The sequence below is a fragment of the Amborella trichopoda genome, chromosome 12 (genome assembly GCF_054954075.1).
Source record: "Amborella trichopoda isolate Santa Cruz 75 chromosome 12, AtrichopodaSantaCruz75HAP2 v2.0, whole genome shotgun sequence".
Lineage (NCBI taxonomy): Eukaryota > Viridiplantae > Streptophyta > Magnoliopsida > Amborellales > Amborellaceae > Amborella > Amborella trichopoda.
Genome location: NC_142347.1, coordinates 38,488,578 through 38,604,080, shown reverse-complemented (window position 1 = coordinate 38,604,080; position 115,503 = coordinate 38,488,578). Strand labels below are relative to the sequence as shown.

Sequence of the window (115,503 nt, the reverse complement as noted above, 5' to 3'; positions counted from 1 at the left end):
CGGACCGAAAAAAAAATTCACAAAAAATATAGAGAGAGAAACAATGAGAGACGATAGAGAGAGGAAGATAAAAAGAGAAACAAGTAGCGAGAAAGAGAGATGACAGGTGGAGAGAGATAGAGAGAGAAAGTAATAGAAAGGGTCACGGGATTAAAAGCAAAAAGATAAAAAAAAAAAGAAGAGAACGATAATTTTATCTTAAAAAGCATTTACTATTGGGAAAAGTTTATATAAGGTTGTAACTTTAAATATAGAATTAAAGATGCACTTCAAAAATCTATCGGAAAATGTTGTTTTTATATTGAAACAGCCTCTAATTATCATCTCGACATCAAGGTGTATGAATTTGGAAAAAAAAAGATTTCGAGTCCTAAAAATAGCGTATCTTACAACACATTATCTAGACCGTCCATTTTCAAGATTTTTATATGTTTATATATCTATTTGATTTTAACCATTTTTGAAGTTTTAAATTTTATAATTATATATAAAAATAGATTTTAAGATAATCCTGAGAATTTTTTATACCAAAATTACATAAGAAGTGTGCCTTAATTGGATTGTTTAAGGTTGCAACCTTGTAGAAACCACACCTTTTACTATATGATTTGGGGTGGTAAATGCAAGAAAAATAATATCCGGCTTTAGGATATAATTCATAACCTATGGAGGGGTAAGACGTGTGAAATGTTGATTATGGAGGGAGTATTTATAGTTTTTCTTATGATTAGCTCATAATCACAGGATTGCAATGGTCCCTACGAGACTGAGACCCGGTACTGATATGGGTCTAAAATTTGTACCATAACATCGGAGTGCAGCCGGACCCGACCCGTTGCCGATCCCACGAAAAAATCCAAGTGCCTTAACAGTCTCCCCTCTCCCTCGACGGCCTCCGCCGGTCGCTGCAGGCATGCAGCAGGTCACTAAATTAGGGTTTTCATTTCTCTCTCTAGCATTAAGTCCCCGTTAATTTCTCTCTCTCTCCTTTTTCTGGTTAATCTCTCTCTCTGCGCCATTAATCCACCCCTGCATCTCAAATCACCTCTCTCCCTTTCTCTCTCCACATTTCAATCAGTCATTCTCTCTGTAAATAGTGATTTGAATCAGACAAGTCTCTCTCTCTAGCCTTGAACAAAATGAAGGACAAGCGAGCGAGACGTAACCCTAAAAGCGTTTCTCAGAACAAGGCCCCCCTCCTCCCCTCAAAATATGCCCAAGAAGAAGCCATTGGTGAAGGCTTCAGCGGAGCCTCGTTTTCGGGCGCAGTATTCAACCTCTCTACCACAATCGTTGGGGCGGGGATCATGGCCCTGCCTGCAACTATGAAGGTGCTCGGCCTCGGACCCGGCCTGTTCGCCGTTGTCTTGGCCGCTTTCTTGACGGAGAAATCGATAGACATGGTCGGCAGAGCGTCGAGAGCCGCCAAGGTGGGGTCGTATGCCGGGCTGATGGGCGATACGTTCGGCCCAATTGGCAGGGCATTGCTGCAAGTTTGCGTGGTCACCAATAATCTTGGCGTTCTCATTGTTTACATGATCATAATTGGTATTTCTTTTGCCATTTTTATCTGAATTTTGTAGTTTTTTTCCTTCTTTTTTTTTCGGTCTTTTTGTTCATAGTTTCTACTTTTATGGGATATTTTTATATATTTTTTTTATACTCTTTTGTAATTTCCATTTTTTTTTTGCATTGATTCATTCTCTTGGATTTTTATGCAATTTATCGACTGGCTTTTTATCTGAGCAGTTTGTATTTCTCGTTGTTTCTTATAAAGCTTTCTCTGATTACTTCGACTCTTTTGGAAAATTCCTGACCGTTGGATTTTGGTTTGCTTGAATAGATTTTTCCTGTTTCTTGGCCACGTTATTAAGTAATTTTAGTTTTTCTATTTTCAACAGATTTCTTGGTAAATTTTCTTGCTGCTTGGTCCCATTTTCAGATGAAACTTCTTGCGGTTGTCTTTCACTTTTCCCTTACCTTTTACTGGGGCCTCTATGTTTGGGACACTTTATCAATGAGTCGCCGGACTTCTATGTAGAAATGCGCCCCCTCTAAATAGTGTATTTTCAAAATGGATTTTGGCCCTAATTTTTTAGGGAAAAGTTTATATAGAGCTGAGGCTTTAAACAAATCAAATTCGAGCCTACATCAACTAGAAGAGGTTGTTTTGATGCTCAAATATCTTCAAATTGATTATATCGACATCAAGATGCATAAAATGAGAAAAAAATGGGTTGCAAGTGTTGGAAATAGTGTATTTTGTAACGAATTTTTTTATAGTTAATTTTCAAGATTTCCAAGTCTTCATAAATATATTGATCTACACTATTTTTAAAGCTTTAAAATTTATAAATAACTATAAAAATATATTTTAAAGATATGATAAATATTTCCAATATTGAAACCACATTTCTCGATACTATTTGAAGGTAGGCTCTAATTTGATTGTTCAGCGCCTCGGCTCTATACAAACCACACCCAATTTTTAATGGGATCGTATACAATGAAACTATTTACCTTTGACATAAAGTGGCCGCAATTACTTACAATTGTACAATGTGAAATTTGATAGCTTGGATGTATAATAAAGTTTGAGAATTTTTTTTTGAAGTTTGAACTTGGAATAATTATAGCAACCCAATTTCACATTAAATAGTTAAAATTAATGTTACTACCTTGTACCAAAATTAAGTGGTCGCATTCTACACAGTTTCTTTTTAATGAATGTATAATCTCTTATAAACATGTAAAAATAAATAAAATCTAAAAATTAAAATTGCTAGAATTTTTTTAAAAAATATTTAGACAAGTGACTTTAATTTTTTATTCGAAGGACTATTATTTACATCCATCTTTGAAATGGATTGTTTATACCTCGGGGAACATAAATGGGTTTCCTTGATGCACACACCACTTTTCCTTTTATTTTTGGGGAAATTCCAGCTGCATGGTTGTACCATTTTACTGTGGTTTTGTCCTATTTGGATTTTTTTGTCGAAATAATTAAAAGTGCTTTCTTTGCATCTTGGCCGTCGGATTATGGTTTGTGGTAATTTCACTCGACGTGCTCCTGCTGCATGTTTTAACGTTAAATAATTTGCATATGCCTTTATGTATGCCATTTACTTTTGTTACAAGGAGGTTATATGTTCCTGGTTATTAAATTTGATGGCTGGGTATATATTCAAAGTTCAATATTTTGTTTTTTAATTTTTATTTTTATTTTTTTTAAATCTAGTCAATGACACTCTTAAAACCACCCCATTTGAAATTTGATAAACAAAAGTGATTATCACCTATTTATGTTAAAAATAAATGGCCTTTTTTGTATACTTTCCTTATGAGCACAATGAGCGAAAATTCTCTTAAAAATCCTTTTTTTAGAGGAGAAATATATTGAAATGCGCTGACATAAAAATTATTTAATGTTATAACCATTTGTAACTATGCGAACTCATAATCATGCAACTTTTGGGTATTTTCAAATTAAATAAAAAATATGAGAAAAATGTTAAATAATTTACCTCTCACAAGTATTTAGATAATTTTCTCTTAAAAAAAACTAATTTTTTAGAAAAGTTATGTTGATATCTGTTATATTTTCAAAGTTTTTAAAATATCTCCAATATTTTATATTTTATGTTCATGTGCCATTTTTGAGAGCACTTGTATTTAATCTTTCAATTTCATCTTTTCTCCGTACATTGGATTAAGCTGAAAATTGGAGCGACCATTGCTTTCACTATAATTTGGCTCATTACACCAAACCCAATCTCTCTCTCTCTCTCTCTCTCAATTTTACTGTCTTTCATTTGATCTTCTAAAACAATTATAGTATTTCAACTCTTAAGGTATTTTAGTTTGCTGATTGAGTTGTACTTGTTAAATGTGATATGGTCTTAGTGATTATCAATTATAGTTGATTATTGAAGTTACGAATAAGAACCTATTTTTCCTTGTTTATAATTTTATTGTGTGTATGTTTGTGTATATCCATTTCTTAAATGATTTTTTAAAGTCAAATCCAAATTATCACATTCTTTCTTCTCAAACAGTCTTTTGCCACCCTGCAATTATGGAGTCATTTCTTTGCAGAAATTTATATGACGAGATTATTTACTTTTGGTATAAAAAGGTCACAATCATCATTAGCCGTTAGATATGAAATTGGATGGTTGGGGATTCTCATATGACTAAAAGTGATTCTGACCTTATTGTATTAAAAGTAAATGGTATCATAGTATACAATCTTTTTCTTGCTCCAATTTTTTCCGACCAATATTAAACTAATATAGATTTTTTCCTGCAATTTTTCTGACCAATATTGAACTAATATAGATTTGTTGCCCACCGAATCATTCCTGCTAGGCGAATTGAATAACGGAAAATATGAAGTACAAAGCTGTGGGAAAGCCACAAGATTTTATACTTGCACTGGAATATACAGTCCATTTACTCCTTGGGGTAAAAAATAATCTAGGATTAACTTTATAACCCCAAATTTTGGAGGTGTGATATCTTCACGTCATAGACAAATCCCAATAAAAACAGTTCCTAATTGCACTCCCTGTGTACAAAGAAAATGATAACACAAACCGTCTCATTTTTAAGGAGTGAGATCTAAATATTAGAAATTTTAAATTTTAAATTTTTTTCTATTAAAATAACCATCTAGCAATTTTTACGTGACTCTTGAAATTTCATATTGGAAAAATCTCCCAAGTGGGTCTTCTGTCTGAAGGAGTATATGTACATTATGCTCCTGCAGGAGCATAGTATATGCGGGAGAAATCGTTGTGTACGGTTATATTTTTCGTCCAGGAGTAAGAGAAAGGGGGAACCTCTATTGGTGTCACTGCATTGTACTTTCTATCATCACCAAGCGTTTTCAAAGATGGATGGTCGTGATCTAATGACGTTAGCGTTTTATGTGATGGTCCAGTTCGGTCTATAACCATGTTATAGAACATTCTTAGTTTGCTTACAATCATACTCATTATTCATTAGGGTCATCGCCGTGTGATGAAGAAATGGACGGCCAATGATGTGAGTTAGTGGGTCCCCCAAAACAGGGATCCCAATGGACAATAAAAAACCGTACTCCATTATAGTATACCTTAGCTTTTTATTGGTTTGGTAGTTAGGATCTCAACCGTTGATCTGTGTTCATTGATGGACAGGAGACGTGCTTTCGGGCACAACTTCAGCGGATGGAATTCATCACTCAGGAGTTGTAGTAGGCTGGTTCGGAGAACATTTGTGGACCTCCCGTGGTTCAGTCCTCATCCTCAGCACCATCTTGGTGCTTGTCCCTCTGTGTTCTTTGAAGCGTGTTGGTAAATGAAAATGTTAACTTTTACTTTAATTGATTCACATTAAAGATGGTATATTATAGTAAAATGATTTGTGGGATATTGCTCTTAAAAAGAGTGCTAAAAAAACAGAGGCTTTTACTGGAAAAGAGAAAAGTTTAAGTGAGGTCTTGTTCAAATTTCATCTTAGAGGTGGATATACGTTATGAAATACATCACTTTTGCTTTTGATCCATGATTTTGTAGCTTAGAAAATAGTGCAATCTGATGATTTGTGAAGTGTTGAAGTGAATGGTGATGAATAGTTTAAGAAAAAAAAGTTAATGTTGTGTCTATTTTTAAGGTTTGATATGCATTTTTTTTTCTTTTTTTTGACAAAGTTACATAGGAATGGAACTTCTCCGACGTTGTACTGTGATAACCCAGCCTCTACCTTCTTGATCGAAGCACAATTCGTTTTTTTTTTAAGTTAAATTCATGATCAACATAGTTAAGATTATTGACATGTAAAAGTTTATGTTCAAAATCCATATCTAAGAAGACCACATTTGAATAGTCGTGTCAGCTGACTCACCCAAGCGCCATACCTTTTTAAAGCCTCGGGGCACCCATCTAAGAAACCGAAAAAAAAGCAAAAAAAAACGTTAAGCAACTAATATATAGTAACTACCAAAAGAAAAAAGGACAAATTTTTTTTTGACACTGGGTTGTCCGTACAAATCATGATGTAAGTATACAAAGGACGAGTTCAAGCCAATACTTAAGCCCCCTAATGTATACCTACTAAAATATTCAAGTCATTATTTATTAATTTGATGAGATTCTGCAATAATTTTGAAAAATGACCTTAAGTTCTATGAGAATGTTTGAGCTTATACACTGAATTTATGAGGGAATTTCTAATACAATTTTAGGTTTTGGTACATCATGGCAGATTCCTTGAGATACACGTCTGCATTATCGGTCGCCTTAGCAGTGGTGTTTGTGGTGGTAACTGCGGGTGTTGCAGTGATGAAACTGTTGGAGGGAAGCATCGATGAGCCAAGGATGTTGCCTGACATCACGGATCAAGCATCCTTTTGGAAGCTCTTCACTGTTGTCCCTGTTCTCATTACTGCTTACGTTTGTCATTATAGTGGTAAGTGAGAAATATATGTTAACATGCATAATTCTTTCTATCAATTGTGTTCACAACTAGTAGTAGGTACTGTAGGTTCTTTTACTTCTCGAGGCTTAAAAAATTTTTTGTTTGAGGCCCAAAAGTCTTGTGAACTAGCTTCAAAGGCTCTTAATTTCCTTTTTTTTCTCATTTAGTTACAACCTCTAGATTGCAAAAACCAAGCACCTTCTGGTTGATCTATGGAATTGAATTCTTGAATCCAAAGGCCCTTGCACCTAGAGGAGATAATGATCAACTCTATAACTTCAATTTCTTGAAGCAGTGGAAAGTATGCCATTATCCAATGGACTATGGTACACACCATCTTCCATTGGGTTGATCACCATCTAATGAAGTAATGTGAGGATATGGAGATAAAGGAGAACCCACAAAACAGGATACAACCAATGGTTGGTCCTCCCTTGTCTCCATTACCATCCATTATGTCATCAAATGACGATGATCTCGACAGATTATGATTATCCTTATTCCACTAGATTGTAGTATACTTTCGCTCTTAAAAAAGCTCAAAATATTTGTTTCTTACAGAATCCATGAACTTTTATGCAGTCCATCCCATCGAGAACGAGCTGGAGGACCAGTCACAAATGGGTTCAATTGTGCGTACATCCCTAATACTATGTGCATGTGTGTATATGGCAACAAGCCTATTTGGGTTCCTCCTATTTGGTGAGAAGACCTTAGAGGACGTACTTGCCAACTTCGATTCAAACCTCAGGGTTCCATTTGGTGCCTTACTTTGTGATGTAGTTAGATTGAGCTATGTTCTCCATCTTATGCTTGTTTTTCCCATTATTTTCTTTTCTCTTCGCCTCAACCTCGATGGCCTCCTCTTCCCTTATGCTGTACCAATAGCCTCTGATGCGCGACGCTTCTTTGCAGTTACTGTTGGTTCAATGGCCTTTATCTTCATTGGTGCTAATTTTATACCGAGTATATGGGATGCCTTCCAGTTTACTGGGGCCACAGCTGCTACTTGTATTGGATTTATTTTTCCAGCGGCCATCACTATTAGGTATGTTCTTTCGAAACCTTGGTCCAAATCCCAACCCTCCCTTCCCCCTCCAAAAAAAATACCACTGTTTGTGTTAAGTTGTTTTTTTTTTTTCTATATACTGTCGTCCAATGTTGTTTTTCCTTTTCCATGTCTTTTGGATCAGTTGTTGCCTTTTTTCTTTCTAATCCTTGGTCCAATGTTTTTTTTTTCTCTTTTGAGGTGGGTAAGGTGGACCTTGAATACAGGACTATTGTTTTGTAGCCTTGAGATCCTTGGCTATATATCCAATGACCTAGAAGCTAAACCCATATTTAAGAGGATTAATTTATTTGAGGGGGTACTGAGAATTGGACTTTTTTCTTTTTCTCCATTGTTAGAAAGGTTTTATTTGTTTGAAAGAGTGAAAAGTCAATGTTAAACCTTACTCCTGTCAAGAACCCCAACTTTATTGTATAGGAGGTTAGCTCCCACTTTAAAGAAGTAAGCAGAAGAACAAAAATAGGGAACTTCAAAGAAAAATAACTAGGATATAGGGTCGCTAAGGATTATAGTTCAAATAAAACAATTATATATGTAAGTGGAAAATAAAAGAAAACTTGAGATTTGGTAGGATGAGAATTTTTCCGTTTCAAAAATAATCTTTTTCTTTTGACTTTCATGCTGTTTCCATGAGAGTTTCAAATCAATAGAGACCTTTGTCTCTATTTCAATCTACTTGAATTATTGACAATCTTTCTGCAGAGACACGCGTGGGATTGCAACGAAGGAAGACAAAGTTTCTTCATGGTTCATGATGGTATTATCTATGTTTACAAGTATGGTGGCCATCTCTAGTGACATTTACACTTTCTCAGATGGAACTTAGGTCAAGGCTAGAGCATAGAATTGGAATTTATTTCTCAATCAAGAAAAAAAGCAAAGAAAAAGGTGCAAAAGAAAGAAAATCTGGTCACATTGTTGGAGGATATGAAGCAGCAATTTCTGCTATGAAAAGGGTTGAGTTGGGATTCCTCTAACCCCATGATTCTTTTTTATGTAGAAACTCATATGTACATGGATTCATTTGGGTATTCAAAGGTGAGACATAATTGTTTCATTATTTTGTTATCAAATATTACGGTGCATAGCATATTTGATAGCCTATTGGTAAAAATATGTTGTTGTGAAACTCTTGTGATGCACAAGTTGGGTGATACATTTATTGTGTCCTATGTTACATAGAAATGGAAAGATGTATCTATTTGTGACTCGGACGAGAGTGTCAGAAAAGTAAATTCAAAGAAATGTTATTGAGACACAAGACATCCATATAGTACACAATATTTAATTGAAATGCATGTGTAGTTTACATCTACATTTACATATACTACAAATGTTCCTTTGTGAATCGAGACAAAGGCAACAATACAGCTGCAAAATAAAAATTTAATTTTAAAAATTTGAGACAAGGACATGTACTACACTTTGAAGGGCAAAGTATTACAGACTTTAAAGACTATCAACCTAGGTCATTTCTTCGAACCCAATTGAACTCACTAATGGCTTGGTCAAATCATTATACAATTGCATGTCATCTAGATTAACAAATCAAGATCAATCGACTTATAAATATGAGGAGAAGGGCCAATAAATAAAAATGATATAAGAAGTTCAACACCCATATTGTTCATTCCTTGAAAAATGATAGAATTTCTAAACTACAGTAAATACCATTGCGTCCATAAAACAATCTAAAACTTCAAAATGTGAGAAATATAAATAATTTTGTTCAAGTCAAACCAAGTAGACTATAATACGTGGAACAAATAAAAACCATGAAAGATAGAGTTACCCCATTGACTTGTTCATAAGTAGGGGAACAAGAAAACATTGGAGAAGAGGTGAGATGAAGATCCTCAGGTTCACGACTTGGTTAGGGAGAAACCACAAGTCAGAGAGAGAACCCTAGAAGGTCTATTGCTACGTGAAATAAACGATACTTTCATCTTTATGGGTATATTGATTTATGCAACCTCAAGTAAGAGGATAAATTTTTTTTTTTTTTTATTCTAAGAAGTACTTTTTAATTCAAAAATATTTTGTATTTTATTATAAAATACTATTCCTTGAAGAAAAATCATTTCTAAATGAAGACACGCCACATTCCAAAAAAGAATTGTATCTAAAAAAGAGACACCGTTAGACACTCTGTAGGAGTGTCCTATGCGTTTCTTGACACGAGTTTGTGTCCAACAAGTGTCAACATGTGGTCAGATCCTCTGACATGCATGTCCATGTTTTATTGATCTTGTCAAATGCATATGAATGGTGGGGGTTGTAAGGAAGTCACGTGCATCAGTGTCTAATTAAGTGATTTACATGATAACTTAAACGGAAAAAATTTAAATGAGGTCTTATTCAAATGCGCTTCTTGGTCTAAAACATCTCTTGCATCATTCTAGAGACATTTCCGATTTAGATCTATGATTTTGCAGCTCAAAAAGTGTGCATATTTGATGATCTGTGACAAATTAAAGTGAACTGATGAATAGTCTAAGAACAAAGTTCAAACTACTGTCTTTCAAGATTCAAAATCCATTTTTTTCCATATGCATTATCGCAGTGGTTGAGTTTGTCAACCTTTAAATTTTTAAGTCCAAAATTCATCTCCATGATAGATTTTTTAAGGAGTTCAATTTGAATAGGTGTTGGTTGACACGGCAAAACCCCATTCTAAAGTAAATTCCAATGATTAGAATAGAACTGATACAAAGGAGATCAAAGCAAGGAGGGAAATACAAATTAAATGAAATAAAATGAAAAAAAAGCAGATAAATGGAAAAAGTGAACAAGTTAGGAAAGAAAATAATGGTGTATAGAACATATTTATTTTACAAATAGCAATCCACAATTAAATGTACGACATGTCATTCAGTGAGAATAAAGCAATGTGGGGTAAGAGCTTGGATAGATACCTTAAGAAAGTTTAATATAAGCCATTTTGTACGACAAAGCGAAGTTTATATTTACATCAGATCTAAATTTATATAACAATGTGGATGCAATATGCTCTGCACAGATTTTTTGGATGTATAGAAAATTTTTGAGGAAGTTTTTTTTTTAGCTATGTACAAAATGTCTTGCTTGTGGTTTGCTTTTATATCACAAGTCCATGCTTAATATAATCGTAAAAAATTGTTCAAAAAAAATAAAATAAAATAAAATAAAATAAAATAAAATAAAATAAAATAAAACGGGATTTATGATCTACAAAAAATAGGCACTTCTCGTAAGATTAGTCCATGACAGTGAAGATCAAAGGCCTAGAGAGACACTTTGCGAGATGGGAGATTCGGTCTTTGTCTTCTTCAGCGGGAGTCCATGGTGCTTGGGGAAGAGAAGGAGATCATAGAGCTTTGGGGAAAAGAGAAGAAGGAGATCAGGGAGCTTGGGGGAAGGTAAAGAAATGTGTCCTGTTTTGGGCCCATGCACAGCCTGCTTTCAAGGATGATACAACAATTTCTTCTCACTAATACATCGTTTATCACCAATTGGGCCCATGCACAGCTTGCTTTCAAGGATGTGTCAAAGGAGTTTCTTGTTCGTAATTTCAGACACTTACTTTTCAGCATGAAGAAAAGGATTGTAAGACTATCACTGTGGAGACCACTAGTAGTACATCTGGTCAAATTGAATTTTGATGGCAATATGAGAAATGAAGGTCAAGTGGCTGGATTGTTTATGGATAGTAATGGTGGATAGTAATGGCTCCATCATTTGGACTTACTAGACATCTTTGCGGCATTAACGAGGCTGAACTATGGGCTCTGAAGTATGGCATGTTACAATTGAGCGCCAAATACATTGAATTGATCGTGGAATGGTGTAAAGACCCAAACTTTACACGATGGATGTGGAATTTCATTTATGGATGAGATTCTATTTTTCTCTATGTGCCTGATGCGATTTTTGTCATGGTTTTAATTATTGACTTGTAAACTTTTTCTCTATGTAATTGATAGGGATTTTTTAGATCCAAAAGTTTTTATGATTGTCATGGTTTGAATTATTGACTTGTAAACTTTTGGATCTAAAAAATCCAATTATGAGATGAACTTTGAAAAGTGGAATACATTCGAATAGGTGCAACAACTTATGCACCAAAATCTACCCTTGTTAAAAGAAATCTATGTAAACCTAAAACAAATCGAATGATATCTTCTTTTTTTTAAAAAAATGTTGACTGTAATTTCATTAGATAGCAGAGCAAATCTCCGAAGATGCAATAGTACATTACAAAGAAAAAGGGAGGAGCACTCCTTAAATCCAAGATTGACCTATCTTAACTCCTAGAGCACCACAATTTCATAAACCTCGCCATTTCTACACCAAAAACTCCCCAAGCACCCAACTAATCCATGCGGTACAACTCACAAGAGCCTCTTCTTCACTGAGCATATCTTCCTTTCAAAAACATTGTGGTGGCCAAATTGAGTTAAACAATATGCCAAATTACAATATTGAGGACTGAAATTGAGTCACGTACCCAAAAGTACAATGTACCTATAACTAGACCTATCTAAACATATCTAACTCACTGATATTGACGACTAAAGTCGAACAATAAATTGCAATATTGGCACCTCAATCTTTGATACGTGCGATTATACGTGGCACCCACCTTAAACCATTACACTAACGGCAACATCGAAACCTCGTCAAAAGGTGTACTTTCAGTGCTAGAAACTTTTATGATGGCCTGAAAATCTATTTATGGCCTAATTATAAAATTTAAAGCTAAAAAAATAGTGCTGGTCAAGCAGATTCAAGAACACTTAAAAATCTTGAATATGGGCGGTCAAGGTAATATATGCTACAAGATTGACTAATTTTAAGACTTATTTTTTTTTTTTCATATACAACATCTCAAGTTCAAGATGAACGATTGGATATTTTTCCAATGTTGAAACAATCATTCTGATTAACCTTTTGAGGTAAATCTTGCTTCTATGTAGTAAGGTTGAAACCTTATATATAACTTTTTTTCCTTCTTTGAATCACACAACTAAAAACTTTTGGATTCTAAAGTCGTTGCAGTAGATGTATATATGAAGCGCTGGGTGCTAAGATAGGAAGTATCTGATTCGTAAGAAGCTCAAGAATTAAGAACCCTTACAACGACTATTTCTTCATATATCCTCTACCATATATGGGTTTCCTAAAGCTACCAGCTCTTCATTCCTTTCATCTTGCAAATTTCCCATCTCAATTTCTATCACTCTCACCTATTTTTAATATAATTCAAAAATGTTATTATTGTAATTGTTTCATAAAGACGTATCTATTCTTTTTTCTTTTTTTTTTCTTTTCTTTTTTTTTAATATGATAAAGGTGGGAATGGATCGTGGGATGTTATGTTGGTAAAGGCATATTATTCTTTTTTACATTTTTTTTTTATTTTTTTGTTTTCATTTTTAAAAAAAATTACGCAAATATCCCACTTAATTACCTTTATTTAAGAATCCACTTTGAAAGTTAACATTTACATTCATGCTCATTTATTCTCACTTTTTATATTTTCCCAGATTAGCCCTATTGTGTACCTGGTTTGAAGTTCTCCTGGAATCCACCTCGGTAGGGCTGGCAAGGGCCCGGTGCCCCAGCCGGCCTTGGAAATTGGAGCCCGGGTTATAAAATGTGACTTGAGGGCCGGGCTACCAAGTCTTGAAGGCTACGCTAGGGTGGGCCTAGGTAAGGGCCAGGACAGGGTAGGTTTGACCTATCAATTTTTTCCTTTTTTTTTTCTTTTTCTTCTGCCCAACCTGTACAAGTATCGGCCATCTTCAGTCCAGTCCAAGTTGGGTTCGGGCTGGCTTTAAAGAGACTAAAGCTGAGCTAGGGGCAGGACTGGCCTGGCCCGACCCAAGCCTCCCCATTGCCCACCCTACATCTCAGCATGCCAGAAAGTGGCTCATGACTTTGGAACTTAAAGATACCAAGTTTTCCTTGTATCCCAAGAACCACCTGACTTATACCAAAAGGTTGTTTTTGGGATCCAGGATCAATTAGGACCTCCAGGTCCCAAGTTAAAAAATTTTGCATTTTGAAAATTTGAAGTTTTTTTTTTTTTTCGAACCAACTAAAGTATGCGTCAAACTCACAAATGCATTGATTAAACTTGGGGTTTGAAGGATTGAAGTAGTGACAAATTGGCTATTTTAAAAAATTTTGATATAAATGAGAAACAATAATAGAAACTTGGGGACGATCACATTATGCATGTGCATGTTTTTTTTGCCCCCCTTTCTCGTAGTTCAGCCATTAGAATCGAACCTGAGTTGTATAAGTGCTAAAGTCAACTATTAACCCCTCCATCTCAAGCCCAATTCCTTGTTTGCACATCACAAGCCCAATTCCTTGTTTGTATAGGTAATGTTTCTTAAAAGGGTGAGGTTTGTATAAAGTGCACAACAAATAAGGTGCACCTCTAAATTTTGTTAGAAGATGTCGTTCCGGTATCGAAAACTTTACGATAAATTGGAAATCCACGTTTAATCGCAATTATGAAATTTAAAATTTGAAATATGGCGCTGATTAAGTAGGTTTATAAATACTTCAAATTCTAAAAATAGATGGTCTAGATAATTTGTCACAAGATATACTATTTTTAGAAAAAAAGATTCATTTTTTTTTTCTTTATATCCATACATCTTGAGGTTGAGATAATTGGTTAAAAGATTTTTCCACTTAAGCACAATCTTTTACTAGATTTTTGTGGGGTACCCTACTTCTATAGTAAAAGGTGCAACCTTATATAAACTGTTTCCTTCCTAAAGAGGATAAGCAATAGTATCAATCATGTTATTTTCTTATGGGATTGTATATAAGGAAAAAGTTTATACAAGGATGCTACCTTATAATGTAGAACTACGGATGCCCCTAAAAAATCCATCGAAAAAGGTAATTTTAATGTTAAAAACCTTTTGATTGATCATCTCGACATCAAGATGTATGACTATGAAAAATAAAAAGATTTTAAGTCTCAGAAATAGTGCATTTTACAACATATTATCTATACCATCCATTTTCAAGATTTTCATATGTTTATAGATCTACTTGATTTTAAGCATTTTTGAAATTTAAAATTTTATAATTAGATATAAAAATAGATTTTGAGATAATCCTAAGAATATTTTACATCAACATTATATACCATGATAAAATTTGAAGTTGCACCTTACCTCTACACCTACGGATGCATCCATATGCAAATTGCACCGTTTATACAATGTGATCAATTATCTTTATTACAAGAAGGTCACAATTACTCTTACTCATTGGATGTCAAATTGGATGGCTTGGGCTAGTCACAAAGTTTGAGAATTATTTTTTTGAACTTTAAGTTTTTTAGTGGCGCTCATAACCCACCCAATTTGAAATCCAAGGGGCAAGAATGATCGTGACCTCCTTGTACAAAAAGTAAAAGAATATATTTATTCATTGTGGTGGTTTAGGAGAAAACATACCTAGTCTAGGTAAGGTTTTAGATGGGTTTAAAGAGCAAATTAGAGAAAACTTGATGAATGTTTTTCTTTCATTGTTCTATTAATTGGATCAATCATCATTTTCATGACCTTTCTATGTAAATTTTCCTCCCGTTATTAGATTGAAAAGAGTGCTTAATGCTCCCAATGACAAGTACAAAGAGAGTGGAATTTGCTAACAAATGTAACTTATGAAAGAGATGATAAGGGAAAGACTGACTAAAGGCGAGGAGTGACAGGGATCATCGTAAATAAGGAAATCTACCGAAATACATCTTATTTTTAAGTATTTTATGTTTTACCCTTTTTTTATTATTCCTGATCAAAATCATGTGTATTTTCAAATTAAATAAAAGATAGTTAAGTTTTAAATAGTTAATATCTTAAATATTTTTGAGAAAATATCAAAGGGGTTTGAAACCCCTTAAAATATATGAAAGGATCAAAAGATTTCAATGGTATGCTGTTGAAGTTCAATGTCAATTAGATGCTTCCTAAAATGTTTTGAAAATTTTTCATGGTGCCCTTATTCGGCATGGAAAGCCGAACAATAAGGAGTACTTAAGCAATTCTACCTTATTTCATTAGAATTAGGTGGCTCGAGAAAAATTATTATTTTACCCCTATTTGTTCTAGTTTAGAAATACCAAACACAATTTCTTTCTCCCTATTTGTTCTATTATACAAATGGGAAAAGTTTATCTAGAGCCGAGGCTCTAAAGTCTAAACAATAAAATTCGAGCCTACCTTACAAATTTCACTAGAAGATGTTGTTTTGATGCCCAAATATCCTCAAATTGATCATCTCAACAGCAAGATGCATGGGCATGAGAAAAAAATAGATTTCAAGTTTTGAAATAGTGTATTTTGTAATGCATTTTTGGACCTTCAATTTCAAGATTTTCAAGTTTCATAGATCTCTCGATCTACACTATTTTTGAAGCTTTAAACTTTATAAATAAAGGTGAAAATATATTTTAAGGCTATCAAAAAGATTTTTTGCATTGAAATCACATTTTTTGACACTATTTAAAGGTGAGCTCTAGTTTGATTGTTTAGAGCCTAGGTCTATACAAACTGTACATTTTAGAAATAGGAAAGGTTTCTATACTTCCCCTACATCATAGAAGTTCTATGTTTCCCCTACCATCCATCCGTCCAATTTTTATCAAGAGAGCTACTCACCGTTTGATCTTAGATTCAACGTCTCAAAATATTTTATTTTTAGTTTTTTTTAAACAAATTGTATGAATATAAAATTCGGTACATGCCATATTCTCATTGGGGTGCACCTATAAAAAATATTAAAAATAAATTTTTTGTAAAATATAATGACCAAAATACCTCTTTAAACTTTCAGTGGTATTTTGGTTATTTTATTTTATCTTATTGAAAATATTGTTTTTATATTTTTCCCTAGTGCGAGTTTAATAGAGGATTAGACGTCCAAAATTTGATATCAAAATAATTTATATAAAAAATATTAAAAATAAAATAGTGTAAAGACGTGACATTGTGATTAAGACAACCTTAACCCCCACGAGAAGTATATAAGTTTTATGTTATAAAAGACGGACAATTTCTTTCTCAAAAAATGCAACTCATGTATTCTTAATACTGAAATATTACAGGCAACCTGGTATGTTTACCTAATCTCTGTTGCCCGTGCAAAATCAACTTTTTGTAGGAGGACGAAATTGAACCTTTTCCTGTGAGACCTTTGTTCTACTTTCCTGGAGCTGAACAATGAAGGGTACTTCTGGAAATAACATGAATAACTTCATTTTTAAGCGCTTTGCTATTTTATAAAATTCCCTTTGTTGTTCTAGTTTAGAAAAGTAGAATAAAAGGTTTTACAAGAAAAAATTCAAGTCCATCTTCCTGAAGCTGAACATCTACGGCCAAAAATGCAAAAAATGCCATTTTGCACGGGCAACATAGATTGAGTAAAAAGATCAGGTTGCCCCTAATAGTTTTAGTATTAGGAATATGAATATTTCATTTTTAAAGAAAGAAATTGTGTTTCGCGTCTTTAAAATGGAATAAATATGGGTAAAAAAATAATTTTTATCAGCTACCTAATTCTAATGCAGTAAGGTAAAATTATTGAAATACCCTTTGTGGTTCAACTTTCTCATACCGAACAAGGGTAAATTGGGAACTTTTTAAAATTGACTTTGAGGAAGTATTTATTAATATATAACTTTAAAAGCATCAATTTAATGAAAATTGAGAACTTTGACCAAGTTAACAGTTTAAAAGAAAGTTTTTCGAACTTTATAACAAACCCAAGTTATCAGATTGGTTATAAGTAACGGTGACTTCTTTGTACTAAAGATAAATAATCTCATTATATTTTTGTGATATTGTAAGGTTTCAACTTTTTCTTTTTGACACTATTCTTTGTCAAATTTCTCTTGTAGATATGAAGGGGTGGCAATGGACCTGATTAGACCCGACCTTGGGTTCAAGTATAGGTCCAAATTTTGGACCTGAATAATATTCGGGTATGGGTCTGGGTCTAGCCGTAGCTAACACATAACCGTAGTCATAAGGCATATGATGGCAATCATGTGTCTTTATATGCGCATTAGGTGTTCATATTATCACAATGTTAGTAATATTTATAATATTATTAGCAAAAAAAAAAAAAAAAATTCATAATCATAAGGTATATGTCCAAAAAATAATGGTAATAAAAAAAAAAAAAAAAAATCAAAGTCATAAAATAGCAAAGGATCCAACCAGACAAGTAAACACGAGACCCGACGGGTCTAAATATGGGTCCAAATTTGGGACCCAAATACCATTGGGGCCGTATCCTACCGTGGCCACCCTTAAGATATGCCAAAGAGGTTATTATTTCCTTTTCTGTACTCTAGTTTATTAATAAGGTGCCAACTTTTATCGCTATAGTACACGTAGCCGTTGGGTGGGCCCTCTCAGCTTCTGATTACAAATTCCCCCCTTCCTTCTAGCAAATTGACAACCCCCTCCTTATCTGAGCTCCTCTGTCAAATTAAGCAGAAAAGAAAACAGTTAAAAAAAGAATCAAATACTCCAACAACTCGCCTTTCCACTGTCCGAAGCCGCGGCTCCAACGGCTACTCTCTCTCTATAATACCCCATTTCAAAATCTAAGTAGACGTAGAGTGTCAGATTCAGACCACCAACTGTCAAAAACCCTAAAAATAACCATCAGCTCCTAGGCTTTTTCTTCCGCAAAAGAAACTAGAGGCTTTCACAAGAGCTTCTCGAAGGCTTGCCATGGAGGAGCTGAGGGCGATTTTGAAGGAGGGTTTATCTTTGAATTACGAGGAAGAGGAGATTTATGAGACGATACAGGCCCCAAAATGGGTCGATTTGCGGATGGCTGATCGATTTCAGCCGGACGATAATGCCTGGTTTTGCCTTCAAGTTGGTATGTTTTTTAAGAGAGATTGATTGCTGGGGTTCTAGGTCTCAGGGTTAGTGCTTTGCGGTGAATTGATATCTGATTTTAAGGGCTTTGGATGGATTGAATGATTTTTTAATCTTACGTGACCATTTATCTGTTCTTTAATCTCATGTATTGAAAGATATGTTCTTTTTCTTTTCAATGGGATGATATGTTTTTTCACTTTTGCTTCTTTTTGGATCAAATATTTTCTTCTTTACTGGCTTTGACATTTCTGTCTCTGTCTCTCTAAAATGGAGAAACAGAAGCTGCATGTCTGTGTGATGCTAGGCAAACACCACATTTAAGACCTTAAGGAAATGATCAATAACTCTGTCCGGAACTATATCCCAAAATAATAATATTTTGGCAAATTGAGTCTTTTCTTTCTGGTTTTCATTGTTCAAAGAATTTTCTGTCACCCTTTGATCTCCAGTCCCATTCAAAGTTTTATTCACCACATTTTACTTATGAGTTCTCATATGAATCAACGGTGCTTCCCAGTACTTTGCATTTTGTGGCTGTCGAGTTTGAACAGAACACTGAAAAAAAACTGATCACTTCCTTTTTTTTGTACAGTTTGAATTGTTAATACTGTTTTTGTTTTAATATTGATTTTATTTTGTTTTCATGTATATTCATCCCGGTTGGGATTTGGAACCCAATCCAATGGGGGAAGAGTTGCTAAAAAATGCATAGGAAAAAAAAAGTTTAAAGTTTGGGGAAAGAGAGTGTCCAAGAAGCTTTTTCAGATTTCAGTTCCCCAAAATTTGTGGCTTTTACTTACTGTTTTCATTCAAATCTCATCCTACTTTATGTGAGTTCGGCTCGATTTTTTACAACTACAGCTCAAGCTCACCAAAATTTGGGTTAAATCTTTCAAAAACTTAGTGAGAACTCATGAAAATAAGACCAACTTTCAAATAAATAACACCCATTTTCTCCGCCAAAACTTTGGGGTTGAGGAGCCGCACTTTTATTATGGTTGAGGCCAGGACTGAAGGTCACCGAAATCTTTGGCTTAAATATGCCAAGTTCTGAAACAAATAGTTATTTGTTTAATGTTTGTTGACTCTGAATTCAGGGTGTAACCAGAAGCATGAGGAAGTTCTTGACCCAGCTGCTCTACGAAAAGCATTCATACTACGGGTTTGTTGCGCATAATCTGTGTATTACTTGTATAAATTTAATTCTTAGAGAGCTGTCAAGTAATTGTGATGGATTTTTCTCAGGTCATGGCAGCAAGAAGCCCCAACAAACCCCTCAGAAAGACAAGGAATCAAGGAAGTCCTTGGTGTGTAATTTGTACTTGTTATTTTAAAATTAGGGAATTGCTATTACGCTACAATCTACGTCAGTTATATTTCTTGCTTTCCTAATTTAGGCCAAAATAATCAATTTTTCATTCCCATTCTTTTCTTGATCTCGGCTAAATTCTGATTGCATTTCTTTCACAGTAAGGAAAAACCCAGTTGGAAGTTGCCCGCAGTTAATCTTAAAATATTGGAAACTTTTAAAAAGCTGAAAATTGGGCAAAACTGACTGAAGCTACTTTTCTTTTCTGACATATTTACTGAGTGCTCCCCAAATTCAGTTCATTTATTGGACGGACTGAACAGTGCTACAAAATAGTTATGCTTGATTCAAAAGTCTGATTCCATTTTGTTGGAACAAACTTTGGTCCTTTTAATCCAAAATTTAACTCAAACCTTGATTGAAAATCCATAATTTGGGTTTTCTGTTTTGTTGTTGTCAATGGGGGCTTGAAATTTTTATCAAATTTCAGAATGAGCCAGAATTTCATTATGAAGCTCCCTACAAAAACCCAACTGGAAAATTATCTAATTTCTTCGAAAGGATGGTTCTTCCTCTGTTATCTCTATCCATGTTATTGGTTAAAATTCCACATTTTGGGTTCTTTTTTCCAATATTGACCTGAAATTTGTTATCAAATTTCAGAATTAGACCGAATTTCATTATGGAACTTGTTATAACAGTGCTCAATCAGAAAATTCTCATTTCAAAGCATAGTTCTTCCCCTGTTATCTTATCGGTTGGAGTGTCCATCTGTCTTCCAGTGTGAAGTCTCCTCTTTCTGCCCCTGCAAAATCAGTAAAGGACCGAACACCAGGAAAGAGTAAATCCAGACTGTTTCCTCGAATACTCGAGAGTGAAAGCTCCAAACATGAAACCGCCACGAAACTAGACTTGGTTTCAAACAACTGCTCAACTCCAGATATTAAAAAAAATCCAAGGCATGATCACACAAAAAGCAAGGCTTTGACAACTCCCCGATACAAGAAGTCCTCTGCCGAACCCCAACCTTTTCATAGTGCTCAGACTCGAAAAGGAACAGGGATCAATACGGTTAAGACTGGAAAAGTGGCTAAGGTTCTGGTGTTTCCCTCTCCAAGGAAGCCAATTAAGAAGAGACACTCATTGAAGGATGTTACCCCCATAGAAACTGAGATGAAGAAGCTTGAGATAAGCAGTGGAGCAAAGAATGTTTCGGGCCATTTCTGTAAATCGTCTAGATGTGCATCCAATGATGCTTACTATTCTAGACCTACCCCAGTTCCAGTAAAATCGCTTCTAAGTACTTGCAAAGAACCTGGAGCATCTTTACGCCTAACAAAGAAAAAGGTTCCGAGAAGCCTGCAAAAATGCAACAGATATTTGGATATGAAATCTCTTTCACCTATCAATGAAAGAAAACCTTATCAGAAAGATAATAAGAATGCAACAAAAGAAGACCATATAGAGCAGGTTGGTGAAGGAGGGAATGGATATAGTAGTGACATGGAGATTGATGGAAACTCGAGAAAAGGTTCAATGGAAGAGGCTTCCTCTTCAAGTATCGCTTCAAGAGAAGGGGAATTAAATAGGCATGAAGAGGACCAAGAAACTGAAAAAGAAGGAAGGAGTGCATCCATTCCAGAAACAGAGTCAGAACCCCATAAAGAAAACCTTGGGCCAATAGCTGAAGATTCAGAGCCATCATCCCTAAGTGAATTGCTTCAAGTTGTGTTAAAAGATGTGTTGCCCATTGGTTCAACAGTTTTGGGTTCCAATAGTTACCTGCTGGAGTCTAGCATAACTGATGAGAAGATGACTTCCCCCAATAGTGTCAACAAAAATGCTGAACGCCTTGGGGAACCAGATGCTCATAATCTGAAGGAAAATAACATCAGTGATTGCCACGTTGGAAGTGATCTGAGCCTGAATGACAAGCATCATGTTCCTTCTGATGATACTCAAGTGACAAAAAATCCTATTCAAATCTCTGAAAACAACACTCTTGCTCCCATGGATAACAACCAAGTGAGAGAAAGTCACTCTCATATCACTAATAAACCTCTCATTCCCTTGGATGATTCCCAAGTGAGAGAGAATCCCAATCGCTTTCCCAAAGAGAAGACAGCAAAACAATCTTCTGGAAATTCTGCCTTAGATTCAGAAAAGGAGAATGACGATAAAGAAAACACTTCAGACTCAGCAAATAACAGGTACAAAGTGCCATGATCATGCTAGCACTCGTGTGTAATGGCTGTTTTGACATCAATTTCCTTTATATAGTTAACCTCTTATGCATGTAATATATCTTTCTAATGATGATTTCATGATTATACAGTAACAAGCTTAACTCATATACATTTTGTTCCGAGGAAAAAATGGGAATTCAGGCTGACTGTGGAAACACCCAAAAGGTAACTGTCCAGTTCTTTTTTTTTTTTTGGGGGGTGGGGGGAAGGGGGGATAGCGTATAAATTTTATGTTACTTCGTACGCAATTTCAGGTTTACTATACAGTTGCATCGTCTGAAGATTTTTCATTTTGCTTGAGTTGCAGATGGCGAACTGCCTACAGGTCAAAGCTTCTTCAGGAAATCTAGCCACTGTTTATGGAGCAAAGTATAAGAAACCAAAGCCCACGAATCCAAAGCCTTTCCGGCTGAGAACTGATGTGAGTCCCCCAAGATTGCTAAATATTAAGTATTTATCTCGAGTGGCTTTCAGGTTTTGATGATTAATCTGGCCACTGTGACCTTCAGGAAAGAGGAATTTTAAAGGAAGCTAACCAGGAGAGAAGGCTGCATCTCCTTGCCACATTGAAAGAAACAAACTCACAGGAAGGAAAGAAACATGAAGTTCACGTAAGTTTAGTATAGGCATTCATAATTTAAGAGAGAGAGATTTGAAACTCAACGGTCTTTAATGGTGTCTGAGTCATAAAAGCAACAAATGCAGAGAGATGATAAGAATCATCAGCAACATGGACCATGCAGAAGTGACAACAGTAACCTCGGAGACAATCAAACTAAGACAGAACCAAGAGTTCACAAGGTTAGACCTATGAATAAGACGATCTTTTTTTTTGGGGGGGATTGCTTTGTAACCCATATCGTATGCTTTTTGAGATATATTGAACTGACTATAATTATTTCGCAGGAGAGACTGGGATCCACCCAATGCTATGGATCAGAAAAATGCACAGAGAACAAAATGGCTCTAAACACTCCCATTCGCAGGAAAAAGGTATGCTATCCATATAAGGTTTGAGTTTATTATACAAACTTGAGTATTGAGCTTATCTCCTGATCCATAGTAGGTTTGACTTTATCATACCAAGTCATGAGTATTGAGCTTTTCTCCTGATGCGTAATATACTTGCAGTGATATATATTTGCAGTGATATATTCTTTTTTTTTCTTTTCTGGAATGTTAACTTGGGGCTTGTGGGATTGACACTATTGATTTTGACGTTGTAGCATTACCTACCCAAACCAACCGTGCATGGAATTTGGCGAATGCCCATGCCTTGTGGAGGCACAGCCAACAAAAATAAAAGAAAAATATTTCTGATAAAATAAAGTGAATTTTATTTTGTTTTCTAAGAAATCAGATTAACTGCAAATTTTGTGGGAGTGTGTGCCTCAGTGAGGTGCACCTATATAAGATACTAAAAAAATAATTCAAATAATACAAATGACCAATTTACCTCTGAATATTTCAGGGGTATTAGTATTATTAAAATTTTGGATATTTTCTATATTTTATTTTTGTGAGAGATGGTTAGATGTCACGCCCCAAATTTCAAATAAGCTTGTAGAAAAAATATTAAAATTCAAATATTATCAGATAATCACGACAGTATGATGGTTTTTGAATGGTGATGAACCATGATTGAAGCATGGTAGAAATTCACAAGTACGTCAATTGTGTGCATGTATGTGTTATATATATAGCACTATGCAGAAGTTCAAATCTAAATGATATTCACTTATGTATTTATTTCCTTTCTTGGTCTTGCTTCTTGGATGGCTTGGGAATTGCACTCACATGTATTATATGTGAGTTGTGCCACATGTAATAATTGCACTCACATGTATTACATGTGAGTGGTTTTCTGAATGAAAATGAGCAAAATGGCAAATAATTATGTGGATTCTTAAGGGCTTACATTTGAAGAGTATTTACTAGAGCTCTTCGTAGGTGAATCAAGGATTATTGGAATTTTAAAACACAAATTCCCATAAGCTGTAGTTACAGAGATTGGTATAAAATGGTTGAATACTCATAGATTGATTCAAACATTTTGACTCTCGCTCTCAAACTAACCTGTAACAGTCTTCATATGCAGTCGGATGGAAACAAAGATGAAGTATCTGAAACTAAACAGAAACAGGCTGTTAAGCTTCTTCGTTCACCACAACCAGTCAAGCCTCAAAGGTTTCTTTCTTCCCTCATATCAAGAATTCATAGCAGTTGTTTAGACTATTTCCTTTTACTCCTTTTGATAATCAAATATTTATATTCCAACCTATAATAAAAAATTAACTGTTTACTTTCTATTTTATAGAATGGACAGAGGGATCAATGGAAAAAGCTTATTTTTGTTTCATATTTTCTGGTTGTTACCATGCAGAAGAACACCCTCATCAAATCCTAAGGAGCCAAATTTACATAGGACCCATATGCCAAAGACCTTCATCAGAAAACCAGCAAGAGAGGTCTCCTAGCCAGGGCAAGTTGTAACGTGAACAACTCCATTCAATGTTCTGTTGAATTTATTCCATTTCATTTCTGTTGAATTTGTTTTGTTTTTTTTCTTGATTGAGTTGTGCTGAAAATCAGCAAAGGTTATGTATGCCATTATAGGCGTTCAGGACTTCTATACATGGATGAGGAAGATATGGCATCTTCTGCATTGTGAGTCCATTAGTTCAAGAACAAAAAGAGAAAAGTTCTTGTATATTCGTGTCATTGATTAGCTGAAAGCGAATTTGTGATGCAGCTTTCTCGAGCCTGTTTGTATTCATTTGGATTGACAATAAAAATATACATGCCATTTATCATCATCCTTTGCAAATTGAGGCAGACTGTACTTTTTTTCTTTTTCCTGGACTTTAGCATACTGTAATCTTTTTACATTATGTTTGCTCTTCTTCTCTGCTATGAACAACAAAATAAACACTTGAAGCATCATTACCTAACACAACCATATCTTACCAGAATGGATCCCTTAAAAGATTGCATGTCAGTGGGTAATCAGCCAAGAAAGTGGCCAATTACATAGAAAACTTTGGTATATGCTATATGTTAAAAATTACAAGATACTTAGTACCCAGTTTACAAAACTGATGCTATCTGTAAATTTAGTGATGATGAAGATCATTGAGATTTTCTTTGGCGTTTTTTCTTCCTTTCTGGAGATGAGTTCTTCACTGTGGAGGCTGGAATTTTCAAACTGATTTCTGTGGCCCACAAGGCTCTCTCGACGTCTGATGGTGTGAAAACCACTCCTCCTATGCTTAATTCCTAAAAACGAGAATAGCATTTGGCATAAGCAAAAGACATCAAAGGCTGGTGATGTGTGGCACAGACTTAGTACAAAACCTGTTAGGAGGTACGAGTTAGTTCAAGTAGAAAGCTCAAAAAAAGCATGGGGTAGGCCCAAAAGGACATGATTAGATATAACAAAAAAAAAATGGAGATTTATAGTCTAGGGATATGACCTTTGATAAAACAGCATGATGGGCTAGGAACCAATTAGTTGGGAAAAGACTTTGATGATGATGATGATGATGATGATGAAAGGACACATCAAACGTTTTTTAAGGGAAATAGGGCACACACTGAAACATCTCTCTAATGCAATTCCTGGCATCTATCATCTGCTCTATAGTTAGGGCACACACTGAAACATCTCTCGAATGCAATTCCTGGCATCTATCATCTGCTCTATAGTTAGAATGATTTGGAATGATGATAGAATAAATGAGACAATGACCAAAGACTACATACCATTTCCTTCATAAAATTAAATGTTATACATTGATGTTATACATGTGATCACATGACAATTATAGCTTCTACAAATCTAAAACTAAGGAAGTTTCTAAACCCAAAAAAAGAAACAAAACACATACACATACAAAACACCAACCTTTGCTTTAGCTTGGAGTTTCTCTGCAAATGAAAGATACTGCTTGAGTGTATACTCCTTGGCATTGCCTAGAGCTGCCAGCATGGCCTAACAAGGTACTTGTCTCAATATCAGCAGAACAGCAGGAACTCATTTTAGATAAAATTCTTACTTATCAAAGAGGGTAAAATAGAGGAAATTCCCAGTCTCTATGTGTGTGTCAGAGAGAGAGAGAGACAGCAGTTGGTAAGTTACCTCATCAGACATGAAAGGTGCAATGTGGGGTGCATAGGAGGCGAGGATAGCAGATGCGGTTGCAGGGCCCACCCCTTTGAGTGTGGTCAAAGCAGAGACAGCCTCACTCAAATCAGGAAGACTACCAAATGCCTTCTCAGAAGCATACTTCACTTGCTCCTCATCCAATGAAGAAACAAAACTCATAAGCCGAGGCCTTCAAAACAACGAAAAATAGCTCAAAACCACCTTTACTATTGCCTATAGAGAAGAAAAATGTGACCCCAAAAAAACTATATTTTTATTACAAGAACATCACAATTGCTCCTGGTAGTAGATGTTTCAGAAATTCTATTTAACTTCGAGTTCAATCAAAGACACACTTACAGCTATCTGATTTGAAATCTAACGATTTGAAATCTAACAGACATCAAAATCCTTTCTTTTTATTTTTATTGGCGAGAGAGAGCACATTTTTCTAGTGGCATAGATGGTCAATGGGAAACCCATAACCCTTTTGTAATTTCAGATGGATAGAAACAGTACAAGGATTCTCACTTTAGAGAGAGCTGGGAAACCCATTTTTCTAGTTTCAGAGATAGTCCACTGGAAACCCATTTTTCCAATTTCAGAAGGAGAGATACAGTACATAGGAAACTCACTTTTTAGAGAGAGAGAGATTACAGAGGAAACCCGTTTTTCTAGTTCCAGAGAGACAGAGTCGTCCACGGGAAGCGAACTTTTCTAATTTCAGAGGGACAGAGAGTCTTAGAGAGAGAGAGAGAGAGATGAGCCTACCGCCATTTTCCTCTGGTGAGCTTCCATTGCATGAGCTTAGAGAGCTCGGACTTGGTGATGTGAGGATTGGGGTCTCTTTGGTGGAGAAGGGTGGGGAGTTGTTTGGTATAAAAGGAGTCCAGCTCCACGATCTCTGCTTTCTTCACCGCCTGCAATCGCGTCGGGTAAGAAGACAGCGCCTGCTTCCACAAGCTAACATCACTGCTCCCAAACTCCAACTTCCCTTCCATTCCAAAATCTCTCTCTCTCTCTCTCTAAATTTTTTAGTCAAGAAGAGAATAGGTCTGCCTGTAACTTCACCTTTCTTTTGTAATTATACTATAATGTATAAACAATGAAAAATGACCCTTCGTGCCCCGGTTAAAGTCCTGGCATCTAACGCTTTAAAAAATCACTTAACGATTTAAAATACGGCTAGTCATTCCACTGAATTACTCAAAAAAATAATTAAAATTTTTTCCAATAAATGACCTGTCTCAAAAGGGCTTCGTCTCGAAAAGGGCTTGTGTGCTGACATTACTCCTATTTGTCAAATTGGATGGCAAAATTTTTTTACATGATTTTAAGGCTAGTCAATGATGCTCTTATAGCCACCCAATCTGATAGACAATACACTTTGTTAAATATCTCCAACGTTCATCTTGGAAACAAAAATTGACATATCAACGGTAGATCTTACATAACATATGTTTGCTTTTGTTTTCTCTCACCAAAATAGCTTCAATACATTTTGGTACAAGGATGTTATTTTCATTATTGTACTTAGATTTGAAATTGGAATTATAAAAGTTATCGACAAGTTTCAAAGTTCAAAAAAAAATTTCAATTTCGTGACGTGCTTCGAGTTTTTCAATTTGACATCTAAAGTACTTGTGACCTCTTGTAACAAAAATAAATTATCTTATAGTAATAGATAATTTTATTTGGGTGCAATTTTGGCCTGCACGGACCTAATCTTTATTAGTATTTGGAGGATTGTAGGAAACGGCAATGTGGTACACAAGATAGATGTCCAAGTTTGGAAAGCAAAAATGTGCCCCTTTGATTTGTTTGGGTCATAAAAATGTCATACGGCGGTGAAAGTGAGAAAACATGTTCGAAAAGTACATGCGTACTATATTTTCTTGAATGATTTTAATATTTTTTTTAAAAAAGCCTCTTTACACTTAAAATTTAGATCCACTCCATAATATCTCTTGCAATCTTTAAAATACCAGGCCGCATTAAAATTTTCCAAAATCTCTTTTCACCCCTACTCCTATTTTCTTCCCCATTTTTTTTTATGTATTTTAACCCCTTATAACTGACCTAAACAAAAATTATTATCCCATTTCAACCATTTCTCTTTCTACCCACTTTTACATCAGGGATGGTCTGCCATTTATCTTTGGGTGTGGTTTGTCTAAGGCGAATGCCCGAAACAATCAAAGGCGCACCTTGAAATAGTGTTCAAAAGATGTTATTTCAATAGTAAAGATTTTTGTGATGGCTTGAAAATTCGTTTTTATGTTTAATTAAAAAATTAAAAACTTCAAAAATAGTACAAATCGAACAGATCTATGAATACTTGATAATCTTGAAAATTGACATTTCAAATAATGCATTACAAGATGCACTATTTCCAAAATTTGAAATCTATTTTTTCTCATGTTCATACATCTTGAGGTCGAGAAAATCGATTTGAGGATTTTTGGGTATCAAAATAACCTCTTCTAATTAACTTTTAAGTCGCACCTTAATTTGATTGTTTAGGGCCTTATCTATATATATAAGAAAATACTGATATTAGCTCACTAACTCATATGAATATATGAGCCCAATGGCCTAAATTGAATCTGGACTAATTTGACAGTCACAACTTCATTTTGTATTTTAATTTTAATATATTTTCTACAAATTCAAATAACTTGAAATTTTAGACATGTGTTCTTAAAAAATGAAAAAATCTAATAAAAATATAAAAAAAATAATTTGTGATAAATAAATTGACCAAAATACCCTTAAAAAGTTTCGATAGTATTTTAGTCAATTTATTTTTTTCGAATTATTTTTATTTAGTGAGAAAAATTGATGCCTAAAATTTCAAATCATTTGGATTTGTAGAAAAAAAATTAAAATTCAAACACAAAATAAATTCATGACCTTCAGATCAGCTCAAATTCAATCTAAACCAATGAGCTCATATGTTCATATGAGCTAGTGGACTAATCTCAACATTTTTCATATATATATATAAGAAGATGCTATGGTGAGCCCACTAGCTCACAGGAAAAAATGAGTTCAATAGCCCAGATTCAATCTTAAGCTGATCTGACGATCACGAATGTTCGATAGTATTTTAATTTTAATTTTTTTTTCTATAAATTCAAATCACTTAAAATTTGAAGCATGCTTACATAAAAAATAGGTGAATATTCAAAAAAATCAAAAAAAATATTTTATATGAAATAAATTGATCAAAATACCTCCGAAATGTTTCAAAAGTATTTTGATCAATTGTTTTTACGAATTATTTTTTATATATATTTTTATTAAGTGCAGCTCGATGAAAAAAACACACGTTTAAAATTTCAAGTGATTTGGATTTGTAAAAAAAAAAAATTTCAAATAATACCAAACATCCGTGTTCATCAGATCGACCCATATTCACTCTGGACCGTTGAACTTGTACTATTCCATGAGTTATATGTGTATATATATATATATATATATATATATATATATATATATATTCTTTTATCTTTTGTCCGTAGACGTCACAATCATTCTCACTCATTAGATATCAAATTGGATGACTTAAAGTGAATTACAAAGCCCAAGAATTATTTTTTTTGAAACTTTATGTCTATTCAATAACACTCTTACAACCACTCATTTTAAAATTTAAAGGACAAAAACAATTGTGATTTTTACATATAAAAGATAAATGGTTTCTTTGTAGACATTCCCTCTACATCCCAAACCCTTTTCCCTCATTTCTCTCACCCTTATCCCTCTCCAACCTCTCTCTCTCTCTCTCTCCATATATATATATATATATATATATATATATATATATATATATATATATATATATATATATATATATATATATATATATGCTTCAGGTCCTCCGCAGTAGCTCAATGGCATTCACGATCATGGTGGTCATCTGCAAATGGTGGGTATTGACCCAATTGAAAAAAAAACCATGGGAAATTTGTGGGTGATTTATTATGGTTTTCCCGAGAGCTTGAGTAACAAGATCACGAGCGCGCTTAGCGAAGAGGTTGATCTAGGTTAAGATGCACACCGAAAAGTTTCTGCAACAAAATGGAGGAGAATGTGGTGACAAAATTTCCCAATTTGAGTTGCTCCCTCCATTTGATGGAGGTTGAAAGGCAAGGGAATGCGGGGAGTGAAGCATTTGCACATTCCCTGCTGTTCTGGAGGTTAAGCGGTAGAGTTTGAGTGAAAAAATATGGTGAAAGAAGCAGCGACATATTACAAGTGTGAAGCTTCTAGTGCAAGAGAGGGGTAATCTAGTGCAAGAGAAGGGTAATCCGCCGTGTTTGCTTAAGAGAAAGCGGTGACATCTTTCCCCATTTTCTGAGAAGTTGACACCCAAGTAGGCTGCATTTTTCTCTGGAAGTGGAGAACACACCCAAGTGGGCTGCATTTTTCTCTGGAAGTGGAGAAGGAGAAACATAAAGCAACAAGTTTCTCCATCTTTCTCCGCTTTTCCCACTAGGAAACGTATATGATAAGACCATTTATTTTATATACAAGAATGTCACAATCATTGTCAACCATTGGATGTCACATCCAAGGGCCAAAAAAAGTTGTGACCTTATACCAAAAATAAATGATCTCATAACATACAATCCCATAAAAATATTCCCAATCCTTCAATTTCTTCAGTATCTGGGTATTTAAACAGCAAAAAATGTTCCCAATTTTTCATTTTCTTGAATATCTAGGTAATTATTAAACGACCGTTGAAACTTATTTACCAAAATCTTCCACTCTAGAAGTTATTTTGTTGTACATGCATTTCGTGACAAAACAATGAGGACTTATTTCAAAGGGTAAACAATGAAGTACAAACCAGAAGCTTGGGGCATGTTTTGTTGGACAGAGAGAATTACACCTTAAGAAGATCAATAACTAGAAAACAGGGAAACTTTCATCCTTCATCATGCATATGATGGGCATAGAAAAATTTTCCTTTTGTTTCAATTTTGATGCCCCCTTAACAAAAAGATTAATAAACAAAATGATTTGATAGATTCTAGATTTCCTGGTATCAAACCAAGCTAAAATATTACAAATGAGATTACTGATATCCAGAAAATCCTACCTTGTAACAAGATACTGAAGATAGGCACAGGGGAGAGATCACACATCCATTAAATCAACAAAGGAAATGCTGCTTAACAATATGTAAAGAAATAACAATACTCGCTAATCAACTGGAACTTCGACTTCCATCTTCACACCACACATGCCAAGAATCTATATGAATAAGAAGAAAGCATGGGAGTCAAACATTGTACGTTTTATCATATTGAAATGAATAGTCACTCTAAATGAAGCTCACTCCACAATCCATTTTTCAGTACTAAAAAAGTACGAGGTCTGCCTCTTGTCAATTTCTTTCTTATCCCATTTCACCATTCCTCGAATTCTACTCTCAAATAAAGAAGTTGATGGAAAGGACCGGGTTTTCCATAAGGATCCGTTTCCTTCAAAATTGTTGCCAAGTTTTATGACAAGGATGCCATATGTATAAACTGTATCACTCTATCCCCGTACGTACAATATGGGGAAGACGCTATTTATAGAAAGATAATGGAAGTCAATGTTTTTCTTCTTGGTTATTACATGTTATCAGTGTTTAAAAATGCTAGGTGGCCAGAGGGATCCAAGCCGCCTAGCACCTAAGCAGGCGCCTAGCGCCTAAGCAGGCGCCTAGCGCCTAAGCAAGCGCCTAGAACCTGGGCAGCTCGATAGAAAGAAAAATGTCTCTATAGTCTGACAGTTTAAGTGTAACTGTATAACACATAAGAGTTAGGGATTTAGGGCATATGAAATGTATAGTACACAAGTCCACATAGCACAAACTCCTCCATACTCCATAAGTCCATCGTCTAATAGTCCACTAAATCTAATAACAATGGGTGATGCTTAGATCAATTTCTCGTAACTTTGAGAAACCCTCTGATCCTATGGAAGTCATCAAAAACTAGTTTTTTTGGGGGTTTTTCTCTCTTTAAAATAGGCTCTAATAGGGTTTAGGTTTCAAATGAATCTAAAACCTACGATTTTGCCACTTTAGTATTAAAAAAAGCCCAAAAATACCCTCAACAAGGGCCATTTCCGCCCCTGGGCAGCCACCCAGGCCTTCTGTACTGCCTAGGCGTTGGGCGGTCCGCTTTTTAAAACACCGCATGTTATCATTACAAAACCACTAGGAATGACAACCACCTCTAGCCAAATAAGCTATACTAACTTCGATTGTGCCAATCAATGTGAACTTCACACTTTCCTCAGGAATACGAAACTTGAATATGTATAGGATGCTTTCTTGATAATTAGAAAGGGCTTTATTGCTACAACTCATGGCCCAAACCCTAAAATAATGTGATTATTGGGCATTTCTTGGTGCACATCAATAGATGAGTCCTACAGGCGATCAAATGAGTTTTCTTTATTGATAAAGTTGACTGTGTAGTATTAATGAATAAAAAATACAAATTAAATCTTGCACATTTGCTGTATTTGTTTACAAAGGATATAAATGAGTTCACTAAATCACTTTGTTCTTTGTCTCATATCCCATGTAAGCTCAGACAAAAACCCATTTCAAACCCCAATTCTCGTGAGGAATCCAGGAGTCAAAATAATAAAACTGTTATAGAAGATGTAATGTTTGACTTTTGACCGATACTACAAATGTCATAGATAATCTATTAAATCTTATCATAAAAAATGTGATAAAGAACACTTTTTCTTATATGCAATATTCAGATCAGCATTGATGATGGTTTCAAGGCCTCTTAGCCGGAGGATAAGTCCTACAAAGGAGTAACTATGTCTTGCAAACTTTTAAGGATCTGTTCCAATGTTGCCAGGGCTAGACCGGTGATTGAGCACCAGTCTGGTCAGAGCAATAGGACATAACAGATGCACCTGTTAGACCAGTCATAGAATTTAAAAAATAAAAATTAAGGAAAAAAAACAATAAACTTGAAAATATAGCAAAGATTGTCGAAAAATCCAGGCAAAATATTTTAAAAATAAGGAGAATTTCAGAAAATTGTTAGGAACAAAAATATAATTGTAACATACCATATGTCCTCCATAATTCCCAATCTCATGCAGTCATGATGCGTTCCAACATGCCATCAAGCAATAGAAATGAAAATGAATTATTTTAAGGAAAAAGTTCAAACATAAACATAAGTCACAAGACCTCAACTCCACATCAAAATTGAAACAAGGGATCCTCAAAGAAAAAGAGAGAAAAAAAGGAGTATTAAACAACCAAAATATAAATATGACAACTAATTGAAATTAAAAAAAAAAAACATTTATATTCAAAAACAAAAGGCACAAAATCCACAAGATAAGGAAAAACCTACAACACTTGCTACTAAAGAAAAAAAACAAAAGAATGAATGCAAAAAACAGCCCTTGCCATTAAAAAGTTTGTTAGTTGTGAAAGCCCTACAATCCGGAAAATATTTTCAATTCTTAATTTTTAAAATCCAAAATGAATTAAACAAAGAATAAATAAAATGGACTAACTTGGGAGTTAAAACTTCAGATTATGAGGCTCGAATTTGCTCGAAGAAGTCCCCCAAAGGTCGCCCAAATCTGAGGTTTTTCTTGTGAGGGAGAGAAATTCGCCAAATCCTTTTTCCCTCTCTAAAAAAGTGCTTTTTTATACCCTAAAGATTTAGTTAGGATGATGAATATAAAGAAAGCAGAGATTCATCATGCTTTCTTTTATGGTGAGGTAAACAGTACCAAAATTCGGACTTAAAAAAAATAAAATATAATAAACATAAAGCGAGGATGTTTACATAACAGTTTCTTCTGGATTACTGGATTTTCACTCAACAACCATAATATCATTTCAATCCAATGTTCATCCAGCTCTTAGTTACTAAGAATGCCTATGTAATGCCTATGGGAGCAAGAGCAAGAGGGGAATAGGTGAAGAAACATCACAGCCTTCCTTAAAATTGGGGACAAAATGAATTGTTAACAATCCTTTTTGCCACATACAATATTTTCCGTTCTTGGGCTAGGTCAGCTTGGTTTGCAGAGAGTGGTTCAAATCCTAGACTTCTCTTGTACAAACCAGGTGCCTCACTTTTAGGCAAATGGCCGGGTTACCATACGGCATACTGTATTTTTCCCATAAAAAAATTCCCATATTTTTATTTCTTTAGGAAATGCAATCCCCATAGTTTTTGCCTACTACTGGAAATGCAATCCTATTAATATTTGCAAAAAAGATCATATTATAAAGCTTGGCAATGTTAATAGAGATGATCAAAACTTTGAAGAATATAAAAATACTAAAAAAAACACTACGAAAATAGCAAGTAAGGCTAAATTTAACGCATACGATGATATAAACAATAAACTACGGACAAGAGAGTGAAAATGATATCTCCAAACCAGTGGTTTAAAAAACGGATCGGTGTCCCGGATCGGTGAATCAGCAATCTGGATCAGGAACCAGCCGAATCGATCGGATTAAGCATTAAAAAAATCCAAAAAAATTGTTAAAATTCATTATAAATGATGTTTTTTAGGAATCCAATAAAAAATGGGGGTACTGCATTATTAACTTTCATTTTTTTCATCAATATGTGAATATTGAGATGTTCTTTCCCTGTATGAACTTATGTTAACCATTAAATTTATATAACACAAAAGAAAAATCATAAAATTATCATGGATGAAGTATATAATTATACATCGACTACAATAAAGAATGATTTAAATCGATGAAAAACTGACCACCAAAATCTCAAATTGGCAGAAAATCATAATCCATTAAAAAACAAACCCCAAATTATTACAACCTAACTAACCATAATCCAAAATTATTACAACTTAACTGACTATAATATTATATAATGAAATTGAAATTGTTGGTGTACATTTTATAGTTATTTTATTATACAAATAATAACAAATCCAAAATCTCTTATAATATCATCTAATTTAAAATGTATTATTGACAACTATAAGAAAAAATAGTACATTACATAATTTATAATGCAAATAAATTAAAATAAATAAAATAAAAGATTTGGTTATCAATGTAGAAATAAATTATAAAGTGGTATGAGTTAGTGTTATTTTTCTCTCTTAAAATATCCTCTCAACTAATATTTTTTAATATTCAACAGACTAGAATTACTATTTTTTTTTTTTTTAATATCCTATGAGCTAGTACTAATTTTTAATCTCAATTAACTACTTGCTTAATTATTAATCATATAATGAAATAATCCCGTGAGATAATAGCCTAATAGAGTTTTTATGTTTTATTTGGGTAGGTAAATTTAAATTTTTTATGAAAGATAGGGGTGGTGAGCAACCAATTATTATTTTTAATAATTTTTTCTTTTTTATCAAATAATTTAATTACCAACATCGGCAATACACCCTTCTTATTCACAACGGGTATACACCGTCGGGCGTACACTGTCATGCGTACGCCATCGTAGCTTTTTACGTTTAAAGTTCAAATCGTTTTATAAAGTTTCAAACGTATATTAAACCTCACGTGGGTTTAGTAGGAAGCAAAGGTACAAAGAATAGTCCCACATCGAAGAGATGTGGGATAGAGAGGCTCTATAAAAGAAGCAGGCCAATCACCTTTGTCAACATGTGTGAGCAAGTGGGGCCATGTAGGTGGATCGTGCACGCTGATGTGAGCAGGTGGGGCCGCAAAATTTGAATGTTTAATACAAAAACAGAAAATCAGATGAGTCGCAAGATCATGACATCATCATGTCATCACAAGGCCGATTCACTCCCGCTGCTTTTCAAAAAAAATCGCCGTTTCAGCTCTAGGGTCGCTTGGTTTCCGGTATTTCGTCGGAATCTGCACGGGGTGGCCGATTTTCGTGTTGACCCGGGCGATTCCGGGTCGACTCGGCATTTTTTAAATCATTGCTCCAAACTAACAAAAATGAGAGAGGAGGTGCAGTGACCTAGATCATATTAAATGAATTAACAGGGAGGATCAGAGGGTCTTAGTGAAGGATGACAAGGTCAACAAAAAGCGGCGAATTTATCTTCAAAAATTGCTAAATGATGAACACTATGGAAGCACAACATTAAGAGGAATCTTCGACATAAATAACGTGGGAGGTCATAGATACATCTGCCGGTTAGGATATCAGAAGCGCAAGAAGTGTTGAGAAAGATGAAAATAGGAAAAGCTTTAGGACTAGATGGTATCCCGATAGAGGATTGGAAGTGCATGCGAGTATTGACATATTCTAGCAGATCAAGCTATTCAACAAGATGTTGAGAACAAAGAAAATGCCAGATGAGTGGGTAAAAAGTATTATGGTACCTATTTACAAGAATAAGGAAGACATATATTAGGATTAAAATTATGAGTCACACTAGGAAGCTGTGGGAGAGAGTATTGAGCAACGACTAAAGTGTATCAGAAAATCAGTTTAGTTTTATGTCAAGGAGGTCAACAATTGAGGCTATTTTCCTACTTAGACAACTAATTGAGAAGTTTAGGGACATGAGAAGAGACCACCACATTGTCTTAATTGACTTAAAGAAAGCATACAATAGAGACAATAGAGTACCTAGAGAGTTAATTTGACGGGTTTTATAAAAGAAAGGAGTCTCTAAAGGATATATTAACATAAGAAAGATATGTACGAGGAGCGCTAATTAATGTGAGAACAACTAGTGGAGAGATAAGTGAGTTTTTTTATGACAGTAACCCTACATCAAGGGTCAGTGTTAAGCCTATATCTCTTTATTTTAATTATAGATGAGTTAACTATGCATCTACGAGATGAGGTATCATGGTGCATGTTATTCACGGCTGACACAATTTTAATTAATGAGACTAGAGGTGTCGTCAACACAAAGTTAGAACTTTGGAGGGATGCTCTATAATATAAAGGTAATAAAATTAGCCAGACTAAGACAAAATATATAGAATGCAAGTTTAGTAATAATAGAAGTACAACGATTAGTAGTACAGATTGATGGTCAAAAAATACTTAAAAGATATTATTTTCAATATCTTCGATTGATAATCTAGGAGAATGGTGAATATCACACAAATATGGCGTATAGAATTAGAGCTAGGAGGGAAGTGGAGATGTGCATCTGAAATTTTATGTGATCACCATATATACAAATGAAACTGATGGGAAAGATCTATAGGATGGCTGTAAGACCAATCATGCTTTATGGGACCAAATATTGGGCAGTCAAGAAACAACATATCCCTAGGATGAGTGTAGTTGAGATGAGAATGTTGAGATGTATGAGTGGCAAGACAAAAAATGATAGAATTCAAAATGAATATATCTGAGGGAACTTGGGGGTGCTCCAATAGGTGATGAGATGAGGGAAAGTATACTTAGGTGGGCTGGCCATGTGCAGTATAGACCTAATACAACACCAGTTAGGAGATGCGATTTGGTTCAAGTGGAGGGCTCTAAAGGGGAAAGGGGAAGGCCTCAAAGGACATGAATGGAAGTAGTCAGAAGAGATATGGTGACTTACAGTCTGACTGAGAATATGGCCCTTGATAGAGCAAAATAGTGGAACAGGATTTGTGTACAGTGTACCCTATCCCAAATAGTTGGGACAAAGCTCAGATGATGATGATGATGAATATTTAGCAGATGAAGTCTAACTAAGGACTTACACAACGTCACTAAACTCTCAGGTCATAAATAAATGTGAAAAAAAAACAACATTAGGAGACACTACAAGAATAACAAGTGATCCTATGCAAAATCAACAGACAAATGGTATATAATACAGCAAACAATGGGATTAGGAATCATTTGTTTGTGTATCATCACTTTCAATTTGTATTCCACATGATGGTTTCATATAGAAAGGTTAAAATTTCATCACGAAAGTTCTAAGCTCACTGAATGAGCAGAATGATAGGAAAGTCGCTGCCACCAGATAATTTAAGTTCTAAAACGGACCATAATGCATGTTCAACTGAAATATCAGAAAGAAAATACCTTCACAAAGTCATCCAACACTAACAAGGAATTCTCTGTGTATCCAGCTTCCACTAAAACTTGCATCAAAACTTGCTACATAAAACAACAAAGTCATCAGAAAAAGCGATAATAGAAATAAACAAACAGATATGTGAAACATCACTAGCTACCATTGTCTTATAACTGGTTGGCAAAAAAACTTACATTGGTTTCTAACTGACTGGGAAATTTAATCCAGTTACAAAGCTAAACACCCAGTCATAAAGCAAAACACCCTATGGAAATTAAGAGCACAACAATTAATTAGTAAATTTGAGCACATAATAACCGTTGTTTTCGGAAGTAAAAAGGGCTAGGGTTGCTTGTTTCGGATTTTTGGGACAAACTTCAATGGTTTGAACCTAATCTCCCTCATTACTGAGTTTATGCATAATAAATCTCATCCTTCGCAAAAGTGAAAGGTTAAAATCGATACCACGGATGTGCGACATAGTGAAACAAAAGGAAACAATGGAAAAAGACATCTTAAGACAGTTGTCAAAAAGCTTACATGCTGCGATGATTTACAAACACAAGGACGAATCAAAATAGAGTCCGTCACTCTCTTGAAGGTTTTTTAAAGGTTTTTATTTTCTGTCATACAGAGGAGAGCAGATTTTCTTATTCTACTCAGGAAGGTGTGTCAGTCTCAACTCATGGACAGTTCTCACCAATAGAAAGTGTGAGGGAAGGAATGTGACCACATCAGGGATGGAATTCGTCTAGGGCCCACTGCTTATTTTGTAATGAAGTACAAAATAATTCACACTACCAATATAGGACAAAACAATTTTCAAACCAAGTTGGAAACTTCATTGGGATCTAATGTTAATCATTTTCAGTAAGTTCACGACTATTCCTCAACTATACACCATGTTATACAAATGCTGACTGAAACACAAACGAGTTCAAGTGAATGCATTGCAAACAACTTACTGATCCCCCCCTCCCCTCACGAAAAAAAGAAAGAAAAAAAAGCACCCAATAACGCACTAAAAGCCCTACGGTCCAGGGCTGCATATGAAGTCCAAAAATTCGAAGTAACTAGCATCGAACCTTCCTCTGTTGTTCAGAAATGAAGTGTCCTGCCAAGTCCCGCAATACATCCAACATATCGTTGAATGTAACTTTTCCATTGCCGTCTAAATCATAAACCTTGAAGATGACTGCAATGATCAAAAAACAAGAAGTAAGCTCGAGATAACACAATTACCATAGATGATTGAAACAATAAAGAGCCACAAAGAAGTCAGCCATCAACACATTACAAAAGATAGCCGCAATAAGAAAAACCCAGGAGAACAAAGCCCAGATAACTAAATTAGAAAGAGAGCAGCCTTAACTAGAAGGTGATTACTATCTGAAGCTATGTTATAGATATACCCACACACCCAATACATGGATGGAGATCATCAAATGCACATGCTGGCTAGAAATTCCACCCATGCTTTTGGGAGCGACAAGCAAAATCATGGGTGCCAATAGGGAAAATCATGGGTGCCAATAGCTATCCCTCAATATACAACAAGAATAAGTAACCTAAGATAGCACAATTAAAAGCAAAATGTCTCTACCAACTTAATCAAATTGAACCAAAAATTTTCGAAATACACCAAAGTAACAGGAATTTCAAGTGAATTTACAAAAGGCTAACCCTACATTCAATCTTCTGATGAACGGTTGCTCTAGAACTAAAAGCTGCCAAGAACGCTACAAAATCCTTAAAATTCAAACCATCAAGCATTCTCAGCAACCTCTGAAAAGAAAGACACAATTCATGAGTTTGACAGATAAAAAAACACCTAAATCAAATATACTGCAAAAGGAAATGTTGGGGTTATGTACATTGGTCTATCGAGAGCCATTAAAGGAAAATAAGAACTGTACCATTGAAAGGAATAATGTAGTGAAGCAATGCTTGAATATGACCAACCAAAATGTCTAAGAGAAAAAAGTCAAAAATAAAAGGAAATAAGTTAATAGAATGATTACATGCCTGTGAGAGAGGATTGACCACAAATTCAGGTACTGTGAGGAACTCATCTCCTGATATGAACCCACCATGATTTTTGTCGAGCTGGCAAAATCGCTCATAAAGAGAAACTATTTCTTGCTGTGAAACTATAAAAAAAATTTAAAAATCAACAAGAAGGAAAATTCCATTAACTTTTAATTCCCACTCAGCTCACCCATCCTTAGCGAGAGAGAACAAAGAACTTGGACTATTAATGTCTGAATAGAAACCTTGAAGCCCTAAATGAGCTTATTTCCACCCATAAATTTAGAGCATTCAGACATTTGCAAACAAAAAAAAAGTAATCTGCCACGAATTAGGAACCTACAAAGATTGTTGCAATGCTCCTGAACTTCTTCAATGTCATGCTGGGTAAGCATAGACGAAGTGTTTCCCATCACTTCTATCCGAAACCAGATCAAAGAAGAACGAAAGAAACCCTAATTCATCAACCAATCTTAGGTTTTTATGGAGTTCTTTCTAACGGAAAGAACAAAGAGAATCCTTACTGTTCTCGGATACTCCAAAATTTGAAAGAACTGCAAATGCAATGAGAACTTAGGAAAAGGAATCTGGTAATTGATTCAATGCAGGACCGATGAAAATGAAACACTAATTTTTTGGCCAATTATTGAAATTTAAATCATCAAAAGCGAAATGAAACCCTAATTGTGATGGAGAACGATCGGAAATTAATGGGAGAGAGGCGCGACAGTAAGCCAGATGACATCATAAAGATGCGTTTGATAGTAACGAGTCCAAGGGTACGACGGGTTTATTAACGCTAATGAATAGACGGGCTTTGTTGGTCGGGGTGCGTTCAACAGTAAGCGTACCTCTAAATACAGTTGAATGATGATTTTTCGATATCAAAACTTATTATGATAAGCGAGCGTACCTTTGTTCGCTTCTTCTCCACCAAGCACGGAAGGCTTAAAAATTTATTTTAAATTATAAAATTTAAAACTTAAAAATTTAAAACAGATGGAACATAACTATATAACACATAAAAATATTGAAAATTGACAGATACTAAATGAATCCTTCTCGACATTTTAAGGAATATGGATTGGCTTGACCATACCTGATTTGGATAAGTCAGTTTCAATTTGGATCACCAATTTTTTTGAACAGCGGTCCAACATGATTGTGCCTCTCTTGTATAAAAACAATTTGAATTGTATAATATGAGAGTATATATCATTATTACAAGGAAATCACAATCATTTCTATTCATTAGATGTCAAAATGGATGAATTAGATTATGTCACGAAATTTAAGAATTTTTTTTTTGAAACTTTAAATATGATGAATGACACACTTACAACCACCAAGCTTAAAATCTTTTTTTTTTGTTATCAGTGGGCAATATAGGCCCCTACCCCCTTAAAATCTGACGATAAAAGTAATTGTGATCTCCTTATATTCAAAATAAATAGCCTATTTGTATACTTTCCAAACAAACAAAAAAAGTCATCATATACATTTTTAAATGGAATGAACTATTTTTGAACTCTTTGTCCATTTCAATAGCACACTGTTATCTATTGTTCCCAACAAAAACACAAAAGTCTTTCTCTCTTTCTCCATTCTTAAAGCACACTGAGTCGTAGTTCCCATGGCGAAAAAAAACAGCTCTCTTTTTATATAGCACATTGTGAACTGTAGATCATCATCAAAGCCTTTTTTTCTAATTAATTTGGGTCAGCTACACAAATCCTGGTCCGCCATTATGCTTTGTTAATGGACATACCCTTAATGAGGCCATAAGTCCCAATATCTTTTCTCACTAGTTCTAATATTGTATATTTCGCCTTATCCCTTGTTTTTTCTTAGCCTTTCACTTGAACTAACTCGCACCTTCTGAGAGGTGTTGTACTGGATCTGTACCACACATGACTAGCCTACCTAAATCTGCTTTCTCTCATCTTACCATCTATTGGTACAACAACTAAATTCTCCCAAATGTATTCATTTCAAATTCTATCATTTCTTGTTTTGTCACTCATTCGTCTCAATATCATCATCTCAGTTAGAGTCATTCTATGGGTATGTTTCTTCTTGACCCCCCAACATTCTGCCCCGTAAAGTAAAATTGGTGTTATAGCTGTCATATAGAACGTGCTCTTTAGCTTCATTGGTATGCAATGATTATATAAAATTCTATGTGCGATATCTTCGTCAATCTTTCTATTTTCTTAGATTATCGATTAAAGATATCAAAAGTGCGCTCCTTTGGTATTTCTTGGCCATCAATGTTAACTATTTTTTTGTCTCTACTCCTATCATTACTAATTTTGCATTCCATATGGACTCAAGATATCAAAAGTGTGTTCTTTTGATATTTCTTGGCCATCAATCTTAATTACTTATTTGTCTCTACTCCTATTATTGCTAAGTAGGAAAATGTTTCTATATTTCCCCTATAGCATAGAAGATCTATACTTCCCCTACCATCTAGTCGTCCAATTTTGATCAAGAGAGCCACTCACTGTTTGATCTTTAGATCCGATGTCTCAAAATATTTTATTTTTAGTTTTTTTTATAAAAATTGTATGAATAGGAAATTTTGTACATGCGATATTCTCATTGGGTCTCACATATAAAAATTATTAAAACCCCTTGAAACTTTCAATGGTATTTTAGTTTTTTGAAAATATTTTTTATATATATTTTTGCTAGTACGAGTTTAATAGAGGATTGGACGTATAAAATTTAGTGTCCAAATAGTTTATATAAAAAAACTTAAAATTAAAATAGTGCAGAGATATGGCATTGTGATTGGGACAATCTTAGCCCTCCATTCTAAATGGTTGGATAAGGGAAAGTATATAAATTTTATACGATAGGAGAAACATAGAAAGCTTGCTCTATTACTAAACTTGCATTCCATATATTCTCTTTTAATTCGGCTAATTTTATAATTTTTAAAATTTTAAAATCCAAGTATCATGAATCAAAACTATCACTATAACCCGTACCTGACACGATTTCAAAATATCTTGAATCAAAACTATCACTATAAACCGTAGATCGCACAAAAAGAAACCTCTCTCTTCACATTGCTTGAGTGTAAATTCAAACCTTTTACTTTCCTTCTCTCTTACTTCAATATGGTCCCTATGTCACGCGCTTGCACAACCTCAACACTCCCCACTCTTTCTCTACACTTCAAAAAAAAAAAAAACGAAAAAGAAAAATGAAGGTTTTGGACCTTCCAGTGCAAATCAAATATGAAAAGTGCACCTACACCAACGTGGAGCCTTACCAACCACTCGCAAGCGCTCTTATCATTCTTAGAGTGAGGTTTGTATAAGGTGTCTATCTTGTATTATTGCAGTAAGGTACGCCTCAAAACTATACTGAAAATGTGGTCCTACACAGCCTGGTAATGATATGAAAATCTATGATTGTCCCTCATTATAAAATTTAAAATTTTAAAAATAATAACAATCAAGTAGATATATAAATACTTAAATTTTTAAAAAATAAACAGTCTAAATAATATGTTAGATGATGAACCATGTTTAAGATTAAAATCAGCTTATTTTTCGTGTCCGTAAATCTCCAGGCTGAGATGATCTATTTGACGGTTTTTAAGCATAAGAACGACCTTCACTGATGGGTTTTTTAGGTATGCCGTACGAGCACAGTGTAAGGTTGAGATCTTAGATAAGGATTTTTTTTTTCTTTTCCATTCTGGGTTTAAATCCCCACTTCTCCTTTTCTTTCTCTAACTCCATTATCATTCTTAGGGCCTGGAATAATCTCTCTCTAAGGTCACTGCACGTCTCAAAACTATGTACGGTCTTTTCGCCCCCTCATCGTTACATACTCTATTGCAAGTGAAAACCAGTCTTCCTTGCATTTCTCATGGCCATGAAGCCCCACAAGTTCTCCCCAATAGCCCATCTGGGTTTTCGAGCTCCCCCCTTTTTGGCCGAAGGGTACTGCCTCTTCTCTCTCTAAGCCTACCCATTTCTCTCTCTAGACCATTGAGGAAGCCGGGTGTGGCCTTTGCAGCTGCTGTCACAGAGAAGAGCATCCATGATTTCACTGTCAAGGTTTGCATTCATTTTTATTTTTTATTTTTTATTTTTATTTTGTAAATTTTTTGTTGGAATTTTATTTGTAAAGATTGAACCTTTGTTATCAAATTGGCTTTCAAAGGGGCGAATCCTTTGGATTTTTAGGCATATACCGAAGAAAAGCAAAGCGTGGTGCTGATTCAGACCGCTTCAGGTGGTCAAATTTGGACGGGGTTTGCTTCGGGAAATAACGTGTATTTTTTTAATTTTTTCATTAGTTATATATATATATATATATATATAAATTTAAATTATTTATACTAAATTTTAAAAAAAAATTCCGAAGAAGCACCGAATTGCTTAAGTTTTTCGAAGAAGACTACTGAGCGAATCTAACAACATTGGTTTCTACAATTTGGAGATAGTATCAACAACATTGGTTTCTACAATATGGAGATACTATCAAGAGAAATACGAAGTAGAACTGATGTATTATATCTAAGTTGGGTTTCGAAATTTACTGGAGATTTGTTTTGATTTTAGTGGCAAATTATTGGGGTTTATTGGCCTGAGAGATTTATTGGGTTTGGCAGGATATTGATGGAAAGGATGTATCCCTCAACAAATTCAAGGGGAAGGTTTTGTTGATTGTCAATGTTGCTTCCAAATGGTGATTGTCTTCTTTATTGGGAAGAATTCGTTCAAATTACCACTTATAATAGCCATGTTCTCTGTTCTTTCATTGCAATCATACATTATTATTATTATTATTATTATTATTATTATTATTATTATTATTCATGTAACTAGTACATGAGAACTTCCTTTTATTTATCTATTTTAATTGTTTATTTTTTTTTGGTCCTCTTTTGGAGATGGAAATATTGAAGTTCATTTGTTCATGCAGTGGCTTGACCAAGTCCAATTACACAGAACTCACACATATATATGAGAAATACAAGCCTCAAGGTATGTTTGAAAATTTTAATAAAGACATGGATATTCCCTTTCAGGCTTAGAATTTGTTGTTTAGTTTGATGACTTTTTGAAGTCTTCCTTAGTCATTCTGATCATGTGTTATTTAGTACTGTAGTAAGCCTTCCTTCTATTTCTTGAATACTACCTTGACTCATTGATAAATGATTACCATATTCCATTCCTTTTCTTTTTTCATTTTGTTTCTTTTTGGGGGCTATTCCGCAAATATAAATAGGAAACAAGCAAGTCTGATGTAGAGGGGTGAGTTTTATGGGGGATAATTCAAAACAGTGCCCATTAGTTTTAGATTTTTTCCAGTCTATCACTAGACCAGTGCTCTGTAGTGCTTCTCTTGGAGATTAGTATAGAAACTCATATAAGCATTGCTCGAAGAGCTTTTCTTTGGAGTTTAATTCTCTCAAAGTGTAAAGACATAATTTTTCTTACCATCTTTGGATACACAGTATGGGTCTAGAACCTTAAAAGGGTTGGAATGTTTATTCATCTAGATTAAAGTAGATGATGCTAAAGTTGCACACGGCCAGTTTCATCCATGTTTCTTATTCAAGTGCTACCGATTCAATCTGCTTATTTAATCCCATAGGTCAGAATTCCATGCAATTTTCTTCCCCCCCTCCCCATTATTAAAGCTAGATGGAAATAAGTAATAGTGCCATTTGGTTACAACTGTTAATGGTTGGAAACTCAGTCTTAAAATAGATCCTTATCCACCTCGAAGCTTAAGTTCTTATTTGAGTGGGTTTCTGGTTTCTATAAGTTAAGTCCCACCCTGTTAGTCTTTTATTTTTAATCATTAGTCTGTGAAAGTCATTTAGGAATGCATTCCTACGGTACTTAGCTGAGTATTAGAATGGGCAATTTAAGAAAATAATTTGAAATGTTAAATTTGTATTAAATTTGTAAAATGAAATGTATTATGGAAATTATTTCTCAAGACCCTTTTTTATTTAGTAATTGTCTTTTTTTTTTAAAAAAAAAGCTTAGCCAAAAAAAAGGCTATGATCACAAGATATGGGCAGATGGTCTCCCTTAGAAGTCAATGGTCCTGCATCAATGTTAATCTTGGCACATGAAAATACCCAAGTCTCTAATGCAGTATTGTTTTTGAGTAGAAGTCACTTTCGTTTGGGTATTAGTAACAACTTCCTATTTGTGACGTTTATCCCGTCTCTAGACCATGATCATTTTTTATGCCGATATTCACATCATAGAAAACCTTAGGAAAAATAATTGTGGAAATTGTTAGATAATTAAACCTAAAGATAACTTTGCAGCAGGATAGGAACATAAGAAAGACAAGATTTTTAGCAAAATAAGAACATGAGAAAGAAACATTTGTAGGAAAATAGGAGCATAAGAAACACAAGACTTGTACCAAGATAGGAACATCATCATCATCATTTGAGACTTATCCCAACTATTTGGGGTCTGTTATATAAATCATGTTCTGTCATTCTGGTCTATTAAGGCCCATACACTTATGGAGACTATAAGGCCGATATAGCACGTTGCTTACAGGCAACGCCCTAGCGTGAGCGTATAACATAAGTTCATGAATGATGAAAGTTGTGGCACAGTTTTACGCTGGCTGCCTACTTAACATGACCCTCCTCCTTTTATCCCGGCTTGGGACCAGCGTGACCGTAATGGGGCCAAGCAAGGCAGAGTTTATCATGGTAGAAACATAAGAAAGACAAAACTCGTAGCAAGATATGAACAAAGAAAGGCTAGTGTGAAAGAAAGAAGGATCGATAGGAAGATTCTTAATATCAATTTAAGGTTGACCATCAGCAAATAGCATTTAGGTCATGCTTGTTTAGGTAGAAAGAACTTTCTGAGAAATTTCATTCATGCTAGACTATTGCTTTCCCTTGTCTGCTTTCTGAAAAAGAGGCAGTCACTGTAGCAGATGGGAAAGTGCTTTCTCAGCCTTCCCCATCTATAATATTAAATATGAGAAAGCAGCACTCAACCTATTAGGTGTGAAAGCACCTTCCCAGGCTGATGAGAAAGCTCTCTTGATGAGAAACTCCCCCGGGGAAGCACTTTCACAAGAAACAATCATACCCTTAATTTTTTTAGATGATAGGAAGAGAGTATGAATCTCCAATTCTTTTATTGCAAATTTAAATCCTAGAGAGCGAAAACTGAATTGCTTCATTCTTTGTACAAGTCAGGAAAATGACTTATGTGCCTTGATATAGGATTTGATATACTCGGATTTCCTTGCAACCAGTTTGGAGGGCAAGAGCCTGGAACAAACTCTGAGATAAAGGAGTTTGCTTGTACAAGGTTCAAAGCAGAATTTCCCATTTTTGACAAGGTACCTTTGGTAGCCTAATTCCATTGCATGTTTCTTACAACATATGGGATGCGCTTTCTATCTCTCTCTCTCTCTCTCTCTCCATGAGCCTAATTCCATTTCATGTTTCTTACAACATATGGGATAGTGTGTGTGTGTGTGTGTGATTGTGATTGTGATTGTGTGATGGAGCTGACTTGATAAATCCAACAGGTTGATGTGAATGGACCGAATACTGCACCCATATACCAATTCCTGAAATCCAGCACTGGTGGATTTTTGGGGGATGTAATTAAGTGGAATTTCGAAAAGTTCCTGGTCAACCGAGATGGGAAGGTTGCGGAGAGATATAGCCCTACTACTTCTCCTTTCCAAATTGAGGTAGGTAAATAGCTCCTTTTGGGCAAAGAGTAGTAGGAGCCTAACCCTGTTGATTTTTGGGTCTGTAGACTATGACACAGGTCATAGGCTTCCCATCATCTCAGCACTGGATTGGATGGTGATGGTGTGAGAGTAAGCTATACACTTTGAAAGAATGACATGGTTAGTGGGCCCAACTCTCCTACAATCACAGTTCTAACCAGTGGTGTGATGTTGGTGCTCTCTGATGGTTGCATACCTCTCCAAAGTCCTATGGTGGTAGTATATATTTCCCAAATCATGTGGTTAACTTTCTTATTTATGTTTATAGTAAAGATTTGAAAGTCTGCATAGATTTTTGCAAACAATAACATTCTTTGACAAAGGCTTATGAATTTATTTATTTATGGTGAACTTTTAAAGAATTAAAATAGTCTTCAGAAGCAATTAGTTTTTCTGATAATCTTGCAGGCTTAAAGATACAGGACCATGCATTTGTTTTTGCATGTCTGAATCTAAGATTAACTAACCAGACATAAAGCATTGGTATCTCTAACAAAAACCAGTAAATTGTAACTTGGTATATCTACTCTAAAATTTGTGGTTTTTGTTAATCTAGGATTTTTTTTTTTCATCGTTTTTTAGTGTTGCTTGCACACTTTTCCTTGGCCACTGTTGAAAAACTAGGGCTCTTTTTGTAACCTTGGAAAAGATGGGAGCAGTATCTGTTAGTTTATGGTCTTTGATTCAAGTTATATGTTAACATGGTTTCATGTGCTTTCTGTTGTCACTGATAGAACTCCTTTTTCTTTGTACTTTTAATATTGCAGAAGGACATCCAAAAACTTCTTGCAGCATGAGCCCTTACAATTGCCCTTACAATTGTGAAACGCAAAATGTTTGGGAAACTACATCTATTTACACTACGGACTCCCTCATTTGTATAATCGGATGTAAATGGGCCATTGACCAGACCTCATTACGCATGCATTGTAGTACAAGTTCTTATTCAAAGCAGTGTCTAAAAATTTGTCAAGCTGAAATAGAATCGCGTAATCTTAGATCATAAAATTTTTCTTTAGTATTACTTTTCGTTTGTATATTTTTCAATATTTTTATTGTATTTTATTTACTAATCCTATCTCTTTTTGATCGCTTGCACCACCCCGCACTGTGTCGGGGGTAAATATGCTTTGCCCTACATTTTAAATTGATATGAGAACCTTCTCGTGCAGTGCCTTTCCCCGTCTCTTTTCCCTCCTAATTGCTATTGTTGCAACCCGCAATCTCTTGATTTCTTGGTTCTGAAAATTCCCTAAAGTTTGAGCAGTTGCTTTGGAGAGCTTGCCTAATTCTTTTTAGAGAGAGAAAAGACTTCTTATCCACTCTGTTTTTACATCAAGACAATAAAATAAAGAAAAGTATATAGTGAGACAATTTATCTTTGGTATAAAGTGTTCAAATTAATCTTGGGGTGGAATTGCGTGGCTGCGTTTATTTCATTGGTCAAGCTCAAAGTTTAAAAGAAATTTAAAAGAAATTTTCTCGAACATTGTGATGTACTCAACCTATTAGATTTCATATCGGATAGTTACAAGTACTTGATGTATTCAAGCTATTTGATTTTTTTGTAACCAAATAAATAATTTCATTATATACAATCTCATAAAATAAAGTACCAATATTTTTATGTTTGGTGTGAGGGAACTTTGTAAATTTTTTTATTGATAAAAAATTTTTAAATTGGGGCTTAATAATTTAGTATAAATAACTTCGTTTCATTAGGCACATGTTTCTTGTGGCCTCTTGCTTATGTTTTCTCTCTTTCATGAGGTTTGGGGAGTGAGAAAATCACAAAAAGATATTATGAAGGTTTAAATACATAATCCAAGATTTTTTTGCAAGGTCCCAAATTATTGCTAGAAAAGCTGATGGCATGGATTTTATGGCATGGATTTCAATTATCTTGGATATTGCCAAAATCCACAGTTTGGATTGTTTAATGACTAGGATACTTAAAATCAAAACAATCAAAATCATGGCAGTAATACTTATTTTTCCTTGATTTCATTTCCATGCCAGAACATGTTTTTTTGAATTTTCAAGTCCCATGGATTTCACTCATTGGCTACGACAACCTGAAACATAGGGGGACATTTGGAAGGTATGAAAATTTGAGAGAGAGAGTACTTAAATTTTTTTAAAGAAAGAAACTATCTCAAAAATTTTAGATAGAGAAATTATTTTAAATTTTAACTTTTAGAGAGAGAAAGTACGTTAAAATTTTAGAGAGAGAAAGTATGTTAAAATTTTAGAGAGAAAAAAAGTACCAATTTTTTTTTAAAAAAAACTATCTCAAATTTTAAGTTTTAGAGAGAAACTATCATATTTTAGAAGGAGAAACTATCTGAAATTTTTAGAGAGAAATTATTTCAAATTTTTTAGTGCGAGGTAATCTCAAATTTTAATTTTAAAGAAAAAAATTATATCAAATTTCAAAGAGAGTACCTAAAAGTTTTAGAGAGAGAAACAATTTTAAAAAGTTTAGAGAGAGAAATTATATCAAATCATAAGTTTTAGAAAGTGAAAGTATTCTTAAAATTGTAGAGAGAGAAAAAGTATTTTTAACTTTTAAGGAGAAACTATTATAAAATTTAGAAAGAGAAACAGCCAAAAACAAAATTTAGAGAGAAATGTCTCAAGTTTTTTAGAGAGAAACTATCTCGAATTTTGAGTTTTTGAAAGAAACTATATCGAATTTTGAGTTTTAGAGAGACAAACTATATTAAAATTTGAAAAAATTTGATACAGACCCCTAATTCTCATCTTATTTCATGATAGACTTCATTCTATTTTTCTTTCAAGCAGTATAAAAAGCCCCTAAAGTATTTCAACATACCCCTTCATCTCTTCTCTATCATGTTTATTCACTTTTGGCCATAAAAACTAGTACCAACAAAATGTTTTATTCCATCTTAATCCAAAATCTTTTTTAACCCTATTTTGCATTTTTTGTAAACTCTCTCTCAGTGCACACACGCGTGTCCACACAATTTAAACACAAACGAATTCTTTTTTTTTTGTTTTGGCAAAATCAATATAGAATTGAAAAAGTGCAAAATAGAGTTAAAAAAGCTTTTGGATTGAGATGAAATAAAATAATTTGTTGAAGCTAGTTTTTGTGGCCAAAAATAAATAAACATGGGAGAGAAGAGATGATGGCGTACAGTGAAATACTTGAAGATGTTTTATTGCCGCTTGAAAGAAAAACAGAACGAGGGTCTATCGTGAAATAAGATGGAGAATTAGGGGTCTATATTTTCCCTTAAAATTTTTAAAGTAGAAATTGTATCAAATTTTAGAGAGAGAAACTACCGAAAAAATTTTAGAGATAGAAACTAGCTCAAAATTTTTGGAGAGAGAAACTATCGCAAAATATATGTTTTAGTGAGAAAAAGTATCTTAAAATTTTAAAGAGATAAACTATATCAAATTTTAGATAGAGAAAGTAATGTAATTTTTAGAGAGAATCAATCTCATAAATTTTTAGAGAGAGAAACTCTCAAAATTTAAGTTTTGGAGAGAAAAAGTATCTCAAGTTTTGAACTTTAGAGAGAGAATAAATCAAATTTTAGAGAGACACTATATCAAATTTTAAAGAGAGAAACAATTTCAAAATTTTAGAGAGAGAAACTATATCAAATTTTAAGTTTTAGAGAGAGAAAGCATCTTAAAATTTAAGAGAGTAACTATATCAAATTTTAGACAGAGAGTACATAAATTTTTTTTAGAAAGAGAACCTATTGCAAAATTTTAGAGAGATTATCTCAAATTTTAACTTTTAGAGAGAGAAAGTATTTTAAAATTTGAAAAAAAACTATCATATTTTAGAGAGAGAAACTACTTAAAAGTATTTAGAGAGAGAAACTATCTCAAAATTATTGAAGAGGTGAACTATATCAATTTTCAAGTTTTAGAGAAAGAGTATCTTAAAATTTTTAAAAAGAGAAACTATCTTAAATTTTAGAGAGAGAAAGCACCTAAAATTTTTAGAGAGAGAAACTATCTCAAAATTTTTAGAGAAACAATTTCAAATTTTAAGTTTTGGATAGAAAGTATATTAAATTTTAGAGAGAAGAACCATATAAAGTTTTAGAGAGAGAAATTATCTCAAATTTTTTTGTAGACACATTATCCCAAATTTTGAGTTTTAGAGAGAGAAAGAATATTAAACTTTTAGAGAGAGAGATTGTATCAAGTTTTATTACCGAACAATGGACATGGAAGTGATTGCAAGGAATCCATGAATTTTATATAGTTTATCCAAAACAAGAGATTTGAGGAATCCATAATAAAAATCCACCATATTAAAAATCCATAGATTTTTTTGGATTTCAAGTATCTAAGATTCCTAATTTCTTCCTATCCAAACGGACTCTAAAGTCGTATGCCCCTTGCCATGTCTGATTTCATGGTAGATTGAAGGACCCTCCTTGTGTATTTATACCCAAATGAGGTGTAAATTTATGCATTATGTCCCTTAAAATTATCGCTATTTAATATTTTTTTAAGTTTGACATTACGTTCAAATTATTTTTTGGAAATTTAAAATTTGGACGTTTAAGGTATGAAGTTATGGATATTTTTTTTTACACAGGGCACTTCACAATTTGGGACCATGAAGGTCTCGTGTTGAAAAAAAATTAATTTTGTATTTCAAATTTTGAAGGTCCGAAGTTTTAAACTTTAGATAAGCCTTACGGTTCAAAATAAGGGCAATTTGAAATCTTGTAAATAAGGAAACTTTAGAAAATAGGGCAATTTGAAATCTTGTAAATAGGGCAATTTGAAATCTTGTAAATAGGGCAATTTAGAAATCTTGTAAACTTGTAAATAGGGCAATTTAGAAATCTTGTAAATAGGGCAATTTAGAAATCTTGTAAACTTTAGAAAATGGGGCAATTTGAAATCTTGTAAATAGGGCAATTTCAAGATCCAAAATAGGGAAACTTTAGAAAATAAAAATAAAAAATACTCAAGTGATAGTTATGAATATAATATTAAACTTGAAAAGGGAATTTTTTGAATATTATGGAAAGATATGCATAAATTTGTCTTGCATAAAGAAAACATAGGAGCCAAACTGTCAATTAAATGATATCAAAATTCACGAGAGAGAAGACGGTGTTGCCGGCTAATATGAGAGAGAAAGTGAATGAAAGTCACAATTTTTTTATTTCTTTTAATAAAGAAAAGGTGGACTCCATCAAGTGAATGCCGCAAAGAGGAAATGAGGAGTACAGAGAGAATGAAGAATTTAGAGAGAGTGAAGAGGAGGGGAACAAAGCTTTAAATTTAACAAGGAGATAGAGACATTATTTTTAAAATAAGAGAGTGAGGGGTACAAATGGATAAAAAACCTCACATTATCCCATATGGAAGCTACCTGATATATCTGAAACATATAAAACTTCCAAGTTTGAGAATGTTGATCGCAGAGCTCAGTAGCGTGGGCTTGTAACTCGAGCGAGGACAAACAAAGTGATTGGACTGTGGCTTGAGACTCTTGGGTGTGGGCTGCTATGATTCAACCGACGTGCCCTCTCCAAGCCAGGAGTAAGTTGGGTTTATCTGGTCCATGGGCTTGTGGACTTGATCCTATAGTGGAGGGACGTTGGTTTGTGGATTTGCCCAATCAAACCCTATGAGTTCCACTTACACATGAACAACCACTTTTTCCAATTTTGGATTTGCCCAATGAAATCCTATGAGTTCCACTTACACATGAACAACCACTTTTTCCAATTTTTATTTTTATATTTTCATGTCGGTATTTTTATTTGTATTTTTCATTTTGGTATTTTTATTTGTATTTTTTCTGCCAATTTTTATTTGTATTTTTTCATGTTGGTGTTTTTATTTGATTTTTATTTGTATTTTTTCATGTTGGTATATTTGTATTTGTATTTTTTCATGTTAGTATTTTTTTTGTAGTTTTTCATGTTGGTATTTATTTCTTTTTGTTAAATTTTATATTTCTATTTCTTTTAGTAAGCTCCTCCATTTTTACTTCATTGCCACACTTCCCTTGTTTTTATTTTCCATTCTATATTTCCTCAAGAGCATAGTTTCCAAACTATCCTCCCTCAGGAGCATAGTATACTTCTTTGTGGTCAAGCTTCCCTCAAGAGCATAGTTTCCATACTACACTCCCTCAGGAGCATAGTTTAATTCTAGTTGCTCGTTCAAAAAGACCTTTTTGAGAGGAATTTTTTCAATCTCAAATTTTGGAAACCATTTAAGAATACATGATTATTCTCAAGAAAAAAAAAAATTTGAAATTTGAGTTTTCTAACATTTATATATCACCATCAATAAATTGGATGGTCTCAATTCAATCTCAGGACATTATGTTTTCCAAGTGAACAGAAGGTATAATGAGGAATTTCTTTTATTGAGGTTAATCTATGTGATAAGAGGTTATCCCCAAAATTTATGGTCCTAAAACTAATTCTAGGTTGGGTTTTACCCGAAGGTCTAAATGGACATTCTACCCTTGAGAGAGAGAGAGATAGAAGAGGAGGACAACACATTTAAAGCTTTAATTTTAACAAGAATATAGAGACATTTTTGGAAGTGAGAGAGGGAAGGGTACAAATGAACATAAAACCTCACATTTTCCCACATCGAAGCTACCCAAGATATCCAAAATATATAAAACTTCCAAGTTTGAGAATGTTGATTGTTGAGCTATGACTTGTAACTCGGGCAAGTAAAATGGTTGGATTGTGGCTTGGGACTCTGGGGTGGGCTGTGCCACGCTTCAACCGATGTTGTCCTATCCAAGCCAGGAGTTGTTGGGTTTGTCTAAGCTGAAGGGCGTGGTGGACTCGATCCTATGGTGGAGGGAAACGCATGAGGCTGGCTTCACAGAGCAGTGACTACCTACCTCTCTCTCTTGGCAGTGGAAGGATAACCCGTTGGTTCATGGATTTGCCCACTCAAAACCCTATGAGATCCATTCCGGCATGAACAAGAACCACTTTTGCCAATTTTTATTCGTAAGTTGTCGGGTTTGTCTAAGCTGAAGGGCGTGGTGGACTCGATCCTATGGTGGAGGGAAACGCATGAGGCTGGCTTCACAGAGCAGTGACTACCTACCTCTCTCTCTTGGCAGTGGAAGGATAACCCGTTGGTTCGTGGATTTGCCCACTCAAAACCCTATGAGATCCATTCCGGCATGAACAAGAACCACTTTTGCCAATTTTTATTCGTAAGTTGTCGGGTTTGTCTAAGCTGAAAGGCGTGGTGGACTCGATCCTATGGTGGAGGGAAACGCATGAGGCTGGCTTCACAGAGCAGTGACTACCTACCTCTCTCTCTTGGCAGTGGAAGGATAACCCGTTGGTTCGTGGATTTGCCCACTCAAAACCCTATGAGATCCATTCCGGCATGAACAAGAACCACTTTTGCCAATTTTTATTCGTAAGTTGTCGGGTTTGTCTAAGCTGAAGGGCGTGGTGGACTCGATCCTATGGTGGAGGGAAACGCATGAGGCTGGCTTCACAGAGCAGTGACTACCTACCTCTCTCTCTTGGCAGTGGAAGGATAACCCGTTGGTTCGTGGATTTGCCCACTCAAAACCCTATGAGATCCATTCCGGCATGAACAAGAACCACTTTTGCCAATTTTTATTCGTAAGTTGTCGGGTTTGTCTAAGCTGAAGGGCGTGGTGGACTCGATCCTATGGTGGAGGGAAACGCATGAGGCTGGCTTCACAGAGCAGTGACTACCTACCTCTCTCTCTTGGCAGTGGAAGGATAACCCGTTGGTTCGTGGATTTGCCCACTCAAAACCCTATGAGATCCATTCCGGCATGAACAAGAACCACTTTTGCCAATTTTTATTCGTAAGTTGTCGGGTTTGTCTAAGCTGAAGGGCGTGGTGGACTCGATCCTATGGTGGAGGGAAACGCATGAGGCTGGCTTCACAGAGCAGTGACTACCTACCTCTCTCTCTTGGCAGTGGAAGGATAACCCGTTGGTTCGTGGATTTGCCCACTCAAAACCCTATGAGATCCATTCCGGCATGAACAAGAACCACTTTTGCCAATTTTTATTCGTAAGTTGTCGGGTTTGTCTAAGCTGAAGGGCGTGGTGGACTCGATCCTATGGTGGAGGGAAACGCATGAGGCTGGCTTCACAGAGCAGTGACTACCTACCTCTCTCTCTTGGCAGTGGAAGGATAACCCGTTGGTTCGTGGATTTGCCCACTCAAAACCCTATGAGATCCATTCCGGCATGAACAAGAACCACTTTTGCCAATTTTTATTCGTAAGTTGTCGGGTTTGTCTAAGCTGAAGGGCGTGGTGGACTCGATCCTATGGTGGAGGGAAACGCATGAGGCTGGCTTCACAGAGCAGTGACTACCTACCTCTCTCTCTTGGCAGTGGAAGGATAACCCGTTGGTTCGTGGATTTGCCCACTCAAAACCCTTTGAGATCCATTCCGGCATGAACAAGAACCACTTTTCCCAATTTTTATTCGTAAGTTGTCGGGTTTGTCTAAGCTGAAGGGCGTGGTGGACTCGATCCTATGGTGGAGGGAAACGCATGAGGCTGGCTTCACAGAGCAGTGACTACCTACCTCTCTCTCTTGGCAGTGGAAGGATAACCCGTTGGTTCGTGGATTTGCCCACTCAAAACCCTTTGAGATCCATTCCGGCATGAACAAGAACCACTTTTGCCAATTTTTATTCGTAAGTTGTCGGGTTTGTCTAAGCTGAAGGGCGTGGTGGACTCGATCCTATGGTAGAGGGAAACGCATGAGGCTGGCTTCACAGAGCAGTGACTACCTACCTCTCTCTCTTGGCAGTGGAAGGATAACCCGTTGGTTCGTGGATTTGCCCACTCAAAACCCTATGAGATCCATTCCGGCATGAACAAGAACCACTTTTGCCAATTTTTATTCGTAATTTTTGCGTTGGTTCGTGGATTTGCCCAATCAAACCCTACCCGTTGGTTCGTGGATTTGCCCACTCAAAACCCTATGAGATCCATTCCGGCATGAACAACCACTTTTGTCAATTTTTATTCGTAATTTTTGAGTTGGTTCGTGGATTTGCCCAATCAAACCCTATGAGATCCATTTCGACATGGACAACCACTTTTGCTAATTTTTATTTGTAATTTTTCATGGTGGTATTTTTGGCAGTGACGACCTCTTTTCATGTTGGTATTTTTGGCAGTGACTACTTCTCACTCTCGGCAGTGGAAGGATAACACGTTGGTTCGTGGATTTGCCCAATCAAACCCTATGAGATCCATTTCCACATGGACAACCACTTTTGTCAATTTTTATTTGTAATTTTGCTTATTGGTATTTTTATTTGTATTTGTAATTTTTAATATTGGTATTTTTATTTGAAATCTTCGGCTTTTTTTTTTTTTGTTTTCATGTTGGTATTTTCATTTCATTTTTATTTGTATATTTTCATGTTGCCATTTTTATTTGTATTTGTATCTGTATTTTTTCATGTTTGTATTTTTATTTATATTTTTTCACATTCGTATTCATTTCATTCTGTTAACTTTTATATTATATTTCGTTCAGTAAGCTATTCCCTTTTTTCTTCATTGTCAAACTTCCCTAGTTTTTATTTTCCATACTATAGTCCCTCAGGAGCATAGTTTCCATACTATACTCCCTTAGGAGCATAATTTACTTCTAGTTGATCGTTCAAAACGACCTTTATGGGTGGAATTTTTTCAATCTAGAATTTTGGAAACCATTTAAGAATACATGGTTATTCTAAAAAAAAAACAATTGTAATTTGAGTTTTCTAACATTTAGATCTCACCATCTAAAAATTGGATGGTCTCAATTCAATCTCAGGATATTACGTATTTCAAGTGAGTAGAAGGTATAATGAGGAATTTCTTTTATTGAGGTCAATCAATTCAAACGCATGAGGCTGACTTCACAGAGCAGTGCCTACCTCTCACTCTCGGCATTGGAAGGATAACACGTTGGTTCGTGGATTTGCCTGTATTTTTCCATGTTGCCTTTTTTATTTGTATTTGTATCTGTATTTTTTCATGTTGGTATTTTTATTTATATTTTTTCATGTTGGTATTCATTTCATTATATTAACTTTTATATTATATTTCTTTCGGTAAGTTATTCCCTTTTTTCTTCATTGTCAAACTTCCCTAGTTTTTATTTTCCATACTATACTCCCTCAGGAGCATAATTTACCTCTAGTTGCTTGTTCAAAAAGACCTTTCTGGGTGGAATTTTTTCAATCTAGAATTTTGGAAACCATTTAAGAATATATGGTTATTCTAAAAAAAAATACAATTGTAATTTGAGTTTTTTAACATTTAGATCTCACCATCTAAAATTTGGATGGTCTCAATTCAATCTCAGGATATTAAGTATTTCAAGTGAGTAGAAGGTATAATAAGGAATTTCTTTTATTGAGGTTAATCTATGGGATAAGAGGACATCCCCAAGATTTCTGTTCCTAAAACTTATTCTAGGCAGGGTTTCACCCAAAGGTCTAAATGGACATTCTACTCTTGAGAGAGAGAGAAGATGAGGGGAACAAGTGGAAAGCTTTAATTTTAACAAAGAGATAGAGACATTTTTGGAAGTGAGAGAGTGAGGGGTACAACCGAACATAAAACCTCACATTAATCCACATTGAAGCTACCTAAGATATCCGAAACATATAAAACATCCAAGTTCGAGAATGTTGATCACTGAACCATGTAGCGTGGGCTTATAACTCGAGCGAGGGCAAGTAAAGTGGTTGGAGTATGGTTTGGGACTCTTGGGTGGGCTGCCACGATTCAATCGACGTGCCCTCTCTAAGTCAGGAGTTGGTCGGGTTTTTCTAGCCGAAGGGGCTTGGTGGACTTGATCCTATAGTGGAGGGAAACACGTGAGGCTAGCTTCACAGAACAACGACTACCTCTCATTCTCGACAGAGGAAGGACAACACGTTGGCTCGTGGATTTGCCCAATCAAAAACCCTATGCATTTATTTTTGTCAATTTTTATTTGTATTTTTTCATGTTGGTATTTTTATTTGTATTTGTATTTGTTTTTCATGTTAGTATTTTTTTTTTTTTTGTGCCAATGTTTATTTGTATTTTTTTATGTTTGTATTTTTATTAGATTTTTATTAGTATTTTGTCATGTTGGTATTTGCATTTGTATTTTGTATTTTTTCCCGTTGGCATTTTTATTTGCATTTTTTCATGTTGGAATTTATTTCCTTCTATTAACTTTTATATTTCTATTTCTTTCAGTAAGCTCCTCACTTTTTTATTCGTCGTCAAAATTCACTTGTTTTTATTTTCCATACAATACTCCCTTAGGAGCATAGTTTCTATACTAGACTCCCTCTGAAGCATAGTTTACTTCTAGTTGCTAGTTAAGAATGACGTCTTTTTAGAGGAATTTTTTCAATCTGAAATTTTAGAAACCACTAAAGAATACTTGATTATTCTCAAGAGAAAAAAAATTAAAATTTGAGTTTTCTAACATTTTGATCTCACCATCTAAAAATTGGATGGTCTCAATTCAATGCCAGGACATTACGTTTTTCTAGTGAACAGAAGGTATAATGACTTTCATTGACGTAAAGTATATGTGATAAGAGGTTATCCCCAAAATTTATGGTCCTAAAACTAATTCTAGGCAGGGTTTTACCCAAAGGTCTAAATGGACATTCTACTCTTGAGAGAGAGAGAAGTGGAGGAGAACATGTGGAAAGCTTTAATTTTAACAAGGAGATAGAGATATTTTTTGAAGTGAGAGAGTGAGGGGTACAACCGAACATAAAACCTAACATTATCCCACATCGAAGCCTCCCAAGAACATTATCCCACATCGAAGCCTCCCAAGATATACGAAACATATAAAACATCCAAGTTTGAGCATGTTGTTCGGTGGGCTATATAATTTGGGTTTGTAACTCAAGCGAGGGCAATAAAAGTGGTTGGATTGTGGTACAACCGAATATAAAAACCTAACATTATCCTACATCAAAGCCTCCCAAGAACATTATCCCACATCGAAGCCTCCCAAGATATACGAAACATATAAAACATCCAAGTTTGAGCATCTTGTTCGGTGGGCTATATAATTTGGGTTTGTAACTCAAGCGAGGGCAATAAAAGTGGTTGGATTGTGGCTTGGGACTCTTGGGTAGGCTGCCACGATTCAATTGATGTGTTCTTCTCCAAGCCAGGAGTTGAGTTGGGTTTGTCTAGCCGTAGGGCTTGAGGCCTCTTGCGCTCGGCCTTGAAAGGATAACACACATTGTCCGTGAGTTCCATTTCCACATCGATGTCGGCACTTTTTTTTGTATCTTTTGCAAATTTTTATTGGTATTTTTTCATGTTGGTATTTTAATTGATTTTTATTTGTATTTTGTTATGTTGGTATTTTTATTTGTATTTATATTTTTGTTTTTTCATGTTAGTATTTTTATTTGTATTTTTTCATGTTGGAATTTATTTCCTTCTCTTAGCTTTTGTATTTATATTTCTTTCAGTAAAAGCTCCTCCCTTTTTTCTTCGTTGAAAAACTTGTTTTTGTTTTTCCATACTATACTCCCTCAGGAGCATAGTTTCCATACTATACTCCCTACGGAGGATAGTTTACTTCTAGTTGCTCGTTCCAAAAGACCTTTTTCGGCAGAATTTTTTCAATCAAAAATTTTGGCAACCATTTAAGGCTACATGATTAATCTCTTGAGTGAGAGAGAGAAGTTGAGGAGAACACATCGAAAGCTTTAATTTTAACAAGGAGATACATTTTTGGAAGCGAGAGAGTGACGAATACAAATGAACATAAAACCTCACATTATCCCACATCGAACCTACCAAAGATATACGTAACATATAAAACCTTCAAGTTTGAGTGCGTCCGTCGCGGAGCCTGGTAACATCGGCTTGAAAGTCGAGCGATGGCCAGTAAAGTGGTTGGACTGTGGTTTGGGATTCTTCTTGGGTGGGTTGCCACGTTTCTAACGCTGCGACTTCTCCAAGCCAGGAGTTGGTCAGATTTGCCTTGCAGAAAGGCCTAAGGGCTTGGTAGACTGGATCTTATCGTGGAGGGTTTATCTAGTCGAACGGCTTGGTGGACTGGATCCTTTTGAGGAGGGAAACGAGTGATCTGCTTCACCGAGCAACGACTTCCCCTGGGTAGTGGAAGGATAACGCATAGGGTCATGGATTTTCCCAATCAAACCCTTTGAGTTTCATTTCTACATGGACGACCAATTTTTTCATGTTGGTATTTTAATTTGTATTTGAATTTGTAATTTTTCATGCTGGTATTTTTATTTGTATTGTTTGTGCCAAATTTTATTTGTATTTTTTCACGTTGGTATTGTTATTTGATTTTTATTTGTATTTTGTCATGTGGTATTTTTATTTGTTTTTCTGCTTTTCAGAGCAGCGAGTACCTTTCACTCTGGGTAGTGGAAGGATAACACATTGGGTCATGGATTTTCCCAATCAAACCCTATGAGTTTCATTTCTACGTGGACAACCACTTTTGCCAATTTTTTCATGTTGGTATTTAAATTTGTAATTTTTCATGCTGGTATTTTTATTTGTATTGTTTGTGCCAAATTTTATTTGTATTTTTTTATGTTGGTATTGTTATTTGATTTTTATTTGTATTTTGTCATGTGGTATTTTTATTTGTTTTTCTACTTTACAGAGCAGCGACTACCTTTCACTCTGGGTAGTGGAAGGATAACACATTGGGTCATGGATTTTCCCAATCAGACCCTATGAGTTTCATTTCTACGTGGACGACCACTTTATCCAATTTTTTCATGTTGGTATTTTAATTTGTATTTGAATTTGTAATTTTTCATGCTGGTATTTTTATTTGTATTGTTTGTGCCAAATTTTATTTGTATTTTTTTATGTTGGTATTGTTATTTGATTTTTATTTTTATTTTGTCATGTTGGTATTTTTATTTGTGTTTGTCTTTGTATTTTTTCATGTTGGTATTTTTTTTTCTATTTTTTCATGTTGGTATATATTCCTTATGTTAAAGTTTATATTTCTATTTCTTTCAAAGCTCCGCCCTTTTTTCTTCATTGTCAAACTTCCCTTGTTTTTATTTTCCATGCTATACTCCCTCAATAGCATAGTTTCCTTACTACACTCCCTCACGAGCACAATTTACTTTTAGTTGCTTATTCAAAAAGGCTTATTCAAAAAGGCCTTGTTGGGGAAATTTTTTCAATCTAAAATTTTGGACACCATTTAGAATACAAGATTAGTCTCAAGAAAAAACAATTGAAATTTTAGGTTTCCTAACATTTACATGTCAACATCTAAAAATTGGATCGTCTCAATTCAATCTCAGGACATTATTATTTTCAAGTGAATGGAAGGAAATAGTGAAGAATTTCTTTTATTGAGGTTAATCTATGTGATAAGAGGTTATCCCCGAAATTTATGGTCCTAAAACTAATTATAGGCAGGGTTTTACCCAAAGGTCTAAATGGACATTCTACTCTTGTGAGAGAGAGAGAGAAAAGAGGAAGAGAGCATGTGGAAAGTTTTAATTTTAACAAGGAGGTAGAAACCTTTTTGGAAGTGAGAGAGTGAGGGGTACAAAAGAACATAAAACCTCACATTATCCCATATCGAAGCTACCCAAGCTAACCGAAACATCTAAAACTTCGAAGTTTGAGAATGTTGATTGCTGGGCCTGGTAACGTGGGCTTGTAATTCAAGCGAGGGCAAGTAAGGTGGTTGGATTGTGTGGCTCGGGACTCCTTGGGTGGGCTGCCACGTTTTAATTGGTATGCCCTTTCCAAGTAAGGAGTTAGTTGGGTTTGTCTTGGCGAAGGGCTTGGTGGACTCCTTTATGTAGTGGAGAGAAAGATGTACAATGAGTTCAATTTCCCCAAGGACAACAACTTCGTATTTTTTAATTTTGGTATTTTTATATGTGTTTTTTGTGCCATTTTTTATTTGTTTTTTTTCATGTTGTTATTTTTATTTGATATTTATTAGGATTGGGTCCACCAAGCCCTTTGGTTAGGTAGTCACTGCTCTATGAAGCCAATCTCATGGGTTTCCCTCCACTATAGAATTGAGTCGACCAAGCCCTTTGGCTAGACAAGCCCGACCGCCTCCTGGCTTAGAGAGGGCAGGTCGATTGAAGAGTGGCAGTCCCAAGAGTCCCATGCCACACTCCAACCACTCTCCTTGCCCTCGCTCAAGTTACAAGCCCACGCTATTGGGCTCAGCGATCTACATCTCAAACTTGGAAATTTGATATGTTTCGGATATCTTGGGTAGCTTTGATGTGGGATAATGTGAAGTTTTTTATTCATTTGTACCCCTCACTCTCACTTTAAAAAATGTCTCTATCTCCTTGTTAAAATTAAAGGATTCTACGTGCTCCCCTTCTCTTCTCTGTGTATCTCAAGAGTAAAATGTCCATTTCGACCTTTGGGTAAAACCCTGCCTAAAATTAGTTTTAGGACCAGAAATTTTGGGAATAACCTCCAATCACATAGATTAACCTCAATAAAAGAAATTCCTCATTATACCTTCTATTCACTTAAAAAATATGATACAGTGAGATTGAATTGAGACCATCCAATTTTTAGATGGTGAGATCTAAATGTTAGAAAACTCAAATTTCAATTTTTTTTTTGAGAATAATCATGTATTCTTAAATGGTTTCCAAAATTTTAGATTGAAAAAATTCCCCCCAAAAAGGTCGTTTTGAATGAGCAACTAGAAGTAAAAAATGCTCCTGAGGGAGTATAGTATGGAAACTATGCTCATGAGGGAGTATAGTACATTGTTAGCAAGTCGGGGATTATCAATAAATCGGCTCACCATGAAATTGGAAATTAATCGTTTTTATTTTAAAAAATCAGATAAAAAAATTGGGTAAAAAATATGAATCGGTAAAAATACTTCATATAAATAGATCGTGAATATATCGGATTAGGCTAAAAAATAGGAGTAAAAAAATCAGATATATTTAAAATATTAAAAATTTTAAAACTCTAAATATATTTATCACTCAGTATAGAAAAATTTAATAGTAGTGAGGAGTAATGCTTTCATTCTATATATATCACTCAGTATAAAAATGACCTCCCTATAAATATAAATTTCAAATTTTTAATGTGATATATCTCTAAATCATAAGATGAATATCTATTCTATTCGTCAAGATAAGTATTGGGTGGGTGAATTCAATTTTCATCTTTCTAGAAAGACATTGTATACCCCATAGTTGCTAACTATGGTCTACCCGTAACCACCCGAAAAAATACGCACCATATCCATAGCAGAGAACCAAAGAAAGTTTCAGGAGAATAGAAATAAAAATAGAAATAGAAATTTCATGAAACAGAAAAAAGATATTGAACTTTCCCAAAAAAAAATAAATCAAAGTATATTATTAAGAAAGATTTTTCGAAACAATTTTTTCAAATTTTGAAAAAGTCGCGTTTTAAACTTCTTCCTGAAAAGATCGCATATTTTTATCGATCTATTGAAAAAGTTGCAGATAAAATCATTTTTCAAAACAAGCATGGCTTTTTTGAAAACTTCGTGATTAAATCGGCGACTTGCTAACTATGATATAGTATGGAAAATAAAAACAAGGGAAGTTTGACAATGAAGAAAAAAGGAAAGAGCTTACTGAAAGAAATAGAAATATAAAAGTTAACACAAGGAAATAAATACCAACATGACCAAATATAAATAAAAATGCCAAAATGAAAAAAAAAACAAATACACATACAAATAAAAATACCACCATGAAAAAATACAAATAAAAATCCAATAAAAATACCAACATGAAAAAAGACAAAAATAAATTGGAAGAAAAAATATAAATAAAAATACCAACATGAAAAAAATACTAATACAAATAAAAATAAAAAGATTAACATGAAAAAATACAAAAAAAAGATTGGCACAAGGGGTTGTCCATGTGGAAATTGAACTTATGGGGTTTGATTGGGCAAATCCACGAATCCTTGCTGAGAGCAGTGTTTTAAAATGCGGATCGATGACCCGGATCAGACATCTCAAAAACCCATCTGGATTGGTGAATTGACGATCCGGATAGAGAATCGGCTTAATCGATCGGATTAAGCCTTAAAAAAAATCTGAAAAAATTATTAAAATTCATTATAAATGTTGTTTTTAGGAATCCAAAAAGAAATGTGGGTACTCCATTAAGAATTTTCATTTCTTTGTATGAATATGCGAATATTGATATGTTCTTTCCCTGCATGAACTATTGTTTACCATTTAATTTACATCACACAAAAGGATAAACATAGAATTATCATGGATTAGGTATATTATCATACATGGACTATAATAAAGTATACAATTCGTAACATACGACTTAAAAATAAAATGACAGACGACGTCATTCTTCATCTTGGTCACGCTGGTGCCATTGATTGAATTCGTGTGACAATTCATTGACTTGTTCTAAAAACAAATCATCCAAATTAGTGGGCACCTGACTATACCCAAATCCCTGAGTGTTAGTGTTTTGTTGTGGTCATAATCCAAAATCCCTGAAGCTTGTCCATCCTTCATGCTCACCTACACTGTCGTGCTCGTCCCTACCCTCTTTGTTAGGACTCGATATATGAATAATTTGGTTGGGATTGGGTGGCATTAGAATCATCATCTCTCTCATTTTCCCTTAGACCCCCTTCCTACTCTCCCTCATTAGGTGCAATATCATTGACATCTCCGACGAATTATGGATATGTTGGCGGGCTGCTTCATCTTTCATGCTGCCCATCACCTTCTTCAAGATCTTCCTCACCGATAGTCTCAAGGAACGCTCTCTTATGCAACACTGGCTCCTTTTACTCTACTATCCATTGTTCTGCTGTGTCAGTGACAAATATTGTGTCCAAGTCTATCGACCCGTAGTCTTCAAGCTTCCGTCTTATTTGTCGCTCTCGGAGGTTTAAGTTATAATGAATGTAGACTAGTTTATGAAGCCTCTCTGAAGCGAGTCGATTCCTTCTAGTAGTGTGCAACCATTGGAACGTACTCTAGTTTCGCTCATACCCAGTAGTAGGACATGTATGGGAGAGCACCTTGATTGTTATCTTCTTCAGGTAAGGTGCATCACTACAATATATCTCCCACCATTCAGCTGAATGAAAATGCAAAAAGCATTGTAAGGGCAAGAACAATTTATAAGATTAAATATATGAATGAACAAAATATTAGTTAGGGGATAACTTGGATCTATCTTAGTTTGAGAATTCCTGGTAAGTCTAGTTTCAAAGGATCCTATGACATCCCTATACATAGCAAATTAAAACAAAATATTTCGTTTTAGTGCATTATTCCTCACAAATATAACAACTTAATCAAGTTCTTACTCAAATATTAAATATTACCTCTTGTATTACTACTACCTGGTTTCGATGGCTTCTCTCCAGCCTGGCAATAATGTATCTGACTTCTTTCATAATGGGATGTTCATGTGTTAAATAGAAAAAAATTGGTTTGAAGAAGTAACCTAAAAAATACATAAATAGAAAAAGGTCATTTAAAATTTCATAAAAAGATAATTAAGAATTAAACATTCTAATGATATAAATATATATATACCTGTATAATGATTTAGACGTCCAAATTTGGTGTTCCACCTTCTTTCTATAATCTCGATCACTATACTAGCAAAATTGCATTTCTCCCCAATAGCTGATTTGGCCCTCTCGATACCTTCGTAAAGGATGGTCATGGTAGCTTTCTTGTCAGCATCCACTATTCTTAACACCGTGACCAAAGGGGCAGTGACATCTACGACACTGGAACATCGAGACCAGAACCTCTTATTTGAGACTATGTTTTCTACTTTTAGCCCGGTACTGGACTTTGAGAGGCGGTCATTTAACCAGTCTTCACTGGTAAACAATCTCGTTAATGCACCTTCAGATTCTCGAATAGAATCCACAGCCAAGTAATCTGTCGCAAAGCGGGTTATAACAGGCTTGATTATCTCTTTTTTATTAGACTATTCTCTGAAAAAAAATAAAATTTTAGAGTGGTTATATATAAATCTTGACACTAACCTCACTTCTTGTAGAGTCTTCTTCACAATTTTGATTTCACTGATCTCTTCTAACATAAGATCGATGTTGTGTACAGCACATGGGTCCATATTAGATGCTTCTTCTTATCCATCAACTTGCTGCCTGCAGAAACACATGCACTTTTATTGTCCGTCATAAACTGGACTACATGCTTATCTCTCACCTCGTCCACTATCTGATCATATAATCGTACCAAAAAGTTTGCATCTTTCTTTGTCCCTGATACATCTTTGCTAGACAAAAACGTTGTACCTTTTGGGGAATAGGCCAAGAAGTTAAAAAACTGCATTTTGCTAACTTTATTCAACGAACCAGCACTCAAGAGAGTAATGCCTGTTTTTGGCCAACTCTGTTTGTATTATTCAATCCACTTTATAACTTCCTCCACCTCTTCATCCTTGATTGGCCCACTGAGCTCATATACCGTCGGGGGCTTTATCCCGGGCCCGGCTCTCTGGATTGCGTTGACCATAGGTGGGAAATATAGCTATTGGCTGCATCAAAGGGGATCCCTTTATCGTAGAACCATTTACCAGCATATCTGCCCAACATGTTCCGCGTACCTTTCACCATGCCTTTGAGGGTAATTTGTTGTGACTTAGGCTTTGAGAGAAATGGGTCTATACGACCATGACCTGTAATACTGGCACTCCTAGATAAGACAGAAACAATTTCTTCAATGCCTGATTCCTCTTGATACATATTGCCACTAACCCCTCCATATATATTTGAGCTGAGCCAGTGATACATGCTTGGGCGGGGCTCGCCATGCATGTCTGAGCTAGGCCCACCACGCATCCCTCTGGTATGTTTCCTGTAAACTCATTCTTGTGGCCATCTCCAAGTCATTATTATATTGCTCTTCTGGATCATTCCCACTTGATGGCGTATATAAACCAGCTATCTCCTTATCCATCCTCTGCTTTGTAATTTTTTTACCTTTGGTAGCCTTGAGAAATATTGTCATCTGCTTTCTTATATTACTAGGGACACTATTGCACGTAGAAACATCTCCCTTAACCCCTGCCATTGATTGCTTGAACCTATGTACCCCACTACTTATCACTTTTTGGCAGTAATTACAAATAATTTTTTTTGTTGGGATCAAGTCTGACCCCATGTTGCCATGCAGGGTCTTCCATAGATCTTGCCATGGTTCAGCTGTTTTAATATGTAAATGGTTAAAACATAACCTAACAATTCAATATGAAAAATAATTGTCATGTGTAGTGATAATGTGTAGGGGTAGTTCATGAAATTATATTTGTTGTTAATGCAAAATACTTCTATTGATAAAAATAGTATAAATTATTTATGCAATACTATAGATAAAAATAGTCCATATCAGCCATTACAATAATATAGTCATCCATAATACCACTACACGTACATTTGGCATAAAAAATATTTACAATGATATAGTCATTCACAATGCCACAAATAATATTTTCAATAATATATGGGCACAATCCCAACTCAATTAAAATGATCACAAATAGTCGTACATCTCAATTACAAAAATACAAGATAATATAATAAAAAATGCAAGCTCCAAACATGCCTACAACTCAATTATCAAGAATATATATATAATTTATGTATCAACATATTTTTTTGCATTAAAAATGTAATAATGAAATTGAAAAACGCAAGATAATATATTTATCATACATGCCACAATTTTTTTACAATGATATTCATACAGTTAATGCCAACGAATATACATACATGCCACAAATAATATTTACAATAATATAGTCATTCAAGATAATATAATGATAAAATATTTATCAATCATATACACACATTTTATGCATTAAAATTAATAAATACAATTTTGCATTAAAAATTTAACAACATTTATTTTTTTGCATCAATAATTTATCAACATGCAATTTTTTAACAATAAAAATTAAAAAATACAGTTTTTCTTTAAATTAACATGTATGTTTTTGCATCAATAATTTATCAACGTGCAATTTTTTAACAATAAAAATTAAAAATACAGTTTAATTCGTCATGATAATCAAAACCTAGTCACGATTTTAACAATTTTTTTGAAAATCATGATTTCTCAAGTAAATCGATCATCAATTTCTTTTAAAAAAAAATGCAGTTCTTCACAGACCCACATGACATCAGTCATTCCAACTCGAAAGTCCGCCTCAAATCGAATAAATTACATCAAATTGAATGCATGTTATTTATTAACACATTATTATAAAAAAAAGGAATAAAATTGATTGCATGGGGAAAAAAAAAACGCAGTTCTTCACAGACCCACCTGATATCAATCATTCCATCTAAACAATCAAGCTCAAGTTGAATAAATTAGATCAAATTGAATATATTTGATGATAAACAACATTATAAGGAATCAAAACCCTATAAACTTAGCACATTATTTGTAAATAATTGAGTAAAATTGATTGAATGGAGGAAAAAAAAAAAAAACAGTTCTTCATAAATATCAGTCATTTTTTCTAATAAATCAAGCTCAAATTGAATAAATCATATCAAATTGAATACATGTGATGATAAACAACACTATAAGGAATCAAAGCCCAATAAATTTAACCCATTATTTATAAATAATTGAGTAATATCGATTGAATGGCGGAAAAAAAAAAAACGCAGTTCTTCACAACCATCAGTCACTTTTTCTCGAAAATCAACCTTAAATTGAATATATCATATCAAATTGAATACATTTGATGATAAACAACACTATAAGGAGTCAAAACCCCATAATATTAACAAATTATTTGTAAAATATTGAATAAAATTGATAGAATGGCTGAAAAAAAAAAAAAATGCAGTTCTTACCTATTTATGAACAAATCTGAGATGTAATAGTCCAAAATACTCACAAATTATGAACAAAAACTTGTAAACAACACTCTTAAAATCAATAACCCTCAGATTTTAAAAAATATGATGCCCTACCCTAAAACTCACGCTTTGTTCTTCACAAATCCAAATATTTGTGATCAAAATCAATGATTCAACAACAATTTATTGACTAAAATGTTTGACAAGATTAAAGTAAAGGCTAAAAGATTTGATTAAAAAGCTGAAAAGGATGAAAAAGGACAAAAAAATGATAAAAAATCAATGATCTCGTGAAGAACACTGTTACACCAGTGTTTTCCTATTTCGAACCGGTGACCCGGCGATTTTTACTGTTGGGAATCACCTGGTTCTCTTTGGACACGGGCGATTCCCTGTATTTCTATGGAACCTGCACGGTACACCCGTGTTTTCTTATTTCGAACCGGTGACCCGGTGATTTTTACTGTTGGGAATCACCTGGTTCTCTTTGGACACAGGCGATTCCCTGTATTTCTATGGAACCGACACGGGTATGCCTTGGGAATCACCTGATTCTCTCTGGACACGGGCGATTGCCTGTATTTCTATGGAACTGGCACGGGTATGCCTTGGGAATCACCTGGTTCTCTCTGGACACGGGCGATTGCCTGTATTTCTATGGAACCGACACGGGTATGCCGCCGTTCTCGAGTCAAACCAGGCGAGATCGGTTCAACTCGCCGAGTTTTCAATCACTGGTTGAGTCCCTGCTCTGTGAAGCCAGCCTCACATGTTTCCCTCCACCATAGGATCGAGTCCACCAAGCTCTTCGGCTAGACAAATCCGACCAACTCTTGACTTGACATGTTTCCCTCCACTATAGGATCGAGTCCGCCAAGCCCTTCGGCTAGACAAATCCGACCAACTCCTGACTTGGAGAGAGCTAGTCGATTGCTAGACAAATCCGTTTTCAATCACTGGTTGAGTCCTTGTTCTGTGAAGCCAGCCTCACATGTTTCCCTCCACCATAGGATCGAGTCCACCAAGCCTTTCGGCTAGACAAATCCGACCAACTCCTGACTTGACATGTTTCCCTCCACTATAGGATTGAGTCCAAGTCAGGAGTATAGTATGGAAATTATACTCCTGAGGGAGTATAGTTTCGAAAATAAAAACAAGAGAAGTTTGACAATGACTTGAAGAAATAGAAATATAAAAGTTAAGAGGAGATAAATACCAACATGAAAAAGTACATATAAAATTAACAACATGAAAAAATACAAATACGAATAACAATAAAAATACCAACATGAAAAAGTACAAATAAAAATTGGCAAAAAAAATACAAATAAAAATACCGAAAAAACACAAATAAAAAATTGGCAAAGGTGGTTTGTCCGTGTGGAAATGGAACTCATAGGGGTTTTGTGATTGGGGCAACAAATCCACGAACCAACGTGTAATATTTTCGCTGAGAAAGCGAGAGGGAGTTGGGGCACACTGAAAGGCAGCCTCACACGTTTTCCGCCACAACAATAGAATCGCGTCCACCAAACCTTCGATCAGAAAAACTCGATTAACTGACGCGTGCAACGCCTCCCTATAATTGTCTAGACACCAGCCCACGAGCCCACGTTTCCAGACTACGCCGTTAACAATCTCAAACTTGGAACTTTTAAATGTTTGAATATCTGCGGTAGCTTCGATGTGGGATAATGTGAGGTTTTATGTTCATTTGTACCCCTCACTCTCTCACTTCCAAAAATGTCTCTATCTCCTTGTTAAAATTAAAGCCTTCCACGTGTTCTCCTCTTCTCTCTCTCTCTCAAGAGTAGAATGTCCATTTAGACCTTTGGGTAAAAGCCTGCCTAGAATTAGTTTTAGGACCATAAATTTTGGGGATAACTTCTTATCACATAGATTAACTTCAATAAAAGAAATTCTTAATTATACCTCCTATTCACTTAAAAACATAATGTCCTGATATTGAATTCAGACCGTCCAATTTTTAGATAGAGAGATATAAATGTTAGAAAACTCAAACTTCAATTTTTTTTCTTGAGAACAATTATGTATTCTTAAATGGTTTCTAAAATTTTAGATTGAAAAAATTCCTCCAAAAACAATCTTTTTGAACGAGCAACTAGAAGTAAAATATGCTCTTGAGGTAATATAGTATGGGAACTATGCTCCTGAGGGCAGCTTGACCACAAAGAAGTAAACTATGATCCTCAGGGAGTATAGTATGAAAACTATGCTCCTGAGGGCAGCTTGACCACAAGGAAGTAAACTATGCTCCTCAGGGAGTATAGTATGGAAAATAAAAACAAGGGAAGTCTGACAAGGAAGAAAAAAATGAGGAGCTTACTGAAAGAAATAGAAATATAAAAGTTAACTGAAGGAAATAAATACCAATATGAAAAAATACAAATAAAAATAACAAGATGAAAAAATATAAGATTTCAAAAAATACAAATACAAAAAAGAGTTCAAAAAATACAAATACAAAACAGATTTCAAAAAATACAAATATTCAAAAAAGATGTGGCAAAAAGTGGTTGTCCATATGGAAATGATACTCATCGGGTTTAATTGGGTAATTCCAAAAACCAACATGTTATCCTTCCACTGCCAAGAGCGAGAGGTAGTCGCTGCTCTGTAAAGCCAGCCTCACGCATTTTCCTCCACTGTAGGGATGAGTCAACCAAGCCCTTCGGCTCGATAGAGCCAACCAACTCCTGACTTGGAGAGGGCACGCCAATTGAAACATGGCAACCCACCCACGAGCCCCAATGCCACAGTCCAGCCACCTTGTATGCTTTCGCTCGAGTTACAAGCCCATGCTACCAGGCTCAGCGGTGAACGAATTCAAACTTGGAAGTTTTATATGTTTCGTATATCTTACGTAGCTTCGATGTGGGATAATAGAAGGTTTTCTGCACCCCTCCCACGCTTCCAAAAATGTCTCCACCTCCTTTTTAAAATTAAAGCTTTCCACGTGTTTTCCACCTCCTCTATCACTCTCTAACTTCATCATTCTCTCTTTGTACTCCTCATTTCTTCTTTGCGGCATTCACTCTATGGATTTTACCTTTTTTTATTATAAAAACTAAAAAATTTGTGACTTTCATTCACTTTCTCTCTCATGTTAGTCGGCAACGCGGTCTTCCCTCGCTTGGATTTTGATATCACTTAATTGACGGTTTGGCTCCTATGTTATCTTTACGCAAGACAAATTTATGCATATCTTCCTCTAATATTAAAAAAATGCCCTTTTCAAGTTTATTATATTCATATCTATCATTTCAGTTTTTTTTCTTTTCTTTTTTTTTAAAATTTTCTCTATTTTGGATCTTGAATATTTTCTTGTCAACACAAAATTACGAGATTCCGAATTGCTCCTATTTTGGACCGCAAAGCTTGTCAAAGGTTTAAAACTTCAGACCTTCAAGGTTTGAAGTACCGAAGTTAATTTTTTTTCAACACTAGACCTTCATGGTCCCAAATTGTGAAGTACCTTTTGTGAAAAAAAAAATCCATAACTTCATACCTTTAAAGTCCAAATTTTAAATTTATAAAAAATAATATCAACATAATGTCAAACTTTAAAAAATATTAAATAGCGATAATTTTAAGGGATATAATGCATAAATTTCTTTTTATTAATGAATCAATCAGTATCCTTTACACCCCATTTAGGTATAAATACACATAAGAGGGTTCTCCAATCTACCATAAAACCAGACATGGCAAGGGGCACACGCCCCTAAGGTTCTCCTGCAGTAATTTTGGACCATGCAAAAGAAAGTCCCGGATTATGTATTCAAAATAGGGTCCTTCAAAATATATTTGTTCTGATTTTCTCTCCCCAAACCTTTGAAAGAGAGAGAACATAGGCAAGAGGCCGCAAGAAACATGTGCCTAATAAAACAAGGTTATTTATACTACATTATTAATATTATTTATCTGTTATACAAAGAGGTCACGATTACTTATAACCATTTGATGTGAAATTTGATAGTTTGGGTGTGTCACAAAGTTCGAAGAAGTTTTTTTTGAAGTTTGAACTTGGTCAATAAAATGAATGCAGGCACCCAATCTCACATCCAATGGTCAAGATTACTTGTAACCACCTTGTATCTAAAGTAAATGGTTTCATTATATACACTTTCTATATATATATATATATATATATATATATATATATATATATATATATATATATATATATATAGATAAGAATGCTACCTTATAATGTAGAACTACGGATCCCGCTCAAAAATCCATCGGAAAAGGTAGGTTTAAAACCGTTTGATTGATCATCTCGACATCGAGATGTATGACAATGAAATATAAAAATATTTTAAGTCTAAAAAATAGTGCATTTTACAACATATTATCTACACAATCCACTTTCAAGATTTTCAATATGTTTATAGATCTACTTGATTTTAACCATTTTTAAAATTTAAAATTTTATAATTAGATATAAAAATAGATTTTGAGATAATCCTAAGAACATTTTACATCAAAACTATATACCATGATAAAATTTGAAGGTGCACCTCCTCTGCACCTATGGATGCATCCGTGTACAAACTGCACCTATATATATATATATATATATAGGTGCAGTTTGTATAGAGCCGAGGCTCGAAACAATCAAATTAGAGCCTACCTTCAAATAGTATCGATAAATATGGTTTTAATACTGGAAAGTTTTGTGATAGCCTTAAATTATATTTTTATCTTTAGTTATAAAATTTAAAGCTTTAAAATTGGTGCAGATTGAGCAAATCTATGAAAATTTGAAAATCTTACAAATTGATAGTCCAAAACTGCATTATTTGCAAAACTTGAAATTCGTTTTTTTCTCATGTCCATGCATCTTGATGTCAAGATGATTAATTTGATGATATTTTGACATTAAAACCACCTCTTATAGTGAAAATTTTGAGGTAGACTCTAATTTGATTGTTTAGAGCCTAGGCTCTATATAAACTTTTCTATATATATCTATATATATGACAATTTTAACATTTATCTTAAAAATGTAAAAAGAATAGAGTTATAAACAATCAATTGTTGTAAGATTGAAACATAATAAAGAAAAGCACATATGGGAATTCAAGCAGAAATCCAAGATTTATCAAGAACAATCCACGAAGTATGAGTAAGATTGCGAATTTTAAAAGTAAATACAAATTTCATCTGCATCCTAGATTAAGAAAGAAACATCATAACTTATTGTTTACATATACATAAACTGGCAAAGTGTTTCCACTCGGAAGGATAGTAAGAAGGTAGAGAGGAAATATTACAATCACACATTTAAAGTAGTAAGAGGTTACCGACTTGATGTACAGACGGCTGAAGAGAATAAACCTACTGTCTACAGAAAATAGAAAAAAACAAAGTAGAAGAGAGAGAAGAAAATGGAGAAAGTATAAAACTATGCGTCACTATGCTAAGCTTGCTTCATATGCTTTCTTTGTAGTCCTTGCGAAGTCTCCCTTTCCTGGGAAAAGGGCGGAGGTTTTTATAGGCTCTCTCTCTCTCCCACCCCAACAGAGGACACACTCTCTCTCTATAAAAACCCACAACATAGGGCTCTCTCTCATGCCCTCTATTGGCTCTCTGTCTCTCTCTCTACCCCCAATCCCCAATACCTTGAGGCCCTGTTTTTATGTCCTCCAATTCTTCCTTCTCTTTCTTGCGTACCAACCAGCCTTTGCAGAGAATTTGGTGTCACTAGGAATGGTAAACTGGAAGTTTCAGTAAGCAATATTTCATGGTCATGGCCATCTAATGTGAACCAGGCCTTCAATTCTTCAAGTTGGGTTTCTTCCTTTTACATGGAGGAGATTGGGAAGAACTTGAAATGGGATTCTAAGAGTTGAGTAATACCAGAGACCCATGTGTATTTAAGACCGGCTCTCCTCCTGTCAATCCCGTATTCATCTTTGATGCACTGAATTACTTTGCGAAATCCATTTCCCTATCATTGATACAAAGGAACGGTTTTATTTGGTAAGTGTAATTTTAATATACCGTGATCTAATGCAACGGTTGTATCATAGTATAATGCAACCACATTTTTAGAAAACCATGTTTGTGGTATTTGTGTGACCCAAAATTTTGCACACACACACTCTTCATCTCAATAATCAATCCTAAAAAAAATATATTCAACTTGACCCCTAGATATGGTTACCTTTAAACAACGAATCTATACCATTCATTTGGTGAATTTCAAGATCTTAGCATTTACAAACTCAAATTTAATTTTATCTTTTTTAACATTGTTCATCTAATGATAATAAAGGCATCTAAAAAAATTGGAAAAGATAAATCCTTCTAAGGCTTAGATCTAAGCATCTTTTCAAAATGGATAGCCTACGTTAATTGGGCTAAAAAAATACTTCTAAGGCTACGTTTTCAAATTTTTCTTTTTTGTGATTGATCATTAGAATGAAAAGATTGTATATTTTAATTTTTGGATCAAACAAATCGGCCTAAGATGGTTTTTAAAAATTGTTGCATTATATTACTATACAACCATTGCATGAATTCATTGCCCAATTTTAATTGGGAATCATGCGGCGTGTTTGTTTCATCGAACCGGCAGCTTCAAGAATAGCAACACTTTTGAGTTTGTTTATATGAAGTGTGATGTTAGTTTGGAAGTTAGATTTCCGGGAACTTCCAAGACATCATCACCTTGACCCAGTTTTGTGGAAGCGATTGCTTTTATGCTGACTCATAGAAACAATGGCGTGTGGATAGGGATCTTTTGTAGCTCCCTATTCCACGAAATAAACACGCCCTTAAAGAAAGAGTGATTTATGTAAGGATATTAAAATTTTAGATAAAATATGAAATGCTCCATTTATATGCGAAAATTACCAAGAAGGTCGGTCAACCCGCGTTTTTTTATTTTTTCCAAAATTGGTTCTCAATCAACTCGAATTTTAATTATTATTATTTTTTTAGCTATTTTCATTAGTAGGGAAGGGTTTTATACTTTGGAGCACTGTCGTACTAACGAAAAAAATAAATAAATAAATCCAGGTTAACCAATGGGCAATTTTGAAAAAAAAAAAAGATTGGTTGACCGACTTTATAATTTCCACCTACAAGCGAAGCATTTTGTAGTTTAACTAAAATTTTAGGATACGTATGTAAATCACTTGGTACCCAATTATGTCACAAACAAGGCCAAGCATAGAAATACAAATAATAAAAGGTTAGAAACTTTTGAGACTAGACAAGTTCCGTGGTTTGAGTTCTGAACTTGGCAATTTGCCGAGTCTGAGTGTCTCGAGCGAGTCCAAGTCAAAATGACCAAGTTTTGATTAACTTGTAATGTACAATAAGAGGACGTTTGGAACCTGAAAATTTATTACATGAAAATGGATTACACGGAAATATGACATTTCCATTATTTGGGTACACTTTAATATTAAGAAAATGAAAAAAATTACTCGAGATTTTCCAAAAAATTAGAAAATCTATTACATGTGGTGAAGAGTGAAAAATCTATTATGAGCTCGACCGGTCGTCCTAATAAGCCATAAAAAAAAAAAAAAAATTTCTTTAAACCTCAAAAATCATACAGCAGCCCCATCTTCTTCAACGAGGAGCTAAAACCCGCAAGCCCATCTTCTTCAACTAGTAGCTAAATCTTCTTCAACTAGCAGCTAAAACCCAGCAGTCTCATTTTTACAACCATAGTTGTAGTTATTGTTTATTTCTAGATATCAAATAGTTTATTTTTGGGTTCTGCAACTACAATATAGTGTTCCAAAAAATAAACGAATTTGAATTCTGAGTTAAAATCATTTTTTGGCTTTATTTTTTCTTTTTTGCTGATAAATTCGAAATACTTGAGTTCACTCTCAAAGATTCATCAAATCAGTGTCCTTAAATTGTTTTTTTTTTTTTTTTCTTCAGAACTTTTTAAAATTAATTTACCTCTGCAATCTCTTCTAATGCACCAACATAATTTCTCCTCCAATACCTCTCATTTAGTCATAAAGCCTTCTAGGTTACTAGACAAATATCTCTAAACTTTTTTTCTTCTTTTGAATTTACCCATGGAAGTTTTTTGGAGAGGGATGATCGAAAGGGTTTAGCACAACAAAAATAAAACATAAAAAATATGATGGCCTATCATAATAAAAGTATGTTATTCCAAAGTGTTAACATCTTGAAAAGATGTGATTCCAAGTCAAGATGCAAAAGGCATACAAAAGGTCGTATGCCTGATGCAATTATAAAGTTTAAGCTACATAATAATAGGGTTAGCGTTTAAGCTACATACTAATCGGAATTATTCGCTTAACCATGTTTTGGGTATAAAGCCAAAAAAGATAAAAAAAACTATATACTAACAGGAATTATACGCTCAACCATGTTTGGGGTATAAAGCTAAAAAAAAAATGTTGGTAATGCATTTCCCATATTTCTTCTAAACATAGCCAACCAGTAACAATCTATTTGCATGCAGTAATGTATTACGCTACCAAAACAAATAATATATTACGCTAGTAATATATTTCACATATAATATATTCCCAAGTATCCAATAGCCCTTAAATGGTGTAAAATGAATTGGTGAAACGTATCATTCGATCGTTAAAGCAAAGCAATGCCTAGGAGACCCTCTGGCATCTTGTAAATCTCCATGCACTGCATCGAACGAGATGCTGGAGTGATACATATTTAATATAAAAGATTTATTGAGTATATAACTTTAGTATCTCTTTGTTTTATAGATATTTAAAAAAAAGGTGGGGTTTGTATAAGGCTAAAGCCCTAAACGACAAGAAAATGTGCACGTTAAAATAGTGTTGAAAGGTGTTGTTTTAGTACCAAAAATCTTTATAATGGTTTGCAAATTCACTTTCATTTTTAATTATAAAATTCAACGCTTAAAAAATTGTGTAGATCAAACATATCTATGAATACTTGAAAATCTTGAAATTAATGATCTAGTTAATGCATTACAATATGCATCATTATAATACTTGAAGTTCAATTTTTTTTTTTTTACGGCCATATATCTTAAGGTTGAGATAATTGGATTTGCCGGTTTTTCAACAACACAACAACTTCTTCTAACGAGTTTTAAGGTGCACCTTAGTTTGATTATTTAGGGCTCCAACCTTATATACACTTGTGTTAATATCTCTTTTTTCTATTTTATTTTTCTCAAAATGCTATTTAGTTTGGTACTCCCAGTTCCAAACCATGTTGAAGGTCGCTTTTTACAAATATATATATATATATATATATATATATATATATATATATATATATATATATATATATATATATATATATATATATATATATATATATATATATATATATATATATAGAGCCGAGGCTCTAAACAATCAAAATTGAGCTTACCTCAAAAATTTCAGTAGAAGAGATTGTTTTGATACCTAAATATCTTCAAATTGATCATCTCAACATCAAGATGTATGGACATGTGAAAAAAATGGATTACAAGTTTTGGAAATAGTGTATTTTGTAACGTATTTTTGGACCGTCAATTTTCAAGATTTTCAAGTTTTTATAGATATGTCGATATACACTATTTTTGAAGCTTTAAACTTTATAAATAAATTTGAAGCTTTAAACTTTATAAATAAATTTGAAAATATATTTTAAGGCTATCACAAAGATTTCCAATATTGAAACCACATTTCTTGACACTGATTGTTTAGAGCCTAGGCTCTTTACAAACCGTACCCTTTAAATATTATGTTTACAGAACTATTTTATTTTTTCAAAAGGCTGTTTTGTTTGGTACTCTCAATTCCAAACTTTGCTGATCATGATATTTTGAAATTTAAATAACAAAAATGATTGTGACCTCTATGTACAAAAGATAAATAGTCTATTTGTAGACAATCCCCTAATTTTTGATATTTTCTTTACACCATTTACCTTAGCTCTGAATCCCAAATAAATTGACTTCAAAGTCCATTGTGAAATATCTTATTTGATGTAAGGTGGATCCGACCCAAGAACCTTTTCTTGGGCCTTTTACTAGAGGTAAGGGTGGCAATCGGGTCGGGTCAACCAGAACCAGGTCTTGGTCCAAGTGACTTGGACAACATCATGGTCAGGTATGGGACTGTGTCTGTCATGGACCCCAACGGGTTGGATTGGGTAGGGGTTGACATGACTGACCCAACCTAATGTAAAATATATTAAATACATATTTAAAATATATATTGAATAATATATAACATAATTTTGTATTTTTAAAATTTCTAGTCGTTGGTCTAGGTCCAAATGAGTTGGACCCAACTTGGATCCAGGTCCGATTCGGGTCTAGGTCTGGGTCTGAGTCTCGGTAAAACCTAATCAGGTCTGCTTCTGGGTCTAGGTCGACCTGGGATTGACCCAACCCATTGCATAGTGCGTAGGGACTAAGGGTGTTTTTAGTTCCCGCGGGAGCATGGCGTAAGCGATTCTCTAGCGTTAGCTGGGAGAGAGTTTTAGAACAAACATTGAAGGGTGCGGTTTGTATAGAGCCTAGGCTCTGAACAATCAAATTAGAGCCTACTTTCAAATAGTATCGAGAAATGCAGTTTCAATACTGGAAATCTTTGTGATAGCCTTAAAATATATCTCCATCTTTATTTATAAGGTTTAAAGCAATGGTTTAAAAAACGGATCGGTGACCCGGATCGGGCTTCCAAAAAACCTATCCGGATCGGTGAATCGGCGATCCGGATCGAGAATCGGGTGAGTCGGTCATAATAAAGCTTAAAAAAAATCCGAAAAAATTATTAAAATTCATTATAAATATTGTTTTTTAGGAATTCAATAAAACACGAGGGTACTCTATTAAGAATTTTCATGTTTTTGAATGAATATGCGAATATTGATATGTTCTTTCCCTACATGAACCGCCATTCAGCATTTAATTTACAGCATTTCGTGCTCATCCCTACACCGTTGCTGTTGGGACTCGATATGTGAATAATATGGCTGGGATAGGGTGGCCTCAGAATCATCATCTCTCTCATTTTCTCTTTGAATAATATGGATTAACAAAAAAAATTACAAATTTTCAAAAAAATCGATCATGGATTAAAAAAAAATCACAAATTTTCAAAAAATTCTATCATGGATTACAAAAAAAAATTCGATCATGGATTAAAAAAAAAAAATCACAAATTTTCTAAAAATTCTATCATGGATTACAAAAAAAAAATTGATCATGGATTAAAAAAAAAAAATCACAAATTTTCAAAAAATTCAATCATGGATTACATAAAATTCGATCATGGATTACATAAAATTCGATCATGGATTACATAAAATTCGATCATGGATTACATAAAATTCGATCATGGATTACAAAAAAAAACAAACAAAAAAAAACAAAAAATTCAATCGTGGATTACAAAAAAAGAAAAAAACAGTTCGATCATGGATTACAAAAAATTCAATCATGGATTACAAAAAACTCTATCATGGGTTACAAAAACAGCAAAAAACAAAAAATTCAATCATGGATTACAAAAAAAAAAACAAACATTTCGATCATGGATTACAAAAAAAAAACAAACATTTCGATCATGTATTACAAAACATTCGATCATGGATTACAAAAAATTCTATCATGGGTTACAAAAAAAAAAAAAAAAACAAAAAAATCGATCATGGATTACAAGAAAAGAAAACAAACATTTCGATCATGGATTACAAAAAATTCTATTATGGGTTACAAAAAAACAAAAAATTCGATCATGGATTACAAAAAAACAAAAACAATTCGATCATGGATTACAAAAAAATCGATCAAGTATTACAAAAAAATCTATCATGGATTACACAAAAAAAAAAAAAAAAAAAAAAAAAAAAAAAAAAAAAAAAATCCATACAGGACTCGCCGATTCACTGTTCGGACTCGTCGATTCCGTACAGTGAATCGGCGAGTCACTGTACATAATCGTCCGGTTCTCTCTAGAACCGGACGATTTTCGATTTTTTAGTCGATACGATCCACTTTTGTGATTTCCGAGTCGAACCGGGTGAGTCCGGTTCGACTCGGCGTTTTTTAAAACACTGGTTTAAAGCTTCAAAAATAGTGTAGATCGACATATCTATGAAAACTTGAAAATTGACGGTCCAAAAATGAATTACAAAATATACTATTTCTCAAACTTGAAATCCATTTTTTTCTCATGCCCATGCATCTTGGTGTCGAGATGATCAATTTGAAGATATTTGAGCATCAAAACAACATCTTCGAGTGAAAATTTTGATTGTTTAGAGCCTGGGCTCTATATAAACTTTTCCCAATTAAATGGCATAACCTTTGGTAGGATTTAATATTGCCCTTCTATCTCTAAAGGGTGCAATTGGCATACCGAAGCATTGATACGTGTAGAAGTAAGGTGCAACTTTAAATTTTATATTGGTATATGATTTTGATGTAAAATGTTTTTAAGATTATCTTCAATTTTTTTTTTATATATAATAATAAAAATTTTAAATTTCAAAAATGGTTAAAATCAAGTAGATCTATAAACATATGAAAATCTTGAAAATAGATGGTATAAATAATATATTGTAAAATACACTATTTTGAAGATTCTTAAACTTTAAATCTTTTTATTTTTCATCGTCGTACATCTCTCGATGTCGAGATGATCAATCGAATGTCGAATGACGAGATGATAAACCAAAGGGTTTTTCAACATTAAAACGACCTTTTCCTGATGGATTTTCGAGGTGCATCCGCAGTTCTACGTTATAAAGTTGCATCCTTACATGAACTTTTTCCATCTCTAAAACCCTTCCATTAATTCTTTTCTCTACTGTGCATTTTACCAGTTCTGTCCCACTAAAGCCCCTATCCACTTAAATCTCTCTCTCTGCATTTCACCGGTGCTTTCCCTCTAAACCCCTATCCGTAGACGCCCCTTCTTTCTCTCTATCCCGCTCTTCATATTTACCGTGTCCACTCTCACAACTTATCGTAAACCCTTCGGTTTCCTGAATTCATGGCCATGACCAGTATAGCTTTGCAGTTGCAGTTGCAGTTGCAGTTGCCTCGTTATAACTGTAATGGTGGTTTCCCCTTCTCTGAGCCGAAACCATCATTTCGTTCGCTTACAACTTTGCAAGTCCATTGTGCTAGGAGGTCTGAACGCAAAGGGAAGCAGAGATACCCTTCAGAGAAGAGGAAACTTGCAAGACAATTCAAAAGCGTAAAGGATGTGAAGAAAAAGGACGAAGGTTTTTGGAGACTATCCAAGCTTGGAGTCCCTGTTGATAAGGATCCAGGAAAAGATCAGATTATTATTTCTGACGGTCTTCTTGAAGCCATTGCTAAGGCGCTCGAATTCCCTGTATTGTCCTCTCTCTCTCTCTCTCTCTCTCTCTCTCTCTCTCAAGATAACCCCTTAATGAGTTGAAACATTCAGCAGCTTCCTCTATTTATTGGTGGTGGTGGTGGCCATGATTAGCTTTTCCTTTTGTCTTCATGTTTTTTTGTAGAAAATTGTGATTTCTTTGCCAAAAAAAAACCATGCATTGGTTGTGTTTAAACTCAAAGCGTGTATTTGAAGAAATTTAGAGGGAATGATTTGTGTAAAACTTACCACACTCATAATGAGGGTTGTGAGTTCTATTTATAATAGATGTGTATGCATACATATTTGGTAAGAATCCTTATTGAGTCAATCAAGGATTATGTTACATATTTGATAAGAATCCTTGATTCAGTCAATCAAGTATTATGATACATCCATCTGTACAAATATGAAGAGATTACAATACAATCAAATATATTTTCTGGATCTTTGTAGATCATTTCTAATACTCCCCATTGTGAAACATGGACAATTTGTTTGCTATCAAACGATTTTGAAATGTAGGACTATTTTTTGTAAAGATGTCAGCTGTTATGTAGTTAAAATATAATCAGGAATAAACTCTCTGCTTTCAACCTTTTCTCGAATGAAATGATAATCCGATTCAATGTGCTTAGTTCATGCATGAAGAACTAGATTGAAGGCAAGCTTTATTCCACTTTGATTATCACAACAAAGAATTGCATGTTGAATATTGATACCCAATTGTGATAGAATGTGACGGTACCATGTGATCTCGACAGCAGTGGAAGACATTGTGCATTATTCTGCTTCTGAGCTTTAGCGAGATAGTCCTTTGCTTTTTACTACTCCAAGACACCAAAGACCTGGCCAAAAAAATGCAAAATCTTGATACTGACCTTCTCATGGCTGGATCTCCAGCCCAATTAGCATTATAATAGGCAATGAGATTAACATGTCTTCCTCCAAAGGATAGAAAAGACTATCACTTAGGGTACTTTTCACATATCAGAGAATCCTTTTTGCTACTTTGAGATGCATCTCACGAGAATCATGTATAAATTAACATACTTGATTGACAACATATGTGATATCTGGTCGAGTGAATGTGAGGTATTGTTAACCACCAACAAGAGTTCTACACCTTTCTGGATCTTGAATAGGATCACCATCTCCAACAGATAATTATGTGTTGTGATCATTGGTGTTGGTGATCGCTTGCAGTCACTCATTCTAAATTTTTTTAAGAGATCTAATGCATGCTTGTGTTGTGTCAATTTCATGCCTTGTCTGCTACGCTTGACTTCCAATTTCCAAGATCCTTCATCGCAAATTGTGTTCTGAGCATTAATTTAGCTGCATTATTTCAACCTCATCATATCTTGTTACAATGATGTCATCAACATAAAGAAGCACCATCACAAGCTTTTGTCCTTTCTTTTGATGAATAGGACGTTGTCTTCAACGCTTTGAGAATACCCCCATGTGAGAAGAGCTCTGCAGAAGCTTTCAAACTATGCTCGTGGAGCTTATTTAAGACCATATATTGCCTTCCTTAGTCAGCACACAAGATCAGACTCTTTGGATTCTCCATACCCTGGTGGTTGCTCCATATAAACTTCTTAAATATCACCATACAAAAAAATGTTTTTTACATCCAATTGATGTAACCTCCAACTATATAGATTTGCCATTGCCAGTGTTAGCCTGACTGTGCCCATGTTTACAACTGGACTGAAGGTCTCCTCGTTGTCCAACCTATACTTTGATTGTAACCTTTAGCCATCAATCTTGCTTTGTATCGTTCAATAGTGTCATCGGCCTTATACTTGATCTTGTAGACCCATCTACATCCAACAACATTCTTATTTTTGGGTCTAAGCATAAGACCCCAAGTGTAGTTTTGATGAAGAGCAATCAATTACTTGTTCATGGCCTCAATCCACTTGGGATTTTTAATGGATTGTTTGTAGGATTTGGTTTTGTATGCTTGGTGAGTTTAGTGAGAAATGAATATTGTTCAGGGGAATGTTCTCCATATGATGCTCAATCCTCTATTTGAAAGAATCTGCATTGCTAAACACCTCTAAAGGACCGACATGGCTGATTACTAGGGATTGCAGTACTTGAAGTACTTTCTATGGAGGGATTAATATGTTCACCATCACTCTGTACTTGATCAACAGCTCCATCTACCGAGGAATTTGAATGACACTGTAGCAATGATTGAGATTTAATAGGTGACATGTTCTCTGTAGACGATGTTCTGAAAAAAGGTAAAGGTCGTGGGTCATCCCTCTTGCAAATCTTTTCTTCGCCTTTGTAGAATCGTCCCTCATCAAAAGTCACATGATGAGAAACATGTATTATCCCAGTAGAAGGAGAGTAGCATCGATATCCTTTAGGCTCGTCACAATACCCAACACACATTCTTTGGCATTTGTTGAGAGTTTATGTCTTAAGGATTTATCAATATGAACATAATATATGTAACCAAAAGCACCTAAAATTGAATAATTGGGCACTTGTCCAGTGAGCATTTGGTATGGGACATGTTGTTTGGATTGGCAGAGGTTGGTAATCAATCAATAACAAATATAGGTGTGTGAAATGCTTCACTCTAAAAATTTTATAGGTATCCCACTATGAAATATTAAAGACAACCCTAGTTCATTGATGTGTTTGTGTTTTTGCTCTACCATACCATTTTGGGCAAGTGTATGTGGATGGAAAAATTGTTGTTTAATATATGAGAAGTGTAGAAAGATCGAAAGGTACGAGAAAAATTCACCCACCATTATCACTATGAAGGAATTTAATTTGTTGTTGTTAATATTTTTCAGTGAATTCTTTGAAGGATTGAAGAACTTGAAGGGCTTAAGATTTAGATGTTTTTTTTTTTTGATAAAGTTATCTGTTTCATTGCAGAATGAAAGAAGTAAATATCAGTATTGGGAGCGTCCCTTACAAAAAATTGGGAGCTACCAGAACCCTGACAGGCATATCCCTTTACATGAAAGCAAAAAAACAGTCCAGTACTGTGACAACAATGGGTTGGCTCAGCAAAAACGGTGAGAGGGTTTATATAACACCCTATTTAAAACATAAATACAAGAGGTGAGCTAGAAAAGAGAGAGACCCTGCAGCTAGAAAGAGAGAGAGGCTTTAGATTTAGATTTTAAAAAATATATCCATGTAAAGCGAGTGATATCATCAACAAAACTAATATAATAACATGAACCAGAGAGAGAGGGGCAACATTAGAAGGTCCTCATAAATCAATATGGATAAGTTCAAGAAAGCGAGAACCATATTTATTTGCATTAGAAAAAGGTAATTGATGATATTTTTCTAGCTGACAACCTTTAACGGCAATGTTAGTTGGCACTTTATTACATAAAGAGGGCAAGGCCTTGAGTTTGTTGAAGTTGTTAACTTTAGTATAGTTGGTATGAGCTATTCAATGATGCTATAGTTTTGTAGAGATACTAGGACTACTTGTAGAGGTTAGGCAATAACAAACGAAGCATGGACTTCATCACTTTCAAGAAAATATAGATTTCCTCGTTGTTTGCCTTTAGTTAGGAGCTTCCTGGACCGAAGATCATTCACCAAAAGAGTAGTAGGTGTAAATAAGAAGGAACAATTGAATTGATCAATGAATTGAGATATGGAGATGACATTTTTTTGAAATTTAGGAGCAAGAAAAACATTAGGCACTTTTAGGGAACCTATGGACGACGTAACAGAGGCAGTACCAATATGTGTGTTTGGAACTTAGGAACCATTACCCACCATTATAAGGAATAACGTCAACAAGCACACCTGAATCAACAACCACATGATTTGAGCTCCAGGGTCCACAATCCAACTTGCCTCAAAAGGTGTGGTGTTGAGTGACATAGACCCTAGAGAATGAGTCAAAGCATTAGGGTTGTCTTGAGTCTTGTTGAGAGTACCGATAACATTGAGGTGCAAAATGGTTTGTGCGACCACAAATTTGTCAGGATTAAGCACCAATCCTATTCATGGAATGTGTTAGTGGTGTTGGTATAAGTGCAGGGCCTTGACTTGCATAGGTGGTTGACCACCTTGAGCACCACTAGGATTGCCACAACCTTGCCCTCTTCCTCTTCCATGGTCTCGTCTTCTACCTTTTCCTTTCGGTATTAGAGAGGATACATAAAGGACCTCATGCATGGGTTTTAATGTAGTGGTTGCGTGTTATTTCTTGTAGGTGAAAGGTTGAACAACAACTCATGTTCAAGAAGGAAAGGGCACAGAGCTGTATATGATGGCAAGGGTGGTCGAGCCATAACTGAAGTAACAAACGTTTTGTATTCCTCACGAAGCCCATGTAAAAGATAATGAACTTTTTCCTTGTCATCAACTAGATGTTGTATGATTGCCAATTTATCAAATAGGGATTTCAACTTATTCAAATAATCTCATATAGATTGTGTCCCGCATATGCAATTTTGAAGTTTAGTGCGATGATGCATTAATCGCACCTCTGATTGTTGCACATAAGAATCATGAAGGGTAGAGGTCTTTGGCGGTAGAGATGTGAAACACTTGGGTAAGAATTTTAGTTGATAATGTAGGATTGATCCATGCGATGACAAGTTGATCACAAGCGTACCACTTCTCGTGTTCTGGGTTAGGAGTGTCATATTTATCATTAGCGAGAAGAAATTTAGAGGGCTCTACTATAGAGCCATCAAGATGTCCCATGATTCCTTGACCTTTGGCAATAGGAATAATTTGGCCTTTCCATAGTAGAAAATTCTCATTGGAAAGTTTGACCGTCATGAGTTGAGGAAGAAGATTTGGAAAGTGAAAAGAAGAAGACATTATTAAAGGAAATAAAGAGAGAATAACTGGTTGAGAATTTTTTGAATCTCAAGGAAGAGACAAAATAGTGGGTAGTGGTCACTAGATGATAGGACCAAGAGAGGAACGAGAGATTTGTGTTTTTTTTTTCTTTAGAAATATGCTCTTAGAAATGAAAAAATGACAAGAAGTGATTGACACAGTTAAATAGAGGGCAGGAGAGAGTAGCTGTTGTATGGTGTTATGAGAATACCTAGGGTTTTAATTGATAGAGAGAAATGGTTTCACTTGGAAGAGGGAGAGAGAGAGAGTGTGGTCTTGTACTTTTTTTTTTGGAGCAAGAGATCTTTAGAGAGAAAGAGAGATAGTATGAGAGATATTTTCCTTTTTGGATAAAAAAGGTGGAGTTGAGATGGTGACTTTGTCTTGGTAAAAGGTAGAAAAGGTAAACAAATATGGGTTGGAGAGACTTGGGTGAAGGAAATAGTTTTTTGGTAGAGAAGCTTTTAGAGAGAGAAGGGTCTCTAGGTGCAAAACTTGTAGAGAAAGGGAGAGACTTACTTGGAGGAAGAGCGATGAGTGCTTTGGGCCATTTTCTTTCACTGGTGGGACCCTGAGAGAGAGAAGAACTCACCACACTCGTAATGAGGGTTGTCGGTTCTATATATAATATTATACATATTTGGTAAGAATCCTTGATTGAGTCAATCAAGGATTATGTTACATCCATCTTTACAAATATGAAGAGATTACAATACAATCAAATATATTTTCTGGATCTTTCTAGATAATTTCTAATAGTATTGACTGCATTTATGTATTTATTTTATTTGTTTGGAATCATGATTGTGCTCATTACTTGCAAAATTTGAAATAATATTTAGTTGTGTTTTCACTCGCAGGTTGCTGCTATGTTGCCCCATGAAGCATTCACCATTGTTCGGAAGTCCTTTGATGCGAGAAAGGTATTTCTGCTACGCAAATCATATTAATTGATATAAAAGTTTCAACGACATCCTTTTTTGCCTTTATGAATTGCTGACTTTCCTTATTCTGATTAATTTGTATTTGATTTTGGCTATATCTTCTTTGTATGAATGTATGGGAGTTCATAATGGGATAAAACTGAAGCTTTCCTGAGCCAACCTCTCAGAGAATTTCAAAATAATAGTCAAGAACCATGATTAAAGATAATGGTCTTGCTCCATGATGATGCTTACCGTGTACAATCCTCCAATTCTAAAAAAAGGAAGACAGAAAAGAATTTCTATCTCACCCATCATTCACAATTGACACATAGTGGTACCTCTGTTCCTGGTATTTGAGTAATTGACTCTCTAATAATTATTAAGTTATTTTTTTAATGCAGGTCGTGAAAGAGCCAAAGTTTATGTACACTGTGGATATGGATGTTGAGAAACTTCTGAGTTTGCAGCCTCGAGCTTGGGATTTTGTTTCTCGTTTGGAGCCAAAAGTTGGAATTGTGGAGCATATATCTAGTGAAAAGGTTTCTGGTGACCTGATCAGTGTCATAAAACAACGTAAGCAAACTGATAATGAAAAGATATCTGATGGAAAAGGAAATGGCATTATGTCCCAGCAATCTATTACGTTACCAAGCCTGAAAAAGCCCAAAATTGCAGTTGTTGGCAGCGGGCCTTCAGGTTTATTTGCTTCTCTTGTACTGGCAGAACTTGGTGCTGAGGTTACCTTAATAGAAAGGGGTGAGGCAGTTGAGAAGAGAGGAAGAGACATCGGGGCTTTGGTGGTTCGCCGTATTTTACAGTCAGAAAGCAACTTCTGCTTTGGAGAGGTTTGTCCTCAAATCTGACCATAGTTATTTTTTTGCATTCTTTATGTTCATTCTGTCATGGCTTGGTACCTTCCAATCAACTGTACAAATTTATATACTTTTTATGTTTGACATATTCTTAATGTGGATTTTGAGATGCATTTCATAGAACAGAGGCACTCCATTCGGCACCATATTATGTACCTTTGATAACTATAATTAAGTATTATTTGATGAATATGTGATCATCTGGTGATTTGATTTTTCTTCTTTTTATTAGGAATATCTGGCATGTTGTATTGCTCGTAAGAGTTATTTTATGCTCCTGTATTTGATATGATCAATATTGATAAACTTGTCTGCTTTTGTCGTTTTTGGATTTCAAGCACCTTTCTTTTGAAATGTTTGAAAGTGTTTGTCTATAGAAAAGGATAACCTATCTGTAATTGTTAAGTTATTTGTGTTCTTGATTAATCTCTGAGATGGCTTCTCTTTTATTTATTAGCTTATTTATCAAGATAGTATGCATTGAAAACATATGCTTGCATCTACTCATTCATGAACATCCTATGGAACCTCTGGAAGCAATGATTCATTGTGTGAATTTCCTGTATGACTTTGCATTACCTGAGGGGTCATAGTGGCATACCATGGAAGAAAGAGACATAATTTCCCCTTAAGTACTCAGTTCAATGCGGATCTATTGTTATTACTCATGCCAATCTTTCCAATGGGGTTGCATATAAAAGCATTTTCCAAGGGTTTTGTCAACAATATTTGTGTCTTGAAATTTAGTTATGACTGGAAGACATTGGTTCTGGTTACTTCTTTTCACCTGGTGTTTTGGAAATTCACTTGATGTGCTTGGTGCACTCAGGAGTACAAAATCTTTTTCCACATGGATAAAACACTCTTTCTTACAATTAATATTTGTGGAAAGGATGATTTCTATCGCCATTTCAAGGAGTTTGATTTGCTTGTGGTTGTTACCATCAGTTAAATGCATCACCTCTTGCTCCAGCCTTTGCCCTTTGGTTGGCTCTTTTGTATCACTGGATTTCCTTTCATAAATATGAAATTTACCTATGATGATTTTCTTGTTTCTTGGGTAAACTGTCCAGGAATGTAGTCTTTACTACTCCTAAAATGAGGTATCTTCACTTGTTAGTTGCTTAAGTTCGTTCTCAACCACATTGCAAAATATCTTGAAAATTAAAATTTGTTTCAAACTTCTATCTAATAAAAAATGGTCAAGTACAGCATGAATAGTCATCGCAAAGCTGATAGTGTTCCTATTGATAGGCAATGGATTGGAAACAAGTCCGCTGTTTAATTAAATGAACACTATGATGCAGATTGAGAATTGAAACGGATTTCTATATTGTCATAGCAATTTATAGTGTATAAATAATCCATTGTTTATATAAGTGAACAGCATGATACAGGTAGAACATTGAAACAGATTTCTATATTATCATGTAAATCTGTAGTGTAGATACTTTGCTTCTTCAAAGGGTTGTTCTCAGTTAGAATGGCCATAAACAAAAAAAAATTAAGGTAGGTGATGAATTGCCGATATGATGATCCCCAAGTTGGCAGTGTTAGAGTTTCAAATGAATCTTTCTTAAATCATTTATTCATGGTTCTCGTCTTCCAACAATGTCTTCCTCGTCGTTGAGTTCGTATCATAGCATAAATATATGTGGCTACATATGATACATGGTAATCCTCTCTCTCTCTCTATACACACACAGACACACACACACACACACACACACACACACACACACACACACACACACATACACATACACATACACATACGCACACATGCACACACACATACACACACACACACACACACACACACACACACACACACACATATATATATATATATATATATATATATATATATATATATGTATATTTATATTTATATGTATGGTGACTTTTTGTCTTGGTCTTCAAAAATTTTGAAAACAAAATGCATTTACAAATATAAAAATTACATTAACAACAGCTTGTTTGAAAATTTTCAGAAGGTCATATTTGTAATTTTAAATTGTTTTAAAGATCTACTTATCATTCAAAAAGTCAAAGGAATCTTTTTTAATTAGAAATTTTGAGGGGATTTAAAAGACAAACATAAGCTTCTTAAAATAATGAACTATGAACTATTTATAGTCAAAAGTCATTTTTGAATACATAAGGGCATTTCATGGTCAGATATTCAGAGTAGCAAATTTTAAGTCCCCATTAGTGCAGTCTATTCTAGAATAACCCATGTGTGCATGTGTGCGTGTGTATGTGCGTGCAGGCTTGTGTGTGTGTGTTTGTGTCTCCTACACACACATTATATCTGCATAAAAAGTTGGCCTCTTACTAAAGCTGCTGCTTCCCTGCTGTTCTTTCTTCTGCTTCAGGCTTCTAAGCTACAATTTGCTGCTTGTAATTCGTTGGAGCTACATCACCTGTACACTGAACAATAGATATTTTAACTTTTGTTGATAGTAGTTCTGTGCATTGGTTGTAATGAATGTAGTACCCTTGGTCTTTTGCTTTTATTGTAATTTGTGATTATTTTTCTCTTCCTTTCCAATGCTTCTTAGGCTTTTCATATGATATTGGTGCAATTGTCAAAAATCTTTCTGATGCATGTTGTTACTACTGAAAATCATCCAGTTAAGGACTTATGTGTGGCAGGGTGGTGCAGGTACTTGGAGCGATGGGAAGTTGGTAACTCGAATTGGAAGGAATAGTGACAGTGTCCAGGCTGTAAGAATATTTTTTGAGAAATAACCATGATAAGTTTTCATATTCATCCTGAAGTAGTGTCATCAAGTATTGACATCAGCCATGTATGTATGTTGTATAAAGGTTCAATTTGTTTAATTTCTCTTTAATCATCAGGCATTACTGATATTCTTTATGCCATTGCCCTTTACCATTTGATATGTTTCCCATTTTTACGGTTGTAATCTGAAAGTTCTTTTAATAACTAATTGCGGAATTTACAGAAAAATCCCATTTTATTTTAGAAATTTAAAATAGTCCCACATCTTTTATATTTTAAATTCATGTCCTACTTTTGGATAGCATATAGGCTATTTTAATTTCAATTTTTCTTATGTGTATCAGATTGAGCTCAAATTATGGGCTTGCAACTTCTCACTATTACGCACTTGTAAAAATTTTTAAAAAAGAATTTAAAAAAATTAAAATAGCCAAAAAACCTATGAACCTTGTAGGGGTAATTTTGTCATTTTTATTGTTGAAGTATTTTTTTATATACTTTTTACAGGTGCATCATGGTGAGAACTATGAACATCTCAAATTTGAGTTTAATCTGTGTAAAAGGATAAAACTAAGATACACTATATGTTATCGAAATGTGGGACTTCGTGTAAAATTTGGAATGTAGGAGACTATTTTTAAATTTCAAAAATAAAATGGGATTTTCCTATAAATATGACTATCTGCGACATGCTGGGGAATGCATTCTTTAGTCTCTCTCATTTTCTTCTATCCATTAAATATCTTTTGCAGTCCCCAGCGTGTAATAAACAAGTTCCATTAGGAACCTGCAACTTGCCATCAAATGCACTATTGAGTGATGTCGTATGTTATAATTTTATTTGTGACAATAAGTCAGCTTCAGCTTCTGCCTTTCTGAATGGTCTTCAACTTGCTGGTTATTGGCCCTTGAGTGATATGCATGTAGTATTCAGATATTCTCATGGAACGTGTTATTCTTTGTATCGTAGCCGACTAACAAGAGTTCCTGGAATGATAGTTGCTTAACTTTTTGTAAGTCGTTTCTTGCCTAAATTTTTTATTTTTTTCTTAAATATCTTTCTAGAGGTGTACCCGTCCTCCGTTTGTCTGTTGAGTTTCATGGTTAACTAGCAGTTGTCTGCATACATTATCTGTCACGTTTTGCTAACAACAGATCCTTCGTCACCTCATTTTAAAGATGAACAGAATTTTATGTATTAAAAAAAAAGAGCACCAATTGGTTGAATACTTTACAGTCTTTTTTCAAATACATTCTTCAATCATTGTTACTGTTATGTTGCATTATCTAAAAAGATATAACTGAACGCTATTTATGTTTTACTTCAAATACATGTTGTCTTTCTCATTCTCTTTCTTTTTCTCATGATATTTATGATTACATAGTGTATTGCTCTTTCTAAATGCTATGTCAACTATGCTCTGATAGGTTCTGAAAACTCTGGTTCAATTTGGTGCTCCAGCAAATATCCTAATTGATGGAAAACCTCATCTGGGGACTGACAGGCTAGTTCCATTGCTGCGCAACTTTCGGCAGCACTTGCAATCACTGGGTGTAGGTTGCAACCGTTTTCTTTTTTATATCCCTATTATTCTGAAAATCAAACACTTATTGAGAATCCCCTATTTTTTTTTTTTTTCCTTTTTTCTTTTTCTCCTCTCTAACTGCTGAAACATGTCAGATCATCCATTTTATATAATATAATTATTTAGTGTATTTAAAAAAAAGAGAATAAAATAAACAAGATATTTTCCTTTTTGCTTAGCTTCTCCTTGGTTAATAGTGGAGTGCCCCACATTTATCTCTTTTGAGATTCGTAATTTCATTTATTCAAGTATATCTTTTTTTTGATAGATAATGGGAATTCATTGTTTTGAAGCATGTACTAACATAGGTCACATAAGTTCAAGACTTTCCCAAGAAGAAACTACTTGTATTTTACAAGTAATGATATCCTTATTTGAGAATATCTTATTGATTGAACTTCAATTTACAGGTCAATATCATGTTTGGCACTAGGCTGGATGATCTAGTTGTAGAGAACAACCAGGTTGTAGGGGTCAAAATTTCTAGTGCAAAAGCTGACTCAGAAGTTGGCACTCAGAAGTTGGCCTATGATGCTGTCATTCTTGCAGTTGGGCATTCAGCACGTGATGTTTATCAGATGCTTCTCCAACATGATGTACAATTGACCCAAAAAGACTTTGCTGTGAGTCTCACTTAAGAATATTTTCTTCTCTCCTATCTTTGGTTGGATTGATATCCTAAGTAATTACTGCTTATGTTTTAAGGAAATATAGAGTGTGATCTGTTGGAGGATACATTTTCGTTGTGGCATCATAAAGATGTATTAAACTAATATTTAATAAATGAAATTATAAATGGCTTTTTTTTTCTGTGTGGACATAAACTAGATTTCATTGATTTTAAAAATGTTTTTACATTTGTATGTCATGTATGCTAAAAAATTTATTCATAAAAATTCAAGCCAGAAAGCTATTTATGTACAAAATTCACATCACCCCTAATCCATAATGAGCATACACCTCATCTCAATCTAGATCTGTTCCCTCTATGTTTCCATTGAAAAATTGGTCGCTAATAAGATTTTGAAACTTCTGCTTTTATGGAAGAGTCTGTTAACTCGTCAGACTTCCTCAAAATGTGTTGCAGTCCTCTACTACTTATAAGATCATCAGTGTCCTTGAATAATGAATATATTTATTAGTCTCGAAGTGAATTTATCCTTTTGTCCTTTACATTAACCCCATCAATCACAAAGGCAGAATTGCTTTTGCAATTGACTCAACTACACCTAGTGGTCAAATTTACAAGACTCAATGATGGGGCATAAGCCTTTGGTTGCACCAAGCAATGACCCTGTGTAGGTTGGTAGTGTTCTACCCTGGTCATGTCTCACTACCCCTCAAATGATGGCATCCCTGGGGTTGCCTTTCGAACTTCCATGAAAATTTAGCATAATCAACCAATTGGGTGGCAGCAGCAGCCAGTTATCAGACTTCCTTCTCTCTTATTTCCCATTCACAATTTCCACTTATCTGTTCTCAAAATCGTTTGTTTTATATCTCTAAAATTGTGGTTTAGTCTTCGTCCATTCTGTGACCATTCCCTTGACTTGTTCCCTTCTTCCAACCTCTTATTTCTTGCAATCCTCGAAGCATCTACCATTGCAATCTATCCATGTGAGCTATATTAGTGCAAGTCAGCCTCCAAAGAATAACTGACACATGCTTTAGGAAATGGTGGTGGAAAGAACTGCTGCAATAATGCCTTGACTGAGGCAGGAGTGGCCAAACTCAGGCCCAACAAGTCTAGAAAATAGGACCCTACAGAGGTCCTTGCTGGATATTGTAGGAAAATGTCTACTGTTTCACGCCTCTGTTTTCACGTTACTCATATACTAGGAATAACGGTTATCAACTGTGGCTAGCCAAGCGAGCCATTGTGTGTTTGGAGGGGCAGAATGTGCCATTCCTTGTTGGCATATGCTTCTGAACTTCGATTAAGTGCTTTGTGCATAGATTTTACAGAAAAAACCCCCTTGCTGTCAGGCATCCAAAGAAGGTAGTCCTTTTTCTTGGGATCAAAGAAGAATGGTTGCAGGTTTGCAAGCATACTAAGCGGTAGCTCCACCTCATCCTCCTATTACATGTGTCCTTGTAGTCTGATGCCTGAAACCTTATACCACTTCTTGCACTTTTGCATATGGATCTGAGTCAATTGTGCAGGGGCTGGGGTCCTCCTCCTTAGTAGATTGCTTTACAAGCCAGGGGTCCAACTAGGACCTTGCGTTCCTCCATCCCCTAACTGAACTTTAATATTCTGCATAACTGCCTTCCAACATTTATTAATTCCATTCCATTCACCCGATAAAACAGAATCCTATTAGATTGCATTTTCATGAACCAAACTTCTTCACCCTTACCCTCTTTAATCTCCACCACATGTAGCTGTAGATGGTTTGTTTGGGTACCCATCCTCCAGCACCATTTTAGACAATAGTGTGTTGCTTGTCTCATGAATTCTCGGGATCCCCAGCCCCCTTTTCTCTTTAGAAGACATTCCTTATCCCATCTAACAAGACCCATCCTTCTTTTGTTCAATGATACACCCCATGAGTCACATCATTGTTTGAATGTTGTTGGCGACTGCAGTAGGCACAGTGAATAGTGGCGTGTAATAGATTGGCAGATTCATCAGTGTTGACATAATGAGTGTTAGTGGTTAGTCTTCTCCCATGGACAGATACTTCGTCTTCCATATATCCAGTTTCTTGTCAAATCTCTCAGTGACTCCACTCCAACTTGCCTTTGCTAGTTTTCCACTAGACAGGCGCAAAAACCTGAGGTATTTATTTTGCAGTTTATCTGTTCCACATCCAACATAGATAGCTAGCTCTCGTAGCTATTTAAGAGAAAGATCCCCACTAATTTTGTTTCATGCGTATTGACCTTATACCTGAAGCGGCTTCGAACATCCACTGTAATGCTATATCCATATAATGCAGTAATATTGATTATGTTTGAAATAACACCCTCTGTATCGTCCTCGTAAAAAAAAAGTAATTGTTTTTCCATTTCAGATTATTTTATGGGCAGTCGTGTTACATAACAGTGAATGGTTCTGCCTAATAAGGTTGGTCATCATAGATTTTTGGACCTTGCAGAAAACTGGCATAATAGGAAGTAACATCTGATAATTAAGGGACTAGTTTGTTTGAAATTTAAATACAAAATGTATCCTCCATCTTACACAAGCGAAATTTGTAATCACAGAAAATAAGGCTGTTTGGTATTAGGATGTATGAAATTATATCTATATATATAGTATGTGTGTGTGTGTATCCTGTATAAGCTTTGTATAGTTTAGTATGGACTTTGAAGAAGCACCTCCTGGGCTTTGATGCATGAAGATGGAATTCTTAGTTTTGCTATTTGACTAAAATGGACCTTACTTATGGGAATAAATGAACGCATATGTTCTCTTAGAATAGTATGTAGTAATACGGGAATAAATGAATGCATATGTTCTCTTAGAATAGTATGTAGTAATGCCTGTTCTATTGAATGGCAATTTTTTTTTTCTTGTGTGGAGATTTACTGTTTGTTATGTGTCACACCTTCCTGAAGCCTGGAGATTGTGGCAAAACTTTTCTGACCATTGTGGAGTGGTCATTTTTTACCTCTTATTTCTCTTTTTACCTTAAATAGTTGTCGCTGTGTTTCCTACAAATTTACTCCTTTTCCTGATACATAATACAAACTTGCATGAACAGATTGGTTTACGAATTGAGCATCCTCAGGAACTTATAAACAACATACAGGTATTATCTTTCTCTAACTTGTCAAGTTAGGTTGGTTCTGATACGACATTTGCAAATTAAGCTTTATGTGTGCTTCAGCATCGTCAGATGCAACTCTTGATGCACCAATTGAAAAAAGAAAAACTAAAAAATCTGATGGATCCTATTATTGTTATTATTATTATTATTATTATTATTAACAAACTTTTATCATTATTTGCAATTTTTTTCTTCTCTTTGATTCTCGTTGAGAGTTCCCCCAATTCATGTTGGTGAAATTCTAAAAACTCAGTTTGATTTTAATTGGCCTGTCTTCTTCTTTAACTGTAAGATTTTAAAAAAGTTTGGTCAGTGTCTCATTGATACTACTGAGCATTGTCACTCTCTCACTTTGGGTGTTGTATGTAATGTGAGCAACTTTACTGAGAATGAAAAACATCTGATGCTTTTTATTTGAGTGCAGATAACCATGGGAAAGTATTACCCATAGATGACCTAAGTCTGCTGCAAATATAAGCACCAGAACTTTGAAGTAAGGATACTTCAAAAGGCATGTAGATTTGCTCACCTAGGGCGGTCTTCAATGAAATCCAATTTCGTGCCCTCATCAGACAGCTTGTCTATGCCTTTTATCTATTTTCCCTAAAAGCTTAAATACATATAAGGCTGTAAGAGTTATGTGGTAGACTATTACAATGAAATGTGTTGTATTATTTGGAGGATTTCTCTTTTCTGGCCCTGTGCTCTGGAGACAGGCTGGAGAGTACTTCTTCCAGACGCGTAAACTGCAAAAGACCTTTTTTCCCCCTTTGTGATAGCTAACAATCATTGGCTAAGCATCTACATTTATAAGATATTGTGGTGAACACTAAAAAATCTTTTATAGTCTATGGTAGAAAACGTTTTCAGATTTTATGAATTGGATGCTTTGCAGTACTCTGAGTTGTCTAACCAAGTTCTAGATGGGCGTGGAAAAGTGCCTGTTGCCGACTACAAGGTGGTAAAGTATGTAAGTGAAGAGAATAGTGGAACCGCCAAGAATCAAAGGGAAGCAAATCGAAGTTGTTATTCCTTCTGCATGTGTCCTGGTGGGCAGGTATAGTTCTATATGATTTCCCTCTCCATCTTAAAAAAGCTATCAGGAATGAAACATTAAGTGGGTTTCTTGGTGAAATATGTACCTGCAGGTAGTTCTTACTAGCACTGATCCATCAGAGATTTGCATTAATGGCATGTCATTTTCCAAACGTGCATCTAAATGGGCGAATGCAGCACTTGTTATCACAGTTTCGTCTAAAGATTTCAATGCATTGCAATGTTATGGACCTCTGGCTGGGGTAAAGTTCCAGGTAGTGATATATGTCATTGATATGAAATTTTATCATCCACTTTACTTTAGCATTTTTATACGCTATTACCGTGGGAAATTCAGTAGAATTTGTTTTTTTTTTAATTAGATTATGCCATCAAATGTCATTAGTTTACAGCTAATTGGTAGCCTAACTTTGGTGAGTCTGGTCTTCTGAACCAGAGGGGCACCTTCAACCAATATGAGAACAATGCTCTTAAATTAGTAGTAATGAGTTTGATAACTTATTAAATCAGTTCATAAATGACACGAGTGTCACAATCAACATGGTATTAGATGATTTTAATACAATACGTATTCAGGCTAGTTGCCTTTGGCTATGGTCAGCTTTGGCACTGGACATAACAATAAGACATGCCTTTCTCTCAGTCTTGCTTGATTACGCGGCCATGGATGCACTGTTCATTTAAATCAATATCTTGGGCCTCGGTCTCGGACTCGGACTCGTGTGATTGTACAAGGCCAAAAAGTCCTGAAAAATAAAAAAATAGAAAGAAATTGTTAAAAATAAAATAATTAAATCAAACCAAAACCAACATAAAAGGTCCAAATGATCTGAAAAAAATAAAATATCCTCATTATCATTATCATCATTTTAGCCTTTTCCCAATTAATTGGGGTCAGCTACATGAATCATGGTTCTCCATTTTGTTCTATTAAAGGCCATATCCTTAGGGAGACCGTAAATCTTCATATCTTTTCAGACTACTTCGAACCACGCCCTTACCCCTTGCACTTTCTAGTCCTTCCACTTGAACTAACTTGCACCTCCTAACAGGTGTTGTACTTGGTCGGCGCCACACTTAGGTCTACTCTCTCACATTTTATCACGTAAATTCTCTCGAATGGATTCATTTCGAATTCTATCCCTTGTTGTCTTGTCACTTATCCATCTCAACATCCTCATCTCCGCTGCACTAATTCTATGGGTATATTGTTTAATACCTGCCCAACATTCCGCCCTATAGAGCAAAGCTGGTCTTACCGTTGTCCTATAGAACTTGCCCATCAGCCTCATTGGTAAACAACAATCACATACTAATATATATATATATATATATATATATATATATTGGAAAATGCTGAGATTAGCCCACTAGCTCATATGAATATATAAGCCCAACGGTCCAGATTGAATCTGGGCCGATCTGACCGACACAACTTCATTTCGTGTTTAAATTTTAATTTTTTTCTAAATAACTTGAAATTTTAGGGTCAATTCTTCTCATAAAAGCACACCTAATAAAAATATTTAAAAAATAATTCGCAAAACATAAATTGACCAAAATACCCCCAAAAAATTTTAGGGGTATTTTGTCCAATGTATTTCTTGCAAATTATTTTTTTGATATTTTTATTAGATTATCCTATTTTTGAAGAATACACGCTTAAAGTTTCAAGCTATTTGGATTTGTAGAAAAAAATTTAAAATTCAAACACGAAATGAGGTAGTGACTGTCGGATCGGCCTAGATTCAATTTGGGCCATTGGGCTCATATGAGCTAGTGGGCTCATCTCAACATTTCCCATATATATATATATATGGAAAATGCTGGTGTAGGTCAATTAGCCTACAACTACATATAGGCCCAACGGACCATATTCAATTTGGGCCCATCCAATGATCACAATTGCATTTCATATTTTAATTTTAATTTTTTTTTATATAAATCCAAATCACTCGAAATTTTGGACGTGTGTTCTTTAAAAATATTAGAATTCAATAAAAATATCAAAAAAATATTTCGCGAAAAATAAATTGACCAAAATACCCCTGAAATGTATACCCTCGAAACATTTTAGGGGTATTTGGGTCAATTTATATTTTGTAAATTATTTTTTAAATATTTTTATTAGGTTCACATTGATGAGAAGAATAAACGGCTACAATTTCAGATGATTTGGATTTGTAGAAAAAAAAATTAAAATTCAAATACGAAATGAGATTGTGTCCGTCAGATTGGCCCACATTCAATTTGGGCCGTTGGGCCTCTATGTAGTTGTAGGCTAGTGGGCCTATGCCAGCATTTCCCTATATATATATATATATATATAGATCCTGTCCGCCAATGGCCCAGATTGAATTTGGGCCCAATCCAACGGTCACGACCTAATTGCGTATTTGAATTTTCATTTTTTTTTTTCTACAAATCCAGATCACTTGAAATTTTGAGCATCTATTCTTAGAAAATAAGATAATCTAATAAAAATAGAAAAAAAATAAAATATGCAAAAAATAAACTGACTAAAATACACCCAAAACTTTTCAGGGGTAGTTTGGTCGATTTATGTTTTGTAAATTATATTTTAATATTTTTTATTAGGTGCGCTTTGATGAGAAGAATGAAAGTCTAAAATTTCAAGTGATTTGAATTTGTAAAAAAAATAAAAATTCAAATCCGCAATGAGGTCATGACCGTCAGATCGGCCCATATTCAATCTGGGCCATTGGCTAACACTGTAGCTGTTAGCCCGATCCATTCCATATATATATATATATATATATATATAAAATTTACGAGTTTAGAAAATGGTCTCAGTTTCTATGCAGCCAAGCCTGCATATGTGGAATGCGGGCCTTTTAATAAATCTAATTTTGAGATGGATTTTTGGACTTAATTCTTAAGGACATGTAATCTCTAATATGGAGATCATGAATATGAAAAAATAAATAAATTTTAAAAACAAAAAATAATAATTCTAGTAAGAAAACATTTGGACAGTTAGTTTCCATATATAGAAATTAGGTCCAGCTCGCACGAAACAAGTTTCCTTAGAAAATATTGATTTATAGTTGGAGACATTTGAAAAAAATCCAAAAAAAGGAAAATATAAAACAAGGGCATTGGGTAAGAAAAACTTGCAAATCATTGTTAAAAACATTCAAATTACATATGAAATATTTGTATGTTGATTCTAGAAGAAATAGCTTTTTGGACACTGATTTGAATTGAAGAAAATATCAGGATATGCTTTATTTCTAGAAGAAATAGCTTCCTAGCACTTAATAAGAAGTATGATCAGTAAACCATATTCAACATTGAATTGGGAATAGGTATTAATCTTTTCTTCTATTGTGTTGTTTCCTGATTTTCAGAAAATCTTTGAAAGAAAAGCAGCTATCATGGGAGGCGGCAGATTTGTTGTGCCTGCACAAACAGTTCCTGACTTCCTTGAAAACAAATTGTCAGGTACAATCTTCACGTTTTTGCTTGTGGAAGTGTACCATATTAGGTACTCCAAAGGAATGCACCATCCATCACATTGGGGTTCTCCAGGACATTCAGGATCAATTATGCTCTGCTAGCCATTTGATAATGGCTGGTAGATGCTCCTGTGGAGTCCATTGAATTATTGCTATGTTTTTCCTGTGCTTTGCCTGCTTCTAGGTATTCAACGTGGCAATGAGTTGTATATTATCTCTCAGTGACCACTTTGCCACCATCGAGTTACCGATTGGGAGTAAAGGCATCAAACCTTCACGACTTGTTCCCTGCTACTATAACAGAAGCTTTGCAGAGGTCTATCACAATGTTTGATGAAGAGGTGTTAGTCCATTCTTTTAGCTTATTGATTAAGACCATTATTTACAGTTTAACTAGCTTATTGATTAAGTCCATTATTTACAGTTTAACTTGTTTGGCATGAGTTTCACTCATATTGTCTTGATTGAATGGAACTTCCAGCTTCCAGGATTTATATCCAAGGATGCTCTTCTTCATGGAGTAGAGGTATCTTACTTTTGTTTCCTCTTGTGGCCATATATCTTCCATGTCCTGACAAAAGTAACTGTTGTGCTTTGAGGAAAATGTAAAATTCCCATGTCCACATTTCTTTTGTTGATTTCTTCATATTCCTCTGTTTCTCTCGTAAATGATAAAGAATTCAAGGTAGAGAACTCTAACAATGTCTCAACCATTGACAACAATCTTACGTTCAGACAAGGACGAGCTCTCCAGTTGAAATCCCACGTAGCAACGAGACTTATGAGAGTGTATCATTGAAGGGATTGTTCCCAATTGGAGAAGGGGCGGGATATGCAGGTGGGATCATGAGTGCTGCTGTTGATGGTGTTTATGCCGGTTTTGCTGTTGCCAAACAGCTTAATTTGTACACAGGAGGGGTAGAATCACTATTGGGCAAAGCTCAGAAAGAGACAGGATTTGTGAAGTACTAAAGCAAAAAATGACCACCAATTTTGGTTTGAAACACTAGCTCGGTGGTTGAAGCATGAAGGCTGCAACACCATTAAAATTTCATTTCCCAGCCAACTTAACCGACCTCCCATCTTCCAGCGAAGAAAAAGCCACCAATTTCAGCACAAGAAATCAATGGAAATCTTTTGAAAGGAAGTTGATTGCATGCGGATGTTGTCCACAAATCATTTTTCAACATAAAAATCTGTCATATTGCTTTTACTTGAATTTCTATTGAGAAGTTAAATGGAAATTTGCGGGACAGCTGTTCAATTTGGGTTGATTGTGTCCAAAATCTTTGTGTTTGATTAAAACAATTTTTCCCTTTTTTAAGGTGGAATTATTCAGAATGAATCAATTGGCATTTTCATGAGTACCATATTAGAAATGTGAAACCCATATATATATATATGGAAAAAGTTTATATAAGTTCAAAAAGCGTTAGATGGGTCCTAGGCGGCCTGGCAGTCAAGGCCACCCAGCACTTAGGTGGGCGGCCAAAACTTGGGCGGCCTAGTTGAATCCAAATAAGGATTTTGCAGTGCAGTTATGTCAGTATAAGTTATATGTATTGCGGTACATAATTCAAATTATACTACATATTAACATTTAGCACATACTCTATAAATATAACTATAATCCATAAGTCGGTTCATACTCCACATCCAATTAAAACTTGAAATTTACAATCAACTAAATTATCAAACCAAGTTATCAAATAATATCACATCAGTATTGCAGTACACCATCACGAGGAAGAAAACAAAATTGAATTATGAAATTATGAAAACAATACTTGAAGATTCAAAAGAATCTTCAATAGTTCAATACACAATACTTCAATCAAAGTTCAAATTTCGAAGTTTAATAATTATTCAATAATTAACATTCATCATTAGAAAATCTTGGGTCAGTTGCATTGACATCATATTCATTAGAGTCAACGGAGTGGTCACCTTCCTCGACATATTGGTCGTCCCTGTCTTCCTCTGTTTCTTTTGAATCAGTCTCTTCTTCTTCCATCCTTGTTCTTTGTGCAGAAGATCTAGTGGCCTTAAGAGGGTCAGCTGATGTCTTTGAAGCATCCATGATTATGTCCTATGTCAATCATTCATGCCTTTCGACCTCATCATCATCAACTAGTCACTCTATGGCATGATCCATATTTTTTGATCTGATGGGGTCTCTCTTAGCAAACACGTCCTTCAAGAATCGATTGTTCTTGATATAGGTTAGGTCATTGAGCCTCTTTGATTCAAACATGTTCATTTTGTTTGTATGAATCTAACAAAATCAAATGAAACTAATTAAAATCTAATATCTATGGTTCATGTATTATTTATAAAATTATACAAATTTCCCTTACGACCTTACCCCTTCAAAAGTACTCCAATTGTGCTTACAATCGGATGAAGAAGTGATTAGATTTAATATCCGAATGGCCAACTTTTATAAATTTGGAGAACTACACCCATGTTGGCTCCACCAATGGGCTGCAAAGATATAGAAAAAAGTATAAATAAATAATAGAATTACTTGATACTTAAACTTGATGAAAATAAACTTAAGAATATTATTAATACCTGGATTAATTTGGTCCTTTGCCCCATCGCCATTGAATTCTCAAAAGACTTTAATGAACACTTGTAATTTATCAGCTCATCAACCAATATAATATCCTGCATATCAGGATCAGGGACTAGCACATCTACACACTCATTAAATCCATTCATAATTGTGTCATTTGTTTGTATATCCTTGTCAATATAAAAAAAAAAACTGGGTTCAAATAATAACTAGCTGCATGCAATGGCCGATGTAGCTGTCTATCACACTTATCATCAATAATCTCCCAAACAGGCTTGTAGCGGGTAACTTCATCATTGAAATTGTATAGCCCATAGAAGGCTTGTCACTATCAACCATGAGAAAGACTTTGAAAAGAGAAAAAAATACCTTAAGTGCATTTCTTTATAGCACCATATGTGTAGCTCATAGAAAGCTTGTCATTATCAACCATGAAAAGGACTTTGAAAAGAGAAAAAATTACCTTAAGAGCGCCTTTCACTCATCTCCAAAAAGCCTTACATATTATAATATCACTCACCTTCTTCTTAACCTGATCCTTAGACCACTTGCATGCTCTCCACTCATCTGAGATAAATATTTGCCTCAACTGCACTCTCCTCGAATGTATGCTGTTTAGGCATAAGTACGAGGCCGCAAATCTCGTGACCCCAAGCCTCACAATCTCTTTCTTCTTTATAAAGATACGCATCATGCCGAGAGTGAGATGATGGCTAATAAAATTTGTGACTAACTTGGCCTTCTTCACTGCACTTGATATCTCGATTAAACCGTCAAGAGCCTTAAGCATGATGTCTATACAATGTGTTGCACATGGTATCCAAAAGATTATAGGATAAGCTACGCGTAACAAATTAGATGCAGTATTGTCCATGACAACCTGTATAATAAGATGCTCCCCAACCTCCTTGATTCCCTTCCCAACCTGTACATATTTAATTTACCTCACTTTGAAAATCTCAACAATATCTCCTTCCTTAAAGCTCTAACTTTTGTCCTACGTTAATATGCGGTACCTACAGTCTCCCTCTACCCTACGTTCTCTCTCTTCATCTCCCCATTTTAATTATCTAATATTATTTTTACATTAATTATCCATTGTCTCTTAGTATTACAAGAGATTATATTAATCATCAAGTAATGATCGTTAACACATATATTATATACAAAATGGGTGTCTATTATACTTGTATTCTCAATAGAATTTCATCATCAACATCGTTATCAAAGCCATTTTTCAACTATTTGGGGTCGGTTACATATATCATGATCTGTCATTTTACTTTATCAAGAGTCATAACTTGAGTGAGGTCATAATTCTTAATATCTTTTCTCACTACTTCTAACCATTTCCTTTTGGGCCTATCCCTTCTCCTTTTTGAGCTTTCTATTTGAATCAACACGCACATCCTAAGAGGTCTGTACTGGGTCTGCACTACACATGACCAACCCACTTAAATGTACTTTCTCTCATCTTCTTGCCTACTTGAGCCACATTAAATAAATTTTGGCAAAGTTTTATATTGGCTGCCTTAATACAACCCACTTCATCTACTCAGTTAAGGGAAAGTTTATAGTTCTTACGCTTCTTAGACCATCTGAATAGAATTGTATTACTGTAAATATGTTGTAACATGACAAAACTGCTATGTTATAACAATTATGAATGATTATATTAATATTATAAATAAATGATTCTCATTATCATAATGAATAACATAGCAATTATTCTTTTATAATTATATATGTTATAAAAAAATTATATTGTCAATTATTTGATCATTATTAAATCAGTTGAATGATTATTTATTATAACAGTATTCATAATAATTACATATGGGTGCGCTTTGTATAAAGTCGAGGTTCTAAACAATCAAAATAAAGTACACCTTCCAATAGTGTCGAGAAATGTTGTTTCAATATTGAAAATCTTTGTGATAGACTTAAAATAAATTTTTAGCTTTAATTATAAAATTTAAACCTTCAAAAATAGTGTAAATCGAGCTGATCTATAAAAACTTGAAAATCTTGATAATTGACAGTCCAAAAATACATTACAAGATGCACTATTTCTAAAACTTAAAGTCTGTTTTTTTCTCATGTCCATGCATCTTGAGGTTGAGATGATCAATTTGAGAATATTTGAGCATCAAAACAACCTCTTCTAGTAAAAGTTTTGAGGTGCACCTTAATTTGATTGTTTAGAGCCTCACACTTATATAAACGTTTTACATTATAAGAATAATATTTTAATAATAATATAATATTTTAATAATAATAAGTAAAAAAAATAATATAAATTTGCATAATTATCGATTTGTATAATAGGAAACGCTGAGGTTAACCCACTACAGTGTTAGCCCAACGATTTAGATTAAATCTAGACTGATCTGATGATCATGAACTCATTTCATAATATAATTTTAATATTTTTCTATAAATAAAAATCGCATAAAATTTTAACCATCCATTCTTCTCATTAAGGCGCAGCAAATAAAATTCTTAAAAGAATAATTCACAAAATAGAAATTAAATAAAATGCCTTTGAAAAGTTTTGGGGGATATTTTGATCAATTTATTATTATTATTATTATTATTATTATTATTATTATTATTATTATTATTATTATTATTATTATTATTATTATTATTATTATTATTATTATTATTATTATTACTATTATTATTATTTTGATATTTTTATTAGATTATCTTATTTTTAAAGAATAGACGTTCAAAATTTCAAGTAATTTATATTTGTAGAAAAAACCAAAATTAAAATACGAAATGGAATCATGACAATTGGATCGGCCTAGATTCAATATAGACCGTTGGGTTAACACTGTAACGTTAGTTAGTGGGCTAACCTCAACTTTTTCCCTTATATAGTTAAGTTCATCAATAATAATTAGAAAATGTCTATATAAGGTTGAAACCTCAAAATGTAGAATTAAGATGCACCTCAAAAATCCATCATAAAAAGTTGTTTTGATGTTGGACAACCCTCTAATTGATCATATTGACATCGAGATGTATGAATATGAAAAGAAAAAACAAAAATTTTGAGTCCTAAAAATAGTTTATCTCGAAATACATTGTTTGGACGGTCAATTTTCAAGATTTTCAAGTGTTTATAGATCTACTTTATTTGAACTACTTTTTTAGTTCAAAATTTTATAATTAGAGGTGAAAATAGATTCTAAAACCATTCTAAAAACTTTTGACACCAAAACCATATTTACGACAAAATTTGGAGGTGCACTGTTTAAAATTGCAACCTTATGCAAACCACACCCATCATAATTTGAATTACTGTAATGACTTATTGTGGTCATAATAATTGTTGGGTGTTGGGATTCATAATTGTTAAATAATTAAAGTCATAATAGATATAAATATTATTAAAAATATTAATAATATAATTGCAATAAAATTTATAACACTTAAAAAGTAATTACAATATTACCAAAATATTATGAACATTTTATATTTATATATGTATAACGTTTTACTGCATATCACTAATAATAAAATCATCATCTTCATTATATATATATATATATATATATATATATATATATATAACAATGGAAATTTATCAAAACTCCCATAGAAAATCAACTATTTAACTTTTTACCCAATCGTAATTATTCCAAATTTTTATCATGCGTATTTCGATGGTATTTTGAAATTAGATTGAACAATATGGTTATGATGATAAATAGTTCATCTCTCACTTGTTTTTAGATCAATTTACCTAATAATAATATTTATTTTTAATTAGTTTACTCTACGAGTTTTAGATATAGTTATAATTAATTAATTATAATTAGAGAAATATCATCTAGCGCATTACTTGATTTTGATATCTAATAATTATGTATTATTTTAAAGGAAAAAGTTCATATAACTGCGAGGCTCTAAACAATTAAATTAGGGCACACCTCAAAAATTTCACTAGAAGAGGTTGTTTTGATGTCCAAATATCCTCAGATTGATCATCTCGAGCTTACGATGCTTGGACATGAGAAAAAAATGGATTTCAAGTTTTGGAAATTGTGCATCTTGTAATGCATTTTTGGACCGCCAATTTTCAAGATTTTCAAATTTTCATAGATCTACTCGATCTGCACTGTTTTTTAAGCTTTAAATTTTATAACTAGAGATGAAAATATACTTTAAGGCTATCACAAAGATTTGGAGTATTGAAACGAAATACTATTTGAAGGTGAGCTTTACTTTGATTATTTAGAAACTCGACTATGTACAAACTGCACCTTATTTTAAAATATCATGTAAACAATTTATCTATTTATCTAAAAATATATATAGTATTCAATCGAGAAGATATATAACCATATTTTCCTATTTAAAATATTGAAAATAATTTATATGTTTCAATTACAATTTTCATGTTCTAAACATTTATATGTTTTAAAAGTTTCTCGTTAATTTATATTTTTAGCTCATCTATATTTCTCATGTCCTTTCGTCTTAAGATCTCTCTTGCTAAGAAAACCATACCTATTTAAAATATTTCTATCAGTATTATCTATAGGACCTTTAATAAAATATGAAATTTAGCAATTTTTTAATAATATTTTTCAATTACAGTTTTCATAATATGTATATGTTTCAAAGTTTCTCGTTAATTTACGATTTTTAGCTCCTATATCTTTCTCATGCCTTTTTATCTAAAGGTCTCTGTTGATAAGACACTTATTTTATTTTTTGTTTATTAAAATATTAGTTTTATTTTTAGGATTTTTGATAGAATATATATTAACTGTTAATTTTGTATTTTCATAAATTTATGACTACCTTGTAATGTTTGGTAATTAGGTATTTAAAATTTCTACAAAATAAGTGATTGGTAATTTTTTGATATTCTTAAGTAATATATTTTTAATTATAAATTTTTACTTATTCAAAATTATTTATAACTAATTTTTACTTTCTTGTCTCTAACTTTTTCTTGCTATTTGCATCGACCTTTTTGTCACTCTTAATTTCTAGGTGTTGATAAAATACTTTTGCTTTTATCTTGTAAGGTATCCCTTTTTTATTTTTTTCATAAAAATAATATATTTATATTATTTATTCTTTTAGTGTCTTTTTTCGAAGTTTTGTATTTCTTTTTAGTATACCTTTTGCATTTCTTTTAGTGTTTTTATCTTGTATTTTTGTGACTATGTTTCAATTCTTTTGATTGTATTTTTTAAAAAATTTAAAATATTTTATTTAGCAAACTAACATTGTTTCTTATTTTGTATTCATATGTTTTAGTTACAATTATTCAATTATTATGTTTTAAATATTTATATGTTTCAAAAGTTCTGTCTCGCTATTTTTATGATTTTTAGCTCAGTCTTTTAACCATGTCCTCTATAGGGATTTTGTGCTAAGACCCTTTGTATGACTATCATCTCTTCAATAAAAGGCATGGATATTGTCATTCATAAAACAATGATATGAAATGACAATTGGTGCGCTCAGAAAATAAACTTTTATGAAGTATTTAAAAATAAAATTGTTTTCTTACTCCAGAAATGTTCTATATTCAATTGCATGTGATTAAGAATATAAAAAGTTGTAAAATTCTAGAGCAAAAGTGTGATAATTGTACAATCCATAGAATCCAAATTCAAAGAAAGATTATGTTTAACCCCTTAATTTTTTTTCATTGTTCAAATTACTGTATTTACCTTTTTTTTTTTCTAATAACCCCATCATATAAACAGAATTTGAAATGCATGTTTTAACCTACTTATGAGATTCACGAGATAGGAGAGAGATACGAGGGTTCAAGGGGGTAGAGAGAGAAGAGTAAGATTTTCAAGGGTTACAAGAAAGAAAAAAAAAAGGGCAGCTTTTTTCAGCGTTCAAAAATTAAAAGGGTAAATGTTGTAATTTAGATAATAAAAAGAGGAAGGGTCCATGTGCTTCTTATTGACCCGGAGGACTATTTGCATTTACGATTTTAGAGGGGGTATAAACCTTTTTTAATAACATTTTTTAAATGGGATTTTGTGGTCTCTAGAGACCAATGTAAGTATATGCTCCCTCCCTAAAAGCCTATGTTGTCTATTGATATGAGAATTTTTTGGAACATCTTTACTTGTCCGCGAGATTAATTTAGCAAGAAGGCTTCGAACACAGATTAGAATTTAGGTAAAAATGATTTAGAACTCTAAAATTCTCCGACATAGGTCCCAATCACAATTGACAACCCAAGAGGACAATCAGATCTAAGATTTTAAATGCTAAAAATCCTCCTTTTTTTTTTATCTTCTTTTGAAATTATTTAGAGTGGATTAAATATCATCTAAAAATTAAGGGAGAAAAAACCTATGCCTTTATGGATCTTAGATACACACACATTTTGAAATCTATTAGATGGTCATAGCTCATGGCTCATTACCATTCAAAGTCCATCGAATGATTATGGTTAATTAATAGTATTTGAAATTAAATATTTTTCTACACATCCAATTTATTTGAAATTTGAGACGAGGTGCATCCAACCATCTCGCACAAAAATAAAATATAAAAAATATTGAAAATAAAATAACAAAACCACCCCTAAAATGGTCATAGGGATAATTTGGTCATTTTTATTGTTTGAATTATTTTTATAGGTGGGTGTGATTCACTGGGGTGCACACACTCACACCAAAATTTGAGGTTAATATGATTCATAACAAAAATTACAAAATTCAAGCACTGTCAAACAATCTGGCTATCTGGTAGACTTTGGACGATGATAAGCTGAAAAAAATACTATAGAACTTCACTCATGGGTATTTGCAAGTGTTTTCCTCTCTCTATGTGTGGATTATATATTGTGAGATCATTTACCTTTTCTACAAGGAGGTCACAATTACTCCTAACCATTGGATGTCAAATTGCATAGCTTGAAGTGTGCTACAAAGTTCAAGAAGTTTTTTTGAAATTTTGAATCCAATCACATGCTCACAACCACTTGATTTGAAATATAAAGGATAAAGAGTGATTGTAAATTTTTTATGCTAAAAGTGAATGGCCTCTTTGTATACTTTCCACGCACACATACACACATATATATAGGGACAGTCTGAGGTCCGCTCGCTAGCTGACAGCAAAAGTAAACGCTCAATGATCAAGATTGAATCTGAACCGATCCAATGGTCACGATTACTTTTTGCATTTGAATTTTAATTTGTTTCTTTTATAAATTCAAATCACTTGACATTTGAAAATATAAAATAAATAATTCACAAAATTAAATGGACCAAAATACCCCTAAAACTTTAAAGGTATTATGGTCATTTTATTTTTTGTGAATAATTTTTTATATTTTTTTGTTAAGTGCACCTTGATGATAAGAGTGAATGCTTCAAATTTCATGTGTGATTTAAATTTTTATAAAAACAATGATCGTCAAATCGACCTAGATTCAATCTGGATCGTTAGGCTTATACTATGCTATCAGCCCATGGGGTGACATGATCTTTTCCTCTATATATATATATATATATATATATATATATATGGGTTGTGTGGAACCAAGGCTCTAAACAAATAAATTAGAGCCCTTCTCAAAACTTTTACTAGAAGATGTTGTTTTGATGCCCAAATATCCTCATATTGATCATCTCAACATCAAAATGAATGGAAATGAGAAAAAAATGGATTTCAAATTTTGGAAATATTGCATCTTGTAGCGCATTTTTTGACCGTCAATTTTCAAGATTTTTAAGTTTTCATATATCTGCTCGATCGACACTATCTTTTAAGCTTTAGATTTTATAATTAAATGTGAAATATATTTGAAGGCTATTCTAAAGATTTCCAATATTGAAACTACATTTCTCAATACTATTTGAAGATGTACTTTACTTTGATTGTTCAAAACATTGGCTTTATACAAACCATTGGGCTTGATTCAATCTGGACCATTGGGATTATATTGTTTCGCTGGTGAGCTAAGCATATATATATATATATATAAAGACTAGTGAGGAACTTAAAATGTTTCTTTTTTTTAATAAGGGCTGTTTCTTTTTTTTTTAATGAGGCACAAAATTTTATTAATATAAGGAATTACATCAAATTACAAAGGAAAGGAAGTAAATACTAGTAGCTCCGAGCATCGGACAAATCATTTGCTCCCCTGTAAATATGTTGGAACACCACTGTATGAGAGCGACAAATATCCAAGACCTCCATCCACAGACTCCTCAAATGGCATGATGGTTTACCAACCTTATTACACCAATTTATTACATTCTCCTTCTACCGCCCAATAAAAATCAGCACACCGTTCTCTCAAAAATTTAAGACCTTGTAGGATGGCTAAAAATTCTGCATTATTAGCCGTAAAAGAACCACAAGGTCCCAAAATTACGTACAATACCTTCTATACCACTTAGTCTCGGGTTACCGAAGAAACCGCCATCAAAGTTTAATTTAACACACCCATTCAATGGTGGCAACCATCTGCCTTTCGGTTTTACCTTCATGACATTTTGAATTACCAAATTACGAAGATTGAGGGTTAGAAATTCCATCGCCTTTGTATTAGAATACCGGAACCACATATTATAGATAATCCTCTCTTCAGTTTCATCAAAATCCGAACTTACTCCATCAAAAGTACGGTTATTCCTCTCCAGCCAAACCTGTACAACCCCTCTAAAAATCTCCCAAATGACCAAGTCTTTTTTAGGTAGGCTTGGTATACTATTGATCAACATTATTAACATGTCTATGGGGTAAAGATGAAGGACATCCAATAAGGCCCACATCCACAACTGATAGGTATTTGGACAATGCAAAAATAGGTGATCCGCAATCCCTTCATCCTCTTTGCATAGGACATACATATTAACAATCAACCTTCCCCTCTTTCGTAGATTGTCCACTGTTAAGGCCTTGTCTTGAGATAAAATCCAAATGAACATTTGCACCTTGTGTGGGATGCCCCATTTCGATATGCAATTTAAGCGTGGCAGGCGGGCAGTAAGGCCGTAAGCAAGCGAGCGGTCCTTCCGAACAGGCTTTGCCGTCAGGCTTGATTGAAAATCAATCTTTTCCAGCCTTCCCTCCCTCTTGTCGGTAAGTAAGTAAGTGATTCCTTCCTGCCTGTAGGCACTTGTAGTGCTCATGGAACAATAAATGTTAAGCAAATTTAACATTAAAACTTCCATCAGACGCACATTTCCAAATGCCTTCATCTTGTTCATTTGCCGAAATATATATTGCCTCCAAATCATTCATAAGATTAATTAACTGAGTAACATGAGAATTTGAAATTCTATTATAACTGAGTGCCGCACTCCAGTTAACCAGAGACAGATGTTAAGAGTATAAGCCTCCTCAAATTTCAAATTCTGATTGCTAGCCTTGTCAAAAAGCTCCTTATATTGTACTTTTAGGGGTCTATCTTGCCCCAATAAATCTTTTGAACCAAACATCTCTTTCCAGATTTGTGTGATTGTAAACGTCGTACTCTCTACCCCTTTCAATAAACCTGAATTATCCAAACCATATTTAGAAATGAGCACCTCCTTCCATACCTGCTCCCCTCCTATTAAAGATCTCTACTACCATTTAGCCAACAATGTTTGATTTACCAATTTCAGCCTCCTAATACCCAAACCCCTTTCCATCTTTGAAGTGCATACTTTCTCCCAACTAATGAGATGAAAATTCTTTTCTCCATCCAACGTGCCCCAAAGAAAATTCCTCGTGTGTCTTTCTATTTCTTAACCACAGGAGTAGGCCTTTGTAAAAGAGAGATTATGTAAATTGGCATATTAGCCAAAAAAGACTGGATTAGTATTGCCCATCCTCATGGAGATAAGAATATTACTGGATCCCAAATTGACCTTCATAGCATACTATCGGAGATCGCAATACCAAAATATTTGATAGGAAAATTATCCATCACAGACCCCAACCTTAGTGCCAAATCTTCAACAGGGTTTGAATTGCATCCCACACCTACCATATGTTTTCAAAAAGAAAATTTAGCCCCAATATAACATAACAACACCTCAGAAAGATTGATATGGCATTAACTTGTTGAATGATAGCATCACAAAAGATCAATGTATCATCTGCATATTGCAGATGAGATATATATGGACTATCCTTAGCCACCTTGAACCCTTGAAATCTTCCTCTTCTCTCCACATTCCTAAGCATTAGGCTAAAGCCCTTTGCCACTAAGGTTAACAAGGAAAGGTGAAAGGGGATCCCCTTGCCTCAAACCCCTAGACGCCTTAAAGAAGCATTTGGGACAGCCCTTAAGAATAATGGAAAAATGAGTGGATGACAAGCAACCCATAATCCATTTTTTCCAAATAGCCCCAAAGCCCATACAAGCCCTAATCTCATCCAAAATAAGC

General features: G+C 34.3%; 6 protein-coding genes and 3 non-coding genes across 43 annotated transcripts; 6 read left to right on the top strand and 3 right to left on the bottom strand.

Moving 5' to 3' along the window:
* Positions 1-680: 680 nt before the first annotated feature.
* On the top strand, positions 681-8,604 carry LOC18446884 (amino acid transporter AVT6A). 4 transcript variants are annotated; one of them, XM_020675166.2, is made up of 6 exons: positions 681-1,548; positions 5,184-5,339; positions 6,250-6,453; positions 7,045-7,164; positions 7,378-7,510; positions 8,234-8,604. In XM_020675166.2, exons 1-6 carry the CDS (start codon positions 1,140-1,142, stop codon positions 8,355-8,357), a joined length of 1,146 nt encoding a protein of 381 aa, XP_020530825.2. In that variant the 5' UTR covers positions 681-1,139; the 3' UTR covers positions 8,358-8,604. The 4 variants fall into 4 exon arrangements, with proteins under 4 accessions (XP_020530825.2, XP_006857051.2, XP_088709843.1 ...); XM_006856989.4 differs by having other exon boundaries at positions 7,045-7,510; XM_088853717.1 differs by lacking the exon at positions 5,184-5,339 and having other exon boundaries at positions 688-1,548.
* A 9,394-nt stretch (positions 8,605-17,998) lies between these two features.
* On the top strand, positions 17,999-24,809 carry LOC18446883 (neurofilament heavy protein). Of its 4 annotated transcripts, none has more exons than XR_016045793.1 (11): positions 17,999-18,436; positions 19,536-19,600; positions 19,684-19,745; positions 20,530-21,957; positions 22,083-22,158; positions 22,301-22,414; positions 22,503-22,604; positions 22,699-22,794; positions 22,900-22,986; positions 24,079-24,180; positions 24,377-24,809. XR_016045793.1 is itself a non-coding variant. In XM_020675272.2 (11 exons), the coding sequence occupies exons 1-11, from the start codon at positions 18,283-18,285 to the stop codon at positions 24,468-24,470; spliced, it is 2,367 nt and encodes a 788-aa protein (XP_020530931.1). In that variant the 5' UTR covers positions 17,999-18,282; the 3' UTR covers positions 24,471-24,809. The 4 variants fall into 4 exon arrangements, 2 of the variants coding, with proteins under 2 accessions (XP_020530931.1, XP_020530930.1); XR_002283209.2 differs by having other exon boundaries at positions 22,687-22,794; XM_020675272.2 differs by having other exon boundaries at positions 24,092-24,180.
* A 127-nt stretch (positions 24,810-24,936) lies between these two features.
* Positions 24,937-27,445, bottom strand: LOC18446882 (DNA binding protein). Of its 2 annotated transcripts, none has more exons than XM_006856987.4 (4): positions 26,909-27,445; positions 26,132-26,327; positions 25,898-25,984; positions 24,937-25,269 (listed from the first exon to the last, which is right to left on the bottom strand). In XM_006856987.4, exons 1-4 carry the CDS (start codon positions 27,136-27,138, stop codon positions 25,123-25,125), a joined length of 660 nt encoding a protein of 219 aa, XP_006857049.1. In that variant the 5' UTR covers positions 27,139-27,445; the 3' UTR covers positions 24,937-25,122. The 2 variants fall into 2 exon arrangements, with proteins under 2 accessions (XP_006857049.1, XP_088709842.1); XM_088853716.1 differs by having other exon boundaries at positions 24,937-25,347; positions 26,909-27,444.
* Positions 27,446-30,066: 2,621 nt separating this feature from the next.
* On the bottom strand, positions 30,067-40,670 carry LOC18446881 (uncharacterized). Of its 5 annotated transcripts, none has more exons than XR_016045790.1 (7): positions 40,524-40,670; positions 40,178-40,302; positions 39,841-39,937; positions 39,238-39,347; positions 38,347-38,417; positions 38,161-38,235; positions 31,152-31,402 (listed from the first exon to the last, which is right to left on the bottom strand). XR_016045790.1 is itself a non-coding variant. In XM_088853715.1 (6 exons), exons 1-6 carry the CDS (start codon positions 40,591-40,593, stop codon positions 30,166-30,168), a joined length of 522 nt encoding a protein of 173 aa, XP_088709841.1. In that variant the 5' UTR covers positions 40,594-40,670; the 3' UTR covers positions 30,067-30,165. The 5 variants fall into 5 exon arrangements, 2 of the variants coding, with proteins under 2 accessions (XP_088709841.1, XP_011628011.1); XR_016045791.1 differs by having other exon boundaries at positions 38,161-38,231; XM_088853715.1 differs by lacking the exons at positions 31,152-31,402; positions 38,347-38,417 and adding an exon at positions 30,067-30,210.
* Positions 40,671-43,815: 3,145 nt separating this feature from the next.
* On the top strand, positions 43,816-48,955 carry LOC18446870 (putative phospholipid hydroperoxide glutathione peroxidase). 2 transcript variants are annotated; one of them, XM_088853714.1, is made up of 7 exons: positions 43,816-43,849; positions 43,951-44,259; positions 44,817-44,893; positions 45,131-45,192; positions 47,427-47,545; positions 47,738-47,905; positions 48,715-48,955. In XM_088853714.1, the coding sequence occupies exons 2-7, from the start codon at positions 43,996-43,998 to the stop codon at positions 48,742-48,744; spliced, it is 720 nt and encodes a 239-aa protein (XP_088709840.1). In that variant the 5' UTR covers positions 43,816-43,849; positions 43,951-43,995; the 3' UTR covers positions 48,745-48,955. The 2 variants fall into 2 exon arrangements, with proteins under 2 accessions (XP_088709840.1, XP_088709839.1); XM_088853713.1 differs by having other exon boundaries at positions 43,816-43,854.
* Positions 48,956-54,620: 5,665 nt separating this feature from the next.
* LOC148779575 (signal recognition particle RNA) lies at positions 54,621-54,931 on the top strand. Its single transcript, XR_016046625.1, has one exon.
* A 3,714-nt stretch (positions 54,932-58,645) lies between these two features.
* On the top strand, positions 58,646-58,944 carry LOC148779574 (signal recognition particle RNA). Its single transcript, XR_016046624.1, has one exon.
* A 13,451-nt stretch (positions 58,945-72,395) lies between these two features.
* Positions 72,396-72,702, bottom strand: LOC148779573 (signal recognition particle RNA). The gene has a single exon (XR_016046623.1).
* A 9,855-nt stretch (positions 72,703-82,557) lies between these two features.
* Positions 82,558-103,872, top strand: PDE327 (FAD/NAD(P)-binding oxidoreductase family protein). Of its 23 annotated transcripts, XM_088853693.1 has the most exons (14): positions 82,664-83,230; positions 86,144-86,286; positions 88,951-89,013; positions 89,418-89,861; positions 92,547-92,618; positions 94,066-94,191; positions 94,634-94,846; positions 97,934-97,981; positions 98,895-99,056; positions 99,148-99,309; positions 102,427-102,520; positions 102,757-102,875; positions 102,959-103,060; positions 103,270-103,872. In XM_088853693.1, exons 3-14 carry the CDS (start codon positions 88,960-88,962, stop codon positions 103,504-103,506), a joined length of 1,833 nt encoding a protein of 610 aa, XP_088709819.1. In that variant the 5' UTR covers positions 82,664-83,230; positions 86,144-86,286; positions 88,951-88,959; the 3' UTR covers positions 103,507-103,872. The 23 variants fall into 23 exon arrangements, 22 of the variants coding, with proteins under 22 accessions (XP_088709833.1, XP_088709826.1, XP_088709816.1 ...); XM_088853707.1 differs by lacking the exon at positions 86,144-86,286 and having other exon boundaries at positions 82,558-83,230; positions 92,557-92,618; positions 94,066-94,195; positions 103,016-103,060; XM_088853700.1 differs by lacking the exon at positions 86,144-86,286 and having other exon boundaries at positions 82,558-83,230; positions 92,557-92,618; positions 94,066-94,195.
* The last annotated feature ends 11,631 nt before the right edge of the window (positions 103,873-115,503 follow it).

Coding starts and splice junctions, on each gene's coding strand:
- LOC18446884 (XM_006856989.4), top strand. CDS start 1,140: ATGAAGGACAAGCGAGCGAGACGTAACCCTAAAAGCGTTTCTCAGAAC. Junction 1,549..5,183: donor TGTTTACATGATCATAATTG/GTATTTCTTTTG, acceptor ATTGATGGACAG/GAGACGTGCTTTCGGGCACA. Junction 7,511..8,233: donor CCAGCGGCCATCACTATTAG/GTATGTTCTTTC, acceptor ATCTTTCTGCAG/AGACACGCGTGGGATTGCAA.
- LOC18446883 (XM_020675271.2), top strand. CDS start 18,283: ATGGAGGAGCTGAGGGCGATTTTGAAGGAGGGTTTATCTTTGAATTAC. Junction 18,437..19,535: donor CTGGTTTTGCCTTCAAGTTG/GTATGTTTTTTA, acceptor CTCTGAATTCAG/GGTGTAACCAGAAGCATGAG. Junction 24,181..24,376: donor CAACCAGTCAAGCCTCAAAG/GTTTCTTTCTTC, acceptor GTTACCATGCAG/AAGAACACCCTCATCAAATC.
- PDE327 (XM_088853689.1), top strand. CDS start 82,883: ATGGCCATGACCAGTATAGCTTTGCAGTTGCAGTTGCAGTTGCAGTTG. Junction 94,847..97,933: donor TGACCCAAAAAGACTTTGCT/GTGAGTCTCACT, acceptor TTGCATGAACAG/ATTGGTTTACGAATTGAGCA. Junction 102,876..102,958: donor TCACAATGTTTGATGAAGAG/GTGTTAGTCCAT, acceptor CATTATTTACAG/TTTAACTTGTTTGGCATGAG.
- LOC18446882 (XM_006856987.4), bottom strand. CDS start 27,138: ATGGAAGGGAAGTTGGAGTTTGGGAGCAGTGATGTTAGCTTGTGGAAG. Junction 26,328..26,908: donor CTCACCAGAGGAAAATGGCG/GTAGGCTCATCT, acceptor GTTGTTTTGAAG/GCCTCGGCTTATGAGTTTTG. Junction 25,270..25,897: donor AACTCCAAGCTAAAGCAAAG/GTTGGTGTTTTG, acceptor TCTCGTTTTTAG/GAATTAAGCATAGGAGGAGT.
- LOC18446870 (XM_088853714.1), top strand. CDS start 43,996: ATGTACGGTCTTTTCGCCCCCTCATCGTTACATACTCTATTGCAAGTG. Junction 44,894..45,130: donor GTCAATGTTGCTTCCAAATG/GTGATTGTCTTC, acceptor TTGTTCATGCAG/TGGCTTGACCAAGTCCAATT. Junction 47,546..47,737: donor AATTTCCCATTTTTGACAAG/GTACCTTTGGTA, acceptor TAAATCCAACAG/GTTGATGTGAATGGACCGAA.
- LOC18446881 (XM_011629709.3), bottom strand. CDS start 40,593: ATGGGAAACACTTCGTCTATGCTTACCCAGCATGACATTGAAGAAGTT. Junction 40,303..40,523: donor GGAGCATTGCAACAATCTTT/GTAGGTTCCTAA, acceptor TTTTTTTTATAG/TTTCACAGCAAGAAATAGTT. Junction 39,938..40,177: donor TGGTCAATCCTCTCTCACAG/GCATGTAATCAT, acceptor CTTTCTTTTCAG/AGGTTGCTGAGAATGCTTGA.